Source organism: Salmo salar, chromosome ssa20 (genome assembly GCF_905237065.1).
Source record: "Salmo salar chromosome ssa20, Ssal_v3.1, whole genome shotgun sequence".
NCBI classification, from domain to species: Eukaryota; Metazoa; Chordata; class Actinopteri; order Salmoniformes; family Salmonidae; genus Salmo; species Salmo salar.
In genome coordinates, this window is record NC_059461.1 from 95,763,372 (window position 1) to 95,907,550 (window position 144,179).

Genomic DNA, 144,179 nt, shown 5'->3' on the forward strand with positions numbered 1-144,179 from the left:
GAATGACTTCATCCAGAACGCAATGAGTTTGATGCATCTGGTGGAAATTATTCTATCAACAATTTCCACTGCAATTTGTGCTGTAATTAATTTTAACTACACGAAAGTGTATGTCAACAGTTATAACATTTTACAGCTGTCGTAAAAAAAAAAGAAAATGATGTCATACAATATATCTTTACACGCAGTAAAACTGTGGATGGAAACATGTTTTGATTGAGGGATGGGGAGCGGTCTTCTCTAAATGGATTGGTCTAGCTTCATGAATGATTTAGCTAATGGTTGGAAGCTCATTTCTTACCCACTGTTTTTGTCTCTCTGGAGCACAGAGTTGAAAGCATTAATCCCATCCCTGCTATGAAGACTACACCGCAGTGGCATATTGGCTTTGAGATGGACTTGGACTGTCTGCTTCTCCTCTATTCAATGGGCTATCTTTATTCCAGACACATGCTCCTCTATTCAATGGGCTATCTTTATTCCAGACTCCTGTTCCTCTATTCAATGGGCTTGTAACGATGTACGCTGAGTCGGAAAAGCAAGTTCAGGCAGTGAATACATTAATAAATAAATGAACAAAACACAAACAGCGCACCGACATGAAACAGATACAGGAACAATGACGACTGGGGAAGAAACCAAAGGGAGCGACATATAAAGGGCAGGTAATCAAGGAGGTGATGGAGTCCAGGTGAGTGTCATTATGCGCGTAACGATGGTGACAGGTGTGCACCATAACGAGCAGCCTGGTGACCTAGAGGCCGGAGATGGAGTAAACGTGACAGGGCTATAGTGTATATATATATACACACGTCACGGTATATAGCGTATATATATATATACATAGTCTAGTGAGTGTGTATATAGTGTATATATATATATATATAGTCTAGTCAGTGTGTATATAGTGTGTATATAGTGTGTATATAGTGTGTATATATAGTCTAGTGAGTGTGTATATAGTGTGTATATAGTGTGTATATATAGTCTAGTGAGTGTGTATATAGTGTGTATATAGTGTGTATATATAGTCTAGTGAGTGTGTATATAGTGTGTATATATAGTCTAGTGACTGCCACCAGCACCCCTTACAGAGTGACAAGTAAAGGGCAGGTAATCAAGGAGGTGATGGAGTCCAGGTGAGTGTCATTATGCGCGTAACGATGGTGACAGGTGTGCACCATAACGAGCAGCCTGGTGACCTAGAGGCCGGAGATGGAGTAAACGTGACAGGGCTATCTATATTCCATACACCTGCACCTCTATACAATGGACTATCTTTATTCCACACACCTGCTCCTCTATTCAATGGGCTATCTATATTCCAGACACCTGCACCTCTATTTAATGGGCTATCTTTATTCACCTGGCATTCCTTGTTGTCTACTGCACAGAACCCTATGGAATCATTGCTCCTAGCAATCCAATGTAGAATGGTGTTTGGAAAGCATTAATCCTACAAAGTCTGCTCTACAGAAATAGAAATCAAAACTGGATGGTGCTCAGATATAGATGGGTGAGGTTGAGTGGAGCTGAAGGGTGGGACAAAAGCAACCAAAAAACAAGATATCTAATGTAAAATATACTGTGTATGTGAAATGTATGTAGGTTCAGCAGAGCACAGTCAAACGTTTGGACACACCTACTCATTCAAGGGATTTTCTTTATTTATACTATTTTCTACATTGTAGAATAATAGTGAAGACATCAAAACTATGAAATAACACATTTGGAATCATGTAGTAACCCAAAAAAGTGTTACTGTGTTTGAGCCAATCAGTTGAAAAGTGAGAAGTTAGGGTTGGTATACAGAAGACAGCCCTATTTGGAAAAAGACCAAGTCCATATTATGGCAAGAACAACTCAAATAAGCAAAGAGAAATGACAGTCCATCATTACTTTAAGACATGAAGGACAGTCAATACGGAACATTTCAAGAACTTTGAAAGTTTCTTCAAGTGAAGTCGCAAAAACCATCAAGCACTATCATGAAACTAGCTCTCATGAGGACCGCCACAGGAAAGGAAGACCCAGAGTTACCTCTGCTGCAGAGGATAAGTTCATTAGAGTTACCAGCCTCAGGAACTGCAGCCCAAATAAATGCTTCACAGAGTTCAATTAACAGACACATCTCAACATCAACTGTTCAGAGGAGACTGTGTGAATCAGGCCTTCATGGTCAAATTGCTGCAAAGAAACCACTACTAAAGGACACCAATAAGAAGAAGAGACTTGCTTGGGCCAAGAAACACGAGTAATGGACATTAGACTGGTGGAAATCTGTCCTTTGGTCTGATGAGTCCACATTTGAGATATTTGTTTTGTTGAGTGCAATTTTGAGATTTTTTGGTTCCAACCGCCTTTGTGAGATGCAGAGTAGTTGAACGAATGATCTCCGCATATGTGGTTCCCACCGTGAAGCATGGAGGAGGAGGTGTGAAAATGTGTGGGTGCTTTGCTGGTGACACTGTCAGTGATTTATTTTGAATTCAAGGAACACTTAACCAGCATGGCTACCACAGCATTCTGCAGCAATACGCCATATCTTTTGGTTGCGCTTAGTGGGACTATCATTTGTTTTTCAACAGGACAATGACTCAAAACACACCTCCAGGCTGTGCAAGGGATATTTGACCAAGAAGGAGAGTGATGGAGTGCTGCATCAGATGACCTGGCCTCCACAATCACCCGACCTCAACCTAATTGATATGGTTTGGGATGAGTTGGACCGCAGAGTGAAGGAAAAGCAGCCAACAAGTGCTCAGCATATGTGGGAACTTCTTCAAGACTGTTGGAAAAGCCTTCCTCAAGTAGCTGGTTGAGAGAATGCCTAGAGTGTGCAAAGCTGTCATCAAGGCAAAGGGTGGCTTCTTTGAAGAATCTAAAATCTAAAATATATTTTGATTTGTTTAACGTTCTTTTGGTTACTACATGATTCCATATGTGTTATTTCATAGTTTTGATGTCTTCACTAGTATTATACATTGTAGAAAATAGTAAAAATAAAGTAAATTCCTTTTGATGGGTACTGTATGCATTACTGTCTATTATTATATCTACAGTACATATCTGTATTATTATATCTACAGTACATATCTGTATTTATTATATCTACACTACATATCTGTATTTATGATATCTACACTACATATCTGTATTACTGTTTTCTATTATATCTACACTACATATAGTTGAAGTCAGAAGTTTACATACACCTTAGCCAAATACACTTAAACTCAGTTTTTCACAATTCCTGACATTTAATCCTAGTAAAAACCCCGTCTTAGGTCAGTTAGGATTACCACTTTATTTTAAGAATGTGAAATGTCAGTATAATTGTAGAGAGAATGATTTATTCAAGCTTTTATTTCTTTCATCACATTCCCAGTGGGTAAGAAGTTTAAATTGTTTAACTTGGGTCAAACGTTTCAGGTAGCCTTCCACAAGCTTCCCACAATAAGTTGGGTGAATTTTGGCCCATTCCTCCTGACAGAGCTGGTGTAACTGAGTCAGGTTTGTAGGCCTCCTTGCTCGCACACACTTTTTCAGTTCTGCCGACAAATTTTCTATATGATTGAGGTCAGGGCTTTGTGTTGGCTCTAACTACACTACAAAGCTGTATGACTGTCTTCTATTATATCTACACTAAATATCTGTATTAATGTCTTTATTAAATGATATCAACGCTACATTTAAAAAATATATATATTTCACCTTTATTTAACCAGGTAGGCTAGTTGAGAACAAGTTGTCATTTACAACTGTGACCTGGCCAAGATAAAGCAAAGCAGTTTGACACATACAACAACACAGAGTTACACATGGAGTTAAACAAACATACAGTCAATAATACAGTACAAAAATAAGTCTATATAGAAAGTGAGCAAGTGAGGTGCGATAAGGGAGGTAAAGGCAAAAAAAGGCCATGGTGGCAAAGTAAATACAATATAGCAAGTAAAACACTGGAATGGTAGATTTGCAGTGGAAGAAATTGGAAAGTAGAAATAAAAATGTTGGGGTGCAAAGGAGCAAAATAAATAAGTACAGTAGGGGAAGAGGTAGTTGTTTGGGCTAAATTATAGATGGGCTATGTACAGGTGCAGTGATCTGTGAGCTGCTCTGACAGCTGGTGCTTAAAGCTAGTGAGGGAGATAAGTGTTTCCAGTTTCAGAGATTTTTGTAGTTCATTGGCAGCAGAGAACTGGAAGGAGAGATGGCCAAAGGAGGAATTGGCTTTGGGGGTGACCAGAGAGATATACCTGCTGGAGCGCGTGCTACAGGTGGGTGCTGCTATGGTGACCAGCGAGCTGAGATAAGGGGGGACTTTACCTAGCAGGGTCTTGTAGATAACCTGGACCCAGTGGGTTTAGCGACGAGTATGAAGCGAGAGCGTACAGGTCGCAGTGGTGGGTAGTATATGGGGCTTTGGTTACAAAACGGATGGTACTGTGATAGACTACATCCAATTTGCTGAGTAGAGTGTTGGAGGCTATTTTGTAAATGACCGCCGAAGTCGAGGATCGGTAGGATAGTCAGTTTTACGAGGGTATGTTTGGCAGCATGAGTGAAGGATGCTTTGTTGCGAAATAGGAAGCCAATTCTAGATTTAACTTTGGATTGGAGATGTTTAATGTGAGTCTGGAAGGAGAGTTTACAGTCTAACCAGACACCCAGGTATTTGTAGTTGTCCACATATTCTAAGTCAGAACCGTCCAGAGTAGTGATGCTGGACGGGCGGGCAGGTGCGGGCAGCGATCGATTGAAGAGCATGCATTTAGTTTTACTTGTATTTAAGAGCAGTTGGAGGCCACGGAAGGAGAGTTGTATGGCATTGAAGCTCGTCTGGAGGGTTGTTAACACAGTGTCCAAAGAAGGGCCAGAAGCATACAGAATGGCGTCGTCTGCGTAGAGGTGGATCAGAGACTCACCAGCAGCAAGAGCGACATCATTGATGTATACAGAGAAGAGAGTTGGCCCAAGAATTGAACCCTGTGGCACCCCCATAGAGACTGCCAGAGGTCCGGACAACAGGCCGTCCGATTTGACACACTGAACTCTGTCAGAGAAGTAGTTGGTGAAGCAGACGAGGCAATCATTTGAGAAACCAAGGCTATTAAGTCTACATATCTGAATGACTGTCTCATTATATTATATCTACACTACACATCTGTTTTATTGTCTTCTATTTTATCCTCACTACATCTCTGTATTACTGTCTACCATTATATCTACACACAATATTTGTATTACTGTCTTTTACTATATCTACACTACATATATGCAATTCTGTCTTCTGCAATATCTACAATGCATATCTGATTTACTTTCTTCTATTATGCCTACACTAAATATCTGTACTAATTTCAACTATTACATCTACACTAAATATCTGTATTACTGTCTTCTGTTATGTCTAAACTACATATCTGTATTACTGTCTTATAGTATATATTGTATACACTATGTATCTGAAAGACTGTATTTCTTATATTATATCTACACTACACATCTGTATTAATGTCTTCTAGTATATCTACACTACATATCTGTATAACTGTCTTTATTCTATTATACCAATACTTACATATCTGTATTACTGTCTGTAGTGGTCTGGGTGTAGCTGGTGCAGAGGAGTCAGGTGCAGGACAGCAGAGATGAGTAACACAAGTAACTTTACTCAAAATATTCCAATAACATGTCGTAATACCGAGCCCACAAATAACGGACCGAACATACATAAAACAATCATGCACAAAAAAACCATGGGGGAAAACAGAGGGTTAAATAATGAACATGTAATTGGGGAATTGAAACCAGGCGTGTAAAACAAAGACAAAACAAATGGAAAATTAAAAGTGGATCGGCGATGGCTAGAAGGCCGGTGACGTCGACCGCCGAACGAACAAGGAGAGGGACCGACTTCAGAGGAAGTCATGACACTGTCTTTATTCTATTATATCTACAGCACGTATCTGTTTATCTGTCTACTATTATATCTACGCTACATATATCATGTAATAACTATTTGTTTTTTATTCACCTGTCCTTATTATCTGTTCTGTCCTTAAACATCCAATACAGAATGGTGTGTGCAAACGCATCCATGTTCTGTTGCAATTGGTGGAACTGAACTGTAGCGTGTAGCATAATTAGTGAAGCTTGGCCTATCCGCAGTTTAGCTTGGTCTAACCACAGTGTAGCATGGCCTATCCACAGTGTAGCTTGGCCTATCCATAGTGTAGCTTGGTCTATCCACAGTGTAGCTTGGTCTATCCACAGTGTAGCTTGGCCTATCCACAGTGTAGCTTGGTCTATCCACAGTGTAGCTTGGTCTATCCACAGTGTAGCTTGGCCTATCCACAGTGTAGCTTGGTCTAACCACAGTGTAGCTTGGTCTAACCACAGTGTAGCTTGGCCTATCCACAGTGTAGCTTGGCCTATCCGCAGTGTAGCTTGGTCTATCCGCAGTGTAGCTTGGTCTATCCACAGTGTAGCTTGGTCTAACCGCAGTGTAGCTTGGTCTAACCGCAGTGTAGCTTGGTCTATCCGCAGTGTAGCTTGGTCTATCCACAGTGTAGCTTGGTCTAACCGCAGTGTAGCTTGGTCTATCCGCAGTGTAGCTTGGCCTATCCACAGTGTAGCTTGGCCTATCCACAGTGTAGCTTGGTCTAACCACAGTGTAGCTTGGTCTATCCGCAGTATAGCTTGGCCTATCCACAGTGTAGCTTGGCCTATCCACAGTGTAGCTTGGCCTATCCACAGTGTAGCTTGGCCTATCCACAGTGTAGCTTGGCCTATCCACAGTGTAGCTTGGCCTATCCACAGTGTAGCTTGGCCTATCCACAGTGTAGCTTGGTCTATCCACAGTGTAGCTTGGCCTATCCACAGTGTAGCTTGGCCTATCCACAGTGTAGCTTGGTCTAACCGCAGTGTAGCTTGGTCTATCCACAGTGTAGCTTGGTCTATCCACAGTGTAGCTTGGGCTATCCGCAGTGTAGCTTGGTCTATCCACAGTGTAGCTTGGTCTATCCACAGTGTAGCTTGGCCTATCCACAGTGTAGCTTGGTCTATCCACAGTGTAGCTTGGTCTATCCACAGTGTAGCTTGGCCTATCCACAGTGTAGCTTGGTCTAACCACAGTGTAGCTTGGTCTAACCACAGTGTAGCTTGGCCTATCCGCAGTGTAGCTTGGCCTATCCGCAGTGTAGCTTGGTCTATCCGCAGTGTAGCTTGGTCTATCCACAGTGTAGCTTGGTCTAACCGCAGTGTAGCTTGGTCTAACCGCAGTGTAGCTTGGTCTATCCGCAGTGTAGCTTGGTCTATCCACAGTGTAGCTTGGTCTAACCACAGTGTAGCTTGGTCTATCCGCAGTGTAGCTTGGCCTATCCACAGTGTAGCTTGGCCTATCCACAGTGTAGCTTGGTCTAACCGCAGTGTAGCTTGGTCTATCCGCAGTGTAGCTTGGCCTATCCACAGTGTAGCTTGGCCTATCCACAGTGTAGCTTGGCCTATCCACAGTGTAGCTTGGCCTATCCACAGTGTAGCTTGGCCTATCCACAGTGTAGCTTGGCCTATCCACAGTGTAGCTTGGCCTATCCGCAGTGTAGCTTGGCCTATCCGCAGTGTAGCTTGGTCTAACCGCAGTGTAGCTTGGTCTATCCACAGTGTAGCTTGGTCTATCCACAGTGTAGCTTGGTCTATCCGCAGTGTAGCTTGGTCTATCCGCAGTGTAGCTTGGCCTATCCACAGTGTAGCTTTGTCTATCCACAGTGTAGCTTGGTCTATCCACAGTGTAGCTTGGTCTATCCACAGTGTAGCTTGGTCTATCCACAGTGTAGCTTGGTCTATCCGCAGTGTAGCTTGGCCTATCCACAGTGTAGCTTGGCCTATCCACAGTGTAGCTTGGTCTATCCACAGTGTAGCTTGGCCTATCCACAGTGTAGCTTGGCCTATCCACAGTGTAGCTTGGTCTATCCGCAGTGTAGCTTGGCCTATCCGCAGTGTAGCTTGGTCTAACCGCAGTGTAGCTTGGTCTATCCACAGTGTAGCTTGGTCTATCCACAGTGTAGCTTGGTCTATCCACAGTGTAGCTTGGTCTAACCACAGTGTTCGACTTATAAGGGTCCCTTCTGTCCTCAAGAGTTTATCACAATCAATAGTGTCAGTGGCTTAAGCACCGTGACATGGATGTCATCATGAAGCTCTTAATTACTGGTTTGAATCCCAGAGCTGACAAGGTGAAAAATATTTCACTCTGCCCTTGAACAAAGCACTTAACTTCATGTTGGGGCTGGACAATGGTGACCCTGGCAGTGACATCCACTCCCTGTTGCTGTGTCAAGGGGAGTTGAGTCATGCATGAAACACATTTCCATTACAAACATGTACAAGTGTTTAACAGGAGAAATATGAGCATCCCGTAGTGTTATTACAAGCAGAGACTGCTGGACTTCAGACAAAACCTTACCTGGATAGCTGGGTACAGTTTACCAAAATGTCCAGGTTTTCCAGAAGGAGACTGTTGGATTTCAACATAACCTGGAGAGCTGGGTTTAGTTTAGTTCATTGGAATTTCACATGACTAGTCTGGGTAAATCTGACTGAATGCTCTGCTCATTGTCGGAGAAGACGTTCCACTGCCTTGTCAGTCTGAACTGTAAGTGAGGCCGTTCATCAAAGCTGTGAAACACAACACATGAAGTGTTGTGCCTGCAGTGGACGGCAGCTCCTCTCCTCCGTAACGTGGCAACCCGCTCCCATCAGGGGGGGGGGGTTATCTGAGCGCCAGTGGTGTTTAGTGTTGAGGGAATAAGGTGCTAAATACAGAGAGTGTGTCACAAATGGCACCCCTGTTCACTATGCAGTGCACTACTTATAGCCAGGGCCTTGTTGAAAAGTAGGGAACAGGGTGCCATTCGATAAGCAGGCATAGACTCAGAAAACACAGAATACACATCCTATGTCCTGCTCCACAAATAATCTGTCTCCACTGTCCCCGAGGAGCAGTGTTTACTATGCCCGCTGGGGAAAAACGAATTGGGTATTTTTGTGCACAACTCCCGTTGGACAACCAGCCACAGACAGCCACACACCGTAGCAACAACCAGCCACGGACAGCCACACCGTAGCAACAACCAGCCACGGACAGCCACACCGTAGCAACAACCAGCCACGGACAGCCACACCGTAGCAACAACCAGCCACGGACAGCCACACCGTAGCAACAACCAGCCACGGACAGCCACACCGTAGCAACAACCAGCCACGGACAGCCACACACCGTAGCAACAACCAGCCACGGACAGCCACACCGTAGCAACAACCAGCCACGGACAGCCACACCGTAGCAACAACCAGCCACAGACAGCCACACACCGTAGCAACAACCAGCCACGGACAGCCACACCGTAGCAACAACCAGCCACGGACAGCCACACCGTAGCAACAACCAGCCACGGACAGCCACACCGTAGCAACAACCAGCCACACCGTAGCAACAACCAGCCACAGACAGCCACACCGTAGCAACAACCAGCCACACCATAGCAACAACCAGCCACAGACAGCAACACCGTAGCAACAGCCAGCCACAGACAGCCACACCGTAGCAACAACCAGCCACACCGTAGCAACAACCAGCCACAGACAGCCAAACCGTAGCAACAACCAGCCACACCGTAGCAACAACCAGCCACAGACAGCCACACCGTAGCAACAACCAGCCACAGACAGCCACACCGTAGCAACAACCAGCCACAGACAACCACACCGTAGCAACAGCCAGCCACAGACAGCCACACCGTAGCAACAGCCAGCCACAGACAGCCACACCGTAGCAACAACCAGCCACAGACAGCCACACCGTAGCAACAGCCAGCCACACCGTAGCAACAACCAGCCACAGACAGCCACACCGTAGCAACAGCCAGCCACAGACAGCCACACCGTAGCAACAACCAGCCACAAACAGCCACACCGTAGCAACAACCAGCCACAGACAGCCACACCGTAGCAACAACCAGCCACACCGTAGCAACAACCAGCCACAGACAGCCACACCGTAGCAACAACCAGCCACACCGTAGCAACAACCAGCCACAGACAGCCACACCGTAGCAACAACCAGCCACGGACAGCCACACCATAGCAACAACCAGCCACACCGTAGAAACACGTTCAAGGAAATGAAACAGGTTGAGAAACCAGTAAAAGGTCTTAGTGCCACAGAGGACCACACCATCTTACGGAGGACCACACCGTCTTACTGCCACAGAGGACCACACCATCTTACGGAGGACCACACCGTCTTACGGAGGACCACACCGTCTTACGGAGGACCACACCGTCTTACAGCCACAGAGGACTACACCGTCTTACAGAGCACCACACCGTCTTACAGCCACAGAGGACCACACCGTCTTAAAGCCACAGAGGACCACACCGTCTTACAGCCACAGAGGACCACACCGTCTTACAGCCACAGAGGACCACACCGTCTTAAAGCCACAGAGGACCACACCGTCTTACAGCCACAGAGGACCACACCGTCTTACAGCCACAGAGGACCACACCGTCTTACGGAGGACCAAACCGTCTTACAGCCACAGAGGACCACACCGTCTTACACCCACAGAGGACCACACCGTCTTTCAGAGGACCACACCGTCTTACAGCCACAGAGGACCACACCGTCTTACAGAGGACCACACCGTCTTACAGCCACAGAGCACCACACCGTCTTACAGCCACAGAGGACCACACCGTCTTACAGCCACAGAGGACCACACCGTCTTACAGAGGACCACACCGTCTTTCAGCCACAGAGGACCACACCGTCATACAGAGGACCACACCGTCTTACAGCCACAGAGGACTACACCGTCTTACAGAGGACCACACCATCTTACAACCGCAGAGGACCACACCGTCTTTCAGCCACAGAGGACCACACCGTCTTACAGAGGACCACACCGTCTTACAACCGCAGAGCACCACACCGTCTTACCGCCACAGAGGACCACACCGTCTTTCAGAGGACCACACCGTCTTACAGCCACAGAGGACCACACCGTCTTACAGAGGACTACACCATCTTAAAGCCACAGAGGACCACACCGTCTTACCGCCACAGAGGACCACACCGTCTTACGGAGGACCACACCGTTTTACCGCCACAGAGGACCACACCGTCTTATAGCCACAGAGGACCACACCGTCTTATAGAGGACCACACCGTTTACGGAGGACTACACTGTCTTATAGCCACAGAGGACCACACCGTCTTACACCCACAGAGGACCACACCGTCTTACGGAGGACTACACTGTCTTACGGAGGACCACACCGTCTTACCGCCACAGAGGACCACACCGTCTTATGGAGGACTACACCGTCTTATAGCCACAGAGGACCACACCGTCTTACAGCCACAGAGGACCACCCCGTCTTATGGAGGACCACACCGTCTTACAGAGGACCACACCGTCTTACGGAGGACCACACCGTCTTACAGCCACAGAGGACCACCCCGTCTTACGGAGGACCACACCGTCTTACAGCCACAGAGGACCACACCGTCTTACAGAGGACCACACCGTTTTACCGCCACAGAGGACCACACCATCTTATAGCCACAGAGGACCACACTGTCTTACGGAGGACTACACTGTCTTATAGCCACAGAGGACCACACCGTCTTTCAGAGGACTACACCGTCTTACAGAGGATCACACCGTCTTACAGCCACAGAGGACCACACCGTCTTTCAGCCACAGAGGACCACACCGTCTTACAGAGGACCACACCGTCTTACAACCGCAGAGCACCACACCGTCTTACCGCCACAGAGGACCACACCATCTTTCAGAGGACCACACCGTCTTACAGCCACAGAGGACCACACCGTCTTACAGAGGACTACACCATCTTAAAGCCACAGAGGACCACACCGTCTTACCGCCACAGAGGACCACACCATCTTACAGCCACAGAGGACCACACCGTCTTACGGAGGACCACACCGTTTTACCGCCACAGAGGACCACACCGTCTTATGGAGGACCACACCGTTTACGGAGGACTACACTGTCTTATAGCCACAGAGGACCACACCGTCTTACAGCCACAGAGGACCACACCGTCTTACAGAGGACCACACCATCTTACAGCCACAGAGGACCACACCGTCTTACGGAGGACTACACTGTCTTACGGAGGACCACACCGTCTTACCGCCACAGAGGACCACACCGTCTTATGGAGGACTACACCGTCTTACAGCCACAGAGGACCACACCGTCTTACAGCCACAGAGGACCACACAGAGAAAGAGACAGAGGCTGAGCAGGAGGATTCTGATGATCAGTGTACTGTTGAGTTGACGGAAGATGGTCGCAGTGAAGCAAATATCACTATAGTTATGCACAGTGGTGATGTGATTTAAAGCTGGGGAAAGTGTGTTATCATGGCCAGGATCATCATGGGGCCTGGAGGGAAGTGTGTTATCATGGCCAGGATCATCATGGGGCCTGGAGGGAAGTGTGTTATCATGGCCAGGATCATCATGGGGCCTGGAGGGAAGTGTGTTATCATGGCCAGGATCCTCATGGGGCCTAGAGGAAAGAGTGTTATCATGGCCAGGATCCTCATGGGGCCTGGTAGGAAGAGTGTTATCATGGCCAGGATCCTCATGGGGCCTGGAAGGAAGAGTGTTATCATGGCCAGGATCATCATGGGGCCTGGAGGGAAGTGTGTTATCATGGCCAGGATCCTCATGGGGCCTAGAGGAAAGAGTGTTATCATGGCCAGGATCCTCATGGGGCCTGGAAGGAAGAGTGTTATCATGGCCAGGATCATCATGGGGCCTGGAGGGAAGTGTGTTATCATGGCCAGGATCATCATGGGGCCTGGTAGGAAGAGTGTTATCATGGCCAGGATCCTCATGGGGCCTGGAAGGAAAGAGTGTTATTATGGCCAGGATCCTCATGGGGCCTGGAGGGAAGTGTGTTATGATGGCCAGGATCCTCATGGATGTTGGATGCAGTCTATCACAGTACCATCTATTTTGTCTCCAAAGCCCCATATACTACCCACCCCTGCGACCTGTATGCTCTTGTTGGCTGGCCCTCGCTTCATATTCGTCGCCAAACCCACTGGCTCCAGGTCATCTATAAGTCTTTTCTAGGTAAAGCTCCGCCTTATCTCAGCTCACTGGTCACCATAGCAGCACCCACCCGTAGCACGCGCTCCAGCAGGTATATTTCACTGGTCATCCCCCAAAGCCAATTCCTCCTTTGGCTGCCTTTCCTTCCAGTTCTCTGCTGCCAATGACTGGAACGAACTACAAAAATCACTGAAGCTGGAGACTCATATCTCCCTCACTAGCTTTAAGCACCAGCTGTCAGAGCAGCTCACAGATCATTGCATCTGCAAACAGCCCATCCAACTACCGCATCACCATATTGTTATTTATTTATTTATTTATTGCTCCTTTGCACCCCAGTATCTCTACTTGCACATTCATCTTCTACACATCTATTACTCCAGTGTGTAATTGCCAAATTGTAATTACTTCGCCACCATGGCCTATTTATTGCCTTACCTCCCTAATCTTACCTCATTTGCACACACACTGTATATAGATTTTTTTTTCCTATTGTGTTATTGACTGTACGCTTGTTTATTCCATGTGTAACTCTGTGTTGTTCTTTGTGTCGCACTGCTTTGCTTTATCTTGGCCAGGTCACAGTAGTAAATGAGAACTTGTTCTCAACTAGACTACCTGGTTAAATAAAGGTGAAATATGTATTTATTTATTTAAATTGGGCCTGGAGAGAAATGTGTTATTATGGCCAGGATCATCATGGGGCCTAGAGGGATTTGTGTTATTATGGCCAGGATCATCATGGGGCCTAGAGGGAAGTGTGTTATTATGGCCAGGATCATCATGGGGCCTAGAGGGAAGTGTGTTATTATGGCCAGTATCATCATGGGGCCTGGAGGGATTTGTGTTATTATGGCCAGTATCATCATGGGGCCTAGAGGGATTTGTGTTATTATGGCCAGGATCATCATGGGGCCTAGAGGGAAGTGTGTTATTATGGCCAGGATCATCATGGGGCCTAGAGGGAAGTGTGTTATTATGGCCAGTATCATCATGGGGCCTAGAGGGATTTGTGTTATTATGGCCAGGATCATCATGGGGCCTAGAGGGAAGTGTGTTATTATGGCCAGGATCATCATGGGGCCTAGAGGGAAGTGTGTTATTATGGCCAGGATCATCATGGGGCCTAGAGGGATTTGTGTTATTATGGCCAGGATCATCATGGGGCCTAGAGGGATTTGTGTTATTATGGCCAGGATCATCATGGGGCCTAGAGGGATTTGTGTTATTATGGCCAGGATCATCATGGGGCCTAGAGGGAAGTGTGTTATTATGGCCAGGATCCTCATGGGGCCTAGAAGGATTTGTGTTATTATGGCCAGTATCATCATGGGGCCTAGAGGGATTTGTGTTATTATGGCCAGGATCCTCATGGGGCCTAGAGGGATTTGTGTTATTATGGCCAGTATCATCATGGGGCCTAGAGGGATTTGTGTTATTATGGCCAGGATCATCATGGGGCCTAGAGGGAAGTGTGTTATTATGGCCAGGATCATCATGGGGCCTAGAGGGATTTGTGTTATTATGGCCAGGATCCTCATGGGGCCTAGAGGGATTTGTGTTATTATGGCCAGGATCCTCATGGGGCCTAGAGGGATTTGTGTTATTATGGCCAGGATCCTCATGGGGCCTAGAGGGATTTGTGTTATTATGGCCAGTATCATCATGGGGCCTAGAGGGATTTGTGTTATTATGGCCAGGATCATCATGGGGCCTAGAGGGAAGTGTGTTATTATGGCCAGGATCATCATGGGGCCTAGAGGGATTTGTGTTATTATGGCCAGGATCCTCATGGGGCCTAGAGGGATTTGTGTTATTATGGCCAGGATCCTCATGGGGCCTAGAGGGATTTGTGTTATTATGGCCAGGATCCTCATGGGGCCTAGAGGGATTTGTGTTTCTGTTGTTACCGGGCTCAGTAGTACCTCGTTATGAGACACTGCAATGATTATTTCACCTGTGGGTTTAGGCTGTGAGGTTAGGCAGTGGAGTTAGGCTGTGGGGGTAGGCTGTGGAGTTTAGGCTGTGGTGTTTAGGCTGTGGAGTTATGCTGAGGAGTTAGGCTGTGGAGTTTACCTGTGGAGTTAGGATGTGGAGTTTACCTGTGGAGTTAGGCTGTGGAGTTAACCTGTGGGGTTAGGCTGTGGAGTTATGCTGTGGAGTTATGCTGTGGAGTTAGGCTGTGGAGTTTAAATGTGGGGTTAGGCTGTGGAGTTATGCTGTGGAGTTAGGCTGTGGAGTTAGGCTGTGGAGTTATGCTGTGGAGTTATGCTGTGGAGTTAGGCTGTGGAGTTTAGGCTGTGGAGTTTAAATGTGGGGTTAGGATGTGGAGTTTAGGCTGTGGAGTTTAGCTGTGGAGTTATGCTGTGGGGTTAGGCTGTGGAGTTTAAATGTGGAGTTAGGCTGTGGAGTTTACCTGTGGAGTTAGGCTGTGGAGTTTTCCTGTGGAGTTAGGCTGTGGAGTTTAAATGTGGAGTTAGGCTGTGGAGTTTACCTGTGGAGTTAGGCTGTGGAGTTTACCTGTGGAGTTAGGCTGTGGAGTTTTCCTGTGGAGTTAGGCTGTGGAGTTTACCTGTGGAGTTAGGCTGTGGAGTTTACCTGTGGAGTTAGGCTGTGGAGTTTACCTGTGGAGTTAGGCTGTGGAGTTTTCCTGTGGAGTTAGGCTGTGGAGTTTAAATGTGGAGTTAGGCTGTGGAGTTTACCTGTGTGGTTAGGCTGTGGAGTTTAAATGTGGAGTTAGGCTGTGGAGTTTAAATGTGGAGTTAGGCTGTGGAGTTTACCTGTGGAGTTAGGCTGTGGAGTTTACCTGTGGAGTTAGGCTGTGGAGTTTTCCTGTGGAGTTAGGCTGTGGAGTTTAAATGTGGAGTTAGGCTGTGGAGTTTACCTGTGGAGTTAGGCTGTGGAGTTTTCTTGTGGAGTTAGGCTGTGGAGTTTACCTGTGGGGTTAGGCTGTGGAGTTTAGGCTGTGGAGTTTACCTGTGGGTTTAGGCTGTGGAGTTTAGGCTGTTGGGTTAGGCTGTGGGGTTAGGCTGTGGTGTTTAGGCTGTGGGGTTAGGCTGTGGAGTTTAAATCTGGAGTTAGGCTGTGGGGTTTACCTGTGGGGTTAGGCTGTGGAGTTTACCTGTGGGGTTAGGCTGTGGAGTTTACCTGTGGGGTTTACCTGTGGAGTTAGGCTGTGGAGTTTAGGCTGTGGAGTTAGGCTGTGGAGTTTACCTGTGGGGTTTACCTGTGGAGTTAGGCTGTGGAGTTTAGGCTGTGGAGTTAGGCTGTGGAGTTAGGCTGTGGAGTTTACCTGTGGGGTTAGGCTGTGGGGTTTACCTGTGGAGTTAGGCTGTGGAGTTTAGGCTGTGGAGTTAGGCTGTGGAGTTTACCTGTGGGGTTAGGCTGTGGAGTTTAGGCTGTGGAGTTTAGGCTGTGGAGTTTAGGCTGTGGAGTTAGGCTGTGGGGTTTACCTGTGGAGTTTACCTGTGGGGTTAGGCTGTGGAGTTTACCTGTGGGGATTTGATGTGGAGTTTACCTGTGGGGATAGGATGTGGAGTTTACCTGTGGAGTTTACCTGTGGACTTAGGCTGTGGAGTTTACCTGTGGAGTTAGGCGGTGGATTTTACCTGTGGGGTTTGGCGGTGGAGTTTACCTGTGGAGTTTACCTGTGGAGTTAGGCTGTGGAGTTTACCTGTGGGGTTAGACTGTGGGGTTAGGCTGTGGGGTTAGGCTGTGGAGTTAGGCTGTGGAGTTTAAATGTGGAGTTTAAATGTGGGGTTAGGCTGTGGGGTTTAGCCTGTGGGGATTTGATGTGGAGTTTCCCTGTGGGGATAGGATGTGGAGTTTACCTGTGGAGTTTACCTGTGGACTTAGGCTGTGGAGTTTACCTGTGGAGTTTGGCTGTGGAGTTTACTTGTGGAGTTTACCTGTGTAGTTTACCTGTGGGGATAGACTGTGGAGTTAGGCTGTGGAGTTTACCTGTGGGGTTAGACTGTGGGGTTAGCCTGTGGGGTTAGGCTGTGGGGTTAGGCTGTGGAGTTTAAATGTGGACTTTAAATGTGGGGTTAGGCTGTGGGGTTTAGCCTGTGGGGATTTGATGCGGAGTTTACCTGTGGGGATAGGATGTGGAGTTTACCTGTGGAGTTAGGCTGTGGAGTTTACCTGTGGAGTTTGGCTGTGGAGTTTACTTGTGGAGTTTACCTGTGTGGTTTACCTGTGGGGATAGACTGTGGAGTTTACCTGTGGGGATAGGCTGTGGAGTTTACCTGTGGGGTTAGGCGGTGGATTTTACCTGTGGGGTTTGGCGGTGGAGTTTACCTGTGGCGTTTACCTGTGGAGTTAGGCTGTGGAGTTTACCTGTGGGGTTAGACTGTTGGGTTAGACTGTGGGGTTAGACTGTGGGGTTAGGCTGTGGGGTTAGGCTGTGGAGTTTAAATGTGGAGTTAGGCTGTGGAGTTTACCTGTGTGGTTAGGCTGTGGAGTTTAAATGTGGAGTTAGGCTGTGGAGTTTAAATGTGGAGTTAGGCTGTGGAGTTTAAATGTGGAGTTAGGCTGTGGAGTTTACCTGTGGAGTTAGGCTGTGGAGTTTACCTGTGGAGTTAGGCTGTGGGGTTTTCCTGTGGAGTTAGGCTGTGGAGTTTAAATGTGGAGTTAGGCTGTGGAGTTTACCTGTGGAGTTAGGCTGTGGAGTTTTGTTGTGGAGTTAGGCTGTGGAGTTTACCTGTGGGGTTAGGCTGTGGAGTTCAGGCTGTGGAGTTTACCTGTGGGTTTAGGCTGTGGAGTTTAGGCTGTTGGGTTAGGCTGTGGGGTTAGGCTGTGGTGTTTAGGCTGTGGGGTTAGGCTGTGGGGTTAGGCTGTGGAGTTTAAATCTTGAGTTAGGCTGTGGGGTTTACCTGTGGGGTTAGGCTGTGGAGTTTACCTGTGGGGTTAGGCTGTGGAGTTTACCTGTGGGGTTTACCTGTGGAGTTAGGCTGTGGAGTTTAGGCTGTGGAGTTAGGCTGTGGAGTTTACCTGTGGGGTTTACCTGTGGAGTTAGGCTGTGGAGTTTAGGCTGTGGAGTTAGGCTGTGGAGTTTACCTGTGGGGTTAGGCTGTGGGGTTTACCTGTGGAGTTAGGCTGTGGAGTTTAGGCTGTGGAGTTAGGCTGTGGAGTTTACCTGTGGGGTTAGGCTGTGGAGTTTAGGCTGTGGAGTTTAGGCTGTGGAGTTTAGGCTGTGGAGTTAGGCTGTGGGGTTTACCTGTGGAGTTTACCTGTGGGGTTAGGCTGTGGAGTTTACCTGTGGGGATTTGATGTGGAGTTTACCTGTGGGGATAGGATGTGGAGTTTACCTGTGGAGTTTACCTGTGGACTTAGGCTGTGGAGTTTACCTGTGGAGTTTGGCTGTGGAGTTTACTTGTGGAGTTTACCTGTGTGGTTTACCTGTGGGGATAGACTGTGGAGTTAGGCTGTGGAGTTTACCTGTGGGGTTAGACTGTGGGGTTAGCCTGTGGGGTTAGGCTGTGGGGTTAGGCTGTGGAGTTTAAATGTGGACTTTAAATGTGGGGTTAGGCTGTGGGGTTTAGCCTGTGGGGATTTGATGCGGAGTTTACCTGTGGGGATAGGATGTGGAGTTTACCTGTGGAGTTAGGCTGTGGAGTTTACCTGTGGAGTTTGGCTGTGGAGTTTACTTGTGGAGTTTACCTGTGTGGTTTACCTGTGGGGATAGACTGTGGAGTTTACCTGTGGGGATAGGCTGTGGAGTTTACCTGTGGGGTTAGGCGGTGGATTTTACCTGTGGGGTTTGGCGGTGGAGTTTACCTGTGGAGTTTACCTGTGGAGTTAGGCTGTGGAGTTTACCTGTGGGGTTAGACTGTTGGGTTAGACTGTGGGGTTAGACTGTGGGGTTAGGCTGTGGGGTTAGGCTGTGGAGTTTAAATGTGGAGTTTAAATGTGGGGTTAGGCTGTGGGGTTTAGCCTGTGGGGATTTGATGTGGAGTTTACCTGTGGGGATAGGATGTGGAGTTTACCTGTGGAGTTTACCTGTGGACTTAGGCTGTGGAGTTTACCTGTGGAGTTTGGCTGTGGAGTTTACTTGTGGAGTTTACCTGTGTGGTTTACCTGTGGGGATAGACTGTGGAGTTAGGCTGTGGAGTTTACCTGTGGGGTTAGACTGTGGGGTTAGCCTGTGAGGTTAGGCTGTGGGGTTAGGCTGTGGAGTTTAAATGTGGACTTTAAATGTGGGGTTAGGCTGTGGGGTTTAGCCTGTGGGGATTTGATGCGGAGTTTACCTGTGGGGATAGGATGTGGAGTTTACCTGTGGAGTTAGGCTGTGGAGTTTACCTGTGGAGTTTGGCTGTGGAGTTTACTTGTGGAGTTTACCTGTGTGGTTTACCTGTGGGGATAGACTGTGGAGTTTACCTGTGGGGATAGGCTGTGGAGTTTACCTGTGGGGTTAGGCGGTGGATTTTACCTGTGGGGTTTGGCGGTGGAGTTTACCTGTGGAGTTTACCTGTGGAGTTAGGCTGTGGAGTTTACCTGTGGGGTTAGACTGTTGGGTTAGACTGTGGGGTTAGACTGTGGGGTTAGGCTGTGGGGTTAGGCTGTGGAGTTTAAATGTGGAGTTTAAATGTGGGGTTAGGCTGTGGGGTTTAGCCTGTGGGGATTTGATGTGGAGTTTACCTGTGGGGATAGGATGTGGAGTTTACCTGTGGAGTTTACCTGTGGACTTAGGCTGTGGAGTTTACCTGTGGAGTTTGGCTGTGGAGTTTACTTGTGGAGTTTACCTGTGTGGTTTACCTGTGGGGATAGACTGTGGAGTTAGGCTGTGGAGTTTACCTGTGGGGTTAGACTGTGGGGTTAGCCTGTGAGGTTAGGCTGTGGGGTTAGGCTGTGGAGTTTAAATGTGGACTTTAAATGTGGGGTTAGGCTGTGGGGTTTAGCCTGTGGGGATTTGATGCGGAGTTTACCTGTGGGGATAGGATGTGGAGTTTACCTGTGGAGTTAGGCTGTGGAGTTTACCTGTGGAGTTTGGCTGTGGAGTTTACTTGTGGAGTTTACCTGTGTGGTTTACCTGTGGGGATAGACTGTGGAGTTTACCTGTGGGGATAGGCTGTGGAGTTTACCTGTGGGGTTAGGCGGTGGATTTTACCTGTGGGGTTTGGCGGTGGAGTTTACCTGTGGAGTTTACCTGTGGAGTTAGGCTGTGGAGTTTACCTGTGGGGTTAGACTGTTGGGTTAGACTGTGGGGTTAGACTGTGGGGTTAGGCTGTGGGGTTAGGCTGTGGAGTTTAAATGTGGAGTTTAAATGTGGGGTTAGGCTGTGGGGTTTAGCCTGTGGGGATTTGATGTGGAGTTTACCTGTGGGGATAGGATGTGGAGTTTACCTGTGGAGTTTACCTGTGGACTTAGGCTGTGGAGTTTACCTGTGGAGTTTGGCTGTGGAGTTTACTTGTGGAGTTTACCTGTGTGGTTTACCTGTGGGGATAGACTGTGGAGTTTACCTGTGGGGTTAGGCGGTGGATTTTACCTGTGGGGTTTGGCGGTGGAGTTTACCTGTGGGGTTAGGCTGTGGAGTTTACTTGTGGAGTTAGGCTGTGGAGTTGACTTGTGGAGTTTACCTGTGGGGTTTACCTGTGGGGATAGACTGTGGAGTTTACCTGTGGGGATAGGCTGTGGAGTTTACTTGTGGAGTTTACCTGTGGGATTAGGCAGTGGAGTTTCATTGTGGAGTTAGGCTCTGGGGATAGGCTGTGGAGCGAGCAGTCGCACCACGCTTCGCTCCACAGGTAATATTACACTTCACTACATTACAACGGCTTGATTTGTTTGATCTGAGCAATTCTTCTTAGCTAGCCACATAGCCGTCTTTGTATCAAAGATAATTGTGTAGTTTAGAGTAATTGAGTAATTATCGAGGCTAGCTATCTTCGTCCTCCTAACGTAGTCAACACTGCTAGCTGCTAGCTAGCTAGTCATCACTGCTAGCTAGCCAACTTCTACCGACTAGCAGCACTGCAGAAACTACTACATTACAACGTAACGACTTGATTAGTGTGGTGTTAGTGTTAGTTAGCCAGCTACATAGTTGTCTTTGCTGTCTCTGTATCTAAGATAATTGTGTAGTTTGAGTTTGAGTATTATCGAGGTGAGCTAGCCAGCCACGACGCGGCGCCTGACTTAGTCAACACACCTAGTCATCATTAACCCACTGCCAGCTAGCCAACCGTTACCGACTAGCAGCGCTGTAGATACTAATACTTTACAACGGAACGATTTGACTAGTGCAGTGTTACCTAGCTAGCTACTTAGTTGTCTTTGTCATAGCTTGATAATTGTTAGCTAGCCAGCCATCGAGGTTAGCTAGCCAGCTTTTTCCGTCCCCCGCGACGCCATTTTTCCTAACCCAGCCAACTATTACCGACGAGCAGCATTGTAGAAACTAAATACATTACAAGGAACGTCTTGATTAGTGTTATGTCAGCTAGCTAGCTACAAAGTTGCTTTGTATCATGACAAGGTGTAGTACTGAAACTATCGAGGTTACCTAGCCAGCTACACGTTCAAAGTCAACAACGCAGCCACTGCTAGCTAGCCTACTCCACCAGCCAGCAGTACTGTATCATTTTAGTCAATAAGATTTTTGCAACGTAAGCTTAACTTCCTGAACATTCGAGACGTGTAGTCCACTTGTCATTCCAATCTCCTTTGCATTAGCGTAGCCTCTTCTGTAGCTTGTCTACTATGTGTCTGTCTATCCCTGTTCTCTCTCCTCTGCACAGGCCATACAAACGCTCCACACCGCATGGCCGCTGCCACTCTAACCTGGTGGTCCCAGCGCGCACGACCCACGTGGAGTTCCAGGTCTCCGGCAGCCTCTGGAACTGCCGGTCTGCGGCCAACAAGGCTGAGTTCATCTCAGCCTATGCTACCCTCCAGTCCCTAGACTTCCTGGCGCTGACGGAAACATGGATTACCACAGATAACACTGCTACTCCTACTGCTCTCTCCTCGTCTGACTACGTGTTCTCGCATACCCCTAGAGCATCGAGCCAGCGGGGTGGTGGCACTGGAATCCTCATCTCTCCCAAGTGGACATTCTCTCTTTCTCCCCTGACCCATCTGTCTATCTCCTCATTTGAATTCCATGCTGTCACAGTTACCAGCCCTTTCAAGCTTAACATCCTTATCATTTATCGCCCTCCAGGTTCCCTTGGAGAGTTCATCAATGAGCTTGACGCCTTGATAAGTTCCTTTCCTGAGGATGGCTCACCTCTCACAGTTCTGGGTGACTTTAACCTCCCCACGTCTACCTTCGACTCATTCCTCTCTGCCTCCTTCTTTCCACTCCTCTCCTCTTTCGACCTCACCCTCTCACCTTCCCCCCCTACTCACAAGGCAGGCAATACGCTTGACCTCATCTTTACTAGATGCTGTTCTTCCACTAATCTCATTGCAACTCCCCTCCAAGTCTCCGACAACTACCTTGTATCCTTTTCCCTCTCGCTCTCATCCAACACTTCTCACTCTGCCCCTACTCGGATGGTATTGCGCCGTCCCAACCTTCGCTCTCTCTCTCCCGCTACTCTCTCCTCTTCCATCCTATCATCTCTTCCCTCTGCTCAAACCTTCTCCAACCTATCTCCTGATTCTGCCTCCTCAACCCTCCTCTCCTCCCTCTCTGCATCCTTTGATTTCCTCTGTCCCCTATCCTCCAGGCCGGCTCGGTCCTCCCCTTCTGCTCCGTGGCTCGACGACTCACTGCGAGCTCACAGAACAGGGCTCCGGGCAGCCGAGCGGAAATGGAGGAAAACTCGCCTCCCCTGCGGACCTGGCATCCTTTCACTCCCTCCTCTCTACATTTTCCTCTTCTGTCTCTGCTGCTAAAGCCACTTTCTACCACTCTAAACTCCAAGCATCTGCCTCTAACCCTAGGAAGCTCTTTGCTACCTTCTCCTCCCTCCTGAATCCTCCTCCCCCTCCCCCCTCCTCCCTCTCTGCGGATGACTTCGTCAACCATTTTGAAAAGAAGGTTGACGACATCCGATCCTCGTTTGCTAAGTCAAACGACACCGCTGGTCCTGCTCACACTGCCCTACCCTGTGCTTTGACCTCTTTCTCCCCTCTCTCTCCAGATGAAATCTCGCGTCTTGTGACGGCCGGCCGCCCAACAACCTGCCCACTTGACCCTATCCCCTCCTCTCTTCTCCAGACCATTTCCGGAGACCTTCTCCCCTACCTCACTTCGCTCATCAACTCATCCTTGACCGCTGGCTACGTCCCTTCCGTCTTCAAGAGAGCGAGAGTTGCACCCCTTCTGAAAAAACCTACACTCGATCCCTCCGATGTCAACAACTACAGACCAGTATCCCTTCTTTCCTTTCTCTCCAAAACTCTTGAACGTGCCGTCTTTGGCCAGCTCTCTTGCTATCTCTCTCAGAATGACCTTCTTGATCCTAATCAGTCATGTTTCAAGACTGGGCATTCAACTGAGACTGCTCTTCTCTGTGTCACGGAGGCTCTCCGCACTGCTAAAGCTAACTCTCTCTCCTCTGCTCTCATCCTTCTAGACCTATCTGCTGCCTTTGATACCGTGAACCATCAGATCCTCCTCTCCACCCTCTCCGAGCTGGGCATCTCCTGCGCCGCCCACGCTTGGATTGCGTCCTACCTGACAGGTCGCTCCTACCAGGTGGCGTGGCGAGAATCTGTCTCCGCACCACGTGCTCTCACCACTGGTGTCCCCCAGGGCTCTGTTCTTGGCCCACTCCTATTCTCGCTATACACCAAGTCACTTGGCTCTGTCATATCCTCACATGGTCTCTCATATCATTGCTATGCAGATGACACACAATTAATCTTCTCCTTTCCCCCTTCTGACAACCAGGTGGCGAATCGCATCTCTGCATGTCTGGCAGACATATCAGTGTGGATGACGGATCACCACCTCAAGCTGAACCTCGGCAAGACGGAGCTGCTCTTCCTCCCGGGGAAGGACTGCCCGTTCCATGATCTCGCCATCACGGTTGACAACTCCCTTGTGTCCTCCTCCCAGAGTGCTAAGAGCCTTGGCGTGACCCTGGACAACACCCTGTCATTCTCCACCAACATCAAGGCGGTGACCCGATCCTGTAGGTTCATGCTCTACAACATTCGCAGAGTACGACCCTGCCTCACACAGGAAGCGGCGCAGGTCCTAATCCAGGCACTTGTCATCTCCCGTCTGGATTATTGCAACTCGCTGTTGGCTGGGCTCCCTGCCTGTGCCATTAAACCCCTACAACTCATCCAGAACGCCGCAGCCCGTCTGGTGTTCAACCTTCCCAAGTTCTCTCACGTCACCCCGCTCCTCCGCTCTCTCCACTGGCTTCCAGTCGAAGCTCGCATCTGCTACAAGACCATGGTGCTTGCCTACGGAGCTGTGAGGGGAACGGCATCTCCGTACCTTCAGGCTCTGATCAGGCCCTACACCCAAACAAGGGCACTCCATTCATCCACCTCTGGCCTGCTCGCCTCCCTACCTCTGAAGAAGCACAGTTCCCGCTCAGCCCAGTCAAAACTGTTCGCTGCTCTGGCACCCCAATGGTGGAACAAGCTCCCTCACGACGCCAGGACAGCGGAGTCAATCACCACCTTCCGGAGACACCTGAAACCCCACCTCTTCAAGGAATACCTGGGATAGGATGAAGTAATCCTTCTAACCCCCCCCCTTAAAAGATTTAGATGCACTATTGTAAAGTGGTTGTTCCACTGGATATTATAAGGTGAATGCACCAATTTGTAAGTCGCTCTGGATAAGAGCGTCTGCTAAATGACTTAAATGTAAATGTAAATGTAAATGAGTTAGGATATTGAGTTTGCCTGTGTGGTTAGGCTGTGGAGTTTACCTGTGGAGTTAGGCTGTGGAGTTGACTTGTGGAGTTTACCTGTGGGGTTTACCTGTGGGGTTATGGTGTGGGGTTAGGCTGTGGAGTTTACCTGTGGGGTTAGGCTGTGGAGTTTACCTGTGGGGTTTGGCTGTGGAGTTTACCTGTGGGGTTTACCTGTGGAGTTTACCTGTGGGGTTTACCTGTGGAGTTTACATGCGGGGATAGGGTGTGGGGTTTACCTGTGGAGTTTACCTGTGGGGTTTACCTGTGGAGTTTACCTGTGGGGTTTACCTGTGGGGATAGGCTGTGGAGTTTTCCTGTGGGGTTTACCTGTGGGGTTAGGCTGTAGTAGCTCTAGCTTCTGAATTCCATTTTTTTCTCTTACCCTTTTGCCTATGAAATCAATACAAAATTGAAAACGCGTTGATTCTAAATCCGCATCTTGAGCGATGACTGATTGATCATTTTGTTGAAGTAGTTGCTAGTATAAACTAATGAAATATACGTGATAGTATAGAAGGAAGTGTTAACCGTTATAAACTCTTGTCTTGAACGCCCAGGTTCTGTAGTCTGACTCTACCGTCAGACTGAAGGAATCCCCATGAGTAAGGAAGAAACAACGGATCAAATCATCCCTAAGAAAAAGGAGTGGGTGAGCAGTGGTAGTAACACGGGAATGACATAAATAAGGTTAACTAAAATGGACACGAATCTCCTCCACGATGCCATACATCATACCGTTATAAATGTATCTTTTCACAGATAATTTCATTATAATCCTGTGGGGTAATCCCATCAACCTTCTCCATTGTTGTTGAATTTTAGGCAGCTCTGGTGGAAAGTATTGCACCATAAAGGGAATAAGGTGACATTTTAAGACGCAGTCTCAGCCAAGGTGATGTTCTTCTCTCCTGTACAGGTAGCTGTCCGACACTCCTGATGTACACTGAGTGTACAAAACATTAGGAACACCTGCTCTGACCAGCTGAAGTAAAAGCCATGATTCCTTATTGAATGAACATGTTGTGTGACTTACTTTACTTGCAGAAACTTATTAGGATGTGTTTTATTGTCCTAAAATTGCACTTGTACATTTAGTACCTTATTGGTGCATTCACAGGCCATTGATGACTCAATAACTCTATTGTAATACACTGTACAAAAAAATAAAGGGAAAACTAAAATAACACATCCTAGATCTGAATGAATGAAATAATCTTATTAAATACTTTTTTCTTTACATAGTTGAATGTGCTGACAACAAAATCACACAAAAATAATCAATGGAAATCCAATTTATCAACCCATGGAGGTCTGGATTTGGAGTCACACTCAAAATTAAAGTGGAAAACCACACTACAGGCTGATCCAACTTTGATGTAATGTCCTTAAAACAAGTCAAATGAGGCTCAGTAGTGTGTGTGGCCTCCACGTGCCTGTATGACCTCCCTAAAACACCTGGGCATACTCCTGATGAGGTGGCGGATGGTCTCCTGAGGGATCTCCTCCCAGACCTGGACTAAAGCATCTGCCAACTCCTGGACAGTCTGTGGTGCAACGTGGCGTTGGTGGATGGAGCGAGACATGATGTCCCAGATGTGCTCAATTGGATTCAGGTCTGGGGAACGGGCGGGCCAGTCCATAGCATCAATGCCTTCCTCTTGCAGGAACTGCTGACACACTCCAGCCACATGAGGTCTAGCATTGTCTTGCATTAGGAGGAACCCAGGGCCAACCGCACCAGCATATGGTCTCACAAGGGGTCTGAGGACCTCATCTCGGTACCTAATGGCAGTCAGGCTACCTCTGGCGAGTACATGGAGGGCTGTGCGGCCCCCCAAAGAAATGCCACCCCACACCATGACTGACCCACCGCCAAACCGGTCATGCTGGAGGATGTTGCAGGCAGCAGAACATTCTCCACGGCGTCTCCAGACTCTGTCACGTCTGTCACATGTGCTCAGTGTGAACCTGCTTTCATCTGTGAAGAGCACAGTGCGCCAGTGGCGAATTTGCCAATCTTGGTGTTCTCTGGCAAATGCCAAACAGCCTGCACGGTGTTGGGTGGTAAGCACAACCCCCACCTGTGGACGTCGGGCCCTCATACCACCCTCATGGAGTCTGTTTCTGACCGTTTGAGCAGACACATGCACATTTGTGGCCTGCTGGAGGTCATTTTGCAGGGCTCTGGCAGTGCTCCTCCTGCTCCTCCTTGCACAAAGGCGGAGGTAGCGGTCCTGCTGCTGGGTTGTTGCCCTCCTACGGCCTCCTCCACGTCTCCTGATGTACTGACCTGTCTCCTGGTAGCGCCTCCATGCTCTGGACACTACGCTGACAGACACAGCAAACCTTCTTGCCACAGCTCGCATTGATGTGCCATCCTGGATGAGCTGCACTACCTGAGCCACTTGTGTGGGTTGTAGACTCCGTCTCATGCTACCACTAGAGTGAAAGCACCGCCAGCATTCAAAAGTGACCAAACATCAGCCAGAAAGCATAGGAACTGAGAAGTGGTATGTGGTCACCACCTGCAGAACCACTCCTTTATTGGGGGTGTCTTGCTAATAGTCTATAATTTCCACCTGTTGTCTATTCCATTTGCACAACAGCATGTGAAATGTATTGTCAATCAGTGTTGCTTCCTAAGTGGACAGTTTGATTTCACAGAAGTGTGATTGACTTGGAGTTACATTGTGTTGTTTAAGTGTTCCCTTTATTTTTTTTGAGCAGTGTATATCATATTATTTTCCCAAGTACTTTTGACTGTAATATAAGAAGATAATTCGAGGAAAAGTCTTACCTCCATGTTTTTGTTTTGTAAACTTGAAAAAAACAGCCAAACTAATAGATGTGCTGTATTTCTCCCGGTATTCAGCAGGCTTTGTTAGCCATCACAATAAAAGGGATTTCATTCTTCTGGAAAAACAGTGATCCCTGCAAGGCAGAAGAGACATATTCAAAACATGATAGGTTTCCATTCAATCCAACCCCTGAATTGCCCGCAGCTTGCCTCCAACCCACTACATCCCAGGTGAGCTCATGCACAACACCTACTAACATAGTTTGGTTTAAATTACACTTTTTTTTTACGTAGTGTCTGTCACTGAAATAACAGTGAGAGATCTGCTTTGTCCCCCAAAGTGTAAAGCATTTCTTTAGTGAAACAAGACATTTTTTTTTTTGTATTTATTTCCAACATTTTTATTTACAGAAATAAGGTACAGTATTTATTTTTGGGATTCAAGGTGGTAACCATGCTAGTAACGATAGGTGGTAGACAGGAGAAGGACAGCTGTTCCAGTAGAAGGCTGTAGGTGTCTGAAATAATACCCTATTCCCTCTAAAGTAGTGACTTTTGAAACAAACATCCCCCGTCAGTGGGATAGAATCCCACTGATGGGATTGCTAGCATGGCGGGAAATTCAAAACATCAAAAATCTAATAATTTCAACTATTTTACACCATTTAAAAGATAAACATCTCCTTAATCGAAACACATTGTCCGATTTCAAAGAGGCTTTACGGCGAAAGCATAAAGTTAGATTATGTTAGGAGAGTACATAGCCAAAAAAGTACACACATCCATTTTCAATTCAAGGACAGGCGTCACCAAAAGCAGAAAACCAGCTAAAATTATGCACTAACCTTTGACAATCTTCATCAGATGACACTCCTAGGACATTATGTTAGACAATACATGCATTTTTGTTCTATCAAGTTCATATTTATATCCAAAAACAGCATTTTACATGTTTATCTTTCAAATGGTGTAAAATAGTTGATTGTTTGAGAAATTGAAATTATTAGATTTTTGCTGTTTTGAATTTTGCGCCATGCTAGCAATCCCATCAGTGGGATTCTATCACCAAGAGGTCTGCTAAATGACTAAAATGTAAATGTCAATATACAGAGATAACCATGGGGATCAGATATACAGAGATAACCATGGGGATCAGCTATACAGAGATAACCATGGGGATCAGATATACAGAGATAACCATGGGGATCAGATATACGGAGATAACCATGGGGATCAGATATACAGAGATAACCATGGGGATCAGCTATGCCAAAATGATCAAACGCGCAATCCGCACAGCACAGTACCCAAAATAATAAAGCGTGCTGTTTTAAATGGACACAATGCTTGTAAATTGAATAAACACTGTCAATATATGGGATGGAGCTCTCTGTAACCTGTAGCTCTGCCTGTTCCTCTCTCTCTGTTCAACAGATGGGATGGAGCTCTCTGTAACCTGCATCCCATCTGTTGATCAGAGAGAGAAGAACAGTCAGGGATAGAGGTTACAGAGAGCACCATCCCATCTGTTGATCAGAGAGAGAAGAACAGGCAGGGCTACAGGTTACAGAGAGCACCATTCCAGTAGCCCTGCCTGTTCCTCTCTCTCTAAACAACAGACGGTATCTCTGTAACCTGTAGCCCTGCCTGTTCCTCTCTCTCTGATCAACAGATGGAAATGAAAAAACAAGGAAGAAATAATATGCCGAACAGCAGGAGGGAGAGGGAGAAACTTGCTGGTGCTCAGGCGATCAATATATGTATCAGCACTCCCAAATGGCTGACAGACATCAAAGAGAAACACTGCAGGGTTCATTCAGCCTCCTTGTCTCTCTGTCCCACGCAAATTCACATCCCAGAGAAACTACTGAGAAAGAAGATGTGCATGAAACACATGAAGAAATTCTAATTATTCTTTCTGTTTCAAAACTAAGTATAACTGTTCGTGTGGGAGTGTGTAGTATATGAATACGACCAAAATGTAGGTCAGGGGCAAACATAAAGGCCTTACGAGACCTCCTTACGAGACCTCCTTACGAGACCTCCTTATGAGACCTCCTTACGAGACCTCCTTACGAGACCTCCTTATGAGACCTCCTTACGAGACCTAATGTCACATATACAGTGCATTCAGAAAGTATTCACACCCCTTCACTGATTCCACATTGTGTTGTGTTACAGCCTCAATTCAAAATGGATAAGTAGATTTGTTTTCTCACCCATCTACACACAATACCCTGGAATGACATAGTGAAAACATATTTTTTGAAATATTTGCAAATATCTCATTTACAGACAGTAAGTATTCACATCCCTGAGTCAATACTTTGTAGAAGCACCTTTGGTCGGTGATTACATCTGTGAGTCTTTCTGGGTAAGTCTTTAAGAGCTTTTCACACCTGGATTGTACAATATTTGCACATTATTCTTTTTACAATTCTTCAAGCTCTGTCAAGTTGGTTGTTGATCACTGCAGACAGCCATTTTCAGGTCGTGCCATAGATTTTCATGCTGATTTAAGACAAAACTGTAACAATGCCACACAATAACATTCAATGTTATCTTGGTAAGCAACTCCAGTCTATATTTGGCCTTGTGTTTTAGGTATTCGTCCTTCTGAAAGGTGAATTCATCTCCCAGTGTGTCAAGGGTGTGTACTGGCGGCAGAGAAGTCAGACGCAGGAGAGCAAAACTGTGTTTCCAACGGCTCAGTTTAATCATCAAAACCCACCAGATACAGAACAATGAAATAAATGGGTATATAACCCGACGCACACCAGAACATAACGTGCACAAGCACTAACAACAAACAATTACGGACATGGGGGGGAACAGAGGGTTCAATACACAACATGTAATTGATGGAATTGGAACCAGGTGTGGTGGAAGACAAGACAAAACCAATGGAAAATGAAAAGTGGATCGGCGATGGCTAGAAGGTCGGTGACGTCGACCGCAGAACATCGCCCGAACAAGAAGAGGGACCGCCTTCGGCGGAAGTCGTAACACAGTGTCTGTTGGAAAGCAGACTGAACCAGGTTTTCCTCTAGGATTTTGCTCTATTCTATTTTTGTTTTCATCCTGAAAAACTCCCCAGTCCTTAATAATGACAAGCATACCCATAACATAATGCAGCCACCACCATGCTTGAAAATCGGAAGAGTGGTATTCAGTGATGTGATGTGTTGGATTTGCCCTGAACATAACACCATGTATTCAGGATAGAAAGTGTATTGCTTTGTGACATTTGCAGTATTACTTACGTGCCTTGTTGCAAACAGTATGTATGTTTTTGAATAGTTGTATTCTCTAGAAGCTTCTTTTCACTCTGTCATTTAGGTTAGCATTGGTGGCCCATCCTCAGTTTTTTCCAGGAAGTCTGAATACAGAGGAATGTCGTGTAACCTTTATTTAACCAGGTAGGCAAGTTGAGAATAAGTTCTCATTTACAATTGCGACCTGGCCAAAATAAAGCAAAGCAGTTCGACAACATACAAAAACACAGAGTTACACATGGAGTAAAACAACACACAATCAATGATACAGTAGAAAAAAATAAGACTATAAACAATGTGAGCAATTGATGTGAGATAAGGGAGGTAAAGGCAAAAAAGGCCATCATGGCAAAGTAAATAAAGTATAGCAAGTAAAACACTGGAATGGTAGATTTGTTATTTGAAGAAAGTTCAAAGTTAAAATATAAATAAGATGGTGCAAGGGAGCAAAATAAATAAAATAAATAAATAAAGTAGGGGAAGAGGTAGTAGTTTGGGCTAAATTATAGATGGGCTATGTACAGGTGCAGTGATCTGGGAGCTGCTCTGATAGCTGGTGCTTAAAGCTAGTGAGGGAGATAAGTGTTTCCAGTTTCAGAGATTTTTGTAGTTCGTTCCAGTCATTAAAGTATGAAGTAAGGGCCAGCCAACGAGAGCGTACAGGTCGCAGTGGTGGGTAGTTTATGGGGCTTTGGTGACAAAAACGGATGGCACTGTGATAGACTGCATCCAGTTTATTGAGTAGGGTATTGGAGGAAGTCAAGGATCGGTAGGATGGTCAGTTTTACGAGAGTATGTTTGGCAGCATGAGTGAAGGATGCTTTGTTGCGAAATAGGAAGCCAATTCTAGATTTAACTTTGGATTGGAGATGTGAGTCTGGAAGGAGAGCTTACAGTCTAACCAGACACCTAGGTATTTGTAGTTGTCCACATATTCTACGTCAGAACCGTCCAAAGTAGTGCTGCTGGACGGGCGGGCAGGTGCAGGCAGCAAAGGAGAGTTGTATGGCATTGAAGCTCGTCTGGAGGGTTGTTAACACAGTGTCCAAAGAAGGGCCAGAAGTATACAGAATGGTGTCGTCTGCGTAGAGGTGGATCAGAGACTCACCAGCAGCAAGAGCGACATCATTGATGTATACAGAGAAAAGAGTCGGCCCGAGAATTTAACCCTGTGGCACCCCCATAGAGAGTACCAGAGGCCCGGACAACAGGCCCTCCGATTTGACACATTGAACTCTATCAGAGAAGTAGTTGGTGAACCAAGCGAGGCAATCATTTGAGAAACCATGGCTATTGAGTCTGTCGATGAGGATGTGGTGATTGACAGTCGAAAGCATTGGCCAGGTCAATGAATACGGCAGCACAGTATTGTTTCTTATCGATGGCGGTTACGATATCATTTAGGACCTTGAGCTTGGCTGAGATGCACCCATGACCAGCTCTGAAACCAGATTGCATAGCGGAGAAGGTGCGGTGGGATTCGAAATGGTCGGTAATCTGTTTGTTGACTTGGCTTTCGAAGACCTTAGAAAGGCAGGGTAGGATAGATATAGGTCTGTAGCAGTTTGGGTCAAGAGTGTTCCCTCCTTTGAAGAGGGGGATGACAGCAGCTGCTTTCCAATCTTTTGGAATCTCAGACGACACGAAAGAGAAGTTGAACATGCTAGTAATAGGGGTTGCAACAATTTCAGCAGATCATTTTAGAAAGAAAGGGTCCAGATTGTCTAGCCCAGCTGATTTGTAGGGGTCCAGATATTGCAGCTCTTTCAGAACATCAGCTGACTGGATTTGGGAGAAGGAGAAATGGGGAAGGTTTGGGCAAGTAGCTGTGGGGGGGTGCAGTGATGTTGACCGCGGTAGGGGTAGCCAGGTGGAAAGTATGGCCAGCCGTAGAAAAATGCTTATTGAAATTCTCAATTATAGTGGATTTAGTGGGCAGCTGGGAGGAGGAGTTTTTATTCTCCATGGACTTTACAGTGTCCCAGAACTTTTTTGAGTTTGTGTTGCAGGAAGCAAATTTCTGCTTGAAAAAGCTAGCCTTGGCTTTTCTAACTGCCTATGTATATTGGTTTCTAACTTCCCTGAAAAGTTGCATATCACGGGGGCTGTTCGATGCTAATGCAGAACACCACAGGATGATTTTGTGTTGGTTAAGGGCAGTCAGGTCTGGGGAGAACCAAGGGCTATATCTGTTCCTGGTTCTAAATTTCTTGAAAGGGGCATGCTTATTTAAGATGATGAGGAAGGCATTTAAAAAAAATAACCAGGCATCCTCTACTGAAGGGATGAGGTCAATATCCTTCCAGGATACCCGGGCCAGGTCGATTAGAAAGGCTTGCTCGCTGAAATGTTTCAGGGAGTGTGTGACAGTGATGAGTGGAGGTCTGACCCATTACGGATGCAGACAATGAGGCAGTGATCGCTGAGATCTTGGTTGAAAACAGCAGAGGTGTATTTAGAGGGCAAGTTGGTTAGGATGATATCTATGAGGGTGCCCGTGTTTACGGCTTTGGGATGGTACCTGGTAGGTTCATTGATAATTTGTGTGAGATTGAGGGCATCAAACTTAGATTGTAGGATGGCTGGGGTGTTAACCTGTTAGGGCTAGGGGGCAGCATTGACACGGCTGGATAAAAAACATACCCGATTTAATCTGGTTACCACTCCTACTCAGTAACTAGAATATGCATATACTTATTACATATGGATAGAAAACACCCTAAATTTTCTAAAACTGTTTGAATGGTGTCTGTGAGTATAACAGAACTCAAATGGCAGGTCAAAACCTGAGAGATTCCTTTACAGGAAGTGGCCTGTCTGACCATTTCTGGAACTTCTTTGCCATCTCTATCATTTACTAAGGATCTCTGCTCTAACGTGACACTTCCCACGTCTTCCATAGGCTCTCATAGCCCGGGAAAAAGAGAATGTCGTCATTCCAGCCCCAGGCTGAAACACATTATCGCCTTTCTCAAGTGGCCCATCAAGAGACACTAGCTTATGCGCGTGACCCCGACCGCCCCCGCCTTTGGGATTTTTTCCTCTGTTTGCCGAAAAGGAGATTCCCTGTCGGAATATTATCGCTTTCTACGAGAAAAATGACGTAAAAATTGATTTTAAACAGCGGTTGACATGCTTCGACGTACGGCAATGGAATACTTTGAATTTTATTGTCAGGAATTGCGCCAAGCGCGACACTTCTTTACTATTTCGGATAGTGTCTGGAACGCATACGAACAAAACGCCGCTATTCGGATATAACGATGGATTATTTTGGACCAAACCAACATTTGTTATTGAAGTAGACGTCCTGGGTGTGCATTCTGACGAAGACAACAAAAGGTAATGACATTTTTATAATAGTAAATATGATTATGGTGAGTGCTAAACTTGCCGGGTGTCTAAATAAGCGAGCCCGTGATGCCTGGGCTATGTACTTAGAATATTGCAAAATGTGCTTTCACCAAAAAGCTATTTTAAAATCGGACATATCGAGTGCATAGAGGAGGTCTGTATCTATAATTCTTAAAATAATTGTTATGCTTTTTGTGAACGTTTATCGTGAGTAATTTAGTAAAATGTTAGCGAATTCCCCGTAAGTTTGCGGGGGTATGCTAGTTCTGAACGTCACATGCTAATGTAAAAAGCTGGTTTTTGATATAAATATGAACTTGATTGAACAAAACATGCATGTATTGTATAACATAATGTCCTAGGGTTGTCATCTGATGAAGATCATCAAAGGTGAGTGCTGCATTTAGCTGTCTTCTGGGTTTTGGTGACATTATATGCTGGCTTGAAAAATGGGTGTCTGATTATTTCTGGCTTGGTACTCTGCTGACATAATCTAATGTTTTGCTTTCGTTGTAAAGCCTTTTTGAAATCGGACAGTGTGGTTAGATTAACGAGAGTCTTATCTTTAAATGGCTGTAAAATAGTCATATGTTTGAGAAATTGAAGTAATAGGATTTTGAAGATTTTGAAAATCGCGCCACAGGCTGGCAGTGGATGTTACGTAGGTGGGACGAATTCGTCCCGCCGGTCCCATAGAGGTTAAGCATGTCCCAGTTTAGGTCACCTAGCAACACGAGCTCTGAAGATAGATGGGGGGCAATCAGTTCACATATGGTGTCCAGAGTACAGCTGGGGGCAGAGGGGGGTCTATAGCAGGCGGCAACGGTGAGAGACTTGTTTTTAGAGAGATGGATTTTTAAAAGTAGAAGTTCAAATTGTTTGGGTACAGACCTGGATAGTAGGACAGAACTCTGCAGGCTATCTCTGCAGTAGATTGCAACACCGCCCCCTTTGGCTGTTCTATCTTGTCTGAAAATGTTGTAGTTAGGGATGAAGATTTCAGAGTTTTTGGTGGAGTTCCTAAGCCAGGATTCAGACACGGCTAGGACATCCGGGTTGGCAGAGTGTGCTAAAGCAGTGAATAAAACAAACTTAGGGAGGAGGCTTCTAATGTTAACATGCATGAAACCAAGGCTATTACGGTTACAGAAGTCATCAAAAGAGAGCACCTGGGGAATAGGAGTGGAGCTAGGCACTGCAGGGCCTGGATTCACCTCTACATCACCAGAGGAACAGGGGAGGAGTGGGATAAGGGTACGGCTAAAAGCTATGAGAATTGGTCGTTTATGACGTCCGGAATAGAGAGTAAAAGGAGCAGGTTTCTGGGGGTGATAAAATAGCATCAAGGTATAATGTACAGACAAAGGTATGGTAGGATGTGAATACAGTGGAGGTAAACCTAGGCATTGAGTGATGATGAGAGAGATATTGTCTCTAGAAACATAATTGAAACCAGAAGATGTCATAGCATGTGTGGGTGGTGGAACTGAAAGGTTGGATAAGGTATAATGAGCAGGGCTAGAGGCTCTACAGTGAAATAAGCCAATAAACACTAACCAGAACAGCAGTGGACAAGGCATATTGACATTAAGGAGAGGCATGCTTAGCCGAGTGATCATAAATGTCCAAGTGAGATTCAGACAGCTAGCAGGGCCATAGGTAGCAAGCTGGCAGAAGATGGAGGGAGGTCTGTTTTTAGCCACCTCGTGCGTTTCCGTCTGTAGATTAGTGGGGTTCCGTGTGGTAGGGGGGACCAGTCCAATTGGCAAAATAGTTATAGTTATAATGGCCCAAGAAAATTGTCCGATAGACCTATTCAGATAGCAGCCGATAAGACAGCTAACGATTAGCGGGCCGCAGATGGGCGTTCAGGTTATGTCGCGACGGAGGGGCCAGTTGGATAACTCCCTCGGGCAGATAACGTCGGTAGTCCAGTCATGAAGGCCCGGTGGGGCTCCGCATCGGCAGTAAAACGGGTCCGGATAGGTGATTGTAGCCCAGGAGTGGCTGATGGAACTCTTCAGCTGGCTAGCTCTGGAATAATTGCTGTTAGCTCCGGGACCGGCGTTAGCCAATAGTCACTCGAGTAGCAGCTAGCTAGATGCAAGATCCAGGTGTAAATGTCCAGAGCTTGCGATAGAAATCCAGGGATATGGAGCGAAAATAGGTCCGGTATGCTCTGGTCTGAGTCGCACTGTGCAAAACTGGCGATAGCTTTTCAAGCTAAGGGATAGCTGATGACCGCCAACCGTGGCTAGCTGAACTCCAACGTTAGCCAGTGTACTGGCCAGCCTCTGGCTAGCTTTTGTTGTGGATTTCAGATTTGAGGTAAATAATACATTTTTTTTTTTTATTGGTGAGGCGGGTTGCAGGAGAGTGTTTTGAGGTTGAGTTTAAAAAAATATATATATAAAAAGATATGCGAAGAAAATATGTAAATATATATATACACGGGACAAGACAAGAGGAGGACAGAGGACGTCTGACTGCTATGCCATCTTGGAATAAAGAGTCCGGTTACAGACCATTTAACTAAGACCCCTAGACATAATGAGTCAGGTTACAGACCATGTAGCTAGGACCCCTAGACATAATGAGTCAGGTTACAGAGCATGTAGCTAGGACCCCTAGACATAATGAGTCAGGTTATAGACCATGTAGCTAGGACCCCTAGACATAATGAGTCAGGTTATAGACCATGTAGCTAGGACCCCTAGACATAATGAGTCAGGTTATAGACCATGTAGCTAGGACCCCTAGACATAATGAGTCAGGTTACAGACCATGTAGCTAGGACTAGACCAGCTACAGTGTAGAAAAATCAGTAGGCTAGTTATTTTGCATGTACTACACACAAACGTCTCCTTACACACAGACACACACACACACACACACACACACACACACACACACACACACACACACACACACACACACACACACACACACACGTCTCCTTACACAAATAAAGTGCCTTTGGAAAGTTTTCAGACCCTTTGACTTTTTCAACATTTTGTTTCGTTTAGGTTTATGCCACAATACTAAACAAGCAGCGCTTTAATTGTTTGCAGACAATCTGTTGGTTTTACACGTGCAAACCCTTCCAACCTCCCACTTCCATGAGCAAGACAATAGTTCCCTAAACAGTGCACTACTGTGACCCATAGGGCTCTGGTCTAAAGTAGTGCACTATATAGGGAATAGGGCTCTGGTCTAAAGTAGTGCACTATATAGGGAATAGGCCACCATTTGGGACACATTGTGGCTCAGTAATGATTGCGTCCGCGACCAGATACATCTGGAAGGAAGCCATCACAGATCAGCTGCCTCTTCTCCCCGTCGATGGCAACAAAGAGCGTTTTGAGTTGTCAATAGAATGCCCTGTCTGCAGCTGTCAGGAAAATTATGGCTTTATAATGATGCCATTCTCCTTGTAAATTATTCATAAATGCAGGGAAATAAATATGCATTCATAACTTATTTAAATAACAATATCCATCCACAGTCCACTGAAAACAGCACATGGAAAATAGATAGATACATACTCATTTAGAAGTATAGATAATACATTCAAATGTTGGACAATAACTTCTATATCACGGAAGTAACAGCACTAGTTAACTTCTAGAGAACTGAAGAGACTAAAGAGAACACAATAACAAAAAACAAAATGGCAGCCAATATGTCGTGAGGCAAACACCAGGCTTGTCATCCATGTGAATTCTCTCTGTTGTTACCACAGTGTAAAACCTAGATTTACATCTCTTAGACAGACCTATCCTGCATGCTATTGTACTCCACACTCGAAGACAGCAAAACCCTGAAATACACTTCTGTACTCAAAGACAGCAAAACCCTGAAATACACTTCTATACTCCAAGACAGCACTACCCTGAGATACCCTTCTATACTCCAAGACAGCACTACCCTGAGATTCCCTTCTATACTCCAAGACAGCACTACCCTGAGATACTCTTCTATACTCCAAGACAGCACTACCCTGAGATTCCCTTCTATACTCCAAGACAGCACTACCCTGAGATACCCTTCTATACTCCAAGACAGCACTACCCTGAGATACCCTTCTATACTCCAAGCAATGATGCCTTGGATGTGGATGTACTAAATGAACTATATATTATGCATACACTGAAAGAACGAATGTTCTTAAATGGTTCTTCCTCAGCTCTTAAGGTTCCTTGGAGAACTCTTGCCTGATCAAGAACCTTTGAGTTAAATGTGGGGTTCTGGATGTGGCATCTACAGCTATTTAGAATTCTAAAAGGCTCTGTAAATGTATGGAAGCCTGTGCACGTGTCCCCTTCATAGCACACAGCCAGGGCCGGCTCTAGCCTTTTGGGGAAGTACATCTTAGTCCCCCCCACCCCATTGTGATGGTGGAGAGAAAAAAAAACATTTTAAAGTAAATTTCATGAAATTCTACACATTTTGCCATGGGGTGAAGAGAAAATGTTGCCGTTTTAAAACAAGTTTTCTGCAATTCTACACATTTTTGTCATGGGCTGAGAGAAAATAAAATAGCAAATTTGCTAATTTCCTGCGTGCCCTACTACAAGATAGTTTAGATAGCTGGTTAGACTAACTACCAATCTAACAAGTGTTAGATGACAAGGCTAATGGAGTGACTGTCAGTGACTGACATAACAAGAGAAAAACTGCTGATGCACTACCAAATTTCGACATGGCACCTGGTGCATTCTACTATTCTTACTCTCAGTAGTAAGTTACCAGTTTTTTTTTGTAAAAAAGTATATATTTTGGGTTATCTGGGGCCCCCTAGCAGCCAGAGGCCCTAAGGAACCACGGTAGCACTTTAGTTGACAGTGCCGAAATAAGGGGGTAACATTCGTAAATTCCATAGAAACAACAGGGAAACATCAGGGAAATAATACCGCAATGACAACAAATCAAATCAAACTTTATTTGTCACATGTGCCGAATACAAACATGTGTAGACCTTAGCATGAAATGCTTACATACAAGCCCTTAACCAACAGTGCAGTTCAAGAAAATGTTGGTAAGGATGCAGTACTTACCCAGTAATAGTTTGTTTGTAGCTAAGGACATTACCAAGAAACAACAAGGAATGTTCATGTAAATAATGTCAACGACTAGGTAAGAACACAGTACATTTTAGATATTTAGCAGACGCTCTTATCCAGAGCGACTTACAGTACATTTTTTCTCCGTACTGGTCCCCCGTGGGAATCGAACCCACAACCCTGGCGTTGCAAACACCATGCTCTACCAACTGAGCCACACAGGACCCAGTAATAGCACCTGACAGGTACAGTGCATTCGGAAAGTATTCAGACCCCTTGACGTTTTCCACAGTTACAGCCTTATTCTAAAATGGATTAAATTGTTTTTTTCCCCTCATCAATCTACACACAATACCCCATAATGACAAAGCCAAAACAGGTGCTGCAGAAATGTTTTGGTACCTTTCCCCAGGTCTGTGCCTTGGCACAATCCTGTCTCGGAGCTCTACAGACAATTCCTTCGACCTCATGGCTTGGTTTTTGCTCTGACATGCACTGTCAACTGTGGGACCTTATATAGACAGGCATGTGCCTTTCCAAATCATGTCCAATCAATTGAATTTACCACATGTGGACTCCAATCAAGTTGAAGAAACATCTCAAGGATGATCAATGGAAACAGGATTCACCTGGGTTCAATTTCGAGTCTCATAGCAAAGAGTCTGAATACTTATTACTTTTTTATACAATTTACATGCAAAAATTTGCTTTTTCATTATGAGGTATTGTGTGTAGATTGATTAGGATTTTTTTTTAATCCATTTTAGAATAAGGCTTTAATGTAACAAAATGTGTAAAAAGTCAAAGGGTCTGAATATTTTCTGAATGAACTATATATACTGATGAATGATACTTATTAACAATGTACTTTGAACTTTCATAGAAATAGTGTTAATTTAAGATAAACGTTTGAGCAACTATATCAGTTATGCTATTTAAAAACCAACCTTTTGGGTTGTAGTTTTTTAGCTGGGAAGTTTCTGTCTAGTTTCCGATTGCTTTTCTATCATTACTCAGTTATTTCAGCACTGTACTTAAATACATCTTATGTACCTTACCTGTTACTTCATGTGTAGCTGTAATGGAAATTATATGATTAAAGGTTTGACTAAATGATTTCACTCAGACACCATATAAACTGTTGAAATGTATTAGAAATGATAAGGCTATAATAAGGTGTTAAAGACTATAATCCAATACTGTGTGTGAGGAGACTGTTTAAGACTAAGACACTGTTAATACTTCAAAATGAGCAGGGCAGAGTTGATAAGACGACCTTGGGAAAGGAACAGGAGAAGATGCCTCCCTAAGTTAGGGAGAGAAACAACGGCCTGAGAACGGCTTAGCTGGCAGGAGATTAGAAGACAGGTTGCAAGGTTTGATAATGAATGTATGTGTACTGTGGAAAAATACATCCGCCTAAAGCGGGGTGGAGTTCTCTACTGATGCGAGTTCATTTGGGTGTGTGTGTGTGTGTGTGTTAATATAAAAGGCTTTGTGCATTGTATGGATTTTAGAGCTCTCGTAAATAAACGTTCTGATCATTGTAGTCTGGGTCTCAGTCTGTTTCTTTCCACCGGGACCTTACACCTTCTGGTAAACAAACTGAGTAGTTAAATTGAAGTTCGGGTTAAGAACATTGATAAGTTAATTCGAGTATGTCACGGTTGTCGTCGGTGAAGGAGGACCAATACGCAGCAGGTACGTGTATGCTCATCTTGAGAATTTATTAACTTCAAAAAATGAACGTACAAAATCACAAAACAAAAACAACGAACGAACAACTACAAACAGTCTGGCTAGCATAGGCTCAACACAGAACAATCACCCACAAATAACACATACAAACACACCCTAATATATGGGACTCTCAATCAAAGGCAGATAGACAACACCTGCCTTCAACTGAGAGTCCCAACCCCAATCAACCAAACATAGAAACACACACACTAGACTAACCATAGAATAAACTAAACATAAACCAAAACCTGGAAATACTAAATCAAACACCCTTTACACAAACACACCACCCCGAACCACATAAAACAAATACCCCCTGCCATGCCCTGACCAAACTACAAAACAATTAACCTTATATACTGGCCAGGACGTGACAGTACCCCCCCCCCCTTAAAGGTGCTACCCCAGAAGCACCTTAACAAAAAATAACCCCAAGCAACAACAAAAAGTCCCCTTTTCTAAAGGGAGGGAAGGGAGGGTGGCTGCCGTCAATGACGGCACTGTGCGACACCCCCCCTCCCCAACCCACCTATTTCTGGAGGTGGCTCTGGTTCCGGCCGTTCCAGGCTGTCGGGCCACTCTGGCATCGCCGAGGGGCAGTCGGGCCAGTCTGGCATCGCCGAGGGGCAGTCGGGCCAGTCTGGCAGTTCGGGACAGTCTGGGCAGTCTGGCAGTTCGGGACAGTCTGGGCAGTCTGGCAGTTCGGGACAGTCTGGGCAGTCTGGCAATTCGGCGCAGTCTGGCAATTCGGGGCAGTCTGGCCACTCGGGCCACTCCGGCAGTTCAGCGCAGTCTGGCCACTCCGGCAGTTCAGCGCAGTCTGGCCACTCCGGCAGTTCAGGGCAGTCTGGCCACTCCGGCAGTTCAGCGCAGTCTGGCCACTCCGGCAGTTCAGGGCAGTCTGGCCACTCCGGCAGTTCAGGGCAGTCTGGCCACTCCGGCAGTTCAGCGCAGTCTGACAGCTCCGACGACTGTTGACTGACGGGCAGCTCCGACGACTGTTGACTGACGGGCAGCTCCGACGACTGTTGACTGACGGGCAGCTCCGACGACTGTTGACTGACGGGCAGCTCCGACGACTGTTGACTGGCGGGCAGCTCCGACGACTGTTGACTGGCGGGCAGCTCCGACGACTGTTGACTGGCGGGCAGCTCCGACGACTGTTGACTGGCGGGCAGCTCCGACGACAGTTGACTGGCGGGCAGCTCCGACGACTGTTGACTGGCGAGGCTGGGTTTACGCACTTGCAGTTTAGTGCGGGGAGCGGGAACAGGACGAGTCGGACTGGGTGGACGCACTTCCGGGTCCGCACGAGAGACAGGAGCTGGAAACCCAGGGCTATGGAGGCGCACAGCCGGTCTAGATCTTACCTCCTGCACAACCCGCCTTGGCTGGATGGAACTAGTAGCCCTGTACGAGCGGGGTGCTCGTACAGGGCAGACTGGGCTGTGCAGGGGCCTGATGGTAGCCGTGCGTAGAGCGGGAGTTGGGTAGCCTGGTCCTCGGAGGCGTACCGGCGACCAGATGCGCTGCGCAGGCATCCTCCTACCAGGCTGGATGCCCGCCCTAGCACGGCACCTGCGAGGGGCTGGAATAACTCGCACCAGACTGTGCGTGCGTATGGGTGAGATAGTGCGCTCCTCAGCGAAACATAGCGCTCTCCACCCCATACGCTCCTCCATATAACCACGGGTAGCTGACTTCCGGCTCTTCTTACGCCTAGCCAAACTACCCGTGTGCCCCCCCAAAAAATTTTCTTGGGGGTGCCTCTCGTGCTTCTCCATCAGCGCGTCCACTCTGGCCTCGTACCACCGCCTCTCTGCCTTGGCTGCCTCAATTTCCCACTGCGGGCGGCGATAATCCCCAGCCTGATGCCAAGGTCCGGCCCCGTCCAGAACTTCCTCCCAAGTCCACTTCTCCCGCCAGTCCAACTCGAACTCCGTCTGCTCCTTCCTCTGCTGCTTGGTCCTTTGGTGGTGGGTGATTCTGTCACGGTTGTCGTCGGTGAAGGAGGACCAATACGCAGCAGGTACGTGTATGCTCATCTTGAGAATTTATTAACTTCAAAAAATGAACGTACAAAATCACAAAACAAAAAGAACGAACGAACAACTACAAACAGTCTGGCTAGCATAGGCTCAACACAGAACAATCACCCACAAATAACACATACAAACACACCCTAATATATGGGACTCTCAATCAAAGGCAGATAGACAACACCTGCCTTCAACTGAGAGTCCCAACCCCAATCAACCAAACATAGAAACACACACACTAGACTAACCATAGAATAAACTAAACATAAACCAAAACCTGGAAATACTAAATCAAACACCCTTTACACAAACACACCACCCCGAACCACATAAAACAAATACCCCCTGCCACGCCCTGACCAAACTACAAAACAATTAACCTTATATACTGGCCAGGACGTGACAGAGTAACAGTAGCGTCACCATAGTTTCTCTGTACCTACGATGCCTTGACACTGTAAAGCAATGCTCTGTCTCCTTGTTACCATGCAATTTAACATTCATTCTTTCCTTATTTGACCATAGTTTCTGTGTACCTTACTGTTCGTTTCTTCAGATGTTCACAGATAGATGAACACCACAGTTTATAATCTACATGACTAATAGCTTCTACATAACACAACATACATGAATAACATACTCTGTTACTATGGGGACAATTCACAACACCTAAATGAAAGGATTGCCCATATTTATTTAGCTTCTTATAGCATACTGTAATGTGTGTACACATTTTAATGTATTTCATCCTATCACACAGAGTTATGTAAATTAGTTGCTGTATGTGATGATTCTGGGGAACGCTGGGTGAGTCAGGTTGGAGAAGAGCCTGTCTGTGTCTGGTTGGAGAAGAGCCTGTCTGTGTCGGGTTGGAGAAGAGCCTGTCTGTGTCTGGTTGGAGAAGAGCCTGTCTGTGTCTGGTTGGAGAAGAGCCTGTCTGTGTCTGGTTGGAGAAGAGCCTGTCTGTGTCTGGTTGGAGAAGAGCCTGTCTGTGTCTGGTTGGAGAAGAGCCTGTCTGTGTCTGGTTGGAGAAGAGCCTGTCTGTGTCTGGTTGGAGAAGAGCCTGTCTGTGTCTGGTTGGAGAAGAGCCTGTCTGTGTCTGGTTGGAGAAGAGCCTGTCTGTGTCAGGTTGGAGAAGAGCCTGTCTGTGTCTGGTTGGAGAAGAGCCTGTCTGTGTCTGGTTGGAGAAGAGCCTGTCTGTGTCTGGTTGGAGAAGAGCCTGTCTGTGTCGGGTTGGAGAAGAGCCTGTCTGTGTCTGGTTGGAGAAGAGCCTGTCTGTGTCTGGTTGGAGAAGAGCCTGTCTGTGTCTGGTTGGAGAAGAGCCTGTCTGTGTCAGGTTGGAGAAGAGCCTGTCTGTGTCTGGTTGGAGAAGAGCCTGTCTGTGTCTGGTTGGAGAAGAGCCTGTCTGAGTCGGGTTGGAGAAGAGCCTGTCTGTGTCTGGTTGGAGAAGAGCCTGTCTGTGTCTGGTTGGAGAAGAGCCTGTCTGTGTCGGGTTGATGCTGGTTTGAGTGCTGAATGCTGGGTGAGTCGGCTTGATGCTGGTTTGAGTGCTGAATGCTGGGTGAGTCAGGTTGATGCTGGTTTGAGTGCTGAATGCTGGGTGAGTCGGGTTGATGCTGGTTTGAGTGCTGAATGCTGGGTGAGTCAGCTTGATGCTGGTTTGAGTGCTGAATGCTGGGTGAGTCAGGTAGATGCTGGTTTGAGTGCTGAATGCTGGGTGAGTCAGTTTGATGCTGGTGTGAGTGCTGAATGATGGGTGAGTCAGCTTGATGCTGGTGTGAGTGCTGAATGATGGGTGAGTCAGGTTGATGCTGGTTTGAGTGCTGAATGCTGGGTGAGTCGGCTTGATGCTGGTTTGAGTGCTGAATGCTGGGTGAGTCAGGTTGATGCTGGTTTGAGTGCTGAATGCTGGGTGAGTCAGTTTGATGCTGGTTTGAGTGCTGAACGCTGGGTGAGTCAGGTTTATGCTGGTGTGAGTGCTGAATGCTGGGTGTGTCAGGTTGATGCTGGTTTGAGTGCTGAATGCTGGGTGAGTCAGGTAGATGCTGGTTTGAGTGCTGAATGCTGGGTGAGTCAGTTTGATGCTGGTGTGAGTGCTGAATGATGGGTGAGTCAGCTTGATGCTGGTGTGAGTGCTGAATGATGGGTGAGTCAGGTTGATGCTGGTTTGAGTGCTGAATGCTGGGTGAGTCGGCTTGATGCTGGTTTGAGTGCTGAATGCTGGGTGAGTCAGGTTGATGCTGGTTTGAGTGCTGAATGCTGGGTGAGTCAGTTTGATGCTGGTTTGAGTGCTGAACGCTGGGTGAGTCAGGTTTATGCTGGTGTGAGTGCTGAATGCTGGGTGTGTCAGGTTGATGCTGGTTTGAGTGCTGAACGCTGGGTGAGTCGGGTTGATTCTGGTGTGTGCTGAACGCTGGGTGAGTCAGCTTGATGCTGGTGTGCACTTTGTTCATCCAGATAACGACAAGGTGAGTATTTAATTGGAAATGATCGTCCTGGACGGTTTATGCTAGTTAACATACTAGTTAACAAACTATGTGGCTGTACAGGTTCGTTACAATACAATCAATCATCATAGCCAGAAAATAAGATAGATTATCTAGATTGGAGATACTAGCTGACTATTTACGTCCTGCATTTCAACACTGTCAGATGAGGCAATGGCCTCTAGCTAGCTAGTTACGCTAGGTAGCCTGATGATGGCTTCAGTTGACAGCTACTGTACGGTCCCATTCCAGCCAAAGCAATCCACACATTGATATCCACATTGGTTTGCGTCAATACTGAGGCCCAGACATGAGGCCTGTGCGTTATCCAACCATTTTTTCAGTACCTTGCTAACTACAACAACAAAAAAACAATGAATTATAGTTGACACTATCGTATTTAGCTAGGTGACGTTAGCCGATGAAGATGGCCGTCGATCCTTGTGACTTGCGTATGGAAGATTGAACCAACAATGGTTTTGCTGGCAACACTCGGCTTGGTAGGTAGTCCTCGTCAGTCTCGCCGCCTTCACCCAGCCCAGTGAAATTCCTCCATGCACATGTAACCGGCGCGCTGCGCCTATGTGTGATGGTGTGTGTGTGTGTTTGTGTTCTGGCGTTCGTAGGAAGAGTCATGTTGAGGGTCTGAGGACCTGCTTTATTCTCTTATCTGGTTCACAGGGAAGGCACACAATGCACATCAGGGCTGAACGTTATCAATATGGTGCATAGCTGTGCCTCCACTCTTGTTCAGTTAGTAACAACACTTTACATTCTCAATGGAGGATATAATAAAGAACAATAGAATAATGGAAAACATTACAATATAATGGTATTTATATGATATAGACTCGTATGAGTTGAGGCACCAGTGTTGAAATAGATTAAAGGTTAAATAATATAATTTGTGATATGAAATGACTTTCAGTTACAAAAAAACATTCAAAATATGATAGAATACGAACAGTGCAAATAGACAGCGTTAAACAATAACAAATCCTTCAATTTAAATGACCAACAATATGAATAAAAAGATTTATGAAATGACAGATACAAATATAAACCATATTCTCAATTAACATCATCAATAGAATTTCAAAAACGTATGTAAAAGTTTTTTTATAGAAAAGTTCAGTAAGTGAGTGAACTAACCTTTTATGTGAAGTGAGCCACAATAGTGGAATTTGCGGTTCACCTTCAAAATAAAAGTCACTCATTGAAAGTGATGCAAATAAGTCTACTCAGTGACACCCACACAACACAAATGTGAAGAATTTATTCATCAGCTTCTTAGCTCTTATTGCAGGTCGTTGATCGTGGGAAATCACCTCCCCCAGTTGGGAATATGAATGTCCAATACACATAGGTTGACTGGTAAGCTTAATGTGGCTCATTTCGCAGTGGCATCAGAGTTCCCAAATAAGACCTACGTGCAAACTCTTCTCAGTTGTGTTCTGTGGGTGTCACTGAGTAGAATGATACACTATTTCATTGATCCAAAGTCGATAGGTAGGATGTACAGTTCAATAGAGAAGAGTGGAGTAGAACTGTACTGGGAAACATGTTGTTATATAACTAGAGTAGAGTGGGGTAGTACTGATCTGGAAACATGTTGTTGTTATATAACTAGAGTAGAGTGGGGTAGTACTGGGAAACATGTTGTTATATAACTAGAGTAGAGTGGGGTAGAACTGGGGAACATGTTGTTATATAACTAGAGTAGAGTGGGGTAGTACTGGGAAACATGTTGTTATATAACTAGAGTAGAGTGGGGTAGGACTGTACTGGGGAACATGTTGTTATATAACTAGAGTAGAGTGGGGTAGTACTGGGGAACATGTTGTTGTTATATAACTAGAGTAGAGTGGGGTAGGACTGGGGAACATGTTGTTATATAACTAGAGTAGAGTGGGGTAGTACTGGGGAACATGTTGTTATATAACTAGAGTAGAGTGGGGTAGTACTGGGGAACATGTTGTTATATAACTAGAGTAGAGTGGGGTAGTACTGGGAAACATGTTGTTATATAACTAGAGTAGAGTGGGGTAGAACTGGGAAACATGTTGTTATATAACTAGAGTAGAGTGGGGTAGTACTGGGAAACATGTTGTTATATAACTAGAGTAGAGTGGGGTAGAACTGGGAAACATGTTGTTATATAACTAGAGTAGAGTGGGGTAGTACTGGGAAACATGTTGTTATATAACTAGAGTAGAGTGGGGTAGTACTGGGAAACATGTTGTTATATAACTAGAGTAGAGTGGGGTAGGACTGGGAAACATGTTGTTATATAACTAGAGTAGAGTGGGGTAGTACTGGGAAACATGTTGTTATATAACTAGAGTAGAGTGGGGTAGTACTGTACTGGGAAACATGTTGTTATATAACTAGAGTAGAGTGGGGTAGTACTGGGAAACATGTTGTTATATAACTAGAGAAGAGTGGGGTAGGACTGTACTGGGGAACATGTTGTTATATAACTAGAGTAGAGTGGGGTAGTACTGGGAAACATGTTGTTATATAACTAGAGTAGAGTGGGGTAGGACTGGGAAACATGTTGTTATATAACTAGAGTAGAGTGGGGTAGTACTGGGAACATGTTGTTATATAACTAGAGTAGAGTGGGGTAGTACTGGGAAACATGTTGTTATATAACTAGAGTAGAGTGGGGTAGTACTGGGAAACATGTTGTTATATAACTAGAGTAGAGTGGGGTAGTACTGGGAAACATGTTGTTATATAACTAGAGTAGAGTGGGGTAGTACTGGGACACATGTTGTTATATAACTAGAGTAGAGTGGGGTAGTACTGTACTGGGCAACATGTTGTTATATAACTAGAGTAGAGTGGGGTAGTACTGGGAAACATGTTGTTATATAACTAGAGTAGAGTGGGGTAGTACTGGGAAACATGTTGTTATATAACTAGAGTAGAGTGGGGTAGGACTGGGAAACATGTTGTTATATAACTAGAGTAGAGTGGGGTAGTACTGGGAAACATGTTGTTATATAACTAGAGTAGAGTGGGGTAGTACTGGGGAACATGTTGTTATATAACTAGTGTAGAGTGGGGTAGTACTGTACTGGGAAACATGTTGTTATATAACTAGAGTAGAGTGGGGTAGTACTGGGGAACATGTTGTTATATAACTAGAGTAGAGTGGGGTAGTACTGGGAAACATGTTGTTATATAACTAGAGTAGAGTGGGGTAGTACTGGGAAACATGTTGTTATATAACTAGAGTAGAGTGGGGTAGTACTGGGGAACATGTTGTTATATAACTAGAGTAGAGTGGGGTAGTACTGTACTGGGAAACATGTTGTTATATAACTAGAGTAGAGTGGGGTAGTACTGGGAAACATGTTGTTATATAACTAGAGTAGAGTGGGGTAGTACTGGGAAACATGTTGTTATATAACTAGAGTAGAGTGGGGTAGTACTGGGGAACATGTTGTTATATAACTAGAGTAGAGTGGGGTAGTACTGGGAAACATGTTGTTATATAACTAGAGTAGAGTGGGGTAGTACTGGGAAACATGTTGTTATATAACTAGAGTAGAGTGGGGTAGTACTGGGAAACATGTTGTTATATAACCAGAGTAGAGTGGGGTAGTACTGGGGAACATGTTGTTATATAACTAGAGTAGAGTGGGGTAGTACTGTACTGGGAAACATGTTGTTATATAACTAGAGTAGAGTGGGGTAGTACTGGGGAACATGTTGTTATATAACTAGAGTAGAGTGGGGTAGTACTGTACTGGGAAACATGTTGTTATATAACTAGAGTAGAGTGGGGTAGTACTGGGAAACATGTTGTTATATAACTAGAGTAGAGTGGGGTAGTACTGGGGAACATGTTGTTATATAACTAGAGTAGAGTGGGGTAGTACTGGGAAACATGTTGTTATATAACTAGAGTAGAGTGGGGTAGAACTGTACTGGGAAACATGTTGTTATATAACTAGAGTAGAGTGGGGTAGAACTGTACTGGGGAACATGTTGTTATATAACTAGAGTAGAGTGGGGTAGTACTGGGAAACATGTTGTTATATAACTAGAGTAGAGTGGGGTAGTACTGGGAAACATGTTGTTATATAACTAGAGTAGAGTGGGGTAGTACTGGGGAACATGTTGTTATATAACTAGAGTAGAGTGGGGTAGTACTGGGAAACATGTTGTTATATAACTAGAGTAGAGTGGGGTAGTACTGGGGAACATGTTGTTATATAACTAGAGTAGAGTGGGGTAGTACTGGGAAACATGTTGTTATATAACTAGAGTAGAGTGGGGTAGAACTGTACTGGGAAACATGTTGTTATATAACTAGAGTAGAGTGGGGTAGTACTGGGAAACATGTTGTTATATAACTAGAGTAGAGTGGGGTAGTACTGGGGAACATGTTGTTATATAACTAGAGTAGAGTGGGGTAGTACTGGGGAACATGTTGTTATATAACTAGAGTAGAGTGGGGTAGTACTGGGAAACATGTTGTTATATAACTAGAGTAGAGTGGGGTAGAACTGGGGAACATGTTGTTATATAACTAGAGTAGAGTGGGGTAGTACTGTACTGGGAAACATGTTGTTATATAACTAGAGTAGAGTGGGGTAGTACTGGGGAACATGTTGTTATATAACTAGAGTAGAGTGGGGTAGTACTGGGAAACATGTTGTTATATAACTAGAGTAGAGTGGGGTAGTACTGGGAAACATGTTGTTATATAACTAGAGTAGAGTGGGGTAGTACTGGGAAACATGTTGTTATATAACTAGAGTAGAGTGGGGTAGTACTGGGGAACATGTTGTTATATAACTAGAGTAGAGTGGGGTAGTACTGGGGAACATGTTGTTATATAACTAGAGTAGAGTGGGGTAGGACTGTACTGGGAAACATGTTGTTATATAACTAGAGTAGAGTGGGGTAGTACTGGGAAACATGTTGTTATATAACTAGAGTAGAGTGGGGTAGTACTGGGGAACATGTTGTTATATAACTAGAGTAGAGTGGGGTAGTACTGGGAAACATGTTGTTATATAACTAGAGTAGAGTGGGGTAGTACTGGGAAACATGTTGTTATATAACTAGAGTAGAGTGGGGTAGTACTGTACTGGGGAACATGTTGTTATATAACTAGAGTAGAGTGGGGTAGTACTGTACTGGGAAACATGTTGTTATATAACTAGAGTAGAGTGGGGTAGTACTGTACTGGGAAACATGTTGTTATATAACTAGAGTAGAGTGGGGTAGTACTGGGGAACATGTTGTTATATAACTAGAGTAGAGTGGGGTAGTACTGGGAAACATGTTGTTATATAACTAGAGTAGAGTGGGGTAGTACTGGGAAACATGTTGTTATATAACTAGAGTAGAGTGGGGTAGTACTGGGAAACATGTTGTTATATAACTAGAGTAGAGTGGGGTAGTACTGGGAAACATGTTGTTATATAACTAGAGTAGAGTGGGGTAGTACTGGGAAACATGTTGTTATATAACTAGAGTAGAGTGGGGTAGTACTGGGGAACATGTTGTTATATAACTAGAGTAGAGTGGGGTAGTACTGGGACACATGTTGTTATATAACTAGAGTAGAGTGGGGTAGTACTGGGAACATGTTGTTATATAACTAGAGTAGAGTGGGGTAGTACTGGGAAACATGTTGTTTTATAACTAGAGTAGAGTGGGGTAGTACTGGGAAACATGTTGTTATATAACTAGAGTAGAGTGGGGTAGTACTGGGAAACATGTTGTTATATAACTAGAGTAGAGTGGGGTAGTACTGGGGAACATGTTGTTATATAACTAGAGTAGAGTGGGGTAGAACTGTACTGGGAAACATGTTGTTATATAACTAGAGTAGAGTGGGGTAGTACTGGGAAACATGTTGTTATATAACTAGAGTAGAGTGGGGTAGTACTGGGGAACATGTTGTTATATAACTAGAGTAGAGTGGGGTAGTACTGTACTGGGAAACATGTTGTTATATAACCAGAGTAGAGTGGGGTAGTACTGGGAAACATGTTGTTATATAACTAGAGTAGAGTGGGGTAGTACTGGGAAACATGTTGTTATATAACTAGAGTAGAGTGGGGTAGTACTGGGGAACATGTTGTTATATAACTAGAGTAGAGTGGGGTAGTACTGGGAAACATGTTGTTATATAACTAGAGTAGAGTGGGGTAGTACTGGGAACATGTTGTTATATAACTAGAGTAGAGTGGGGTAGTACTGGGAAACATGTTGTTTTATAACTAGAGTAGAGTGGGGTAGTACTGGGAAACATGTTGTTATATAACTAGAGTAGAGTGGGGTAGGACTGGGGAACATGTTGTTATATAACTAGAGTAGAGTGGGGTAGTACTGGGAAACATGTTGTTTTATAACTAGAGTAGAGTGGGGTAGTACTGTACTGGGAAACATGTTGTTATATAACTAGAGTAGAGTGGGGTAGGACTGGGGAACATGTTGTTATATAACTAGAGTAGAGTGGGGTAGCACTATACTGGGAAACATGTTATATAACTAGAGAAGAGTGGGGTAGAACTGGGGAACATGTTGTTATATAACTAGAGTAGAGTGGGGTAGGACTGTACTGGGAAACATGTTGTTATATAACTAGAGTAGAGTGGGGTAGTACTGGGGAACATGTTGTTGTTATATAACTAGAGTAGAGTGGGGTAGTACTGGGAAACATGTTGTTATATAACTAGAGTAGAGTGGGGTAGTACTGGGAAACATGTTGTTATATAACTAGAGTAGAGTGGGGTAGTACTGGGAAACATGTTGTTATATAACTAGAGTAGAGTGGGGTAGTACTGTACTGGGAAACATGTTGTTATATAACTAGAGTAGAGTGGGGTAGTACTGTACTGGGAACATGTTGTTATATAACTAGAGTAGAGTGGGGTAGTACTGGGAAACATGTTGTTATATAACTAGAGTAGAGTGGGGTAGTACTGGGGAACATGTTGTTATATAACTAGAGTAGAGTGGGGTAGTACTGGGGAACATGTTGTTATATAACTAGAGTAGAGTGGGGTAGTACTGGGGAACATGTTGTTATATAACTAGAGTAGAGTGGGGTAGAACTGTACTGGGAAACATGTTGATTGGGTTTAGTATTTTGTATTTTCTGTCCACTCACTGTTCAGATTGAAATTGCCCCCGCTACCTGTGTGTGTGTGTGTGTGTGTGTGTGTGTGTGTGTGTGTGTGTGTGTGTGTGTGTGTGTGTGTGTGTGTGTGTGTGTGTGTGTGTGTGTGTGTGTGTGTGTGTGTGTGTGTGTGTGTGTGTGTGTGTGTGCATGCCTGTGTGTCTATGTATGTGTTTGAGTGTGTGTGTGTATGTATGTGCATGCCTGTGTGTGTATGTATGTGTGTGAGTGTGTGTATGTATGTGCATTCCTGTGTGTGAGTGTGTGTGAGTGTGTGTGTGTGTGTGTGTCCATTCCAGCTGTATCCATTAGTCTGGGTCCTTCACCTTTGACGTCTCAATCAGAGGGAAAGAAATACACCTCAGAAAGCACAGATGCTCAGGTTCCATCAGCCCTCTTTAAACAGCCCTCACTCACAAGAACACGGCAGACATTTTAAGTCAGTGCAGTTAAATGGAGCTTGAAATTGCTGTGTCTTTTTCAAGTGAGGAACAAATGTTTGTAGACCAGCAAGGCGTGAAAGTAGCCAAGTCAAACACATTTAGTTTTCCAGTGACCCAATATTAAATAATAACTTTGCTTTTTCTGGGGTTTTTTTGTTTTTTTTTAAGGGTATGATTTATATATCATATTTAATGTTTGATCTACAACAATCTTCACTCATTCGAGTCCTTGCAGAGGGCTGAACAGAATGAATAACTGGAAATACAGCAAAATATAATACCACATCTATATTTAATAACCTATAATACCACATCTATATTTAATAACCTAGAATACCACATCTATATTTAATAACCTAGAATACCACATCTATATTTAGTAACCTATAATACCACATCTATATTTAATAACCTAGAATACCACATCTATATTTAATAACCTAGAATACCACATCTATATTTAATAACCTATAATACCACATCTATATTTAATAACCTAGAATACCACATCTATATTTAGTAACCTATAATACCACATCTATATTTAATAACCTAGAATACCACATCTATATTTAATAACCTATAATACCACATCTATATTTAGTAACCTATAATACCACATCTATATTTAATAACCTAGAATACCACATCTATATTTAATAACCTAGAATACCACATCTATATTTAGTAACCTATAATACCACATCTATATTTAATAACCTAGAATACCACATCTATATTTAATAACCTATAATACCACATCTATATTTAGTAACCTAGAATACCACATCTATATTTAATAACCTAGAATACCACATCTATATTTAATAACCTATAATACCACATCTATATTTAATAACCTATAATACCACATATATCTTCTGTAACCTATCATTCCTGATATATCTTCTGTAACCTATCATTCCTGATATATCTTCTGTAACCTATCATTCCTGATATATCTTCTGTAACCTATCATTCCTGATATATCTTCTGTAACCTATCATTCCTGATATATCTTCTGTAACCTATCATTCCTGATATATCTTCTGTAACCTATCATTCCTGATATATCTTCTGTAACCTATAATTCCTGATATATCTTCTGTAACCTATCATTCCTGATATATCTTCTGTAACCTATAATTCCTGATATATCTTCTGTAACCTATCATTCCTGATATATCTTCTGTAACCTAGCATTCCTGATATATCTTCTGTAACCTATCATTCCTGATATATCTTCTGTAACCTATCATTCCTGATATATCTTCTGTAACCTATCATTCCTGATATATCTTCTGTAACCTATCATTCCTGATATATCTTCTGTAACCTATAATTCCTGATATATCTTCTGTAACCTATCATTCCTGATATATCTTCTGTAACCTATAATTCCTGATATATCTTCTGTAACCTATCATTCCTGATATATCTTCTGTAACCTAGCATTCCTGATATATCTTCTGTAACCTATCATTCCTGATATATCTTCTGTAACCTATCATTCCTGATATATCTTCTGTAACCTATCATTCCTGATATATCTTCTGTAACCTATCATTCCTGATATATCTTCTGTAACCTATCATTCCTGATATATCTTCTGTAACCTATCATTCCTGATATATCTTCTGTAACCTATCATTCCTGATATATCTTCTGTAACCTATCATTCCTGATATATCTTCTGTAACCTATCATTCCTGATATATCTTCTGTAACCTATCATTCCTGATATATCTTCTGTAACCTATTGTCACGTCTGTCAATGAGCAGGAAATGGCTGAGTCAGGCGCAGGAGACAACCTGGTCCGTAGAAAAATATTTAATAAAGTCCAGAGTGAATACAACGAAAGGCAGGATGCAAAACGTAAGCAGGAGGTAGAACAACTCCAAAACTCAAAATACACGGAACGCAGTCCGGCTACCCTGATAAAGCGTTGAATGAACAAAACCCCATAAGAAAATACTCCAGCCATTAATCCACAAACGTAACACGAAACAATCCCGCACAACCCCAAACAACAAACTGACAAACTAAATACCCTCCCACTAATTACAAACAAGAAACTGGTGCGCACAAAACAGACACATGAAACATGGATCGGTGGCAGCTAGTAGGCCGGCGACAACGACCGCCGAGCGCCGCCCGACCGGGGATTGGCGCCACCTTCTGTGGACGTTGTGACACCTATAATACCACATCTATCTTCAGTAACCTATCATTCCTGATATATCTTCAGTAACCTATCATTCCTGATATATCTTCAGTAACCTATAATTCCTGATATGTCTTCAGTAACCTATAATACCACATCTATCTTCAGTAACCTATAATATCACATTGTAATGTGCGTCGTATAGAGGAGACCAAGGCGTGGCGTGTTGAGTGCTCATGATTATTCTTTAATGAAAACTAAACACTTTTACAAAGAAACAAAATGACAGCAAACACTTCCGTCAGGCAACAGACAACAAAACGGAAAACAACTACCCACGAAACACAGGGAAAAACAGGCTGCCTAAGTATGGCTTCCAATCAGAGACAACGATAGACAGCTGCCTCTGATTGGAAACCATACCCGGCCAACACATAGAAATACAAAACATAGAATGCCCACCCACCTATCACACCCTGACCTAACTAAACAGAGAAAACACAGCTCTCCTAGGTCAGAGCGTGACACACATCTATATTCAGTAACCTATAATTCCTGATATATCTTCTGTAACCTATAATACCACATCTATATCTTCAGTAACCTATAATACCACATATATATTTAGTAACCTAGAATACCACATCTATATTTAGTAACCTATAATTCCTGACACAAATGACTCCTAGTACATGGATCTTTCCCAACGATTAAAAATCTGATTTCACCTCACAACAGGATTCTGCAGAGCAAAATGACATCCTCTCCTCTCCTCTCCTCTCCTCTCCCTCTCCTCTCCTCTCCTCTCCTCTCCTCTCCCATGTGCCTGGTAGTTGAGTTCACCTGGCCTCGTCGTAACAGTAACAGTGGTTAAGGTAGCTGACGCAGAAAGCCCAGTCAACAGGAGGCCATTAGCACTAGCAGTGAGGTTACACGATCAGGATGGTAAAGTTAGAGTATTCTAGATGTAAACTAAAAGTAACTAACTAAAGCTTTTACCCAGCATTGCTCTTTCTTACACCCCCGGTACATGTTTATTCATGCGTTTAGCCTGTCAGGCTGTTATTTGTGTATTGCATTATAAATTGACTGTCTTGTGTTTGTTTTTATGTTGCTATGGCTGCGAGCTCCTACAAAACATATTCTTATGTATGTATTCCTATAGGCTACCTGAAAATTGATTAATACAACTTTAACTTGGAATAATGTTTTCTCTATTTGATCATGTATATTGTTTATGTGAAGACCAAAAGGCAGAAATATTCAAGTTTTCAAGTGAGAACAGGTTTAGAAATTTTAGCAAATGTATTAAAAATAAAAAACAAAAATACCTTATTTGCATAAGTGTTCAGACCCTTTGCAATGAGACTCGAAATTGAGCTCAGGTGAATCCTGTTTCCATTGATCATCCTTGTGATGTTCTACAACTTGATTGGATTCCATCTGTGGTAAATTCAATTATTGGACAAGATTTGGAAAGGCACACACCTGTCTATATAAGGTCCCACAGTCGACAGTACATGTCAGAGCAAAAACCAAGCCATGAGGTCGAAGGAATTGTCGATAGAGCTCCGAGACAGGATTGTGTCGAGGCACAGATCTGGGGAAGGGTACCAAAAAATGTCTGCAGCATTGAAGGTCCCCAAGAACACAGTGGCCTCCATCATTCTTAAATGGAAGAAGTTTGGAACCACCAAGACTCTTCCTAGAGCTGGCCTCCCGGCCAAACTGAGCAATCGGGGGAAAAGGGCCTTGGTCAGGGAGGTGACAAAGAACCCGATGGTCACTCTGACAAAACTCCAGAGTTCCTCTGTGGAGATGGGAGAACCTCCCAGAAGGACAACCATCTCTGCAGCACTCCACCAATCAGGTTTTTATGCGAGAGTGGCCAGGCGGAAGCCAAAATGCAACTAAAGGACTTTCAGACCATGAGAAACAAGATTCTCAAGTCTGATGAAACCAAGATTGAACTCTTTGTCCTGAATACCAAGTGGAAAGCATGGTGGTGGCAGCATCCCTGCAGTGAAGCATGGTGGTGGCAGCATCATGCTGTGAGGATGTTTATCGGCAGCAGGGACTGGGAGAATAGTCAGGATCGAGGAAAAGATGAATGTAGCAAAGTACAGAGAGATACTTGATGAAAACCTGCTCCAGAGCGCTCAGGACCTCAGACTGGGGCGAAGGTTCACCTTCCCACAGCCAGGACAAAAAATAGGAGTGTCTCTGAATGTCCTTTAGTGGCTCAGCCAGAGCCCAGACTTGGACCCGATCGAATATCTCTGGAGAGACCTGAAAGTAGCTGTGCAGAGATGCTCTTCATCCAACCTGACAGAGCTTGAGAGGATCTGCGGAGAAGAATGGGAGAAACTCCCCAAATAAAGGTGTGCTAATCTTGTTGCGTCATACCCAAGAAGACCTAAGGCTATTTATTTTATAAATTTTCAAGAAATTCTAAAAACCTGCTTTTGTTTTGTCATTATGGGGTACTGTGTGTAGATTAAAGAGGGGGGGGGAACGATTTAATACATTTTCGCATAAGGCTGTAACGTAACAAAATGTGGAAGAAGTGAATGGATCTGAATACTGTATCACAGTCATAGTAAGTAAATGTTTTCCTTAATAATAAAGTAGCTATCAGCAAGGTCAGAGCTAGTAAGAGCTAAAAAAGTGAAGTGCTGTGGTATTATTTAAGATACTCTTTGAAGAGGTAGGGCTTGAGATGTTTTCAGAAGATGGGCCAAGAGACCAGAGGTGGCAGAACGGAGTGCCCGAGTTGGGGTGTAGGGTTTGATCATAGCCTGAAGGTAGGGAGGGACAGTTCCTCTTGCTGTTCTGTAGCTAAGCACCATGGTCTTGTAATGGATGCGAGCTTTGACTGGAAGCCAGTGGAGTGTGAGGAGGATCGGGGTGACATGGGAGAACTTGAGAAGGTTGAACACCTGGCGGGCTGCAGCATTCTAGATAAGTTGCAGGGGTTTGATAGCACAAGCGAGGAGCCCAGCCAACAGCAAGTTGCAGTAGTCTAGACGGGAGATGACAAGCGCTTGGATTAGGACTTGCTCCACTTCCTGTGTGAGGTAGGGTCGTAATCAACGGATGTTATAGAGCATGAACCTGCATGAGCGAGTCGCTGCTTTTATGTTTGCAGAGAACGACAGGGTGTTGTGCAGGGTCATGCCAAGATTCTTTGCACTCTGGGATGTTGACACCGTGGAGTTGTCAACCGTGATGGAGAGGTCTTGGAGTGGGCACGCCTTTCCTGGGAGGAAGAGCAGCTCCGTCTTGTCGAGGTTGAGGTGTTGGCCCGACATCCAAGCTGAGATATCTGCCAGAGATGCGTGTCGCCACCTGGGTGTCAGAAGGGGGGAAGGAGAAAAGTAGTTGAGTGTCATCCGCATAGCAATGACAGGAGAGACCATGTGAGGAGTTGACAGAACCGAGTGACTTGGTGTATAGAGAGAAGAGGAGGGTCTAGAACCAAGCCCTGGGGGACACCAGTAGTGAGAGTACATGGTGCAGACACAGATCCTCTCCATTTCATCTGTTAGGAGCGACCTGCCAGGTAGAATGCAATCCAAGAGTGTGCAGAGTCTTAGGCGCCCAGGCCTGAGAGGGTGGGGAGGAGAATCTGATGTTCACGGTGTCGAAGGCAGCGGACAGATCTAGGTGAGAACAGAGGAGAGAGAGTCAGCTTTGGCAGTGCAGAGAGCCTCCGTGACACAGAGAAGAGCAGTCTCGGTTGAGTGACCAGTCTTGAAGCCTGACTGGTTAGAGTAAAAAAGATTGTTCTAAGAGGTAGCGAGAGAGTTGGTTTGAGACAGAGACATCCCGCTCAAGTGTTTTGAAAAGAAAAGAAAGAAGGGATACAGGTCTATAGTTTTTGACATCAGAGAAGTCGAGTGTTGGTTTGTTGTGGAGGGGAGCAACTCGGGTTATTTTGAAGTAATAGGGGATGCAGCCAATGGTCAGGGGTGAGTTGTTGAGGGAAATTAAGAATGTGGAAGGTCTCCAGAGATGGTCTGAAGAAGGAAGGAAGGGATGGGGTCAAGTGGGAAGGTTGTTGGGTGGCTGGACCTCACTTGTTGCAGGACTTCATCTGGAGAGAGAGGTGAAGATGCAGGGAGTAGGACCAGTAGACTCTATAGGCTGAGGAGTGAGCAGTGGATGTTGTCAACCTTCTTTTCAAATTGGTTACAGTGAGATTAGTAGGAGAACAGAGACCTGGAGGGGGGTTGCAGTGAGATTAGTAGGAGATCAGAGACCTGGAGGGGGGTTGCAGTGAGATTAGTAGGAGATCAGAGACCTGGAGGGGGGTTACAGTGAGATTAGTAGGAGATCAGAGACCTGGAGGGGGGTTACAGTGAGATTAGTAGGAGAACAGAGACCTGGAGGGGGGTTGCAGTGAGATTAGTAGACAAATAGGTCAAGCATATTCCCTGCATTGTGAGTGGGAGGGGACTGAGAAAGGGTTAGGTCAAAAGAGGCAAGGAGTGGAAAAAGAGAGTTCGAAAGCTCTCACCCTATTTTTATTAGCTTTATTTACCTAGGAAAGTCAGTTAAGAACAAATGTATTATTTACAATGACAGCCTAGGAACAGTGGGTTAACTGCCTTGTTCAGGGGCAGAACGACAGATTTGTACCTTGTCAGCTCAGGGATTTGATCTAGCAACTTTTCGGTTACCTGGAGGGGGGTTACAGTGCGATTAGTAGGAGAACAGAGGTTCTGCACAACACTCTAATCACTAGGCTACTCGCCCTGCCGCCTAACACAGTACCCAAACCGGGCATGCGCGTGCAGCATCGTGCGCCATCGTGCGCAAATAGATTTTGTCCCCCGACACCAAACGCGATCAGGACACGCAGGTTGAAATATCAAAACCAACTCTGAACCAATTATATTAATTTGGGAACTGGTCGAGAAGCATTAAACATTTATGGCAATTTAGCTAGCTAGCTTGCAGTTGCTAGCTAATTTGTCCTATTTAGCTAGCATGCTGTTGCTAGCTAATTTGTCCAGGGATATAAACGTTGAGTTGTTATTTTACCTGAAATGCACAAGGTCCTCTACTCCGACAATTAATCCACACATTAAACGGCCAACCGAATCGTTTCTAGTCATCTCTCCTCCTTCCAGGCTTTTTCTTCTTTGGACTTTATATGGTGATCGGCATCTAACTTTCACAGTATTACCACGACGACCGACCGAACTCAGTTCATCTTTCAATCACCCACGTGGGTATAACCAATGAGGAGATGGCACGTGTGTATCTGCTTCCATAAACCAATGAGGAGATGGAAGAGGCAAGACTTTCAGCGCGTTCTGCGCCACATATAGAATCAACTTCTATTTTAGTGCCTGGCAACGCAGACGCTCGTTGGTGTGCACGAGCAGTGTGGGTGCAATGATTGAATAACATGTATGTGTACATTTATTTTGCAACGCTCGCGCACGCGACGCCTACGGTGTGGTCAGCATGTTAGATGTTCACTGTATCCTGTAATCACACCTACAACACTGTAAATGTGAGAATTATTCAATCTGAAACTGAATCTGATCAATACGAAATAATAAGAGAAATATGATCAATAGGAAATAATAAGAGAATATGATCAATAGGAAATAATAAGAGAATCTGATCAATAGGAAATAATAAGAGAATATGATCAATAGGAAATAATAAGAGAAATATGAACATAAAGTAAATGGCTGAGTAGAAGAGAACAAACATTTTAGCTAGAATACAGGAAGAGTATTTACAGGAATTTCCTTTTTCACATGAAAACACTGGTTTAATGCTTTTATTGAATACCAGGCATGAGTGTAAGCCCAGTTTCTTTGAGTCTGATATTTCTAAGGTTTTTAGTTTGTATTGTATAACACACGTATTATTCCACTGCAAGAACAGCACACTTACCATTGCAATGACATTGAATTTAAATTTAAAGACAGCACATGGTTTAGCAGCAACATTAATCAACATCACATGGTTCGTCTGGTTCACCAACTACTTCTCAGACAGAGTTCAGTGTGTCAAATCGGAGGGCCTGTTGTCCGGACCTCTGGCAGTCTCTATGGGTGTGCCACAGGTTTCAATTCTCGGGCCGACTCTCTTCTCTGTATACATCAATGATGTCGCTCTTGCTGCTGGTGATTCTCTGATCCACGTTTACGCAGACGACACCATTCTCTATGCTTCTGGCCCTTCTTTGGACACTGTGTTAAATAACCTCCAGACGAGCTTCAATGCCATATAACACTCCTTCCGTGGCCTCCAACTGCTCTTAAATACAAGTAAAACTAAATGCATGCTCTTCAACCGATCGCTGCCTGCACCTGCCCGCCCGTCCAGCATCACTACTCTGGACGGTTCTGACTTAGAATATGTGGACAACTACAAATACCTAGGTGTCTGGTTAGACTGTAAACTCTCCTTCCATTCTCACATTAAGCATCTCCAATCCAAAATTAAATCTTGAATCGGCTTCCTATTTCGCAACAAAGCATCCTTCACTCATGCTGCCAAACATACCCTCGTAAAACTGACTATCCTACCGATCCTTGACTTCGGCGATGTCATTTACAAAATAGCCTCCAACACTCTACTCAGCAAATTGGATGCTGTCTATCACAGTACCATCCGTTTTGTCACCAAAGCCCCATATACTACCCACCACTGCGACCTGTACGCTCTCGTTGGCTGGCCCTCGCTTCATATTTGTCGCCAAACCCACTGGCTCCAGGTCATCTATAAGACTTTGCTAGGTAAAGCCCCGCCTTATCTCAGCTCACTGGTCACCATAGCAACACCCACCCGTAGCATGCGCCCCAGCAGGTATATCTCTCTGGTCACCCCCAAAGCCAATTCCTCTTTTGGCCGCCTTTCCTTCCAGTTCTCCGCTGCCAATGACTGGAACGAACTACAAAAATCTCTGAAGCTGGAGACTCATATCTCCCTCACTAACTTTAAGCACCAGCTGTCAGAGCAGCTCACAGATCACTGCACCTGTACATAGCCCATCTGTAAATAGCCCATCCAAGCTACCTCATCCCCATACTGTATTTATTTATTTATCTTGCTCCTTTGCACCCCAGTATCTCTACTTGCACATTCATCTTCTGCACAAATATCACTCCAGTGTTTAATTGCTATATTGTAATTATTTCGCCACAATGGCCTATTTATTGCCTTACCTCCCTTATCCCACCTCATTTGCACACACTGTATATAGACTTTTTCTTTTGTATTGTTGACTGTATGTTTGTTTATTTCATGTGTAACTCTGTGTTGTTGTTTGTGTTGCACTGCTTTGCTTTATCTTGGCCAGGTCGCAGTTGTAAATGAGAACTTGTTCTCAACTAGCCTATCTGGTTAAATAAATGGTTTACCACGCTATAGAATATCTATAATATTAATCATATAATGGTATACTACACTATAGAATATCTATAACATTAATCATATAATGGTTTACTACACTATAGAATATCTATAATATTAATCATATAATGGTTTACTACACTATAGAATAGCTATAATATTACTCATATAATGATTTACTACACTATAGAATATCTATAATATTACTCATATAATGTATACTCACTATAGAATAGCTAATATTATATATATGTTTACTACACTATAATATCTATAATATTAATCATATAATGGTTTACTACACTATAGAATAGCTATAATATTACTCATATAATGGTTTACTACACTATAGAATATCTATAATATTAATCATATAATGGTTTACTACACTATAGAATATCTATAATATTACTCATATAATGGTTTACTACACTATAGAATAGCTATAATATTACTCATATAATGGTTTACTACACTATAGAATAGCTATACTATTAATCATAGTAGTATATAATGGTATACTACACTATAGAATAGCTATAACATTAATCATATAATGGTATACTACACTATAGAATAACTATAATATTACTCATATAATGGTTTACTACACTATAGAATAGCTATAATATTACTCATATAATGGTTTACTACACTATAGAATATCTATAATATTACTCATATAATGGTTTACTACACTATAGAATATCTATAACATTACTCATATAATGGTTTACTACACTATAGAATAGCTATAATATTACTCATATAATGGTATACTACACTATAGAATATCTATAATATTACTCATATAATGGTTTACTACACTATAGAATATCTATAATATTACTCATATAATGGTTTACTACACTATAGAACAGCTATAATATTACTCATATAATGGTTTACTACACTATAGAATAACTATAATATTACTCATATAATGGTATACTACACTATAGAATAGCTATACTATTAATCATAGTAGTATATAATGGTTTACTACACTATAGAACATCTATAACATTAATCATATAATGGTATACTACACTATAGAACAGCTATAACATTACTCATATAATGGTATACCACAACACCACATGGTTTAACATATACACAAGTAAAATAAGTTGTATAAAAGAAGAGATAATTAACGCGCCCCAAATCACAACCTATTCTCCATATAGTGCTTTTGACCAGGGCCCACTATAGGGTAGGGTTATTCAACTCTTACCATGAGAGGTCCGAAGCATGCTGGTTTTCTGTTTTACTTGATAATGCCATTTGAGACACAACCATATAAAAGAAGGGAAGATGTCTAGACATTTGTCCTTGTGGGATTTGGTCCTCCAACCACCAAGTAGACTGTTGAAGAGCACTGGAAGAGCCTATGCTGCCCACAGCTTGTATGACCTCCATCCTAACCATCAATAATCCTGATGGTCAAACAGACATTTATGTTACACTTACTGGGCTGATGGATGAGGAGCATGTGACAGAGGACACTCTAACTATAGCATGTTTACCATATGGTATGCTTAGATATCTTTATGATTTTACAGTAATTAACACATTTACTGTTTATACTTTCATTTTAACAATCATTATAAAATCCTTATAAAAATCATATTAGAATAAATAGGAATATTAATTGGATTATAAAAATTAAAATGTATATTCTTACCACTGAGCTTTTCAATAACTTTGTTTGAATAGAATATGGTATTTAAAAATGTGCTGTTCAGAGAGAGAGAGGTCTAGCTTTTCTGAATCATCGAGGTTTCAAACACCTTTTAATGGGTCTGTTGCATTCAAGTTCTCTACAGAGTATTATCTAGTGCTTTTATTACGTTTTATTCTGGTGAGGACATTGTGTTCTGAACATCTTTCAAGTTCTCCACAAACAATAATTTACCGGTTTCATTACATTTTATTCTGGTTTTGACATTGTGCTCTGAATATATTTTTCTTTCTGTAAACCTAGGGTGCTTCCTGGCCAGCGTCCCAAATGGCACCCTATTCTCTACGTAGTGCACTATAAAGGGAATAGGGTGACATTTGGGACACAACCCTAATGCTTGTTGTTGAGGATCCAGGAGACTAATATAAAATCATTCTAGACACTAGTTTTCCTAGAATTGTAAGATTGTGGTGTTATAAAAACACAAGTAAAGATCAAAGTAGATCAAACAAAGTAATTAACCACGGGCAGTCAGAGGTTCACATTATATTAAATATAGTTTCTGCTGGGTATAGATTAAAATGCTTTTTTTTCTTTTAAAAGACAATATTTAGGTTAGTCCTTCCCAGGTAGGACAAACGTCTGGCCCACATCTGGCCTGATTCCGGCATGCCAGATCTAAAACTGCTGGCCCTGGCAGCCGGATCCGTCCCAAGTCTGAAATTAATGGCGGTACAGACTAAGCCAGAGTCATTCGTATCATGACACTAGGCGAGATCGAAATGCAGACACAGGAGGCAGATGGTCGGACTTTAAGATGTTTAATAAATCCAAAGAGAATAAACAAGAGAATGGTCGTGGACAGGCAAAAGGTCATAACCAGATCAGAGTCCAGGAGGTACGGAGTGGCAGGCAGTCTCGAGGTCAGGGCAGGCAGAATGGTCAGGCAGGCGGGTACAGAGTCCAGAACAGGCAAGGGTCAAAACCGGGAGGACTAGAAAAAGGAGAAAAGGAAAAGCAGGAAAACCACTGGTAGGCTTGGACATACAAGACGAACTGGCACAGAGAGACAGGAAACACAGGGATAAATACACTGGCCCAGAGAGACAGGAAACACAGGGATAAATACACTGGCACAGAGAGACAGGAAACACAGGGATAAATACACTGGGGCAGAGAGACAGGAAACACAGGGATAAATACACTGGGGCAGAGAGACAGGAAACACAGGGATAAATACACTGGGGAATACAAGCGACACCTGGAGGGGTGGAGACAATAACGAAGAAAGGTGAAACAGATCAGGGTGTGATAATTCGGCCTAGATGTGGTAGCCTGAACTGAGCCCTCCCCCACCACAAAAAAATATATAATATTAAAAATAGGTAGTCAAATTGCAGCTATCAACTGAACTATAAACAACATAAACATTGTCTGATTTAAAAAAAACTTTTATTTAAACACATTGCATTTGAAAAGTATTCAGACCCCTTGACTTTTTCAACATGTGTTACGTTACAGCCTTATTCCAAAATGGATTACATTTTTTTTTCTCATCAATCTACACACAATAACCCATAATGCAAAGCAAAAACTGGTTTTTAGAAATGTTTGCAAAAACTTGAATATCAGATTTACATAAGTATTTAGACCCTTTACTCAGTACTTTGTAAAAGCACCTTTGGCAGTGATAACAGCCTTGAGTCTTCTTGGGTATGATGCTACAAGCTTGGCACACCTGTATTTGGGGGAGTTCCTCCCATTCTTCTCTGTAGATCCTCTCATGCTCTGTCAGGTTGGATGGGGAGCGTCGCTGCACAGCTATTTTCAGGTCTCTTCAGAGATGTTCGATCGGGTTCAAGTCCGGGCTCTGGCTGAGCCACTCAAGGACATTCAGAGACTTGTCCGAAGCCACTCCTGTGTTGTCTTGGCTGTGTGCTTACGGTCGTTGTCCTGTTTGAAGATGAACCTTCACCCCAGTCTGAGCTCCTGAGCATTCTGGAGCAGGTTTACATCAAGGATCTCTCTGTACTTTGCTCTGTTCATCTTTCCCTTGATCCTGACTAGTCTCCCAGTCCCTGCTACTGAAAAACGTCCTCACATCATGATGCTGCCACCACAATGCTTCCCATGGTGTTTATACTTGTGTACTATTGCTTGTACAGATGAACATGGTACCTTCAGGCATTTGGAAATTGCTCCCAAAGATGAACCAGACTTGTGGAGGTCTACATTTTTTTTTTCTGAGGTCTTGGCTGATTTCTTTTGATTTTCCCATGATGTCAAGCAAAGAGGCACTGAGTTTTAAGGTAGGCCTTGAAATACATCCACAGGTACACCTCCAAATAGACTCAAATGATGTCAATTAGCTTATCAGAAGCTTCTAAAGCCATGACATTTTCTAGAATTTTCCAAGCTGTTTGAAGGCACAGTCAACTTAGTGTATTTAAACTTGTGAAATAATCTGATGGTAAACAATTGTTGGAAAAATTACTTGTGTCATGCACAAAGTAGATGTTCTAACCGACTTGCCAAAACTATAGTTTGTTAACGAAGAATTTGTGGAGTGGTTGAAAAATGAGTTTTAACTACTCCAACCTACGTGTATGTAAACGCCAGACTTCAACAGCATATAGACAGGTGTGTGCCTTTCCAAATCATGTCCAACCAATTTAATTTACCACAGGTGGCTTCAATCAAGTTGTAGAAACATCTCAAGTATTATCAATGGAAACAGGATGCAGGATTTCTAAAAACCTGTTTTCATTTTTGTCATTTTGGGGTTGATGTGTGTTGATTGATGAGGGGTAAAAAAATGTTTTAATCAATTTTAAAATTCGGCTGTAACATAACAGAATGTGGAAAAAGTCAAGGGGTCTGAATACTTTCTGAATGCACTGTATATTTACAAAAAATATATATGGGGGATTGGAAATCATGCAGACAATTAAATTGAGGGAAGCCACAATTTATCTGCAGCATTAAATCTGATCTACCCACTCCCCCAAAAGAATATACCATAAACATCATGCTCTGATGCACAAATATTCCAAACTTCGTAGCTGGAAAAGTGTGGAAGGGTTCCAGAGTTCTGGGGTTCCAGAGGTGAGACTCAGAGTTAAAGATGTGAGAGCAGCCGGTCAACCAGCTCCAGCCCAAAGGCCAGCCAGCCAGAGCCAGACTACATCTGGTGTGGTTGAGGAGGAGGATGGCTGGGCTGCTCCTACTCAAGTTGATGGATGTCATGGAGCTCAGTTCCTCACACTGCCTTTCACACCTGCTGCCCGGTGCTTGGCTTATTGAGCTTATAAATCAATTTAATGAGAGGAGAACGGGTTCAGGACTTCAATAAACACCCCACCGTGTTTTACCCGCACCAGCTCCAAGCACCAGCCAAGCCCCCAAAATACAGGCCTCATAAATGAGGGTTTAGACAGGCAAATTAGATAACCTCTGCTTTGGTCCAACTCTATTGCTATGCGGTTGTTTTTATATAATGAGAGAGTCAGCAAAGAACATGTCATTTAATGAGAGTCATTTAAATATGTATTTGTTCATCTGTATTATGGGTAAAAATAAGCATGCTGAAAACATACCAGGCTAGCCAATATGTAACCTGCCCATGTTCTACTATGTTGATAACATGCTAGGCTAGCCAACCATTAACCTGCCCATATTCTACTATGTTGATAACATGCTAGGCTAGCCAATCATTAACCTGCCCATGTGCTACTATGTTGAGAACATGCTAGGCTAGCCAATCATTAACCTGCCCATGTGCTACTATGTTGATAACATGCTAGGCTAGCCAACCATTAACCTGCCCATATTCTACTATGTTGATAACATGCTAGGCTAGCCAATCATTAACCTGCCCATGTGCTACTATGTTGATAACATGCTAGGCTAGCCAACCATTAACCTGCCCATGTGCTACTATGTTGATAACATGCTAGGCTAGCCAATCATTAACCTGCCCATGTGCTACTATGTTGATAACATGCTAGGCTAGCCAACCATTAACCTGCCCATGTGCTACTATGTTGATAACATGCTAGGCTAGCCAATCATTAACCTGCCCATGTGCTACTATGTTGATAACATGCTAGGCTAGCCAACCATTAACCTGCCCATGTGCTACTATGTTGATAACATGCTAGGCTAGTCAATCATTACCCTGCCCATGTGCTACTATGTTGATAACATGCTAGGCTAGCCAATCATTAACCTGCCCATGTTCTACTATGTTGAGAACATGCTAGGCTAGCCAATCATTAACCTGCCCATGTGCTACTATGTTGATAACATGCTAGGCTAGCCAATCATTAACCTGCCCATGTTCTACTGCATGCTGACTGCTTGTCAGCTTGTGTGTGTGTGCGCGTGTGCGTGTGCGCGCGCGCGTGCGCGTGCGTGTGCGTGCGAGAGAGAGAGAGAAAGACAGACAGAGAGAGAGATAGAGAAAAGGAAGGAAGGAGGGATATAAAGAATGAAAGTGAGTGGTCTGGTCTTCCATTGGTAATCAATACTGCAGCAGTGACCTGAGTGTCTGCTCTCTGATTCAACCCATTTGGAAGACCAGACCCTGCTGTCTGATGGAGAGTCAACAGCATGATTTCCCACAGGACTCACAAAGCTGCATCCCAAATGGCACCCTATTTAGGGCACTACTTCTGGTCAAAAGTAGTGCACTATATAGGGAATAGGGTGCGATTTGAGACACAGGCACAGTGATCCGCAGGGTTTTACTGTACCGGGCTCTTCCTCCCTCTCTCTTTCCACATCTAAATGGACATTGATATCATAGTTAACAAATCAAATCAAATTATATTTGTCACATGTGCCAAATACAACAGGTGTAGACCTGACAGTGAAATGCTGAATACAACAGGTGTAGTAGACCTGACAGTGAAATGCTGAATACAACAGGTGTAGTAGACCTCACAGTGAAATGCTGAATACAACAGGTGTAGTAGACCTCACAGGGAAATGCTGAATATAACAGGTGTAGTAGACCTCACAGTGAAATGCTGAATATAACAGGTGTAGTAGACCTCACAGTGAAATGCTGAATACAACAGGTGTAGTAGACCTTACAGTGAAATGCTGAATACAACAGGTGTAGTAGACCTCACAGTGAAATGCTGAATACAACAGGTGTAGTAGACCTCACAGTGAAATGCTGAATACAACAGGTGTAGTAGACCTTACAGTGAAATGCTTAATAAAACAACAGGTGTAAGAATAGACCTCACAAAGTGAGATAGCTAAATACAACAGGTGTAGTAGACCTCACAGTGAAATGCTGAATACAACAGGTGTAGTAGAGCTCACAGTGAAATCGCTGATATAACAGGTGTACGTACGCGTCACAGTGAAATGCTGAATATAACAGGTGTAGTAGACCTCACAGTGACAATGCTGAAGGCTATATACAGGGTGTACGTACAGAGCTCAATGTGAAGGCTTACTATACAAGCGTAACGCAAGCAATACAGTTTTAAGAAAAGAACCCAAAAAAGTAAGAGATAAGAAAAACAAATAATTAAAGAGAAGCAATAAATAACAATAGCGGGGCTACCGGTACAGAGTCAATGTGTCAGTGTACGGGGGCGCTGGTGTCGAGGAAATTGAGGTAATATGTACATGTAAGTAGAGTTATTATAGTGACTATGCATAGATAACAGAGAGTAGCAGCAGCATAGAAGACGGGGGGGGGGCAATGCAAATAGTCTGGGTAGCCATTTGATTAGCTGTTTAGGAGTCTTATGGCTTGTGGGTAGAAGTTGTTTAGAACCCTCTTGGACTTAAACGAGGCGCTTGCCGTGCGGTAGCAGAGAGAAAAGTCTATGACTAGGGTGGGTGGGTGGAGACTTTGACAATTTTTTAGGGCCTTCATCTCACACCGCCTGGTGTAGAGGTCCTGGAGGGCAGGAAGCTTGGCCCCAGTGATGTACTGGGCCGTTCGCACTACCCTCTGAAGTGCCTTGCGGTTGGAGGCTTAGCAGTTGCCATACCAGGCAGTGATGCAACCCGTCAGGATGCTCTCGACGGTGCAGCTTAAAACCTTTTGAGGATCCGAGGACCCATGCCAAATTTTTTCAGTCTCCTGAGGGGGAATAGGTTTTGTTGTGTCCTTTTCACAACTGTCTTGGTGTGCTTGAACCATGTTAGTTTGTTGGTGATGTGGACGCCAAAGAACTTGAAGCTCTCAACCTGCTCCACTACAGCCCCGTCGATGAGAACGGGGGTCATGCTCGGTCCTCTTTTTCCTCTAGTCCACAATCATCTCCTTTGTCTTGATCATGTTGTGGGAGAGGTTGTTGTCCTGGCCCCACCCGGCCAGGTCTCTGACCTCCTCCCTATAGGCTGTCTTGTCGTTGTTGGTGATCAGGCCGACCACTGTTGTGTCATCGGCAAACGTAATGATGGTGTTGGAGTCGTGCCTGGCCATGCAGTCATGAGTGAACAGGGAGTACAAAAGGAGACTGAGCACACACCCATGAGGGTCCCCTGTGTTGAGGATCAGCGTGGCGGACGTGTTGTTACCTACCCTTACCACTTGGGGGCGGGCAATCAGGAAGTCCAGGATCCAGTTGCAGAGGGAGGTGTTTAGTCCCAGGGTCCTTAGCTTAGTGATGAGCTTTGAGGGCACTATGGTGTTGAATGCTGAGCTGTAGTCAATGAATAGCATTCTCACATAGGTGTTCCTTAACACCAGCCAGCCTCCTGCTGATATCATAGTTAACACCAACCAGTCTCCTGGCTGCAAAAGGATTGTCTGAGTGCACCTGAGTGACGCAGCGGTCTAAGGCACTGCATCTCAGTGCTAGAGGCGTCACTACAGACACCCTGGTTCGATTACAGGCTGTATCACAACCAGCCGTGATTGGAAGTCCCCATAGGGCGGCGCACAATTGGCCCAGCGTTGTCAGGGTTTAGCCGGTGTAGGCTGTCATTGTAAATAAGAATTTGTTCTTAACTGACTTGCCTAGTTAAATAAAAGTTAAATAAAAAATGTGATTGTAGCGTTTTACATTATGCTAGACACATCAGCTTTTTGTTCTATTAAGCTCTACGTTTTCATAATCATCTACTTATTCAGCCGATCATCTAGCAAATCATTTCTTCCAACGTTAGTTTTTCAGCTGAAGTTTTCTAATTTCTCGTGGACAGCCTTTGTACCGAGCATCTGACGAAATTACTAAAGATTTTAGTTCTGGGTTAACGGAGATTAAGGGGTAACTAGCTAGAACAACTACAGTTTAGGTCCTTGAGAACAATGATGGCTACGGTATTCAGATATCTCCTACAGTAACAACTGTTACAGTGGTTAGCTAGCTACGGTATTCAGATATCTCCTACAGTAACAACTGTTACAATGGTTAGCTAGCTACAGTATTCAGGTATCTCCTGTACCGTAACATCATCCATCGTTAGCTAGCTAGGACAATGTTTTTAATGCAGGTAAAGTCTCACCGTACGACCGCTGTGATAGAAACAGAACATTTCGGTACAGTTGTGTAAATGCCAATAGATTATTTGTTCATTCGACATGGCGGGCTCTTTTTGTGTTGGTAAAATTAATTATGCAAGGAATGGCAGTGGAAACGCCTTTATGACCAAATATTGACTTAATAACCATCATATCAGCGTAAACTTGGAGTTTATGTAGTGTGGACCTCCCAATACGACTCGATGCAGTTTATTAGGCTACAGATTAAATCAATTATGATGAACTTCACAGGGTGGTGAAAGGGCAAGGTGATCTTGATGCTCCTTTCCAATATATATTGAGGCTCTTATTCTGGTGACATGATGGTCGCTGATTGATTGCTGTTTGACAAATACAAATAATATTGTTATCCATTATTATTATTGGCTCTTATCCATAATAATCTCAGCACTGTTGGCTAGAGCGCACATTTTTTAAAACATTTTAGTCATTTTAGCAGACTCTCTTATCCAGAGCGACTTACAGTAGTGAATGCATCCATTTAATTTCATGCATTCTTTTTTGTACTGGCCCCCCGTGGGAATCAAACCCACAACCCTGGCGTTGCACACACCATGCTGGCATTGCAAACACCATGCTCTACCAACTGAGCCACATGTACTAAGACATTGTCCTAGATAGCTAACGACGGATGGGTAGGCACATTTGCTATTTAACTCAACAGTTTTTGTGACAAAACTATCGGTTGAAAATGCAACGGAAACACATTGAACTTTCGATTTTCATTCGATACATGAAAACTGAAGTGGTCTTTTGACCAATCAGATAAGCTCTGACAAATGTCTGATGTGAGAAGATATGATTGCTCAAAAGATCACTTAGTGGAAAAAAGATCAGAATTGGGCTGCTTGTCTAAATGCTTAAAATGTCTAAAAAGTCAATCCCAGACAAAAGAAGAAAGCATTACAGCAGAGGAGCATAAATGAGTGTCGTACGTCATATGAACGATTACTTGAACATTTGTGACGCTCTTATGAACAAAAAAACATTGATAGATATGCTTATTTGGGAGGGTTGAATTTTGTACATGACAATACAAATAATAAAATATTTCAAAAACAAGTGTCTCAGGCCAAATGAGAGGAAACTTGAAAAATGCTCAGCATGCAAATATGCACCTCGATGTTTATTAGAGTTAACCAGACAGGACAGACGAGAGGAGCGAGTGTATTGGCTAATGATTTCAACTAGTGTATTATAAACCAGACAGGACAGACAGGAGGATATTGTATTGGCTAGTGATTTCAAAGATAGGGACAATTTTCACTGAAGACAAATATTGTATTTTCTGCCGTGGTGCTACCAATTACTGTTTGATTGTGGAAATGAGTTTAGAACCCTCATAACCGAGCAAAACACAATATGACATGCAATTTCACGCGATTCAGCATCTAAACTTTCATTGTTTGTCCTGATGTGACACGTAACACAATGCTGACACATAATCTTCCTGTGGCTTGACAGGCATGCCTTTCAGCTACATGATATTAGCCACTGTAAAAACAAGTTCAGTCAAATGCCTCATTCACAATATTCCAGATTCTGTCCTGCTTCAGTGTATTTCTGTATTAATGTGGCAGAATTAGACAAAGTTTCTGCCTCAGAGAAAACCTATAAACCCCCCCATACTAATTAAGTTGTAATAGCTGTAAGACATCAGTACAAGGTGGTTTTAATTACCTGTTTAAATGAAAATGCAGAAGGAATGTAGATTAGGTGCAGAACGGTTGCCAGGTAAACACACACAAGTCCACAAACATCTGCATGTTGCCAGATAAATGAAAACGTCCACAAACATCTGCATGTTGCCAGATAAATGAAAACGTCCACAAACATCTGCATGTTGCCAGATAAATGAAGACGTCCATAAACATCTGCATGTTGCCAGATAAATGAAGACGTCCATGTTGCCAGATAAATGAAGACGTCCATAAACATCTGTATGCAGGCAACAGCAGATTTTCTCCCTCATCAGCTCCATTTTAACAAGCCGTTACAGGATTTCTCTGTAGAGGTGAGAGGGACATGGAGCCTAGAGGGAAGGTGTGTGCTGCAGATTATATGCTTCCTACTGTGACTGACTAGACCTACCAGAGGCATATAGACAGTCATCTCTATGGCTCTCTGGACTGTAATACAAACCATCCAACCAAAACCTTTGATCATAGTAATTCTCTATTCACTATACCTGCTCACCCAAATCCTTTGTAACATAAAACCGTGGTCATATCTTGTACTAATTCAACCATGGGTTTGCTGTTATTAACGTTTTAGTTTACCAGGTGCAGGTTTGGCTCTGTCAGGTGCAGGGTTGGCTCTGTCAGGTGCAGGGTTGGCTCTGTCAGGTGCAGCTGGAGGGTTTACCAGGTGCAGGGTTGGCTCTGTCAGGTGCAGGGTTGGCTCTGCCAGGTCCAGCTGGAGGGTTTACCAGGGCTGCTACAATAATCACAAACTGAAGAGCAATTTTTTGGGGGTGTGTACTTTTACCTCTTTTTATCCCCAATTGGTAGTTACAGTCTTGTCCCGTATGGACTCAGGAGAGGTGAAGATGGAGAGCCATGCGTCCTCCAAAACACAACCCCGCTGCTTCTTGACACACTGCTCACTTAACCTGGAAGCCAGTGTAACAGTTTAGCTTCCGTCCTTCTCCTCGCCCCAACCTGGGCTTGAACCAGGGACCCTCTGCACACATCAACAACTGACACCCCCACGAAGCATCGTTACCCATCGCGCCACAAAAGCCGCAGCCCTCGCAGAGCAAGGGGAACAACTACTTCAGGTCTCAGAGCGAGTGACGTCACCCGATTGAAACGCTATTAGCGCACACCACCGCTAACTAACTAGCCATTTGACATCGGTTACACTAGCCGCACTAATGTGTGGTAGGAAACACTGTACAACTACAGCTACTGAAGACAGCGTGCGTCCGGCTACCACAAGGAGTCGCTAGAGTGAGATGGGACAAGGGAATGCCAGCCAAACCCCCTCCCCTATCTCTGACAGCGCTGGGCCAATTGTGCGCCGTCTCATAGGTCTCCCGGTCACGGACGGCTGCGGCACAGCCCGGGATCGAACCCGGGTCTGTAGTGACGCCTCTAGACCGCTGTGCCACTCAGGAGGCCTAGAGCATCCTTATAAACTCATACAACCCTGGTATACTGGAGTGGTGAACACTTTTCCAGCAGCCACTGGACAGGTCGAGGACATAGGAAATAATGGGACAGTTTCAACATGGAAATGGAACAGGTTCAATTTGAACAATCAGCTATAGATTATGGTTTCCTGTAACTGTCTAGGCAGGGCTGTTTAGATGAAAGTTTAGATGCATTATTATTATATTAACGGCTACCCTACTGATGGTATATTATTATTATATTAGTGACTACCCTACTGATGGTGTATTATTATATTAGTGACTACCCTACTGATGGTATATTATTATATTAGTGACTACCCTACTGATGGTATATTATTATATTAGTGACTACCCTACTGATGGTATATTATTATATATTAGTGACTACCCTACTGATGGTATATTATTATATTAGTGACTACCCTACTGATGGTATATTATTATTATATTAGTGACTACCCTACTGATGGTATATTATTATTATATTAGTGACTACCCTACTGATGGTATATTATTATATTAGTGACTACCCTACTGATGGTATATTATTATTATATTAGTGACTACCCTACTGATGGTATATTATTATATTAGTGACTACCCTACTGATGGTATATTATTATTATATTAGTGACTACCCTACTGATGGTATATTATTATTATTAGTGACTACCCTACTGATGGTATATTATTATATTAGTGACTACCCTACTGATGGTATATTATTATATTAGTGACTACCCTACTGATGGTATATTATTATATTAGTGACAACCCTACTGATGGTATATTATTATTATATTAGTGACTACCCTACTGATGGTATATTATTATTATATTAGTGACTACCCTACTGATGGTATATTATTATTATATTAGTGACTACCCTACTGATGGTATATTATTCTTATTATATTAGTGACTACCCTACTGATGGTATATTATTATTATATTAGTGACTACCCTACTGATGGTATATTATTATTATATTAGTGACTACCCTACTGATGGTATATTATTATATTAGTGACTACTCTACTGATGGTATATTATTATTATATTAGTGACTACCCTACTGAGGGTATATTATTATTATATTAGTGACTACCCTACTGATGGTTTATTATTATATTAGTGACTACCCTGCTGATGGTATATTATTATTATATTAGTGACTACCCTACTGATGGTTTATTATTATATTATTGACTACCCTACTGAGGGTATATTATTATTATATTAGTGACTACCCTACTGATGGTATATTATTATTATATTAGTGACTACCCTACTGATGGTATATTATTATTATATTAGTGACTACCCTACTGATGGTATATTATTATTATATTAGTGACAACCCTACTGAGGGTATATTATTATATTAGTGACAACCCTACTGATGGTATATTATTATTATATTAGTGACAACCCTACTGAGGGTATATTATTATATTAGTGACAACCCTACTGATGGTATATTATTATTATATTAGTGACAACCCTACTGATGGTATATTATTACATTAGTGACTACCCTACTGATGGTATATTATTATATTAGTGACAACCCTACTGAGGGTATATTATTATATTAGTGACTACCCTACAGAGGGTATATTATTATATTAGTGACTACCCTACTGAGGGTATATTATTATTATATTAGTGACTACCCTACTGATGGTTTATTATTATATTAGTGACTACCCTACTGATGGTATATTATTATTATATTAGTGACTACCCTACTGATGGTATATTATTATATTAGTGACTACCCTACTGATGGTATATTATTATATTAGTGACTACCCTACTGATGGTATATTATTATATTAGTGACTACCCTACTGATGGTATATTATTATATTAGTGACTACCCTACTGATGGTTTATTATTATTATATTAGTGACTACCCTACTGATGGTATATTATTATATTAGTGACTACCCTGCTGATGGTATATTATTATTATTAGTGACTACCCTACTGATGGTATATTATTATTATTAGTGACTACCCTACTGATGGTATATTATTATATTAGTGACTACCCTACTGATGGTATATTATTATATTAGTGACTACCCTACTGATGGTATATTATTATTATATTAGTGACTACCCTACTGATGGTATATTATTATATTAGTGACTACCCTACTGATGGTATATTATTATATTAGTGACTACCCTACTGATGGTATATTATTATATTAGTGACTACCCTACTGATGGTATATTATTATATTAGTGACTACCCTACTGATGGTATATTATTATATTAGTGACTACACTACTGATGGTATATTATTATTATATTAGTGACTACCCTACTGATGGTATATTATTATTATATTAGTGACTAACCTACTGATGGTTTATTATTATTATATTAGTGACTACCCTACTGATGGTATATTATTATTCTATTAGTGACTACCCTACTGATGGTTTATTATTATATTAGTGACTACCCTGCTGATGGTATATTATTATTATATTAGTGACTACCCTACTGATGGTTTATTATTATTATATTAGTGACTACCCTACTGATGGTATATTATTATATTAGTGACTACCCTACTGATGGTGTATTATTATATTAGTGACTACCCTACTGATGGTATATTATTATATTAGTGACTACCCTACTGATGGTATATTATTATATTAGTGACTAACCTACTGATGGTTTATTATTATTATATTAGTGACTACCCTACTGATGGTATATTATTATTCTATTAGTGACTACCCTACTGATGGTATATTATTATATTAGTGACTACCCTACTGATGGTATATTATTATATTAGTGACTACCCTACTGATGGTATATTATTATTATATTAGTGACTACCCTACTGATGGTATATTATTATATTAGTGACTACCCTACTGATGGTATATTATTATATTAGTGACTACCCTACTGATGGTATATTATTATATTAGTGACAACCCTACTGATGGTATATTATTATATTAGTGACTACCCTACTGATGGTTTATTATTATTATATTAGTGACTACCCTACTGATGGTATATTATTATATTAGTGACTACCCTACTGATGGTATATTATTATATTAGTGACTACCCTACTGATGGTGTATTATTATATTAGTGACTACCCTGCTGATGGTATATTATTATATTAGTGACAACCCTACTGATGGTATATTATTATATTAGTGACTACCCTACTGATGGTTTATTATTATTATATTAGTGACTACCCTACTGATGGTATATTATTATATTAGTGACTACCCTACTGATGGTATATTATTATATTAGTGACTACCCTACTGATGGTGTATTATTATATTAGTGACTACCCTACTGATGGTATATTATTATATTAGTGACTACCCTAATGATGGTATATTATTATTATATTAGTGACTACCCTACTGATGGTATATTATTATTATATTAGTGACTACCCTACTGATGGTATATTATTATATTAGTGACTACCCTACTGATGGTATATTAGTGACTACCCTACTGATGGTATATTATTATATTAGTGACTACCCTACCGATGGTATATTATTATATTAGTGACTACCCTACTGATTGAATAGTATTATTATTATATTAGTGACTACCCTACTGATGGTATATTATTATATTAGTGACTACCCTACCGATGGTATATTATTATATTAGTGACTACCCTACCGATGGTATATTATTATATTAATGACTACCCTACTGATGGTATATTATTATATTAGTGACTACCCTACTGATGGTATATTATTATATTAGTGACTACCCTACCGATGGTATATTATTATATTAGTGACTACCCTACTGATGGTATATTATTATATTAGTGACTACCCTACTGAAGGTATATTTATATTATATTACTGACTACCCTGCTGAAGGTATATATTTTTTTTTAAATTGATCAAACTACTCCAGTGTTAGCCTCCCTACACTGGCTTCCTGTTAAGGCAAGGGCTGATTTCAAGGTTCTACTGCTAACCTACAAAGCATTACATGGGCATGCTCCTACCTATCTTTCCGATTTGGTCCTGCCGTACATACCTACACGTACGCTACGGTCACAAGACACAGGCCTCCTAATTGTCCCTAGAATTTCTAAGCAAACGGCTGGAGGCAGGGCTTTCTCCTATAGAGCTCCATTTTTATGGAATAGTCTGTCTACCCATGTGAGAGACGCAGACTCAGTCTCAACCTTTAAATCTTTACTGAAGACTTTTCTCTTCAGTAGGTTTTATGTTTAAGTGTAGTCTGGCCCAGGAGTGTGAAGGTGAACGGAAAGGCTGGAGCAACGAACCGCCCTTGCTGTCTCTGCCTTGCCGGTTCCCCTCTTTCCACTGGGATTCTCTGCCTCTAACCCTATTACAGGGGCTGAGTCACTGGCTTACTGGTGTTCTTCCATGCCGTCCATGGGAGGGGTGCGTCACTTGAGTGGGTTGAGTCTCCGACGTGGTCTTCCTGTCTGGGTTGGCGCCCCCCCCTTGGGTTGTGCCGTGGCGGAAATCTTTGTGGGCTATACTTGGCCGTGTCTCAGGATGGTAAGTTGGTGGTTGGAGATATCCCTCTAGTGGTGTGGGGGCTGTGCTTTGGCAAAGTTGTTGAGGTTATAACCTGCCTGTTTGGCCCTGTATGGGGTTTCATCGTATGGGGCCACAGTGTCTCCTGACCCCTCCTGTCTCAGCCTCCAGTATTTATGCTGCAGTAGTTTATGTGTCGAGGGGCTAGGGTCAGTCTGTTACATCTGGAGCATTTCTCTTGTCTTATCCGGTGTCCTGTGTGAATTTAAATATGCTTTCTTTCTTTCTCTCTCTCTCTCGGAGGACCTGAGCCCTAGGACCATGCCTCAGGACAACCTGGCATGATGACTCCTTGCTGTCCCCAGTCCACCTGGCCGTGCTGCTGCTCCAGTTTCAACTGTTCTGCCTGCGGCTATGGAACCCTGACCTGTTCACCGGGGACGTGCTACCTGTCCCAGACCTGCTGTCCCAGACCTGCTGGAACCCTGACCTGTTCACCGGACGTGCTACCTGTCCCAGACCTGCTGTTTTCAACTCTCTAGAGACAGCAGGAGCGGTAGAGATACTCTCAAAGATCGGCTATGAAAAGCCAACTGACACTTACTCTTGAGTTGCTGACTTGTTCCACCCTTGACAACTACTATGATTATTATTATTTGACCATGCTGGTCATTTATGAACATTTGAACATCTTGGCCATGTGCTGTTATAATCTCCACCCAGCACAGCCAGAAGAGGACTGGCCACCCCTCATAGCCTGGTTCCTCTCTAGGTTTCTTCCTAGGTTTTGGCCTTTCTAGGGAGTTTTTCCTAGCCACTGTGCTTCTACATCTGCATTGCTTGCTGTTTGGGGTTTTAGGCTGGGTTTCTGTACAGCACTTTGAGATATCAGCTGATGTAAGAAGGGCTATATAAATACATTTGATTTGATTATTATATTATTGAATACCCTACTGATGGTTTATTATTATTACCTTTCATTTAATTAAAACCTTTTCTTAAAAATTCTGTGACAGTATATAAGGCAAGGAAGCAATACCGTCCTCATTTAGATTGGGGCTCATGTTGTCTCCAATTATTGAGATTCTCAAATATACACTGCTCAAAAAAATAAAGGGAACACTTAAACAACACAATGTAACTCCAAGTCAATCACACTTCTGTGAAATCAAACTGTCCACTTAGGAAGCAACACAGGCGTTGTAGGGAGGTCATACGGGCATGTTTTGACTTGTTTTAAGGACATTACATCAAAGTTGGATCAGCCTGTAGTGTGGTTTTCCACTTTAATTTTGAGTGTGACTCCAAATCCAGACCTCCATGGGTTGATAAATTGGATTTCCATTGATTATTTTTGTGTGATTTTGTCAGCACATTCAACTATGTAAAGAAAAACGTATTTAATAAGATTATTTCTTTCATTCAGATCTAGGATGTGTTTAAGTGTTCCCTTTATTTTTTTGAGCAGTATATTTAATATCTTTCACACGACTTAATTACTGCTGTACCGTTTACACCTTGATTCTGTGAATGATTTCTGACAACGTCTCCGTGTTAGATTAGAAATCTGATTTGGTGATGACCGCTTTATTCTGCAGCTGGCGTTCTCTTTCAGTGTTTAAAAGTCCACACAAAGACATGATGTTGAGATGCTTTGCTTTGAATCTGAGAACTTCTAGTGGATTTTATATCTTGTTAAAACGAACTCAAACACCACTAGTGACATCTGCTGGTATACTGCTGTAGGAGACGAGTCCGTTCAGCAGGTACAGTATAAATACACGTGACCTCAAAACAAAAAATACATTTTCCACAAAGAAACAAGTACACAATACAAGGACAATTCTAAGTTGATACAGAGAATGAATGTTATCTGATTTATTGCATACAGCTATTATTGTATTTGATAATTACTTAATCTGAAGTCATCACGGCTTATTAAAACAGGCCATACAACAGACTATTGATTATTGATTGATTATTGGTCAATTAACACTCCACGGAGACTAGTCCAGTTGTATCGGAGCCAGTAACTTGACCTTGTCTGTCAAAGGCTTAGTACCAGTGCTCTGTCACACTGGCCTGTCAACCCCTCTGTCTGGCTATTTATAACGCATAGACACACTGCAGAAGCTGATCAGAAAGGTAGGACAGTAGTCAGAAGTGCTTACAAACATAACCCAGACTGACAGACAGAGGAACACAAAGAGGCACAGCAGGTGAGCGAGGACATTATGCTTATTTTTTTCTGTTGAATTTTGATATGAAATATTACCACGCAATATTTTGATACTTTGCTGCACTACTATCCTAAGAAGATGTGTTGCTTGTTTCTATGAGCAAGAGGGAGATGAATACTGTTTTAAAGTGGTCAAATACAAGAGATATGGAGAAGATAATAGGAATTATTCAGGAGATGTGAAGATCATGCCCATGATCTTAATTAAGAGTTTGCAACTTCCTGTTTGCTGTGGAGGATATACAATGTAATTCTTGTTATTGTCTCTGTCAGTGGAGGCTGCTGAGTGGAGGACGGCTCTTAAACATGTCTGGAACGGAGCAAATGGAATGGCATCAAACACATGGAAACCCATGTGTTTGATGTTTGTTTATACCTTTCCACCCATTCCGCTCTTCCCATTACCACGTGCCCATCCTCCCCAATTAAGATGCCACCAGCCTCCTGTGGTCTCTGCCTTTCGGTTCCAAGTATATGTTCCCATTGATCTATTTTCATTGGTTTACTTTTTCAGATGGTGAAATTCTTCTGAACTAATAATATTTGTCGATTATGGTGAGTGTACTTGATAAGATCTCGGCGTCAAACTACACAGTTAATCATCAAACTACAAAGGCAACCAATCTCATACAGTAGGATATTCAACATGACGATCAAAAAAACGCCCCCCAAAAAAACAGTATTCCTGACACTGATGCAAAACCTCTCTCTCCCTCTGTAGGTGAAAGGCAGTATGCCCCCAGAGGGGCTTCATCAGCACTGTGAGAGGTGTTACAGCCTCCGCTGCCAAGCCCCCGTGAACACCTCCGTCTCCTGTATGGTGATTAAGTGTCATCTACACTGTGGCGCTGCCTTCCACAAGTGTAAGGAGGAGGAGCACCAGTTACTATGTCCCAATGAGACGGTCCCTTGCCTCAACGTTCACTACGGCTGTCCCTTCACCATGCTCCGCCACAGGCTGGCCAAGCACCTGGAGGTCTGCCCTGCTAGCACCATCATCTGCTCCCAGCAATGGATCCGCTTCCCAGTGGCAGACACAGACTCTTCCATCCACAGGTGTGCTCTGGTGCTGTGGTATAATGTGCTCTGGTGTGGTGTGGTGGTGTTGTGTGGTGGTGGTGTGGTGGTGGTGTGGTGTGGTGTGGTGGTGTGGTGATGGTGTGGTGGTGCTCTGGTGTGGTGTGGTGGTGTGGTGGTGTGGTGTGGTGGTGTTGTGTGATGCTCTGGTGTGGTGTGGTGTGGTGTGGTGGTGTGGTGTGGTGGTGTGGTGTGGTGGTGTTGTGTGATGCTCTGGTGTGGTGTGGTGGTGGTGGTGGTGTGGTGGTGTGGTGTGGTGGTGTGGTGTGGTGGTGTTGTGTGGTGCTCTGGTGTGGTGCTGGTGTGTGGTGGTGGTGTGGTGGTGTGGTGGTGTGGTGTGGTGGTGTTGTGTGGTGCTCTGGTGTGGTGTGGTGTGGTGGTGGTGTGGTGCTGTGGTGTGGTGCTCTGGTGTGGTGGTGTTGTGGGGTGGTGGTGTGGTGGTGGTGTGGTGTGGTGGTGGGGTGCTCTGGTGTGGTGGTGGTGTTGTGGTGGGGTGGTGGTGTGGTGGTGGGGTGGTGGTGTGGTGGGGCTGTGGTGTTGTGGTGGTGTGGTGGGGCTGTGGTGTTGTGGTGGTGTGGTATAATGTGCTGTGGTGTGGTGTGGTATAATGTGGTGTGGTATAATGTGGTGTGGTGTGGTATAATGTGGTGTGGTGTGGTGTGGTGGTGTGTTGTGCTGCTGTGGTGTGTGGTGGTGTGGTATAATGTGCTGTGGTGTTGTGTGGTATAATGTGGTGTGGTATAATGTGGTGTGGTGTGGTGTGGTATAATGTGGTGTGGTGTGGTATAATGTGCTGTGGTGTGATATAATGTGGTGTGGTATAATGTGGTGTGGTGTGGTGTGGTATAATGTGTTATGGTGTGGTGTGGTATAATGTGCTGGGGTGTGGTATAATGTGTTATGGTGTGGTGTGGTGTAATGTGTTATGGTGTGGTGTAATGTGTTGTGGTGTGGTATAATGTGTTATGGTGTGGTGTGGTATAATGTGGTGTGGTGTGGTATAATGTGGTGTGGTGTGGTATAATGTGCTGTGGTGTGGTGTGGTATAATGTGCTGTGGTGTGGTGTGGTGTGGTATAATGTGCTGGGGTGTGGTACAATGTGCTGTGGTGTGGTGTGGTGTAATGTGTTGTGTTGTGGTGTGGTATAATGTGGTGTAGTGTGGTATAATGTGGTGTGGTATAATGTGTTGTGGTTTAATGTGTTGTGGTGTGGTATAATGTGCTGTGGTGTGGTGTGGTTTAATGTGGTGTGGTGTGGTATAATGTGGTGTGGTGTGGTATAATGTGCTGGGGTGTGGTGTGGTGTAATGTGTTGTGGTGTGGTATAATGTGGTGTAGTGTGGTATAATGTGGTGTGGTGTGGTATAATGTGCTGTGGTGTGGTGTGGTATAATGTGGTGTAGTGTGGTATAATGTGGTGTGGTGTGGTGTGGTATAATGTGCTGGGGTGTGGTGTGGTGTAATGTGTTGTGGTGTGGTGTGGTATAATGTGCTGTAGTCTGGTATAATGTGGTGTGGTATAATGTGGTGTGGTTTAATGTGGTGTGGTATAATGTGGTATAATGTGCTGGGGTGTGGTGTGGTGTAATGTGGTGTGGTATAATGTGTTGTGGTGTGGTATAATGTGGTGTGGTGTGGTATAATGTGGTGTGGTGTGGTATAATGTGGTGTGGTATCATGTGGTGTGGTATAATGTGGTATAATGTGCTGGGGTGTGGTGTGGTGTAATGTGGTGTGGTGGTGTGGTAAAATGTGCTGTGGTGTGGTATAATGTGTTGTGGTGTGGTATAATGTGGTGTGGTGTGGTATAATGTGGTGTGGTATAATGTGGTGTGGTATAATGTGCTGGGGTGTGGTATAATGTGTTATGGTGTGGTATAATGTGGTGTGGTGTGGTGTGGTATAATGTGGTGGGGTGTGGTATAATGTGCTGGGGTGTGGTATAATGTGTGGTGTGGTGTAATGTGGTGTGGTGTGGTATAATATGCAGTGGTGTGGTGTGGTATAATGTGGTGTGGTGGTGTGGTATAATGTGGTGTGGTGTAGTGTGGTATAATGTGGTGTGGTATAATGTGGTGTGGTCTGGTATAATGTGGTGTGGTGTGCTGTGGTATAATGTGGTGTGGTATAATGTGCTGTGGTATAATGTGGTATGGTGTGGTGTGGTATAATGTGCTGGGGTGTGGTATAATGTGTTGTGGTGTGGTAAAATGTGGTGTGGTGGTGTGGTATAATGTGGTGTAGTGTGGTATAATGTGCTGGGGTGTGGTATAATATGCAGCGGTGGTGTGGTTTAATGTGGTGTGGTGTGGTTTAATGTGGTGTGGTGTGGTATAATGTGGTGTGGTGTGGTATAATGTGCTGGGGTGTGGTGTGGTGTAATGTGTTGTGGTGTGGTGGTGTGGTATAATGTGTTGTGGTGTGGTGGTGTGGTATAATGTGCTGTGGTGTGGTGTGGTATAATGTGTTGTGGTGTGGTGTGGTATAATGTGTTATGGTGTGGTGTGGTATAATGTGCTGTGGTGTGGTGTGGTATAATGTGTTGTGGTGTGGTATAATGTGGTGTGGTGTGGTGTGGTATAATGTGTTATGGTGTGGTGTGGTATAATGTGCTGTGGTGTGGTGTGGTATAATGTGTTGTGGTGTGGTATAATGTGGTGTGGTGTGGTATAATGTGGTGTGGTATAATGTGGTGTGGTATAATATGTTGTGGTGTGGTATAATGTGGTGTGGTATAATGTGGTATAATATGGTGTGGTGTGGTATAATGTGGTGTGGTGTGGTATAATGTGGTGTGGTATAATGTGTAGTGTGGTGTAATGTGGTGTGGTGTGGTATAATATGCAGTGGTGTGGTGTGGTATAATGTGGTGTGGTGGTGTGGTATAATGTGGTGTGGTGTAGTGTGGTATAATGTGGTGTGGTATAATGTGGTGTGGTCTGGTATAATGTGGTGTGGTGTGCTGTGGTGTGGTATAATGTGGTGTGGTATAATGTGCTGTGGTATAATGTGGTGTGGTGTGGTATAATGTGGTGTGGTATAATGTGGTGTGGTGTGGTGTGGTATAATGTGTTATGGTGTGGTGTGGTATAATGTGCTGGGGTGTGGTATAATGTGTTGTGGTGTGGTATAATGTGGTGTGGTGGTGTGGTATAATGTGGTGTGGTGTAGTGTGGTATAATGTGGTGTGGTATAATGTGCTGGGGTGTGGTATAATGTGCTGTGGTGTGGTATAATGTGCTGGGGTGTGGTATAATATGCAGTGGTGGTGTGGTTTAATGTGGTGTGGTGTGGTTTAATGTGGTGTGGTGTGGTATAATGTGGTGTGATGTGGTATAATGTGCTGGGGTGTGGTGTGGTGTAATGTGTTGTGGTGTGGTGGTGTGGTATAATGTGTTGTGGTGTGGTGGTGTGGTATAATGTGCTGTGGTGTGGTATAATGTGTTGTGGTGTGGTGGTGTGGTATAATGTGCTGTGTTGTGGTGTGGTATAATGTGGTGTGGTGTGGTATAATGTGGTGTGGTATAATGTGGTGTGGTATAATATGGTGTGGTGTGGTATAATGTGGTGTGGTGTGGTATAATGTGGTGTGGTATAATGTGGTGTGGTGTGGTATAATGTGGTGTGGTATAATGTGGTGTGGTATAATGTGCTGTGGTGTGGTATAATGTGGTGTGGTGTGGTGTGGTATAATGTGTTATGGTGTGGTGTGGTATAATGTGCTGTGGTGTGGTGTGGTATAATGTGGTGTGGTGTGGTATAATGTGCTGGGGTGTGGTGTGGTGTAATGTGTTGTGGTGTGGTGGTGTGGTATAATGTGTTGTGGTGTGGTGGTGTGGTATAATGTGCTGTGGTGTGGTGTGGTATAATGTGTTGTGGTGTGGTGTGGTATAATGTGTTATGGTGTGGTGTGGTATAATGTGCTGTGGTGTGGTGTGGTATAATGTGTTGTGGTGTGGTATAATGTGGTGTGGTGTGGTGTGGTATAATGTGTTATGGTGTGGTGTGGTATAATGTGCTGTGGTGTGGTGTGGTATAATGTGTTGTGGTGTGGTATAATGTGGTGTGGTGTGGTATAATGTGGTGTGGTATAATGTGGTGTGGTATAATATGTTGTGGTGTGGTATAATGTGGTGTGGTATAATGTGGTATAATATGGTGTGGTGTGGTATAATGTGGTGTGGTGTGGTATAATGTGGTGTGGTATAATGTGTAGTGTGGTGTAATGTGGTGTGGTGTGGTATAATATGCAGTGGTGTGGTGTGGTATAATGTGGTGTGGTGGTGTGGTATAATGTGGTGTGGTGTAGTGTGGTATAATGTGGTGTGGTATAATGTGGTGTGGTCTGGTATAATGTGGTGTGGTGTGCTGTGGTGTGGTATAATGTGGTGTGGTATAATGTGCTGTGGTATAATGTGGTGTGGTGTGGTATAATGTGGTGTGGTATAATGTGGTGTGGTGTGGTGTGGTATAATGTGTTATGGTGTGGTGTGGTATAATGTGCTGGGGTGTGGTATAATGTGTTGTGGTGTGGTATAATGTGGTGTGGTGGTGTGGTATAATGTGGTGTGGTGTAGTGTGGTATAATGTGGTGTGGTATAATGTGCTGGGGTGTGGTATAATGTGCTGTGGTGTGGTATAATGTGCTGGGGTGTGGTATAATATGCAGTGGTGGTGTGGTTTAATGTGGTGTGGTGTGGTTTAATGTGGTGTGGTGTGGTATAATGTGGTGTGATGTGGTATAATGTGCTGGGGTGTGGTGTGGTGTAATGTGTTGTGGTGTGGTGGTGTGGTATAATGTGTTGTGGTGTGGTGGTGTGGTATAATGTGCTGTGGTGTGGTATAATGTGTTGTGGTGTGGTGGTGTGGTATAATGTGCTGTGTTGTGGTGTGGTATAATGTGGTGTGGTGTGGTATAATGTGGTGTGGTATAATGTGGTGTGGTATAATATGGTGTGGTGTGGTATAATGTGGTGTGGTGTGGTATAATGTGGTGTGGTATAATGTGGTGTGGTGTGGTATAATGTGGTGTGGTATAATGTGGTGTGGTATAATGTGCTGTGGTGTGGTATAATGTGGTGTGGTGTGGTGTGGTATAATGTGTTATGGTGTGGTGTGGTATAATGTGCTGTGGTGTGGTATAATGTGGTGTGGTATAATGTGCTTTGGTGTGGTATAATGTGCTGTGGTGTGGTATAATGCGCTGTGGTGTGGTATAATGTGGTGTGGTGTGGTATAATCTGGTGTGGTGTGGTGTGGTATAATGTGGTGGTGTGTTGTAATGTGGTGTGGTATAATGTGGTAGTGTGGTGTGGTGTGGTGTGGTATAATGTGGTGGTGTGGTGTAATGTCGTGTGGTATAATGTGGTGTGGTGTGGTATAATGTGCTGTGGTATAATGTGCTGTGGTGTGGTATAATGTGCTGTTGTGTGGTGTGGTATAATGTGCTGTTGTGTGGTGTGGTATAATGTGGTGTGGTGTGGTATAATGTGGTGTGGTGTGGTATAATGTGCTGTGGTATAATGTGCTGTGGTGTGGTATAATGTGCTGTTGTGTGGTGTGGTATAATGTGCTGTTGTGTGGTGTGGTATAATGTGGTGTGGTGTGGTATAATGTGGTGTGGTGTGGTATAATGTGCTGTTGTGTGGTGTGGTGTGGTGTGGTATAATGTGCTATGGTGTGTTGTGTTATGGTGTGCTGTAGTGTGTTGTGGTGTGCTGTTCTGTGGTGTGTTGTGTTGTGGTGTGCTGTAGTGTGTTGTGGTGTGCTGTTCTGTGGTGTGCTGTTCTGTGGTATGTTGTGTTGTGCTATGGTGTGATGTATTTGTATTTGTATTTATTATGGATCCCCGTTAGTTCCTGCCAAGGCAGCAGCTACTCTTCCTGGGGTTTATTATGGATCCCCATTAGTTCCTGCCAAGGCAGCAGCTACTCTTCCTGGGGTTTATTATGGATCCCCATTAGTTCCTGCCAAGGCAGCAGCTACTCTTCCTGGGGTTTATTATGGATCCCCGTTCCTGCCAAGGCAGCAGCTACTCTTCCTGGGGTTTATTATGGATCCCCGTTCCTGCCAAGGCAGCAGCTACTCTTCCTGGGGTTTATTATGGATCCCCGTTCCTGCCAAGGCAGCAGCTACTCTTCCTGGGGTTTATTATGGATCCCCATTAGTTCCTGCCAAGGCAGCAGCTACTCTTCCTGGGGTTTATTATGGATCCCCATTAGTTCCTGCCAAGGCAGCAGCTACTCTTCCTGGGGTTTATTATGGATCCCCATTAGTTCTTGCCAAGGCAGCTGCTACTCTTCCTGGGGTTTATTATGGATCCCCATTAGTTCCTGCCAAGGCAGCAGCTACTCTTCCTGGGGTTTATTATGGATCCCCATTAGTTCCTGCCAAGGCAGCTGCTACTCTTCCTGGGGTTTATTATGGATCCCCATTAGTTCCTGCCAAGGCAGCAGCTACTCTTCCTGGGGTTTATTATGGATCCCCATTAGTTCCTGCCAAGGCGGCAGCTACTCTTCCTGGGGTTTATTATGGATCCCCATTAGTTCCTGCCAAGGCAGCAGCTACTCTTCCCGGGGTTTATTATGGATCCCCATTAGTTCCTGCCAAGGCAGCAGCTACTCTTCCTGGGGTTTATTATGGATCCCCGTTAGTTCCTGTCAAGGCAGCAGCTACTCTTCCTGGGGTTTATTATGGATCCCCATTAGTTCCTGTCAAGGCAGCAGCTACTCTTCCTGGGGTTTATTATGGATCCCCATTAGTTCCTGTCAAGACAGAAGCTACTCTTCCTGAGGTCCACCCAAAATAAGACAGTTATTACAATTTTAAAAACATTACAATACATTCACAACAGAGTTCAAAACACACCAATAATGTACATTAGGCCCCTGCTCCACTAACACTTATCTACAGCACAAAATCCATATGTACGTGTGTGTATAGTGCGTATGTTATCATGTGTATGCTGTTCCATATTTGTACTATTTTCTACATTGTAGAATAATAGTGTAAACATCAAAACAAGGAAAACAAACATGGAATCATGGACCCAAAAAGTGTTAATTAAACAAATAAACATATATTTTATATTTGAAATTCTTCAAAGTAGCCACCCTTTGCCTTGATGACAGCTTTGCACACTCTTGGCATTCTCTCAACCAGCATCATGAGGTAGTCACCTGGAATGCATCTCAATTAACAGGTGTGCCTTGTTAAAAGTTAATTTGTGTAATTTCTTTCCTTCTTAATGTGTTTGAGCCAATCAGCTGTGTTGTGACAAGGTAGGGTTGGTATACAGAAGATAGCCCTATTTGGTAAAAGACCAAGTCCATATTATAGTAAGAACAGCTCAAATAAGCAAAGAGAAACGACAGTCCATCATTACTTTAAGACATGAAGGACAGTCAATACGGAAAAGTTTCTTCAACGCTCACTTTACAGAATTCAAAATTACAATGCTTGTCTTTCATAATTTGATCAGTAATACTTGGATGTGTAGTGCTAGACTCATTTTCCATTATTTTAGCCTCATCCCTCTCAACCATAGAGTTCAATTTCAATTTCAATTTCAAGTTTCAATTCCTCATCAATCCACGGGGATTTAACAGTTTTTACAGTCATTTTCTTAATGGGTGCATGCTTATTAGTAACTGGAATAAACTATTTCATAACTGTGTCAAATGCAGCGTCTGGTTGCTCCTCATTACACACCACAGACCAGCAAATATTCTTTACATCATCAACATATGAATCACTACACAACATATGACCTCTTATACACTATATTAGGCCCAGCCTTTGGAACTTTGGTTTTCCTAGATATGGCTAATATATTGTGATCACTACATCCTATGGATCTGGATACTGCTTTCAAACTAATTCCTGCAGTATTAGTAAAGATGTGATAAATAGATGCTGATGATTTCATTCTTGTGCTGTTTGTAACTACCCTGGTAGGTTGACTGATAACCTGAACCAGGTTGTAGACACTAGTTATAGTTTGAAGCTATCTCTTGAGTGGGCAGCTTGATGAGAGCCAGTCAATATTTAAATCACCCAGAAAATATACCTCTCTGTTGATATCACATACATTAGCAAGCATTTCACATGTTATCCAGATACTGACTGTTAGCACTTGGTGGTCTATAGCAGTTTCCCACCAGAATAGGCTTTAGGTGAGGCAGATGAACCTGTAGCCATATTACTTCAACAGTATTTAACATGAGATCCTCTCTAATCTTTACTGGAATGTGGTTCTGAATATAAACAGCAACACCTCCACCATTGGCATTTCTATCTTTTCGGTAGATGTTTTAACCATGTATTGCTACCACTGTATCAAAAGGTATTATCTAAGTGAGTTTCATAGATAGTCAGACTATGAATGTCATCTGTTACCAGCAAGTTATTAATTTCATGAAACTTGTTTCTTAGGCTACATATGTTAACGTGGGCTATTCTGAGCACTTTTCTGGGATGTTTGATTGTTTTCATTGCTTTACTGAGAAGCTTAGCAGAAGTAGACATGCTCATGTTATTTATGTTAGTGCAGGGTGAGCTGCACACAGTGGACTTCCTACTAGGGCACACCACCTCAGTGCTAACAGTATAAATCTGGTTCATAGGTACATGACTGCTGCATACAAATAGCTGTAGGATCAGCAGACGCATTCAGGGCAGTTAGAGGGACATAAATTAGGTTACTTACATTGTGACATCCAATGCCTCTGGTATAAATGTACATTTGCTGAAGAATTATGACAACTCAGCGACACAATGGTAGGGATTAGCTGAGCTGGTCTTGGGTCATTGGTGTGCTGCGTTGTGGTGTGTTGTGGTGTGTGTGCTGTGTTGTCATGAATTGTGGTGTGTTGTGTTGAGGTGTGCTGTGGTGTGTTGTGGTGTGCTATGTTGTGCTGTGTGGCAGTGTGCTGTGGTGTGTTGTGGTGTGTTGTGTTGTGGTGTGGTGTGCTATGTTGTGCTGTGTGGCAGTGTGCTGTGGTGTGTTGTGGTGTGCTATGTCATGTTATGTTATTGGGCACAGACGTCAATTCAAAGTCTATTCCACATTGGTTGACGTTAATATCATTGAAATGACATGGAAACAGCGTTGATTCAACCAGTGTGTAATTCAACCAGTGTGTGCCTGTTGGGCTGTGTCACAATTTAAGATATTGAAAACTGAATAACCTAATGAATACTGGGACAGAGACAGATTGGGTTTTACATATTAGGATCAACATAGAGAAACAAAGACACTGAAAAAATATTGATGATTCTGCTGCAGCTGAACGTTTCCATGGTCCTCTTAAAGGAGTTTACTGCTATTGCTACAGGACCACCCTGGCTGACCCAGAGAAGCAGCTGAACGTGTCCATGGCCCTGAGAGACCAGGAGCTCCTCTTCAGATGCCTCAAGATGAAGACCGTCTTCCCTGAGCTGATGGAGAAGGTAATGTGTCCTGCTGTGATTTTTTTTTAACATATTTCTGTTCATATTTTGTTAATAGTTTAGTAAAGTTTTCTGCATCAAACTGGCGAGCTTTGTTGTCTTCTTTCTGAAGATGGAAGCAGAACCTGCTCAGAAAGAGATAGATGTAGGGGTCACCAGCTCTGCAGGTGAAGGTTGCAGTTCATTTGGTCCCAGTGAAGCAATGGAGGATGGAGATAATGGTTATGGAGATGGAATGGAGCTGGAGAAGGAACTGAGTCAGGAAGAGAGGGAGGCCTTGGCCAAGAACAAGGACGTGGCCACTCTCCAGAACTACAGCTCCTATGAGGCCATGTTCAGAAAAGAGATGAAGGGATGCCAACAAACTGTCAAAAACATGGAAAAGAAGTTCAATCCCGGTGATGGTGAAGAAGAGAAAGCATTTAGCTTGTCAAATGGTCATGGAGAGCTGGATGGGGATGGATCATCCAAGGAGTGTCAGGAGAATGGAGCCACTGCATGTGCTGTAGATGTCACCAGATCTGGCCTTGCACCGTGGCAGGACGGGGTCATGGAGAGACTGCGTAGAGAGGTCACCACTGCAGACTACAACATGTATTTGGCCCACCATGGAGCTATGCTGATCAACTTTGGTCAGCTTGCCGCCTGCACCCCAAGGGACAAGGACTTTGTTTATGGAAAGCTGGAGCCCATAGAGGTTCAAACTGTCAGAACGTTCAACGTTCCCACGAGCTACCGGCCGAAACGGATTCACATGCACGACCCTTGGTCACCGATGGTCAACAAAAGTGTTGACACGTCAGATCTAGGCGTGTCCGTAGAAGATCTTCCGAAGTGTGATGAAGTCAACGCAACTTTATTGTGCTTCTTGGAGAAAGAGCTAAAGGGTCACAACATCTCAGAGGGTGGAGGAGAAGATGGCTTCTATGTACACATTGGAACACAGACTTACAACATCCCATCTGCTCCGTTCAAACCGGAAGCCTCGCTGGCAGACATCATCACAGACCCACACAAAGGCCTCTATCTCCAGATCCAAGCTGAGGACATCACCAGAAGACACAACTTTACCAACTCTGCCTTTAGTTACCTCTGTGGCCACATCTTCCGCCGCGATGAGTACCACACTCACTTCAAGAACGTGCACTTGGACATCCAGTCCTGCCTGAACGGCTGGTTCGAGCAGCGCTGCCCTCTAGCATACCTAGGCTGCAACTACAGCCAGAGGAGGTTCCAACCCGTAGGTCAGAGAGCCACGGTCACCTACCGCCAGGATCTCAGCACCTTCAGCCTCAAACCAGAGGGCCCCTCGATGCTGTCCGACTCTGAGAAGACCATCAGCATCACCTCTGACAGGAAGCATCCCCGTAAGCTGGACCCGTTGAGCAGACTTCCCTTTGAGATCCTCCATCACCTGGCAGGGTTCCTGGACAGCTTTAGTCTGTCTCAGCTGTCCCAGGTGTCCCAGTTGATGAGGGAGGTGTGTGTCACACTGCTAGAGGAGAGGGGGATGGTCTATCTGAAATGGGAGAAGAAGACCTACTCCCATGGAGGGTCTTCATGGAAATGCAGAAAAAATGTGAGTACTTTGCCTGAATTAAAAAAATAAAAAAATAATTAAGGGATGGAAATCATCCCCTTTTTGTGTTATTACATTGTTTTGTCTTGTACTATCTGGTATAGAGTCCATGGTCATTAAATGTAAATGAAACACCATAAACCAGAACAGCTTCAATGCACCTTGGCATAGAGCCTACAGGTGTCTTAATAGGGCGTTGGGCCACCATGAACCAGAACAGCTTCAATGCACCTTGGCATAGAGCCTACAGGTGTCTTAATAGGGCGTTGGGCCACCATGAACCAGAACAGCTTCAATGCACCTTGGCATAGAGCCTACAGGTGTCTTAATAGGGCGTTGGGCCACCACGAACCAGAACAGCTTCAATGCACCTTGGCATAGAGCCTACAGGTGTCTTAATAGGGCGTTGGGCCACCACGAACCAGAACAGCTTCAATGCACCTTGGCATAGAGCCTACAGGTGTCTTAATAGGGCGTTGGGCCACCATGAACCAGAACAGCTTCAATGCACCTTGGCATAGAGCCTACAGGTGTCTTAATAGGGCGTTGGGCCACCATGAACCAGAACAGCTTCAATGCACCTTGGCATAGAGCCTACAGGTGTCTTAATAGGGCGTTGGGCCACCATGAACCAGAACAGCTTCAATGCACCTTGGCATAGAGCCTACAGGTGTCTTAATAGGGCGTTGGGCCACCATGAACCAGAACAGCTTCAATGCACCTTGGCATAGATTCTACAAGTGTCTCAAACTGTATTGGAGGGATACGGGACCATTCATCCACGAGAAATTCCATAAGTTGGTGTTTTGTTGACGGGGGTGGAAAACGCTGTGTCAGGCGCTGCTACAGAATCTCCCATAAATGTTCACACACACCATTTAAATCCCCACATTCTCCCCTCTTTCAAAGTCACTGAGATCTCTTCCTCTAGCCAAAATAACTGGCAACAGAGCATTTTATACATGACCCTAAGCATGATGGGATGTTAATTACTTAATTAACCTCTATGGGCTAGGTGGGACGCAAGCGTCCCACCCGTGGTGCACTCCATCAACAGCAGGTGCATTTCAAGAGCGGCAAATTTGAATCCAAATAAATGTCAAAATTCCAATTTTTCAAACATACAACTATTTTACACCCTTTGAAAGATAAACAACTCCTTAATCTAACCACGTTTTACGATTTCAAAAAGGTTTTACGGCGAAAGCATAAATTTAGAGTATGTTAGGACAGTACATTTACAAGAGTTGTGTGTAATGTTGTGCCAATTCAAAGACAGGTGTCACCAAAACCATAAAATCAGCTAAAATTATGCACTAACCTTTTACAATCTCCAACAGATGACACTCCTAGGACATTGTGTTAGACAATGCATGCATTTTTAGTTCTATCAAGTTCATATTTATATCCAAAAACAGCATTTTACTGTGGCGTTGATGTTCAGGAAATCGTTTCCCTCCAATAACCGGCATTCAAGTCAGCACCACAAATTAAATAATTAAAATTAGAAAACATTGGTAAAATATTATATTGTCATTTAAAGAATTATAGATTTACATCTCTTGAACGCAATCAACTTGCCAGATTTAAAAATAACCTTACTGGGAAATCACACTTTGCAATAATCTGAGCACTGCGCCCAGAAAAATACGCGTTGCGATACAGACTAGCCGCCATGTTGGGGAGATCTAAAATCGAAAATACTATGTAAATAATCCATTCTCTTCATCAGATGTCACTTCCAGGTATCACAGGTCCATAACGAATGTAGTTTTGTTCAAAAAAGCTCATCATTTATGTCCATAAATCTCCGTCTTGTTAGCACATGATCTAAGCCCGCCGGACTTCACTTCATGAACGAGGGGAAAAAATATATTTACGTTCGTTCAAACATGTCAAACGTTGTATAGCATAAATCATTAGGGCCTTTTTTAACCAGAACATGAATAATATTCAAGGTGGACGAATGCATTCTCTTTTATAACGTATTGGAACGAGGGTACCCAACATGAACTCGCGCGCCAGGTGTCTAATGGGCCATCATCGTTCCATGGCTCTTGTTCGGTCAGATCTCCCTCCAGAAGACTCAAAACACTTTGTAAAGGCTGGTGACATCTAGTGGAAGCAATAGGAAGTGCCAAAATATTCCTCAGCCCCTGTGTTTTTCAATGGCATAGGTTTAAAGGTAATACAACACATCAGGTATCCACTTCCTGTCAGAATCTGTCTCAGGGTTTTGCCTGCCAAATGAGTTCTGTTATACTCACAGACACCATTCAAACATTTTTAGAAACTTTAGGGTGTTTTCTATCCATATATAATAAGTATATGCATATTCTAGTTACTGGGTAGGATTAGTAACCAGATTAAATCGGGTACATTTTTTTATCCAGCCGTGCAAATACTGCCCCCTAGCCCTAACAGGTTAACTCAGGAATCACACCTGTGTGGAAGCACCTGCTTTCAATATACTTTGTATCCCTCATTTACTCAAATGTTTCCTTTGTGTTGGCAGTTACCTGTCTATACTGCATACAGTACCAGTCAAAAGATTGGACGCAAATTTTTACTATTTTCTACATTGTAGAAGACATTGTGAAGACATTAAAACTATGAAATAACACATATGGAATCATGTAAGTAGCCACCCTTTGCCTTGATGACGGCTTTGCACACTCTTGGCATTCTCTCAACCAGCGCCATGAGGTAGTCACCTGGAATGCATTTCAATTAACAGGTGTGTCTTGTTAAAAGTTCATTTGTGGAATTTCTTTCCTTCTTAATGCGCTTGAGACAATCAGTTGTGTTGTGACAAGGTAAGGTTGGTATACAGAAGATAGCCCTATTTGGTAAAAGACCAAGTCCGTATTATGGCAAGAACAGCTCAAATAAGCAAAGGGAAACAACAGTCCATCATTACTTTAAGACATGAAGGTCAGTCAATACGGAACATTTCAAGAACTTTGGTAAAAATGACAGTCCATCATTACTTCAAGACATAAAGGTCAGTCAATCTGGAAAATAAATGCTTCACAGAGTTCACGTAACAGACACATCTCAACATCAACTGTTCAGAGGAGACTGTGTGAATCAGACCTTCAAGGTTGAATTGCTGCAAATAAACCACTACTAAAGGACACCAATAAGAAGAAGAAATTTGCCTGGGCTAAGAAACACACATTTAAATGCATTCCAGGTGATGACCTCATGAAGCTGGTTGAGAGAATGCCAAGAGTGTGCAAAGCTGTCATCAAGGCAAAGGGTGGCTACTTAGAAGAACAAAATATATTTTCATTTATTTAACACTTTTTTGGTTACTACATGATTCCATATGTGTTATTTCATAGTTTTGATGTCTTCACTATTATTCTACAATGTAGAAAATATAAAAAAATAAGAAAAACCCTTGAATGAGTAGGTGTGTACAAACTTTTGACTGGTACTGTGGCAGTTGTAGCTTGTCTGGCTCCCTGGGCGAACCCACATTCAGTGCCCCCCCCCCGCCACCAAAAGAAAAAAGCACCATTCTGCACTAACTGTAATTTTTATTCAAATATTTAAAACAACACAAATAAATAATCATAACATTTAAAACTACATAAATATAAAAATATATACAAAAATAAGTAACAAAGACAAATAGAAACAAATTTGTCACTCGAGCGTCAATACATTACCCATCTCCCAACACTGTCATCCAAGAGTCGAGACTAAACCAGTTCAGACTGGTTTTATATTATTCTTAACGATTTTGCAAAAAACAGAAAAATACGCAACAAAATGTCTGTGAAACTATATATTCACAGTATTATGAATGAATTGTGGTTTATTTGGTGGCATTGCGTAGTGTCTGATTTTACTATTTGCCTTAGTAATGTACAAAGTTAGAGGTGCGCTATTTGATAGATTACCCCGCTCTCCCTACCTCGGGCTTCCAGAGGGGAGACCTGAGGTCAACCTCCCCCCCCCCCCTCCTCATCTCGTACTTCTGAGTGGGAGACCTTCCCAGGCAGTAGCCTGCCTAGCTCACTAACTATCCCAGGCAGTAGCCTGCCTAGCTCACTAACTATCCCAGGCAGTAGCCTGCCTAGCACACTAACTATCCCAGGCAGTAGCCTGCCTAGCTCACTAACTATCCCAGGCAGTAGCCTGCCTAGCTCACTAACTATCCCAGGCAGTAGCCTGCCTAGCACACTAACTATCCCAGGCAGTAGCCTGCCTAGCTCACTAACTATCCCAGGCAGTAGCCTGCCTAGCTCACTAACTATCCCAGGTAGTAGCCTGCCTAGCTCACTAACTATCCCAGGTAGTAGCCTGCCTAGTTCACTAACTATCCCAGGTAGTAGCCTGCCTAGCTCACTAACTATCCCAGGCAATAGCCTGCCTAGCACACTAACTATCCCAGGCAGTAGCCTGCCTAGCTCACTAACTATCCCAGGCAGTAGCCTGCCTAGCACACTAACTATCCCAGGCAGTAGCCTGCCTAGCACACTAACTATCCCAGGCAGTAGCCTGCCTAGCTCACTAACTAGAATCAGAGCGCCCACTCCGACAAGGTTAATTGACCCACAGTCCCACACGGTGAGATGATATCATTGACGTGACGTGCAAATGAGCGATAGAAAACCGATGTCACCATTCTGATTTTTTTTGGGGCGGCCGCCCCGTGTCGCACCCAGCAAGATGCCGTCCTGCACGGCTGCCCGTGCCGTCTATACCTATATAATCCGCTACTGACTGTGTGTATATATATATATAGTATATATATATATATATATATATATATATATATACACAACAACAACATTTCCTGTCTCTATCCCCACCCAACCCCTCCAGAAGTAGGCATGCCTATAGTCTAAAGTCTATGTTAGGACCAATACTGGTGGAAGTAGGCCTATTCGTCCTGCCATAGACTTTCATTGGAAAGTGAAAGGCAGAATGAACATGTCACTGGTTCTAAACAATACTGTTGTTGTTCGGTCACATCACATGATTTAGTTCTGTCTACTGACCCACCAGGTGGTTCGGTCCGTCAGTCACTGTGTGATAGCATAGTTACCAGGTCACCCTAATATGACCGCCCAGCCCTATACGGCATCCAGACACATTCTCTACATCTCTTCTGGACAGAGAAATGGATCCAGCCTGGTCTGAGGGTTGCTTTCCAATCGGCACCCTATTCCCTGTAACCTGAACTACTGGACTATGTAGGTAATAGGTTGCCACTTGGGACACAGCCTAAATCTCAGTCTTGTCCCAACAGGAACCCTATTCCCCATATAGAGCTATGGGCCCTGGTCAAAAGTAGTGCACTATGTAGAGAATAGGATGCCGTTTGGGATGCGTTTCTAGTCCTATGACAGCTGTTGCATTGTAAAGAGCCCCCTGACTACTCCCTGCATTCCTCTCAGACACGATTATGAGTTGAATTACCCATCCCAGAGTTTGGCACCAACCAATCAGAGAGCGAGAGAGAGAGAGAGCCTGTCTGTGTGTCCACGGGACAAAGGGCATGCCAATGATATCAGTGGTCTGGAATGCCACCAAGCCCTTGTTCCCAGTCAGCTCTGCCACACTAACGACTCAGTTATCTCATAACTGGCTCCAGCTCAAATGCTACCCTTGTCCCTTTGTAGTGCATTTGTTTTGATCAAGACCTGTAGCACATCTATTGTAGGGAATAGGATGCCAACTGGGATGCACATACAGACAACAGGTTGCTAGGCAGGAAATCCATACACATCAACAATGGGAACAGTATAAACCTGCATATGGAATAAACAGGATGTTGTTACCAATGAAATAGAGCTTCATATGAAGATGTAGCATGCATCAGAATTTAGTATACTAAAATTATATTATATATACATATATATATTATATTATATTATATATATATATAAATTATATTATATATAATTATATATAATTATATTATTATATATAATTATATATAATTATATTATTATATATAATTATATTATTATATTTTACTAGGAGTTTTTCCTGACCACGTGGCTCGAGAGGCTATGGGTTTCAAGTTGTTCCTGACCACGTGGCTTGAGAGGTCATAGAGTTTAGAGTTTTTCCTGGTCAGATCACATTGTCAGGAAAAATTCCTTGACCCACTCTAATACTCTGTGTGATAAAAAACATTCTGTCTCTCTCTCTCTCTCTCTCTCTCTCTCTCTGTCTCTGTCTCTCGCTCTCTTTCTCTCTCTCTTTCTCTCTCTCTCTCTTTCTCTCTCTCTTTCTCTCTCTCTTTCTCTCTCTCTCTCTCTTTCTTTCTCTCTGTCGCTTTGGTTTCCTAAGGTATGGGAGTTTAGCAGTCTGTTTTCCAAGGTGGACAGGTGGTGCTTTGACGATGTCCCCTCCATGTCTGAGCACCTGAAGGTCTGCCCTTTCTACCAAAGAGAGGAGCTCAGTATGCCTGTAAAACTAGTCAGTATGGAGGGGGCCAGAGAGAGACCCCAGAGCCTACTGGACCTGCTCCAGGAGTATGACCTGCCTTTAGCAGACCAATGACATTATAAGGAATTGGCGGTAGGTATCCTAGCAGCTAAGGAGTTGGACCTGTAGCCGAAAAGTCACCGATTTGAATCCTGGGCCGGGCACTCGCTTGATCTGAGGGGTGCTGGCTTTAAATCCTAACAACAATTCCCTTCCGTTGGGCCTTGGAGCAAGGCACTGCACTGCAGCTTGACCCTGTGCTCCTCTCAACTGTGTGCATGTGATGTATGCTACCTTGGAAAAAGAGCAGAAGACTACGGTCCCTTAATAAACCATGTAGAAACAGTCAGAGCTCACTTACAATTAATCACTGTTACTAAATTTGTAAATGTCAAAAAGCAATCTCTACAAAGTAATTAACGCATTTATAAACACTATTTTAATGATTTATAAACACTATTTTAATGATTAATAATGATTTATGAAAAATATTTTACATGATTTATAAATGATTTATAAACACTATTTTAATGATTTATAATGATTTATAAATACTATTTTACATGATTAATACATTGTTTATAAACACTATTTTACATTATTTATAAATTATTTAAAAATAATTTATAATGATTAATAAACACTATTTTATTGATTTATAAATGATATATAAACACTATTTTAATGATTTATAATTATTTATAAACACTATTTTAATGATTTAGAATTAAATATAAACACTATTTTTACATGATTTATAAATGATTTATAAATGATTAATAAATCCAATTTTACATGATTTATAAATGATTTATAAATGATTAATAAATCCTATTTTACATGATTTATAGGATAATGAATACGGTGTTTGATCATAGTATGTTAACAATTTGTAAATTATTAATAATGTACCACTAGGTTGTTTATAAACCAGTTATAAATTAGTTATTGTCATCTCATAAGATTATTTAGAAAGTATTTGTTAATTTTTATGTTATTTAACTAGGCAAGTCAGTTAATAAGAACAAATTCTTATTTGAAATGACGGCCTAGGAACAGTGGATTAACTGCCTTGTTCAGGGGCAGAACAATAGATTTTTACCTTGTCAGCTCGGGGATTCAATCTTGCAACTTTTCGGTTACTAGTCCAACGCTCTAACCACTAGGCTACCTGCCCCCCAAGTTAATGGTTGATTAATGGTTTGAATCACCATTTATACACATATTTATACATTTATTTACTGTATATGTGTCATAAATGGTATATTTATTGATTGTTAATGAGTGCAGTTGTAAATGTGAGTATATGCACTTACTAATACCTCAGTAGATAATTAATGTAGAGCCTTATAAACTATGTAATTATTGTTAATAAATTATTTTAATCCCCTAATTACCCTAAAGCACCAGAGGTTGGTACCGGTTCAGGGATTTTCTTTCTCTGAGGAACAGATTCAGAACCAGGAACAAAAGTGATATATAGTGTTCCGGAACAGAAACTTTATTTTAAAAGGATGGGAACCGGTTAATAACATTATGTTACGTTCAATCCCACAATAAAGACAACAAAGCCCACTTTGTCCCTCATATGTATTCAAGTCTTTATCTGCCAGCTGAAAATATTTGCCAGTGTGTGTGTGTGTGTGTGTGTGTTGGCAACCTGTCCGTCTCCTTTGAAGCTTAGGCTACTGTAACCTACTGATGTTACAAGCATGTTTCAGAAATTAGGGAGAAAGATTTTTAATTAGAGAAGAATGGATTAACTTTTTCAATGCTAGTTAGAGATACTATAGTTATCACGTTTTACATCGGATTTATTAACTACAAAGAGGTAGACGTGCTAATTCTGGTGCCACTCTGCACACGCAATTTTGTTAACTGCCTAGTTCCTCCATAGAAGCCAACAGAACAGAGAATGCAAAGTCGAAAAAGGCCCAGGCCCAACAAGCAGCAGCAAGTGCCATTTTGAGGACTGATGACAACATCTCTTCAGATACCCAGCAACAAGATTCTGCCACGGCAATGAAAGAGACTGTAATAAAAACTATCAACAATCGTTTTGATAAGCTCTAAACAAAGTATGAGTCTCTAAAGACAGCACAGGCCGAACTGAAGGGCCGCATGGACACAGCCGATGAGGCCATGTCTGATCACGAAACCCGGATAGGAGGTCTGGATACCACCTGCACTCAGCTTAAAAAGAAGAACGAGCTCTCCAAGCCAAGGTTCTCCATTTAGAAGGCAGGAGTCGCAGGCTGAACATCAAACTCGTGGGGATTTTGGAGGACGAAGAACAAGGGAAACCCACAGAGTTTGTGTCCAAGCTAATTCCCAAGCTCCTGGGTGACGACAAGTTCCCAAAGCCCCTCATCATTGACCGTGCACACCGCTCTCTACAGGTGAAGCCCTCACCAGGTGTTAAGCCGCGCACCATAATCGCAAGGATTCATCACTTTCAGGATAAGGAGCTCATTCTACAATCTATGGAATACAAAGGCCAAAAGGTTTACATCTTCCCCGACGACACCATGGAGGTGAAGTAGCAATGTGATGCAGACCATGAGCGAGGTGGAGGTGAAATACAGCCTGCATTTTCCAGCCAAGCTACATGTTCATCACAACGGCATAACAAGAGTCTTCACCAAGCCCGAAGAGGCTGCAAGCTATGTATTAAAACTACAGAAAAAAACCCTGAAAGGGTGAAAGCCCTCACCACAAATTTCTGGGATATTGACTGAGTAAACAGTGTTTATTCATAAACGGTAACGTATTCATGTGTTTTCCAACAACCGCGGAGAGGGCTGTTAGTTAATAAGTCTGACTATAGTTAGCTTGCTAGCGTAGTATTGGGTCTGTGCTAGCCATTATGCCCAGCAGTCCTCATTTACGTGATATGGGGAGAACAGTGCTTCATTTGGGGAAACAGTACGGAGGGCAGGTTTCTCTGGGGAAACAGTAGGGAGGACAGGTTTCTCTGGGGAAACAGTGGAAGGACAGGTTTCTCTGGGGAAGCAGTGGAGAGGACAGGTTTCTCTGGAGAAGCAGTGGAGAGGACAGGTTTCTCTGTGGAAGCAGTGGAGAGGACAGGTTTCTCTGGGGAAACAGTAGGGAGGACAGGTTTCTCTGGGGAAACAGTGGAAGGACAGGTTTCTCTGGGGAAGCAGTGGAGAGGACAGGTTTCTCTGGAGAAGCAGTGGAGAGGACAGGTTTCTCTGGGGAAGCAGTGGAGAGGACAGGTTTCTCTGGGGAAGCAGTGGAGAGGACAGGTTTCTCTGGGGAAACAGTAGGGAGGACAGGTTTCTCTGGGGAAGCAGTGGAGAGGACAGGTTTCTCTGGGGAAGCAGTGGGGAGGACAGGTTTCTCTGGGGAAGCAGTGGAGAGGACAGGTTTCTCTGGGGAAGCAGTGGAGAGGACAGGTTTCTCTGGGGAAGCAGTGGAGAGGACAGGTTTCTCTGGGGAAGCAGTGGAGAGGACAGGTTTCTCTGGGGAAGCAGTGGAGAGGACAGGTTTCTCTGGGGAAGCAGTTGAGAGGACAGGTTTCTCTGGGGAAGCAGTGGAGAGGACAGGTTTCTCTGGGGAAACACAGAGGAGGACAGGTTTCTCTGGGGAAGCAGTAGAGAGGACAGGTTTCTCTGGAGGTCTGTTACTGTGTTCGGTTTTTTATTTTCTGCTGCCAGACAAGTTCTATTTTAATACGTACATGTTTAAGATGTTTTATTTGAAATGCTCTTGGATATAAATGTCAGCAAACGATCTTGGGAATCAGTCAGATATTAAAGGTGTCACATTAGTCTTGTGGAATGTGCATGTTTCGGGCACGCGCCGAAAGACGTATTCTATTTAAGCACTTGAAATCACATGGTGCTGACATAATCCAACTGTATTTCTCAAGTTTATGAATCTCCTCCAAGGCTAGTGGTGTTGTTATTGTCTTTCGTAAGAACATCCCTTTTCAGCTTTCATCTTTGTCTACAGACCCACAAGGTACATGATGGTATCAGGGAACATTAACTCTTTCCCTGTCACCCTATTGAACGTCAATGCCCCAAACACTGACGACCCACATTTCTTTCGTGCTGTTTTTGATTTATTCCCAGATGTTAGTACCACTAATCTAATAATCGAAAGCGGTTTAAATTGTTATCTTGATCCGTATATCTTGACAGACTGTCTACATGTACTCCACCAAATATTACCTCTGTCCAGGTTCTAAATAATCTAATCAAATCCAGGAACCTAGTGGACATCTGGAGACTGTAACATCCCACAGGAATCTAGTGGACATCTGGAGACTGCAACATCTGGAGACTGCAACATCCCACAGGAACCTAGAGGACATCTGGAGACTGTAACATCCCACAGGAACCTAGAGGACATCTGGAGACTGCAACATCCCACAGGAACCTAGAGGACATCTGGAGACTGCAACATCTGGAGACTGCAACATCTGGAGACTGCAACATCCCACAGGAACCTAGAGGACATCTGGAGACTGTAACATCCCACAGGAACCTAAAGGACATCTGGAGACTGCAACATCCCACAGGAACCTAGAGGACATCTGGAGACTGCAACATCCCACAGCCAAAGACTACTCATTCTACTCTAATGTGGGTGGCAGGGTAGCCTAGTGGTTAGAGCGTTGGGCTAGTAACCGAAAGGTTGCAAGTTTGAATCCCCGAGCTGACAAGGTACAAATCTGTCGTTCTGCCCCTGAACAAGGCAGTTAACACAGTTCCTTGTCCGTCATTGAAAATAAGAATTTGTTCTTAAATGACTTGCCTAGTAAAATAAATGTTCACAAATCTTATTCTAGAATTAATAGATTCCAAACTGATACTCAATTTGCTCAATGCGAAATAGCATCTTAATCTTTCTTTACTTAAACAGAATTCTAGTTGGCGTTTTAACCCCTCCTTGCTCACAGACCAAGCATTCATTGACTGCATGACAACCAAGTTGAATGAGTTCCTCAAGACTAATGGCACAGGACTGATTCTACACTATGGGAAACTTTTAAAGTGGTTATGAGAGGGCATATTATTTTATATGAGTCTGCCATAAAAAAAAAGGGAATCGCATGTGACTGGAGGAGATAGAAAAAACCTCCCAGCTTTAGAGGAGACATACAGAACTTCACACTCTCAGGTTGTCTGCAACAATATTTTGAAATTAAAATATGAATACAATTATTTTCTTGGTTCTCAGGGCAGTAACCTCCTATTAAAGCTAAGACAAAAACATTTTGAACTAAGGGACAAACCGGAAAGGCTGCTGGCTAGACAACTAAAGGGTTCACAGGCAAATAGACTGATCCTAAAGAGATAAACAACTGCTTCAAAGAACATTACTCAGAGTTATACTCTTCCAGATCCGATGCTTCTGGTTCTGATGTATCAGCCTCCTTTGATTCCATCAGCCTGGCTTCTAGTTCTGATGTATCAGCCTTCTTTGAATCCATCAGCCTGCGAAAACTTGATGATAACTCAATTTTCTCAACAGAGGAATTAATCAAGGCAACAAAAGCTTTCCCACCTGGGAGGAAATCTCAAGGAAAGTGGCAGTTTAGCCCTACCCACCTTTAAGCATTATTACAGGGCTGAAAATACCATGGCATTAACGTACTGGCAACTGTGTCTCCCTGAAAAGTTGTACACTGTTGCCCCCCTGTGGCTAAATATGGAAGTCAAGTCTGTAACAAATTCCTCTCCTCCAGCTTTGCTTTTCTCCAAAGCAGAGTGCCCAAACAAACTGACAGGCAACAACTTTGTTTTGAGAAACTGTTTAAGAATTTGAAACCAGATTACGCCTGTTTATAAGGTGTCTGATACCTCTGTATACACCCCGATATGCTTTAGTCACATTCTGTTGAAGGTCTCCAAAGCACACACATCCCTGGGTAGCTCCTCTTTTCAGTTCCCTGCAGCTAGCGACTGGAACGAGCTGCAAAAAACACTCAAACTTCACAGTTTTATCTCCATTTCTTCGTTCAAAGACTAAATCATGGACACTGACAGTTGTGGCTGCTTCGTGTGATGTATTGTTGTCTCTACCTTCTTTCCCTTTGTGCTGTTGTCAGTGCACAATAATGTTTGTACCATGTGTTGTGCTGCTACCGTGTTGTGCTGCAGTCATGTTGTGTTTCTACCATGCTGTGTTGTCATGTGTTGCTACCATGCTGTGTTTTTGTCTTAGGTCTCTCTTTATGTAGTGCTGTGTTGTCATGTGTTGCTACCGTGCTGTGTTGTCATGTGTTGCTACCATGCTGTGTTGTCATGGGTTGCTACCATGCTGTGTTTTTGTCTTAGGTCTCTCTTTATGTAGTGCTGTGTTGTCTCTCTTGTTCTTATGTGTGTTTATATATTTTTATAAAGTGCATGAGCTCTCAGAAATGTGTCTATGTAAAGCCTGCCGCGGAGCCTGCCGCGGAGCCTGCCGCGGAGCCAGCCCCGGAGCCTGCCCCGGAGCCTGCCGCGGAGCCAGCCCCGGAGCCTGCCGCGGAGCCTGCCCCGGAGCCTGCCGCGGAGCCTGCCGCGGAGCCTGCCGCGGAGCCTGCCCCGGAGCCTGCCGCGGAGCCTGCCCCGGAGCCTGCCGCGGAGCCTGCCGCGGAGCCTGCCCCGGAGCCTGCCCCGGAGCCTGCCGCGGAGCCTGCCCCGGAGCCTGCCCCGGAGCCTGCCGCGGAGCCAGCCGCGGAGCCAGCCCCGGAGCCTGCCGCGGAGCCTGCCACGGATTCGCCAAGCATCTGCCCTTCCATTCCAGACACTTATTGGACCACATGGTGATCACATGAGGGATAACAATGCCATGCACTTTCCCTTCACAGCCAGTTGGAGATAACATGATTTATCTATCTGGAAAGCATTTTAAACCTCTCCACAGCTCAGTCTACAATACCATATGTGCCTAACAGTCACTATTGCTGCAGCAAACATACTCAACAGGTTTTGACTCTCTCTCTCTCTCCACCGCACCTGCTGTGTCGACCTCTGAATGCTCGGCTATGAAAAGCTAGCTCACATTTACTCCTGAGGTACTGACCTGGTGCACCCTCTACAACCACTGTGATTATTATTTGACCCTGCTGGTCATCTATGAACGTTTGAACATCTTGAAGAACAATTTGGCCTTAATGGCTATTTACTCTCATAATCCCCAACCAGCACAGCCAGAAGAGGACTGGCCACCCCTCAGAGTCTGGTTCCTCTCTAGGTTTCTTCCTAGGTTCCAGCCTTTCTAGGGAGTTTTTCCTAGCCACCGTGCCTCTACATCTGCATTGCTTGCAGTTTGAGGTTCTAGGCTGGGTTTCTGTACAGCACTTTGTGACATCAGCTAATGTAAAAAGGGCTTTATAAATACATTTGATTGATTGAATTCCACAGAATGACTCAGGATAACTCAATAAAATCTTTCACCTTCAATACAACGTAAACGTTTATTAATTAATTTCTCAAGACAACATTTAATGCATGCACAAGTGATACAAATGTATTTGGTTTGCCAGTGTTAGGGTGGTAAGCCTTGTCCTTTGACTACTGTGTCTCTGACACCTCCGGGTTGCGTAGCTTGTTGATGACCTCTGTCAGCATGCGGTTGCAGAGGGCAGCGTATGGGTTCAGAACCACTACCTGTTGCCGGGCGAACTCACTGCCCAGGACGGCTGCCCTCTCGAAGTCCTCCCGGGCCTTATCATCCTGGCAGGCCAGCCTCAGCAGCAGGCCTCTCTGGACCAGAGCCTGACACGCTGTACGCCCTACACCCCCACTCAGAGCAATGGCACGCTCCAGGTCCTCTAGGGCTCCTGGGGGAATACAGAACCCACAGATAAAGATAAGCTCCAGGTCCTCTAGGGCTCCTGGGGGAATACAGAAGCAAATCAATTTATAACATTTTTGACATGCGTTTTTCTGGATTTTTGTTGTTGTTATTCTGTCTCTCACAGTTCAAATAAATCTACCATTAAAATTATAGACTGATCATTTCTTTGTCAGTGGGCAAACTTACAAAATCAGCAGGGGATCAAATACTTTTTCCCCCACTGTAGAACCTATAGATAAAGATAAGCTAAAAAAACGGAAAGTGTTGCGTGCATATGTATTCACCCCTTGAAGCACCTAAATAAGATCTGGTGCAACCAATTACTTTCAGAACTCACATAATTAGTTAGATTGCACACAGGTGGACTTTATTTAAGTGTCACATGATCTGTCACATGATCTCAGTATATATACACCTGTTCTGAAGGGCCCCAGTGTCTGCAACACCACTAAGCAAGGGGCACCACCAAGCAAGCGGCACAATGAAGACCAGGGAGCTCTCCAAACAGGTCAGGGACAAAGTTGTGGAGAAGTACAGATCAGGGTTGGGTTATAAAAAAATATCAGAAACTTTGAACATCCCACAGAGCACCATTAAATCCATTATTAAAAATGTGAAAAAATGTGGCACCACAACAAACCTGCCAAGAGAGGGCTGCCCACCAAAACTCATGGACCAGGCAAGGAGGGAATTAATCAGAGAGGCAACAAAGAGACCAAAGATAACCCTGAAGGAACTGCAAAGCTCCACAGCAGAGATTGGAATATCTGTCCATAGGACCACTTTAACCGTACACTCCACAGAGCTGGGCTTTACGGAAGAGTGGCCAGAAGAAAATAAGTAAACATGTTTGTTGTTTGCCAAAAGGCATGTGGGAGACTCCCCAAACATATGGAAGAAGGTACTCTGGTCAGGTACTCTGGTCAAAATTTAGCTTTTTGGCCATCAAGGAAAATGCTATGTCTGGCGCAAACCCTACACCCTTCATCACCCCAAGAACGCCATCCCCACAGTGAAGCATGGTGGTGGCAGCATCATGCTGTGGAGATGTTTTTCCATCGGCAGGGACTGGGAAACTGGTCAGAATTGAAGAAATGATGGATGGTGCTAAATACAGCGAAATTCTTGAGGGAAACCTGTTTCAGTCTTCCAGAGATTTGAGACTGGGATGGAGGTTCACCTTCCAGCAGGACAATGACCCTAAACATACTGCTAAAGCAACACTCGAGTGGTTTAAGGGGAAACATTTAAATGTCTTGGAATGGCCTAGTCAAAGCCCAGACCTCAATCCAATTGAGAATCTGTGGTTTGACTTAAAGATTGCTGTACACCAGCGGAACCCATCCAACTTGAAGGAGCTGGAGCAGTTTTGCCTTTAAGAATGGGATAAAATCCCAGTGGCTAGATGTGCCAAGCTTGTAGAGACATACCCCAAAAGACTTGCAGCTGTAATTGCTGCAAAAGTTGGCTCTACAAAGTATTGACTTTGGTTGGGATGAATAGTTATGCATGCTCAAGTTCAGTTTTTTTGTCTGATTTATTGTTTGTTTCACAACAAAAAATATTTTGCCTCTTCAAAGTGGTAGGCATGTTGTGTAAATCAAATGATACAAACCCCCCAAAAATCTAATTAATTCCAGGTTGTAAGAAAACTGTCACGGCTGTTAGAAGGAGTGGACCAAGATGCAGTGTGTTCGTAGTTCCACATCTTTATTTCAATCGTGAAACTGAATGCAATACATACATTTCTTGAAACACAAAAAACACAAACCGTCACGCAGGAGGAACAAAGACATTCACAAAATATAATCACCCACAAAAACAGGTGGGACAAACATCAACTTAAATAGGACCTCCAATTAGAGACAACGTCAACCGGCTGCCTCTAATTGGAGGTCATGCCAAACAAAAACCAACATAGAAATCCAAAACTAGAAACTGAACATAGAAATAGAAAAACAGACACACACCCCCTGTCATGCCCTGACCTACTCTACCATAGAAAATAACAACTTACTATGGTCAGGACGTGACAGTACCCCCCCTCAAAGGTGCGGACACCTACAAAACAACAACAAAACCCCCCTAAACAACAACACCCCCCCCCCCACAAAACACAACGGGTGGGTAGGGTGGGTGACTAATGTCTGAGGCGGCGGCTCTGGTTCCGGGCGTAGTACCCCCACCGTCCACTGATCCCCCCGCTTCTGTATGTCCGGAGGAACCAGACCATGGATCATCGCCGGAGGCTTCGGACCGCCAACCGCCGCTGAAGACTCTGGGCTGCAGACCGCCGCTGAAGACTCTGGGCTGCAGACCGCCGCTGAAGGCTCTGGGCTGCAGACCACCGCTGAAGGCTCTGGGTTGCAGACCACCGCTGAAGGCTCTGGGCCGCAGACCACCGCTGAAGGCTCTGGGCCGTAGACCTCCGCTGAAGGCTCCGGGCTGAGGAGCGTCGCTGGAGGCTCCGGGCTGAGGAGCGTCGATGGAGGCTCCGGGCTGAGGAGCGTCGCTGGAGGCTCCGGACTGGGCAGGCGCACTGGAGGCCTGATGTGTGGGGCTGGCATAGGAGGTGCCAGACTAGTAACACGCACCTCAGAGCAAGTGCAAGGAGCAGGCACAGGACGTACTGGGCTATGGAGGCGCACTGAGGGCCGAGTGCTCACAGCAGGCACTGGCTGTACCGGGTTATGGATGCGCACTGGAGGGAGAGTGCGAAGAGCAGGAACAGGACACCCCGGACTGGGCAGGCGCACTGGAGGCCTGATGCGTGGGGCTGGCATAAGAGGTCATGGCAAACAAATACCAACATAGAAATCCAAAACTAGAAACTGAACATAGAAATAGAAAAACAGACACACACCTCCTGTCACACCCTGACCTACTCTACCATAGAAAATAACAACTTACTATGGTCAGGACGTGACAAAAACAAAATAGAAAAAATGCCAAGGGGGTGAATACTTTTGCAATATTAATAATTGTATAGGTGGCCTTAGCGGCCTACTTTGGTGTAGTGTTGTAGATTTACCTTCTGTGTCCTCCTGGAGTCGTCTGGTCTGGGCCCTGTTGTTATAGCCAGAAGCTCTCTGCGGCAGTGTGTCTATGGCCTGGCTGAACCGTTCCAGGGCTGTGGGTAGATCCCCAGCCTCTGCTGCTGTGACCCCCTCCATCTCCAGGTCTTTGACCTGCTGTAGCAGCCCCACCTCAAAGCCACTGTCTGGAGGAGACAGATAAACACTGTTTTAATGGGATGACAGGTGTTATGGTATAGAAGACTGAACAACAACATTGATGTCACCAGACGTTCATACACACAGGAGTAATCCAGTTTTGAAATGACTTTAAGAGGATATAGATGCTCTGGAGTCAGAATAAACCACATATGTTACAAAATGATGAACATGAAACAGCACACATCAACCACCAACACACACGATAACCGCTAACACACATGATAACTACTTACACACACGATAACTACTTACACACACGATAACTGCTAACACACATGATAACTGCTAACACACATGATAACTACTTACACACATGATAACTACTTACACACACGATAACTGCTAACACACATGATAACTACTAACACACATGATAACTGCTAACACACACGATAACCGCTAACACACATGATAACTGCTAACACACATGATAACTGCTTACACACATGATAACTGCTAACACACATGATAACTGCTAACACACATGATAACTGCTAACACACATGATAACTGCTAACACACATGATAACTACTTACACACATGATAACTGCTAACACACACGATAACCGCTAACACACATGATAACTGCTAACACACATGATAACTACTTACACACATGATAACTGCTAACACACATGATAACTGCTAACACACATGATAACTGCTAACACACATGATAACTGCTAACACACATGATAACCGCTAACACACATGATAACTGCTAACACACATGATAACTACTAACACACATGATAACTACTTACACACATGATAACCGCTAACACACACGATAACTACTTACACACACGATAACTGCTAACACATGATAACTGCTAACACACATGATAACTACTTACACACATGATAACTGCTAACACACACGATAACCGCTAACACACATGATAACTGCTAACACACATGATAACTACTTACACACATGATAACTGCTAACACACATGATAACTGCTAACACACATGATAACTGCTAACACACATGATAACTGCTAACACACATGATAACCGCTAACACACATGATAACTGCTAACACACATGATAACTACTAACACACATGATAACTACTTACACACATGATAACCGCTAACACACACGATAACTACTTACACACACGATAACTGCTAACACATGATAACTGCTAACACACATGATAACTGCTAACACACATGATAACTGCTAACACACATGATAACTACTAACACACATGATAACTACTAACACACATGATAACCGCTAACACACATGATAACTGCTAACACACACGATAACCGCTAACACACGATAACCGCTAACACATGATAACTGCTAACACACATGATAACTGCTAACACACATGATAACTACTAACACACATGATAACTACTAACACACATGATAACTGCTAACACACATGATAACTGCTAACACACATGATAACTGCTAACACACATGATAACTGCTAACACATGATAACTGCTAACACATGATAACTGCTAACACACATGATAACTGCTAACACACATGATAACTACTAACACACATGATAACTACTAACACACATGATAACCGCTAACACACATGATAACTGCTAACACACACGATAACCGCTAACACATGATAACTGCTAACACACATGATAACTGCTAACACACATGATAACTGCTAACACACATGATAACTGCTAACACACATGATAACCGCTAACACACATGATAACTGCTAACACACATGATAACTGCTAACACACATGATAACTGCTAACACATGATAACTACTTACACACATGATAACTGCTAACACACATGATAACTGCTAACACACACGATAACTGCTAACACACACGATAACTGCTAACACATGATAACTGCTAACACACATGATAACTACTAACACATGATAACTACTAACACACATGATAACTGCTAACACACATGATAACTGCTAACACACATGATAACTGCTAACACACACGATAACTGCTAACACACACGATAACCGCTAACACACACGATAACTGCTAACACACATGATAACCGCTAACACACATGATAACTGCTAACACACATGATAACTACTAACACACATGATAACCGCTAACACACATGATAACTGCTAACACACATGATAACCGCTAACACACATGATAACTACTAACACACATGATAACTGCTAACACACATGATAACTACTAACACACATGATAACCGCTAACACACATGATAACTGCTAACACACATGATAACCGCTAACACACATGATAACTACTAACACACATGATAACTGCTAACACACATGATAACCGCTAACACACATGATAACCGCTAACACACACGATAACCGCTAACACACATGATAAATCCATTGGAATAAAAGGTCTTTACCATCATCTATCAGTTCCTCCTCTTGGTTTAATCCAGGGACGTCTCCAGACGGGCAGGTGGGGTTAAAGATAGCCTGAAGTACAGCTCTGTCATGGGCTGAAGCCATTGTTACCGATGGGTAAAAAAAAGCAGAAGGCAGAGAGTAGTGGAATTGGGATCCTAAGTGGTGGGGGAGAGGGGCGTATTTTCTCCTCAAATTCTCACAGATTTCTCCTCAACCAATCGGAGCGGGGGGTGGAAACAGGCAGACTTTGAGATCATTGGGCAGAGAGGACATCTGTATTTGGTTAACTCAGACATAAACTCTGCTGTGAGTGTATACTGTGAAACTCTGGACACACACAGAGAAATCCCCACCATGGACAGCCACGTGATATTAAGCAACATTGATTGGACTAAATTGTTTTTGGGTAATTTTAAGTTTGTTTTCAGTGTATTAGACTAAGCATACACACACACACACACACGCACGCACGCACACACACACACACACACACACACTCACACTCACCCTTCAACGCTTCTGTGAGTCTTTATTCATGATTGTAAAGTTATAACACTTTTACAATTATGGTGATTTTAAATGGATGTAGTGTATTAAATATGTAGTCTAATACATTATCAGTTTAGTTACAACATTATCATTGTTCTTCCAGATGCGTTTTCATATTCGCAGAGCGAGAGAGAGACCTCTATATATCTGACCAGACAGACCTCTATATATCTGACCAGACAGGCCTCTATATATCTGACCAGACAGACCTCTATATATCTGACCAGACAGACCTCTATATATCTGACCAGACAGACCTCTATATACCTGACCTGACAGAAAGACAGACCTCTATATATCTGACCAGACAGGCCTCTATATATCTGACCAGACAGGCCTCTATATATCTGACCAGACAGACCTCTATATACCTGACCAGACAGAAAGACAGACCTCTCTATACCTGACCAGACAGACCTCTATATATCTGACCAGACAGGCCTCTACATATCTGACCAGACAGGCCTCTATATACCTGACCAGACAGAAAGACAGGCCACTATATGTCTGACCAGACAGAAACACAGACCTCTATATATCTGACCAGACAGACCTCTATATACCTGACCAGACAGAAAGACAGGCCACTATATATCTGACCAGACAGAAGCACACACCTCTATATATCTGACCAGACAGACCTCTATATACCTGACCAGACAGACCTCTATATATCTGACCAGACAGACCTCTATATCCCTGACCAGACAGACCTCTATATCCCTGACCAGACAGACCTCTATATATCTGACCAGACAGGCCTCTGTATATCTGACCAGACAGAAACACAGACCTCTATATATCTGACCAGACAGGCCTCTATATACCTGACCAGACAGAAAGACAGACCTCTATATACCTGACCAGACAGGCCTATATATATCTGACCAGACAGAAACACAGACCTCTATATATCTGACCAGACAGGCCTCTATATACCTGACCAGACAGAAAGACAGACCTCTATATACCTGACCAGACAGGCCTATATATATCTGACCAGACAGAAACACAGACCTCTATATATCTGACCAGACAGAAACACAGACCTCTATATATCTGACCAGACAGACCCAACTATACATACACACAAGTTTTTACTGGTTAGCCCACGCTATGCACCAGTTTCTACTGGATAGCCCACGCTATGCACCAGTTTCTACTGGTTAGCCCACACTATGCACCAGTTTCTACTGGTTAGCCCACGCTATGCACCAGTTTCTACTGGTTAGCCCACGCTATGCACCAGTTTCTACTGGTTAGCCCACGCTATGCACCAGTTTCTACTGGTTAGCCCACGTTATGCACCAGTTTCTACTGGTTAGCCCACACTATGCACCAGTTTCTACTGGTTAGCCCACGCTATGCACCAGTTTCTACTGGTTAGGAGGAGGATTTATTCTCCATGTCTTTAACCATTTTCCAGAACTTCTTGGGGTTAAACCCACAGAGAGAGAACTGCTCCTTAAAGTAACTAACTTTGGCCCCACTGGATAGCCCGAGTACATTTATTTCTCATATGCCTGTCAGCCTGAGTACGCGTGTGCTGAGCCGTGCGCCAAATTAAATTCTTGAGGTGGAGTAACTCTGCCAGATCACGGTCGAAGCAAGAGCTGAACCTGTTTTCAATTATATTTTTCTTTATGGGAGTTAACAATACCACTGAAAATATTTTTAAAAAATAATGTCGAAGCATCTTGAACAGAGGGGATCAAGCTGATTCTATACCATTTAACAGAGGGGATCAAGCTGATTCTATACCATTTAACAGAGGCCAGTTCATGAAGGAAGACTTGCTCATTAAAGTTTTTTAGTAAGCGTCTATGACAAATCAGGACAGGTCGTTTCACTGAGCAGCCATTACGAACACAGGCTGTAAAACAGTGATCACTAAGGTCATTACAGAAAACACCAGACTGGTACCTATCAGGATTATTTGTGAGGATAACATCAAGGAGAGTAGCCTTTTCTGGGTGTTTGGAGTCATACCTTGTGGGATCGGTGATAATCTGAGAAAGAGTTAGGGAGTCCCATTGCTTTAGGACTTGGTCAGGTGGTTTAAGCATGTCCCAGTTTAGGTCACCTAGCAAGACAAATTCAGCTCTGCAGTGTTAATTTATGACATCTGAATGTGCATCAGATGGCAACAAGATTATATTGTACAGCAATTTCATCAGGTAACATGAATACGAAGTCGCGGTATTTAAAACAGGACGGGAGACCAAGAGTGTGTAACCAATAGAAAGTCAGAGTTCCGTGTGGGAACAAAAATAGTCTGTCCCACGGTTGGGTAAACAAGCAAGTTCATAGTTCATAGTTCATAAAGCTCAAAGGAGTCATGAGGCAAATAACATAAAGCTCAAGAAAAAAATAACGACTTGGGGATAGCCATATATACATACATACACATATATACATACACATATATACATACACACACACACACACACACACACACACACACACACACACACACACACACACACACACACACACACACACACACACACACACACACACACTGCCTTGGTAAAGCATTCAGACCCCTTGACTTTTCCACATTTTGTTACATTACAGCCTTATTCTAAAATGGATGACATTTTTTTCACCCTTAATCTACGCACAACACCCCATAAAGACAAAGCAAATAGGTTTTTAGATTATTTTTTTAAATAATAAAAAAAAATACAACTGATATATCACATTTACATAAGTATTCAGACCCTTTTCTCAGTACTTTTTTGAAGCACCTTTCACAGCGATTACAGCCTCGAGTCTTCTTGGGTATGACTATACAAGGTTGGTACACCTGTATTTGGGGAGTTTCTCACATTCTGCGGGGAGTGTCGCTGCAGAGCTATTTTCAGGTCTCTCCAGAGATGTCTGAGCTCTAGCTGGGCCACTCAAGGACATTCATAGACTTGTCCCGAAGCCACTCCTGCATTGTCTTGGCTGTGTGCTTAGGGATGTTGTCCAGTTGGAAGATGAACCTTCGCCCCAGTCTAGCGAAATGTAGCGAAATGCTTGTGCTTCTAGTTCCGACAGTGCAGCAATATTTAACAAGTAATCTAACAATTCCCCAACAACTACCTAATACACACAAATCTAAAGGGGTGAATGAGAATATGTACATATAAATATATGGATGAGCGATGGCCGAGCGGCATAAGGAAGATGCAACAGATGGTATAAAATACATTATATACATGTGATATGAGTAATGTAAGATATGTAAACATTATTAAAGTGGCATTGTTTAAAACTAGCGTCCCACCTCGACGACTTCCGGTGAAAATGCAGAGTGCCAAATTCAAATTAAATTACTATAAATATTAAACTTTCATGAAATCACAAGTGCAATACATCAAAATAAAGCTTTACTTGTTGCTAATCCAGCCGCCATGTCATATTTCAAAAAGGCTTTACGGCGAAAGCAAACCATGCAATTATCTGAGGACAGCGCTCAGCACACAAAACATTACATACAGTTACCAGCCAAGAAGATTCGTCACGAAAGTCAGAAATAGCAATAAAATGTATCACTTACCTTTGATGATCTTTGTATGGTTACACTCACAAGACTCCCGGTTACACAATAAATGTTTGTTTTGTTCGATAAAGTCCCTCTTTATATCCAAAAAACTCAATTTTGTTGGCGTGTTTTGTTCAGTAATCCAATGGCTCAAATGCGGTCCCAACGGGCAGACGAAAATTCCAAATAGTAAATAAATAAATAAATAATAATAAATAAAATCCGTAAAGTTCGTAGAAACATGTCAAACGATGTTTATAATCAATCCTCAGGTAATTTTTAGCCTAAATAATCGATAATATTTCAACCGGACAATAGCGTCGTCAATATAAAAGAAAAACAAGAAAGGCGTGCTCTCGGTCGTGCGCAGTAACCAGCTCTGGGGAGATCCCAGGGTCCACTCACTCAATGTGGTCATTCATTCTCCCAAATTTTTTACAATAAAAGCCTGAAACAATGTCTAAAGACTGTTCACAACTAGTGTAAGCCATAGGGAACGCAATCTGAGTCATAACCATTTATATGGTGGATAGGCTTTCAATGGAAAAACACCCATTTCAAAATAATTGCAATTCCTGGATGGATTTTCCTCAGGTTTTCACCTGCCATATCAGTTCTGTTATACTCACAGACATTATTCTAACAGTTTTGGAAACTTTAGAGTGTTTTCTATCCAAATCCACCAATTATATGCATATCCTAGTTTCTGGGCCTGAGTAGCAGACAGTTTACTTTGGGCACGCTTTTCATCCAAAATTCCGAAGGCTGCCCCCTATCCTAAAAAAGTTAAAGTTACTAGTTCCCCATTTATGAAAGTGGCCAGTGATGTGGTCTCAATGTAGGCCTTGCGGTTGAGGGCAGTGCAGTTGCCGTACCAGGCTGTGATGCAGCCCGACAGTGTCACGAAGTCTACCGAAGGTGGCTCCTCTCCCTGTTTGGGCGGCGCTCCGCGGTCGTCGTCGCCGGCCTACTAGCTGCCACCGATCCTCTTTTCCTTTTCGTTTGGTTTTGTCTGGTTTTGTGTTACACCTGTTTTGAGTTAGGTAATTAGTGGGGTGTTTAGTCTTGCTGTCTGGGTTTAGGTTTTTGTGCGGGATTGTTCGTTTGTTGCTTTTCATGGGGTTTATGTGCGGTGTTTTAGTTTTCTACAGTATTTTTGTAGAGGACGTGATTTCTGTTACTGGACTGCGCTCCAACCGCTTTATGTGGACATTGTTATATTTGTCTGGTACGGTTTTCCTTGTTTATTTTTTCACATTTGGATTTTGTATTAGGAAAATAAACACCCTACTCCGTATATGTGGTCTCCTGCGCCTGACTTCACCCCCATCACTCTAGTGAGCAGTGACAGACAGGATGCTTTCGATTGTGCATCTGTAAACGTTTGTCAGGGTTTTGGGTGACAAGCCAAATTTCTTCAGCCTCCTGAGGTTGAAGAGGCACTGTTGCGCCTTCCTCACCACACTGTCTGTGTGGGTGGACCATTTCAGTTTGTCTGTGATGTGTACACCGAGGAATTTAAAACTTTCCACTTTCTCCACTGTGATGTGGATTGGGGGGTGCTCCCTCTGCTGTTTCCTGAAGTTCATCTCCTTCGTTTTGTTGACATTGAGTGAGAGGTTGTTTTCCTGACACTACACTCTGAGTGCCGTATTATTGGGGACCTTCAATGCTGCAGACATTTTTGGTGCCCTTCTCCAGATCTGTGCCTCGACACAATCCTGTCTCTGAGCTCTACGGACAATTCCTTCGATCATCATGGCTTAGTTTTTGTCTGACATGCACTATCAACTGTGGGATCTTATATAGACAGGTGTGTGCCTGTCCAAATCATGTAAAATCTATTGAATTTACCACAGATGGACTCCAATCAAGTTTTAGAAACATCTCAAGGATGATGAATGGAAACAGGATGCATCTGAGCTCAAATTCGAGTCTCATAGAAAAGGGTCTGAATGTTATGTAATTAAGATGTGTTTTTTTAATTTGTAATACATTTCTCAAAACCTGTTTTCACTTTGTCATTATGCGGTATTTTGTGTAGATTTATGAGGAAAAACATTCATTTAATATTTTATTTAATGAGGCTGTAGCGCAACAAAATGTGGAAAAAGTCCTCTCTCCCTGTCTCCCTCTCCAATACCTGCAGGGGCAAAACAAACCAACAGCTTTTATAATACAGCGTGAAGCACTAAAGCTAACGGAGGATATTCAGCCCTGCAGATTTCCCCTAGCTAAATCTCTATTCACTCTAACATTTATTGTCATCTCTTGATTGAAATGGGAGAAGTCTCTGCTCGCTGGTGGGTATTCATATCCAGGTATTCATACGCTCTCTCAGCTCAGAAGTGTTTGATATGCAAACACAATAACATTCAAAAACAAATCTTTTTCCAATCTTCAAGCTATCAGACGGAGGTCGTGTCCTATTTTATATCCTCTTGATATCCACTTGATACACCGCAGGAGAAAATAAATAGTCATTACAGATAAAGCTATGACGGTTATGGGCCTGTCTGCCTATCTGAGACTGGAGTCAGTAACACATTGTGGCATTATAGGTTACAGCCCAGATAACATCTAGGATCCGCTGAAGAGGACAGACACCTGGTATCATCCCAGATAACATCTAGGATCCACTGAAGAGGCAGAGACTCCCAGTATCATCCCAGATAACATCTAGGATCCACTGAAGAGGACAGAGACTCCCAGTATCATCCCAGATAACATCTAGGATCCACTGAAGAGGACAGACACCTGGTATCATCCCAGATAACATCTAGGATCCGCTGAAGAGGACAGACACCTGGTATCATCCCAGATAACATCTAGGATCCGCTGAAGAGGACAGACACCTGGTATCATCCCAGATAACATCTAGGATCCACTGAAGAGGCAGAGACTCCCAGTATCATCCCAGATAACATCTAGGATCCGCTGAAGAGGACAGAGCCTCCCAGTATCATCCCAGATAACATCTAGGATCCGCTGAAGAGGACAGAACTGGTATCATCCAGATAACATCTAGGATCCGCTGAAGAGGACAGAGCCTCCCAGTATCATCCCAGATAACATCTAGGATCCACTGAAGAGGACAGACACTTGGTATCTAAGGTCACACTATATTCACCATAGTGCAGCTCGGAAGACGAAAATCAATAGTTAACTCTCAGAGTCACAGCGTACAGAAATCAAAATATAGCAAACCCCTTACTGCAGCAGTTGTGCAGTATTGTTTAAAAGCTCAAAGGCTAGTTCTATTACCAATTAGTACATCTAAGGGAACATAGCGTGACTAAAAAGGTACATCTGAGAAAACAATTATATAGCTTCCCTTCTCCCTTTGACAAAGGAAACATAATGCATATGAGAGGCCTTAGCCCAAGGTCCAACACACCGATAACAATTATCCTGGTTAGAAATGCAATGTATTCACTGATAATTGTCCTGGTTATAAATGCAATGTATTCACTGATAATTGTCCTGGTTAGAAATGCAATGTATTCACTGATAATTGTCCTGGTTAGAAATGCATTGTATTCACTGATAATTGTCCTGGTTAGAAATGCAATGTATTCATTGATAATTGTCCTGGTTATAAAAGCAATGTATTCACTGATAATTGTCCTGGTTATAAAAGCAATGTATTCACTGATAATTGTCCTGGTTAGAAATGCAATGTATTCACTGATAATTGTCCTGGTTATAAATGCAATGTATTCACTGATAATTGTCCTGGTTAGAAATGCAATGTATTCACTGATAATTGTCCTGGTTAGAAATGCATTGTATTCACTGATAATTGTCCTGGTTAGAAATGCAATGTATTCATTGATAATTGTCCTGGTTATAAATGCAATGTATTCACTGATAATTGTCCTGGTTATAAATGCAATGTATTCACTGATAATTGTCCTGGTTAGAAATGCAATGTATTCACTGATAATTGTCCTGGTTATAAATGCAATGTATTCACTGATAATTGTCCTGGTTATAAATGCAATGTATTCACTGATAATTGTCCTGGTTAGAAATGCAATGTATTCACTGATAATTGTCCTGGTTAGAAATGCAATGTATTCATTGAAAATTGTCCTGGTTATAAATGCAATGTATTCACTGATAATTGTCCTGGTTATAAAAGCAATGTATTCACTGATAATTGTCCTGGTTATAAAAGCAATGTATTCACTGATAATTATCTTGGTTATAAAAACAATGTATTCACTGATAACAATTCTAATTTGTATATATCCAGTGAGACACTATATAGAATGTAGAGGCTCTGAAATAATATTCATTAAAAATACATTTTATTTTAGGTAAAAACGGCAACTGCCGGGACAATAATTGTCATAGTTAAATCTAATCAAGGTAAAGTACTATACTTTTTATTCAAAGTCATTTGATATTAGAGGTAATGAAGCATCCAAATGCACAGTACATGTGGACATTGATGTAAATCAACCTGCATACTGAGTATCACAGAGCTGAGTACCACAGAGCTGAGTACCACAGAGCTGAGTACCACAGAGCTGGCTTTAATCAACCTGCATACTGAGTACCACAGAGCTGAGTACCACTGCGCTGAGTACCACAGAGCTGGCTTTAATCAACCTGCATACTGAGTACCACAGAGCTGAGTACCACAGAGCTGAGTACCACAGAGCTGAGTACCACAGAGCTGGCTTTAATCAACCTGCATACTGAGTACCACAGAGCTGAGTACCACAGAGCTGAGTACCACAGAGCTGAGTACCACAGAGCTGGCTTTAATCAACCTGCATACTGAGTATCACAGAGCTGAGTACCACAGAGCTGAGTACCACAGAGCTGAGTACCACAGAGCTGTCTCTTTAATGCAACACCCTCCTATAAAATGAACTGTAGACACACATATAGCATTGATTTATCCAATCAACTTTAGACTACGCACAAGTAATCAATCAACTTTAGACTACGCACAAGTAATCAATCAACTTTAGACTACGCACAAGTAATCAATCAACTTTAGACTACGCACAAGTAATCAATCAACTTTAGACTACGCACAAGTAATCAATCAACTTTAGACTACGCACAAGTAATCAATCAACTTTAGACTACGCACAAGTAATCAATCAACTTTAGACTACGCACAAGTAATCAATCAACTTTAGACTACGCACAAGTAATCAATCAACTTTAGACTACGCACAAGTAATCAATCAAACCATTTAAAAACAGTTTTTTTGTTATAATTTTTTTTATATAGTTTCAATCTCATTTTCAGTTTTTGTGTATGCCTTGTCATTGAAATGCTGTGTAGAATTGTGATGTCGTAGGAAACACTTTAGCATATAACAATATAAGTGGAGGCTGCTGAGGGTAGAATGGCCCATAATAACGGCTGTGAATGGAATGGTATCAAACACTTTGAAACCATATGGTTGATGCCATTCCCTTCCAGACATTACCATGAGCCCATCCTCCCAAATGAAGTTGCCACCTGTGAACAATATATTATTTGCTGTTCAATATTTTTACTGTATATTTTAATTTGTCGATCATTTACCGTTAAATCAGGTAAATATCTAGGTTGTATCTAATACACACAGATGTATTTCCAGAGATACTGCACTGATTGTATTCAGACCTGGAAAGCAGCTGGGCGTTTCTATCCTCCTACAGTACATCGCATATCTCATGCATATTTTACAGCCGACTACTCTCATGCCAGGATGCACTCCGGATACCCTATCTAGTTGTGGCAAAGAGCCATCTGCATTACACATTTAAATGAGCAACACAGTATATCCCTAGAGTGTTTACCTGAACGGGTGTGGAAAATACGATATTTTTTTATGGAAGAGTAGACTTTACAGTGGCTGTGGTAAAGTAGAATAGATAGCCGGGGTCCAAAGGCTTATTTAACAGTTGATGTCGTGCGGCTACATCATTTGTGCAGGCGGCACAACTCGTTTGGAAAATGTAAGTTCCTTGAATCGGTCTGCAGTAGAGGAGAGCCTGCAGATTAGCCACGTCTGTCACAGCCCTGGGGTGCTGCATCTATAACGTCTACAGTGTCTTTAAAGGGACTGGGGCAGGGAAATCAAACATTAGTTTTGAATAAATGGCCAATCATCTTGTAATAGGGAGATGTGGTTCGCCGTGTCCTGGTATTTAAAGAGAAGCCAACGTTATGTGTTTCAACTGCAAACCATCCAGCTCAAACTGGCATTGATTTACTCAGGAAAAGATAAAACATCAACAACACTGTGTTGATGAATTGGACTCATGTTTTATTCTAGAGACAGGAGTGTCTCAGTGACCATGTTTTATTCTAGAGACAGGAGTGTCTAGTGACCATGTGACCATGTTTTATTCTAGAGACAAGAGTGTCTAGTGTCCATGTGACCATGTTTTATTCTAGAGACAAGAGTGTCTAGTGACCATGTGACCATGTTTTATTCTAGAGACAGGAGTGTCTAGTGACCATGTTTTATTCTAGAGACAGGAGTGTCTAGTGACCATGTGACCATGTTTTATTCTAGAGACAGGAGTGTCCAGTGACCATGTTTTATTCTAGAGACAAGAGTGTCTAGTGTCCATGTGACCATGTTTTATTCTAGAGACAGGAGTGTCTAGTGACCATGTGACCATGTTTTATTCTAGAGACAGGAGTGTCCAGTGACCATGTTTTATTCTAGAGACAAGAGTGTCTAGTGTCCATGTGACCATGTTTTATTCTAGAGACAGGAGTGTCTAGTGACCATGTTTTATTCTAGAGACAGGAGTGTCTAGTGACCATGTGACCATGTTTTATTCTAGAGACAGGAGTGTCTAGCGACCATGTGACCATGTTTTATTCTAGAGACAGGAGTGTCTAGTGACCATGTGACCATGTTTTATTCTAGAGACAAGAGTGTCTAGCGACCATGTGACCATGTTTTATTCTAGAGACAAGAGTGTCTAGTGACCATGTGACCATGTTTTATTCTAGAGACAGGAGTGTCTAGCGACCATGTGACCATGTTTTATTCTAGAGACAGGAGTGTCTAGTGACCATGTGACCATGTTTTATTCTAGAGACAAGAGTGTCTAGCGACCATGTGACCATGTTTTATTCTAGAGACAGGAGTGTCTAGTGACCATGTGACCATGTTTTATTCTAGAGACAGGAGTGTCTAGTGACCATGTTTTATTCTAGAGACAGGAGTGTCTAGTGACCATGTGACCATGTTTTATTCTAGAGACAGGAGTGTCTAGTGACCATGTGACCATGTTTTATTCTAGAGACAGGAGTGTCTAGTGACCATGTTTTATTCTAGAGACAGGAGTGTCTAGTGACCATGTGACCATGTTTTATTCTAGAGACAGGAGTGTCTAGTGTCCATGTTTTATTCTAGAGACAGGAGTGTCTAGTGACCATGTGACCATGTTTTATTCTAGAGACAGGAGTGTCTAGTGACCATGTTTTATTCTAGAGACAGGAGTGTCTAGTGACCATGTGACCATGTTTTATTCTAGAGACAGGAGTGTCCAGTGACCATGTTTTATTCTAGAGACAGGAGTGTCCAGTGACCATGTTTTATTCTAGAGACAGGAGTGTCTAGTGACCATGTGACCATGTTTTATTCTAGAGACAAGAGTGTCTAGTGACCATGTGACCATGTTTTATTCTAGAGACAGGAGTGTCTAGTGACCATGTTTTATTCTAGAGACAGGAGTGTCTAGTGACCATGTGACCATGTTTTATTCTAGAGACAGGAGTGTCTAGTGACCATGTGACCATGTGACCATGTTTTATTCTAGAGACAGGAGTGTCTAGTGACCATGTTTTATTCTAGAGACAGGAGTGTCTAGTGACCATGTGACCATGTTTTATTCTAGAGACAGGAGTGTCTAGTGACCATGTTTTATTCTAGAGACAGGAGTGTCTAGTGACCATGTGACCATGTTTTATTCTAGAGACAGGAGTGTCTAGCGACCATGTGACCATGTTTTATTCTAGAGACAGGAGTGTCTAGTGACCATGTGACCATGTTTTATTCTAGAGACAGGAGTGTCTAGCGACCATGTGACCATGTTTTATTCTAGAGACAGGAGTGTCTAGTGACCATGTTTTATTCTAGAGACAGGAGTGTCTAGTGACCATGTGACCATGTTTTATTCTAGAGACAGGAGTGTCCAGTGACCATGTTTTATTCTAGAGACAGGAGTGTCTAGCGACCATGTGACCATGTTTTATTCTAGAGACAGGAGTGTCTAGTGTCCATGTTTTATTCTAGAGACAGGAGTGTCTAGTGACCATGTGACCATGTTTTATTCTAGAGACAGGAGTGTCTAGTGACCATGTGACCATGTTTTATTCTAGAGACAGGAGTGTCTAGCGACCATGTGACCATGTTTTATTCTAGAGACAGGAGTGTCTAGCGACCATGTGACCATGTTTTATTCTAGAGACAGGAGTGTCCAGTGACCATGTGACATTGTGCTATAGTAATACTCAGTAATATTCAGGTGATTTATCAACCCTGGTCAGATCTGGTGGTGTGGAAAACCCCCTGAACCAAAGTGTGTTCCAAATTGCGTCATATTTCCTTTATAGTGGTTGTCCAAGGCCCTGGTCAAAAAGCAGTCCACTATAAAAATGTTCCTTCATTGTCAGGGTCATAATCATGGTATACGTTGCTCAATTGGAAATTACCTTTTAAAAGCCTAATATAACACGGATTTAGCGCTCATGTGAGTGACTCCAGGCCTAAATCCCTGCTCTGCAGAGTTCCCATGTGTGTTTCTTGTTGTACTTACTCATCTGCACCAAGAGATGGAGACATAACAGGAGCTCTAAGACAGGTCTGTTCTCCTGCATCTCTGCACTGGGAGGAACCCTAGCTCTAACTAGGCAAGTCAGTTAAGAAAAAAATTCTTATTTACAATGATGGCCTTCCCCAGCCAAACCCGAACGAAGCTGGGCCAATTGTGCGCCTCCCTATGGGACTCCCAATCACGGTCGGTTGTGAAACAGCCTGGACCCGAAGCAGGGTCTGCAGTGACACCTCTAGCACTAAGATGCAGTATTAGACCCCTCCTCCTCTCTGGAGCCCCCCCACATAGCACTGAGATGCAGTGTCTTAGACCCCTCCTCCTCTCTGGAGCCCCCCCACATAGCACTGAGATGCAGTATTAGACCCCTCCTCCTCTCTGGAGCCCCCCCACATAGCACTGAGATGCCGTATTAGACCCCTCCTCTCTGGAGCCCCCCCCACATAGCACTGAGATGCAGTATTAGACCCCTCCTCCTCTCTGGAGCCCCCCACATAGCACTGAGATGCAGTATTAGACCCCTCCTCCTCTCTGGAGCCCCCCCACATAGCACTGAGATGCCGTATTAGACCCCTCCTCTCTGGAGCCCCCCCCACATAGCACTGAGATGCAGTATTAGACCCCTCCTCCTCTCTGGAGCCCCCCCCACATAGCACTGAGATGCAGTATTAGACCCCTCCTCTCTGGAGCCCCCACACATAGCACTGAGATGCAGTATTAGACCCCTCCTCCTTCTGGAGCCCCCCCCACATAGCAATGAGATGCAGTATTAGACCCCTCCTCTCTCTGGAGCCCCCCCACATAGCACTGAGATGCAGTATTAGACCCCTCCTCCTCTCTGGAGCCCCCCCACATAGCACTGAGATGCAGTATTAGACCCCTCCTCCTCTCTGGAGCCCCCCCACATAGCACTGAGATGCAGTATTAGACCCCTCCTCCTCTCTGGAGCCCCCCACATAGCACTGAGATGCAGTATTAGACCCCTCCTCCTCTCTGGAGCCCCCCCCACATAGCACTGAGATGCAGTATTAGACCCCTCCTCCACTCTGGAGCCCCCCACATAGCACTGAGATGCAGTATTAGACCCCTCCTCCTCTCTGGAGCCCCCCCCATAGCACTGAGATGCAGTATTAGACCCCTCCTCCTCTCTGGAGCCCCCCCACATAGCACTGAGATGCAGTATTAGACCCCTCCTCTCTGGAGTTGAACTAATGACCTGAAGGAATTCCATTTTTAAATGTTTAAAATGTATGAGATGGAGTAGTTTCTAAGCCAGATCCAAAAGCATCCCCATTGAGATACATAAGCAGATATTATCACAGATATCATCAGATATTATCATTATAACAACATTATTTCACCATGGTGACGAGCAATAAGAAGACATTATTTCACCATGGTGACGAGCATTTTTTATTGATTTATTTCACATTTATTTAACCAGGTAGGCAAGTTGAGAACAAGTTCTCATTTACAACTGCGACCTGGCCAAGATAAAGCAAAGCAGTTCGACACATATAACAACACATGGAATAAACAAAACATACAGTCAATAATACAGTTGAAGAAAATCTATATACAGTGTGTTCAAATGAGGTAAGAAAAGGGACGTAAAGCAATAAATAGGCCATGGTGGCGGGTAATTACAATATACCAATTAGACACTAGAGTGATTGATGTGCAGAAGATGAATGTGCAAGTTGAGATACAGGGGTGCAAAAGAGCAAGATAAATAAATAAATAAATACAGTATGGGGATGAGGTAGTTGGATGGGCTATTTACAGATGGGCTATGTACAGGTGCAGTGATCTGTGAGCTGCTCAGACAGCTGGTGCTTAAAGCTAGTGAGGGAGATATGAGTCTCCAGCTTCAGTGATTTTTGCAATTCATTCCAGTTATTGGCAGCAGAGAACTGGAAGAAAAGGCGGCCAAAGGAGGAATTGGCTTTGAGGGTGACCAGTGAAATATACCTGCTGGAGTGCGTGCTATGGGTGGGTGCTGCTATGGTGACCAGTGAGCTGATTTAAGGTGGGGTTTTATCTAGCAGAGACTTATTGTAACGGTTGTCGTTTGTAGTTGAAGAAGAAGTAGACCAAAACGCAGCGTGATAAGTGTTCATGATATTTATTTCCAAGAAACACTCAAACAAGAAATAACCAAAAAACCAAAAGCGAACAGTTCCGTCAGGCACAGAATGCTAAACAGAAAATAACTACCCACAAAACACAGGTGGGAAAAGGCTGCCTAAGTATGATTCCCAATCAGAGACAATGATAGACAGCTGCCTCTGATTGGGAACCCTACTCGGTCAAAACAAAGAAATATACAACATAGAATGCCCATCCCACATCACACCCTGACCTAACAAATAGAGGAATAAAACGTCTCTCTCAGGTCAGGGCGTGACACTTATAGATGACCTGGAGCCAGTGGGTTTGGCGACGAGTATGAAGTAAGGGCCAGCCAACTAGAGCGTACAGGTCGCAGTGGTGGGTAGAATATGGGGCTTTGGTGACAAAACGGATGGCACTGTGATAGACTGCATCCAATTTGTTGAGTAGGGTGTTGGAGGTTGATTGGAGATGTTTGATGTGAGTCTGGAAGGAGAGTTTACAGTCTAACCAGACACCCAGGTATTTGTAGTTGTCCACATATTCTAAGTCAGAACCGTTCAGAGTAGTGATAATGGGCGGACGGGCAGGTGTGGGCAGCGATCGGTTGAAGAGCATGCATTTAGTTTTACTTGCATTTAAGAGCAGTTGGAGGCCACGGAAGGAGAGTTGTATGTTATTGAAGCTCGTCTGGAGGTTAGTTAACACAGTGTCCAAAGAAGGGCCAGAGGTATACAGAATGGTGTCATCTGCGTAGAGGTTGATCAGAGAATCACCAGCAGCAAGAGCGACATCATTGATGTATACAGAGAAAAGAGTCGGCCCAAGAATTTAACCCTGTAGCACCCCCATAGAGACTGCCAGAGGTCCGGACAACAGGCCATCCGATTTGACACACTGAACTCTATCAGAGAAGTAGTTGGTGAACCAGGTGAGGCAGTCATTTGAGAAACCAAGGCTATTTAGTCTTCCGATAAGAATGTGGTGATTGACAGAGTCGAAAGCCTTGGCCAGGTCAATGAATACGGCTGCACAGTAATGTCTTTTATCGATGGTGGTTAAGATATCGTTTAGGACCTTGAGCTTGGCTGAGGTGCACCCATGACCAGCTCTGAAACCAGATTGCATAGCGGAGAAGGTACGGTGGGATTTAAAATGGTTGGTAATCTGTTTGTTAACTTGGCTTTCGAAGACCTTAGAAAGGCAGGGTAGGATAGATATAGGTCTGTAGCAGTTTGGGTCTAGAGTGTCACCCCCTTTGAAGAGGGGGATGACCGCAGCTGCTTTCCAATCTTTGGGAATCTCAGACGATACAAAAGAGAAGTTGAACAGGCTAGTAATAGGGGTTGCAACAATTTCGGGAGATAATTTTAGAAAGAAAGGGTCCAGATTGTCTAGACTGGCTGATTTGTAGTGGTCCAGATTTTGCAACTCTTTCAGAACATCAGCTATCTGGATTTGGGTGAAGGAGAAATGGTGGGGGCTTGGGCGGGTTGCTGTGGAGTGTGCCGGGCAGTTGACCGGGGTAGGGGTAGCCAGGTGGAAAGCATGGCCAGCCGTAGAGAAATGCTTATTGAAATTCTCAATTATAGTGGATTTATCGGTAGTCACAGTGTTTCCTAGCCTCAGTGCAGTGAGCAGCTGGGAGGAGGTGCTCTTATTCTCCATGGACTTTACAGTGTCCCAGAACTTTTTTGAGTTTGTACTACAGGATGCAAGTTTCTGTTTGAAAAAGCTAGCTTTAGCTTTCCTAACTGCCTGTGTATATTCGTTCCTAACTTCCCTGAAAAGTTGCATATCACGGGGGCAATTCGATGCTAATGCAGAACGCCACAGGATGTTTTTGTGCTGGTCAAGGGCAGACAGGTCTGGAGTGAACCAAGGGCTATATCTATTCCTGGTTCCACATTTTTTTGAATGGAGCATGCTTATTTAAGATGGTGAGGAAGGCACTGTTAAAGAATAACCTGGCATCCTCTACTGACGGGATGAGGTCAATATCCTTCCAGGATACCCGGGCCAGGTCGATTAGAAAGGCCTGCTCGCTGAAGTGTTTTATGGAGCGTTTGACAGTGATGAGGGGTGGTCGTTTGACCGCAGACCCATTACGGATGCAGACAATGAGGCAGTGATCGCTGAGATCTTGGTTGAAAACAGCAGAGGTGCATTTGGAGGGTGAATTAGTTAGGATGATATCTATGAGGGTGCCCGTGTTTACGGATTTGGGGTTGTACCTGGTGGGTTCATTGATAATTTGTGTGAGATTGAGGGCATCTAGCTTAGATTGTAGGACTGCTGGGGTGTTAAGCATGTCCCAGTTTAGGTCACCTAGCAGCACGAGCTTAGAAGATTGATGGGGTGCAGTCAATTCACATATGGTGTTCAGAGCACAGCTGGTGGCAGAGGGTGGTCTATAGCAAGCGGCAACGGTGAGAGACTTGTTTCTGGAAAGGTGCATTTTTAGAAATAGAAGCTCAAATTGTTTTGGTACAGACCTGGATAGTAAGACAGAACTCTGCAGGCTATCTCTGCAGTAGATTGCAACAATGCCCCCTTCGGCAGTTCTATCTTGGCGGATAATGTTATAGTTAGGGACGGAAATTTCAGGGTTTTGGTGGATTTCCTAAGCCTGAATTCAGACACGGCTAAGACATCCGGGTTGGCAGAATGTGCTAAAGCAATGAATAAAGCAAACTTAGGGAGTAGGCTTCTTATGTTAACATGCATGAAACCAAGTCTTTTACTGTTACAGAAGTCAACAAATGAGATCACCTGGGGAGTGGGAGTGGAGCTAGGCACTGCAGGACCTGGATTAACCTCTAAATCACCAGAGGAACAGAGGAGAAGTAGGATAAGGATATGGCTAAAAGCTATACGAACTGGCCGTCTAGCACGTTCGGAACAGAGAGTAAAAGGAGCAGGTTTCTGGGCATGATAGTCTGTACACTATGCCAAGGTAGGATGTGAGTACATTGGAGGTAAACCTAGGCATTGAGTAATGAGAGAGATATAGTCTCTAGAGATGTTTAAACCAGGTGATGTCATCGCATATGTAGGAGGTGGAACAACATGGTTGGTTAAGGCATTTTGAGCAGGGCTAGAGGCTCTACAGTGAAATAAGACAGTTATCACTAACCAGGACAGTAAGTGAGTGGTTGGGCTGGCTGGGGACACGGCGATTCAGACAGTTAGCAGGCCGGGGCTAGCAAGCTAGCAGTTAGCAGGCCTAGCAGAAGGGCCTTTGAGGGACGTCGTGATGGGGGAAAGTCTGTTATTGCCTCCTGGTGCGGTGACTTCGATAGACCAGTCATGGGTTAGTAGGGATCCAAGTAGCGGAGGGGTCCAAGTCCAATTGGCAAAATGGGTATAGTGGTCCAAGAAACTGGCCGATGGAACAGCTAACAGTCCAATATGCTTTAGATAGCTAGCAGGCCGCGGTTAGCAGAATGGGCCTTCAGGGGACGTCGGGCCTGAGGGGCCTGTTGGAATCTTCGGGCAGATTATGTCGGTATTCCAGTCGTGAAGGATCAGCGGGGTTCCGTGCCCCGTACCGGCAGTAGAAGGGGTCCGGATATTGTAGCCCAGGAGTGGGCTTCAGGAGTAGCCCAGGAGCCCTAGCTGGACCTAGCATGGGCTAGCTCCAGGCTAATTGGTGCTTGCTCCGGGACAAAAACGTTAGCCAGGAGTAGTCAACCCGGGTTGCGGTTAGCTAGCTGCGATGATCCAGATGAAAGGGTTCAGAGTTTGTTGTAGGAATCCGGGGATATGGAGAGAAAAATAGGTCCGTTATGCTCTGTTTTGAGTCACGTTGATCGAACTGGCGAGAGCTTTCTGAGATAAAGGTTAGCTGATGACCGCTAGCAGTGGTTAGCTGACTGATAACTGGTAGGTAGTTAGCTGGCTAGCTTCAGTTGAGGGATTCCAGTTCCGAGGTAAATAGAAATACTTTAGAAAAAAAAACAGATCCACGCCACATTGGGTGAGGCGGGTTGCAGGAGAGTATTTAGAAGTTGAGGTTTAGGAAAATATTTTAAAAAGATATGCGAAGAAAAAGATATAAAAAGATATATACAAGGGACAAGACAAGACAAGACAAGGACAAAGACATCTGACAGCTACGCCATCTTGGATTAAGCAAACATTATTTCACCATGGTGACGAGCCATAAGCAGACATTATTTCACCATGGTGACGAGCCATAAGCAGACATTATTTCACCATGGTGACGAGTGTCGTGTCTTTGGCATCATTAAACTGAAGACTTATTTCTATCAAAACTTCTCTGTAATTATTATTACGTGATTAAACTAACTTAACCTGTTAGGGCTAGGGGGCAGCATTGACACGGCTGGATAAAAAACATACCCGATTTAATCTGGTTACCACTCCTACTCAGTAACTAGAATATGCATATACTTATTACATATGGATAGAAAACACCCTAAATTTTCTAAAACTGTTTGAATGGTGTCTGTGAGTATAACAGAACTCAAATGGCAGGTCAAAACCTGAGAGATTCCTTTACAGGAAGTGGCCTGTCTGACCATTTCTGGAACTTCTTTGCCATCTCTATCATTTACTAAGGATCTCTGCTCTAACGTGACACTTCCCACGTCTTCCATAGGCTCTCATAGCCCGGGAAAAAACAGAATGTCGTCATTCCAGCCCCAGGCTGAAACACATTATCGCCTTTCTCAAGTGGCCCATCAAGAGACACTAGCTTATGCGCGTGACCCCGACCGCCCCCGCCTTTGGGATTTTTTCCTCTGTTTGCCGAAAAGGAGATTCCCTGTCGGAATATTATCGCTTTTCTACGAGAAAAATGACGTAAAAATTGATTTTAAACAGCGGTTGACATGCTTCGACGTACGGCAATGGAATACTTTGAATTTTATTGTCGGGAATTGCGCCAAGCGCGCGACACTTCTTTACTATTTCGGATAGTGTCTGGAACGCATACGAACAAAACGCCGCTATTCGGATATAACGATGGATTATTTTGGACCAAACCAACATTTGTTATTGAAGTAGCTGTCCTGGGTGTGCATTCTGACGAAGACAACAAAAGGTAATGACATTTTTATAATAGTAAATATGATTATGGTGAGTGCTAAACTTGCCGGGTGTCTAAATAGCGAGCCGTGATGCCTGGGCTATGTACTTAGAATATTGCAAAATGTGCTTTCACCAAAAAGCTATTTTAAAATCGGACATATCGAGTGCATAGAGGAGGTCTGTATCTATAATTCTTAAAATAATTGTTATGCTTTTTGTGAACGTTTATCGTGAGTAATTTAGTAAAATGTTAGCGAATTCCCCGGAAGTTTGCGGGGGTATGCTAGTTCTGAACGTCACATGCTAATGTAAAAAGCTGGTTTTTGATATAAATATGAACTTGATTGAACAAAACATGCATGTATTGTATAACATAATGTCCTAGGGTTGTCATCTGATGAAGATCATCAAAGGTGAGTGCTGCATTTAGCTGTCTTCTGGGTTTTGGTGACATTATATGCTGGCTTGAAAAATGGGTGTCTGATTATTTCTGGCTTGGTACTCTGCTGACATAATCTAATGTTTTGCTTTCGTTGTAAAGCCTTTTTGAAATCGGACAGTGTGGTTAGATTAACGAGAGTCTTATCTTTAAATGGCTGTAAAATAGTCATATGTTTGAGAAATTGAAGTAATAGGATTTTTAAGATTTTGAAAATCGCGCCACAGGCTGCAAGTGGCTGTTACGTAGGTGGGACGAATTCGTCCCGCCGGTCCCATAGAGGTTAATCATGTAACTGTAATTAACTAGGAGGTCGGGGCACCAAGGAAAATATTCAGATTACAAAGTTATAATTTTCCTAATATAACTTTCAGATATTTTAATATCTGATCAATTTGTCTTCCAATTAATGAATTATTCTTTACCTCACGTTAGTCTCATTCCAAACATCGTAATTTGTTGGTTATCTGCACGAACCCAGTCTTCACTATGAGTCATCCATATATCAATTGTCTTAAATCATTAATTTACTAACTAAACAAATCACAGAAATGCACAAACAAACAGTAGATATAGTTACAAGGAAATGATTACGGAGTTTCCCTAGTGGGCTAAACCGGTATCACGGCTTGGTGGACAAAAGGGAAGTGGGGGTCGACTGAGATAAAAGACACTATAAGGTGATAATTATAACAATTGAAATGCTAATCATTTGCACATGAACGCTCACTCATTCGGGAATAATTCCAATCAATATATATATTTACGCTGAGTGTGTTGTCCTGATCTCTGTTGGAAAGTTTGTTTCTGTTGGAGAGTTTGTCCGCCCTCTCTCTCTCTGCCGTGGTTAGAATGGATAGTTCAGAGTAACATTCAGCAATGTTGTTATAGAATAGATGTTTCGGCGGTTGTCGGTCTTCGCATTCAACGATACCGTATTCCTAGCTGCAGACTAGTAATTAGTATCAAAGATTTGTTCTTATTCTGTCGGTTCAATAGTCTGAGTTTAATCACGTGGTATGGTTCAGAATTCAGCAATGGGCTCAAACCTTAGCCCTCTCGTAGTTGAGAGAAGCATGGTCTCTACTCAAACCTTGGCCCTCTCATAAATTGAGAGAAGCATGGTCTGAAGATAAATTCCCAAGGTGCGGTTATATTCGGAGGAGCAGAAAGGGGCGGTCACATGACGCCAGATCAATGTCTGCGCTAATGGGGCGGGCCCATGACTTAGTTAAACTCCGAAGGGAATTGGAGTTTCCTTTATTAAACAGTTTAAAATCACATTATATAATTTCACAAATAGTTTCATCTTTACTCATTTATTTTATACAGCAATTAGATGAAAGCCTCACAACTGAGACTCTTGTATAAACAGGGTCTTTGAGTTTCACAAAATTGTACCAAACGGACCAGTTCGTAGCTGGCTACTTCACCGACCATTTATACATTCTCCAGAACATGAATATTGTTCAGTTCTCAAGTTCTGTGAGGTGGAAGAAGTTCCTTTGTTATCTCTATGAAAACTGTGGAGGCCCTCGCCTCTCAGTAGGTAAGGACAGTGAACTGTGGGGGTACTCTCCTCTCAGTAGGTAAGGAAAGTGTACTGTGGAGGCCCTCTACTCTCAGTAGGAAAGGGGTGAGAGGAGAGAGGAGGACTGACTAGAATATCTTGGTTACCAGGTAATTATAATTGAGGGGGGCTGACTAGAATGTCTTGGTTACCAGGTCATTATAATTGAGGGGGGGGCTGACTAGAATGTCTTGGTTACCAGGTCATTATAACTGAGGGGGGCTGACTAGAATATCTTGGTTACCAGGTCATTACAATTGAGGGGGCTGACTAGAATGTCTTGGTTACCAGGTCATTATAACTGAGGGGGCTGACTAGAATGTCTTGGTTACCAGGTCATTCTAATTGAGGGGGGCTGACTAGAATGTCTTGGTTATCAGGTCATTATAACTGAGGGGGGCTGACTAGAATGTCTTGGTTACCAGGTCATTATAATTGAGGGTGGAGACTAGAATGTCTTGGTTACCAGGTCATTCTAATTGAGGGGGGCTGACTAGAATGTCTTGGTTATCAGGTCATTCTAATTGAGGGGCGCTGACTAGAATGTCTTGGTTACCAGGTCATTATAATTGAGGGGGGCTGACTAGAATGTCTTGGTTATCAGGTCATTATAATTGAGGGGGGCTGACTAGAATGTCTTGTGTTGTCTGGTCATTCTAATTGAGGGGCGCTGACTAGAATATCTTGTGTTGTCTGGTCATTCTAATTGAGGGGGGGCTGACTAGAATGTCTTGTAGTGTCTGGTCATTCTAATTGAGGGGGGCTGACAAGAATGTCTTGTGTTGTCTGGTCATTCTAATTGAGGGGGGAATATCAGAGACCTAAGCGGGACGTGTGGCTCAGTTGGTAGAGTGTGGTGTTTGCAACGCCAGGGTTGTGGGTTCGATTCCCATGGGGGACCAGTACGAAGAAAAAAAAAAATGTATTAAATGTATGCATTCACTACTGTAAGTCGCTCTGGATAAGAGCATCTGCTAAATGACTAAAATGTAAATGTATAATGGTGGACTGAACGTAATTATGTAGAGCACCTCAAGATAAAAACCAAATATTCAATATCGGCAAGTTAGACTAAATATTTGCACTACACAATCTGGTGGGTGATAACCTTCAATCTGGATAATAACACAAACAAATCTTAAGACTAGAGACATTTATCGACAAATATTACATAAACAAGCAACACCCAAACATGATGGAGAGTAAAACAGGTTGAACCAATATAAAATCGAAAACGTTACTCTTCTAGACAGACGATTTAATATTTTCACCACCGGGAATGGTAAAGGTGAAAACCGATCTGTTAAAATCAATAAATGACAAACTGGGTATACTTGAATTAGTCAGTAAGGATATAAAAGAGTTGAAGGCCTCGAGATGAGTGATGAAAAAGCTGCGACATTGGAGAAAGATACCAATAAGCTAAAAGGGACAGTCAATAAGATAGAAACCAAAGTGAATGAACTTAACAAGGAGAACACCGTTCTGAGAGAAGCCTTACTTGACATGCAGACTAGATCCATGAGAGAGAATCTGGTACTAACAGGTATCCTTACTGGACATACAGACTAGAACCATGAGAGAGAATCTGGTACTAACAGGTATCCAAGAGAAAGAAGGAGAAGTTCCTGAATGTGTAGTTAGAGAGTTCCTCCTTACAGCGCTACAGATTCCACGCGAAGCTATCGACAAAATCCAACTCGAACGTGTACACCGCTTCGGACAGAGAGGGCAGAGGTATGAACGCCCAATCGTTGCCAAATTTGCTTCCTTTAACAATCAAATAATGGTTAAAAGCCTGGGTAAAAGACTTGCTGGGACCAAAATTGGCATGAATGACCAGTTCCCGAAGGAAATTGCAGAACGGCGTAAAGTTTTGTATCCAATTTTTCAAGGAAAATAGATTAAAAGGGAAACGAGTAGCTCTCGTCGTCGATAAACTATATATTGATAACCAGTTGTTCAGAGACACAAAGACTACTCCATGGCTATTTAACCTGTTAGGGCTAGGGGGCAGTATTGACACGGCTGGATAAAAAACATACCTGATTTAATCTGGTTACCACTCCTACCCAGTAACTAGAATATGCATATACTTATTACATATGGATAGAAAACACCCGACATTTTCTAAAACTGTTTGAATGGTGTCTGTGAGTATAACAGAACTCAAATGGCAGGTCAAAACCTGAGAGATTCCTTTACAGGAAGTGGCCTGTCTGACCATTTCTTGAACTTCTTTTCCATCTCTATCATTTACTAAGGATCTCTGCTCTAACGTGACACTTCCCACGTCGTCCATAGGCGCTCAGAGCCCGTGAAAAAACAGAATGTCGTCATTCCAGCCCTAGGCTGAAACACATTATCGCCTTTCTCAAGTGGCCGATCAAGGGACACTGGGCTTATGCGCGTGACCCCGACCGCCCCCGCCTTTGGGATTTTTTCCTCTGTTTGCCGAAAAGGAGATTCCCTGTCGGAATATTATCGCTTTTCTACGAGAAAAATGTCGTAAAATTGATTTTAAACAGCGGTTGACATGCTTCGAAGTACGGTAATGGAATATTTAGAATTTTATTGTCACGAATTGCGCCATGCGCGCGACACTTCTTTACTATTTCGGATAGTGTCTGGAACGCATCGAACAAAACGCCGCTATTCGGATATAACGATGGATTATTTTGGACCAAACCAACATTTGTTATTGAAGTAGCAGTCCTGGGTGTGCATTCTGACGAAGACAACAAAAGGTAATCAAACTTTTATAATAGTAAATATGATTATGGTGAGTGCTAAACTTGCCGGGTGTCTAAATAGCGAGCCCGTGATGCCTGGGCTATGTACTTAGAATATTGCAAAATGTGCTTTCACCAAAAAGCTATTTTAAAATCGGACATATCGAGTGCATAGAGGAGGTCTGTATCTATAATTCTTAAAATAATTGTTATGCTTTTTGTGAACGTTTATCGTGAGTAATTTAGTAAAATGTTAGCGAATTCCCGGAAGTTTGCGGGGGGTATGCTAGTTCTGAACGTCACATGCTAATGTAAAAAGCTGGTTTTTGATATAAATATGAACTTGATTGAACAAAACATGCATGTATTGTATAACATAATGTCCTAGGGTTGTCATCTGATGAAGATCATCAAAGGTGAGTGCTGCATTTAGCTGTCTTCTGGGTTTTGGTGACATTATATGCTGGCTTGAAAAATGGGTGTCTGATTATTTCTGGCTTGGTACTCTGCTGACATAATCTAATGTTTTGCTTTCGTTGTAAAGCCTTTTTGAAATCGGACAGTGTGGTTAGATTAACGAGAGTCTTGTCTTTAAATGGCTGTAAAATAGTCATATGTTTGAGAAATTGAAGTAATAGGATTTTTAAGGTTTTGAAAATCGCGCCACAGGCTGGCAGTGGCTCTTACGTAGGTGGGATGCAAGCGTCCCACCTAGCCCATAGAGGTTAAACAATTACAAAGTTCTTATAGACGAGGAAAATAATGAAACAATTCTAGCCCGGTTATGGATTGTAACAATACAATAAAAAATATAGCTTTTCTATATATCTTCACATATAACTAATTGGAACACAAAGCACTAATTCAACATGGTGAAGATAAAAACTCAGTAAGCAGAAGGCACAGTATGTGTGGATGGTGTGGTGTGTGTTTATTGGTGTTTGGGAAAGTGTGGTGTTGAGTGAGAAAGGAAATGCATATCCCAGAACCAATGTATTGCTGTGAGCCGGGGGGTGAGAGAGCTTTCAATGTTGTTCAGATGTTGGATATACTTTATAATGAATTATACGTGTTATTTATTTATTGTCCTATCATGGGGAACAACATTTTTAAATAAATTATATATCTAATTTATGATCCTATATTGATGGAACGGTCCATAACCCTATACCCTAGACACTCACCGGAAAGACCCAGATACTAAGGAGAAGTCCCTAACTGTTTTATGGACCTGCTGTAAGAGGTCTGTATGCAGCCAAAATGCAGTCAGAGACCTAGAGCAGCACTGCCCCCTCCAGATTCTGAGCCTGCTTGGCAGGGTTGGTCCTGCAAAACCAAAGCCCTCTGAAGGGAGAGTATACTATACAAGGAAATGCTCAAAGCTGCTAATGAGAACCTTGACGACCTTGTACCTAGCCGGTGGGGATTCCGGTGGGTGCCCCCCCACCCAGGCAGTGGCAGTGCTGGCAACACTAGCTGCAGTAACCCATGGGGAGGGGTCACACTCGGACATTCAGAGAGGGGGTATATTATTGTGGCCCTAGTGGCACAAAATCAAAGGTCTGACTGCATGGAGATGCTTGGGAATATGGTCAATACGGGGGACCGTGATGTGGGTGTTTCAGGGGAAAGGGGGTACATTTGACCTCCATCATCTAGGACGTGACAATGGTTAATAAAATCTCTCCATTTCTGCCCATTTTTTTGCAGTCTGGCAGGCCTTCTCATACAGCTTGAGTTGGGCTCTGGGATGGTGCAACTGTTGAGAATGTGAGCCTATGGTTGTGTGGGGGGAAAGGGTTGAGTGTGTATGAGTGTGTGGGTGTATGTGCATATCCCACAACTGTTGCGAAGGAGTAAAAGACCTTAGAGACAACAGAGGATGATTCACAACAATTGTTTGCTAATATAATAATTGCTTGTAATAATGTAATTTTGGTAATGGCAAGACTGGTGAGAGGGAAAATTATTTTCATAAATTGCCTACATTACTACAAATATTAATAGCTAATTATGGAAAATAAGAAACAGGATTCTTAATATATATATATATTGATGGCTATGTATAATCCAAATGGAGGTGAGGGCGATGGAAATGCATTTGGTGGTTGATCTACTTCTGTTCTGTGAATGTCACTGTGTGCTCTTTTCCCAGGATGGATCCCAGTCTGTTCAGGGCCCAGGCCCCACCATAATTTGCACATAAATTCATTAAAAATCCTACAATGTGATTTTCTGGATTTTCTTTTCTCATTTTGTCTGTCATAGTTGACGTGTACCTATGATGAAAATTACAGGCCTCTCTCATCTTTTTAAGTGGGAGAACTTGCACAATTGGTGGCTGACTAAATACTTTTTTTCCCCACTGTATATAAAGATCCAGTCCTTTAAAAAAATTTGAGACCTCTTACACTTAAGTGTTGTGATGCAAAAATCCTAGCAAAATGCTTGGAGCAAAGAATTAAAAAAAGTATTGTTAGATATTATTCATCCTAATCAGACAGGTGTTTTACATGGACGATACATTGGAGATACATTGGCTGGTCCCATGTTGCTCAGTTGGTAGAGCATCGTGTTTGCAACGCCAGGGTTGTGGGTTTGTTTCCCACGGGGGACCAGTATGAAAAAAAAAATGTATGAAATGTTTGTATTCAGTACTGTAAGTTGCTCTGGATAAGAGCGTCTGCTAAATGACTTATGAAAAAATGTAAATAAGACAAGTACTGGAAACAATAGAATACTTTGAAATATCAGGGACACCAAGCCTGGTTTTCATAGCTGATTTTGAAAAGGCTTTTGATAAAGTATGACTGGAGTTTATATATAAATGCCTAGAATATTTCAATTTTGGGGAATCTCTTATAAAATGGGTTAAAATGATGTATAGTAACCCTAGGTGTAAAAGAGTAAATAATGGCTACATCTCAGAAAGTTTTAAACTATCTAGAGGAGTAAAACAAGGTTGTCCACTATCGGCATATCTATTTACTATTGCCATCGAAATGTTAGCTGTTTAAATTAGATCAAACAATAATATTAAGGGATTAGAAATCCGTGGCTTAAAAACGAAGGTGTCATTGTACTCTGATGATTCATGTATTCTTTTAAAACCACAATTAGAATCTCTCCACGGCCTCATAGAGGATCTAGATACTTTTACTATCCTCTCTGGATTAAAACCAAATTATGATAAGTGAAATATTACGTATTGGATCACAAAAAAATGCAAATTGTACATTACCGTGTAGTTTACGAATGAAATGGTCTGGACGATGTGGACATACTCAGTACACAAATCCCAAAAGAAAGAAATGATCTCACTCCAATACATTTTTATCGAAAGTTAATAACAAAAATAGATAAGATCTTGCTACCATGGAAAGGAAAATACCTGTCTATTTGTGGAAAAATCACCCTGATTAATTCTTTAGTCATATCATAGTTTACCTATTTGCTTATGGTTTTGCCTACACCTAGTGACCTGCTTTTTAAATTATTTGAACAAACGGCAAGCCAGACAAAATTAAAAGGGCCTATTTCTATAACAAATATGAATTCGGAGGGCAGAAATTATTAAATATTAAATCATTAGACCTCTCACTAAAGGCATCAGTCATACAAAAGTTATACTTAAATCCAAACTGGTTCTCTAGTAAATTGGTAGGAATGTCTCATCCTATGTTCAAGAATGGCCTTTTTCCCTTTGTTCAGATTACACCTGCTCACTTTCGGTTGTTTGAAAAGGAAATAATCTCCCAAATATCGTTATTTTTTTAAACAAGCCTTAGAAAGTTCGTTGCAATTTCAGTTTAATCCACCTGAAAAGACAGAACAAATAATACAACAAATATTGTGGTTAAACTCAAATATACTGTCATGACGTTGGCCTGATGGGGGAGGTTTATGACCCCCATAAATACCATTCCCCCCGTTTCTCCCTCTCTACTCCATAGAGTTGACTCTTGAAAAGCCCTTTGTTAACATAGAGATTCTGGTAACATCAAAAGGTGGGAAACGGAACCATATTCCGGTAATCCAACCAGCTGAAAATATGTGTTGGTACTTAATGAATATGATCTCAGATCAGTTGTTGTCTGAGACATGATTACTGATGATAGGATGACATAAACTGTATCTTGGAAAATCTACACATTCTAGTTATCAGACTCACATGTAATTGTTGTGCAATTTAAATGTTTAAATATAAACTATTTGTGAAAAGATTAAATGTAATTTTTAGCTTCTTAATGAGAGAACAGTTTGTCATGGAGAAACTCTGCTCACTCAGAAGCCCAAGTGAACAGACATTGGTTGTAAACTATGAAACACGCCCTTCTTTCACCACTATATAAACCCGTTGATGGAAATTCAACTTCCTGTTCCGAGGACGTTAGGGCGACGGTCCTACGTTAAATGGGCTCAGATAATAACCTAACAAAATTAGCATCGAATTTCAATGTGAAGATGATGGTCAACACGCCCAAAAGGATGAATTTCGACTATAGCATGAGCTTAAAATTATGGCAAATTGGTATGAACGTTGAACTCTTATTCACTAAAGAAGTGCTACCCTCTCCGCTTGCTAAACGTGGGCTAGGAGAGGACGGACAGAGTATCCATTCTACCACGCTCCAGTTCACCACTAGACAGTCTTCAGAGGACCAGAGATCCATGCTGGACCAACACGCCTTCTATCCAGATGAACCTATTGATGAACCTACTGTAGAAGCTATGAGAATAGAAAGGTTCATAACTTTTGTGAAGCATCACAGCACAGTTGAAAAATATATGGCAAATAGAAATCCAAAATGGATGGTGTTGAGAGATAGATGGGAGGGGTTGAATGGAGTTGAAGGGTGGGACTAATAACAAGATAACCAATGTAAAACATACAGGGGTCTGTTACATGTATATAGGTTCAGAAATGTTGTGAAATAGCACAGTTACAAATAGAAATCAAACTGGATGGACATCAGAAATAGAGGAAGGACTAAAAACAAACAAAATATAACTATTGTAAAATAGATTGTGTATGTAAAATGTGTATAAGATGTATAAACTAAAAGGTAGAAGCCTAAGTGTTAATGTTTATTAGTTTACTCCAATTGGGGGAGGGGTGGTAGGGTTTGCGGGGAATAATAAAGGTATATTCTTAAAAAAGTATGTATGTCTATATAGGTATGTATATATGTGTATATGTATGTATGCATGCATGTATGTATATGGATATATACATTTACCCCAAAAATATATTGGGGATTGGAAATGATGCAGACATTTACATTGATGGAAGCAACAATCTTTCCACAATATTAAGCTGATCCACCCCTTAAATTTTTTTTACAAATTCAAAATTGAAGGGTGGGAGCACGGAGACACCCATCGAC

At 43.3% G+C, this 144,179-nt stretch overlaps 2 protein-coding genes across 3 annotated transcripts; one reads left to right on the forward strand and one right to left on the reverse strand.

Moving 5' to 3' along the window:
* The first annotated feature begins 12,463 nt into the window (after positions 1 to 12,463).
* LOC106581593 (F-box only protein 40) lies at positions 12,464 to 101,050 on the forward strand. The gene is made up of 5 exons (XM_045703435.1): positions 12,464 to 13,000; positions 82,725 to 83,059; positions 92,417 to 92,531; positions 92,644 to 94,110; positions 100,426 to 101,050. The coding sequence occupies exons 1-5, from the start codon at positions 12,464 to 12,466 to the stop codon at positions 100,636 to 100,638; spliced, it is 2,667 nt and encodes an 888-aa protein (XP_045559391.1). The 3' UTR covers positions 100,639 to 101,050.
* A 6,926-nt stretch (positions 101,051 to 107,976) lies between these two features.
* On the reverse strand, positions 107,977 to 114,290 carry ttc36 (tetratricopeptide repeat domain 36). Of its 2 annotated transcripts, none has more exons than XM_014163720.2 (3): positions 113,992 to 114,290; positions 111,410 to 111,598; positions 107,977 to 108,361 (listed from the first exon to the last, which is right to left on the reverse strand). In XM_014163720.2, exons 1-3 carry the CDS (start codon positions 114,095 to 114,097, stop codon positions 108,093 to 108,095), a joined length of 564 nt encoding a protein of 187 aa, XP_014019195.2. In that variant the 5' UTR covers positions 114,098 to 114,290; the 3' UTR covers positions 107,977 to 108,092. The 2 variants fall into 2 exon arrangements, with proteins under 2 accessions (XP_014019195.2, XP_045560134.1); XM_045704178.1 differs by having other exon boundaries at positions 107,977 to 108,415.
* Between the last annotated feature and the right edge of the window lie 29,889 nt (positions 114,291 to 144,179).

Excerpts from the sequence above, each read along its gene's own strand:
- ttc36 (XM_045704178.1), bottom strand. The coding sequence starts at position 114,097 with ATGGCTTCAGCCCATGACAGAGCTGTACTTCAGGCTATCTTTAACCCC. Across the intron at positions 111,599-113,991 it reads GGAGGAACTGATAGATGATG|ACAGTGGCTTTGAGGTGGGG; the intron begins GTAAAGACCTTT and ends TGTCTCCTCCAG. Across the intron at positions 108,416-111,409 it reads ACTCCAGGAGGACACAGAAG|GAGCCCTAGAGGACCTGGAG; the intron begins GTAAATCTACAA and ends GTATTCCCCCAG.
- LOC106581593 (XM_045703435.1), top strand. The coding sequence starts at position 12,464 with ATGGCCAGGATCATCATGGGGCCTGGAGGGAAGTGTGTTATCATGGCC. Across the intron at positions 13,001-82,724 it reads CTCATGGGGCCTGGAGGGAA|GTGAAAGGCAGTATGCCCCC; the intron begins GTGTGTTATGAT and ends CTCCCTCTGTAG. Across the intron at positions 83,060-92,416 it reads ACAGACTCTTCCATCCACAG|GACCACCCTGGCTGACCCAG; the intron begins GTGTGCTCTGGT and ends CTATTGCTACAG.